At 48.2% G+C, this 143764-nt stretch overlaps 2 protein-coding genes across 2 annotated transcripts; one reads left to right on the forward strand and one right to left on the reverse strand.

Annotated features, from left to right (window-relative positions):
* Positions 1–18792: 18792 nt before the first annotated feature.
* Positions 18793–66196, reverse strand: Blk (BLK proto-oncogene, Src family tyrosine kinase). The gene is made up of 13 exons (XM_041669566.1): positions 65982–66196; positions 36067–36175; positions 34749–34800; positions 33705–33798; positions 32809–32907; positions 31555–31658; positions 28260–28406; positions 27784–27936; positions 26724–26903; positions 25390–25466; positions 22249–22399; positions 20438–20569; positions 18793–19545 (listed from the first exon to the last, which is right to left on the reverse strand). Exons 2-13 carry the CDS (start codon positions 36172–36174, stop codon positions 19340–19342), a joined length of 1503 nt encoding a protein of 500 aa, XP_041525500.1. The 5' UTR covers position 36175; positions 65982–66196; the 3' UTR covers positions 18793–19339.
* Positions 66197–88179: 21983 nt separating this feature from the next.
* On the forward strand, positions 88180–117608 carry Fam167a (family with sequence similarity 167 member A). The gene is made up of 4 exons (XM_041676874.1): positions 88180–88274; positions 93384–93484; positions 103395–104176; positions 117345–117608. The coding sequence occupies exons 3-4, from the start codon at positions 103793–103795 to the stop codon at positions 117606–117608; spliced, it is 648 nt and encodes a 215-aa protein (XP_041532808.1). The 5' UTR covers positions 88180–88274; positions 93384–93484; positions 103395–103792.
* The last annotated feature ends 26156 nt before the right edge of the window (positions 117609–143764 follow it).

Raw genomic sequence — 143764 nt, forward strand, 5'->3', positions numbered from 1 at the left:
TTGATTAATAAATCAATTAATTTGTGAATTTTGTTGTTGTTTTGAGATAGGGTTTCTCTGTGTATCAGCCTTGCTAAGGCTATTTTGTCTGCATGTATGTCTGTGTACCACTTGTGAGCCTGGTGCCCAAGGAGGCCAGAAGAGGGCATCAGATCACTCGAGGCTAGAGTTAGAGACAATTCATGTCTTCTTATTTTCATGGAAAGCAGTGTGTATAAAAACTGCAATCTCCTGGGGTCAGGTGGTAGTGGTGCACACCTTTAATCCCAGTTCTAGGAAGGCATACACAGGTGGATCTCTGTGAGTTTGAGGCCAGCCTGGTCTACAGAGTGAGTTCCAGAACAGCCAGGGCTATTACATAGAGAAACCCTGTCTTGAAAAACAGAAAACAAAACAAAACCAAAACCAAAAATTTCCTACAATGTTCCGAGAAGGCTTCCTACCAAGAGGCTCCACCATGTAGGTGTTTTGGGAACCCGACCCCCCTCCCACACACACACACTGAGAAGAGGAGGGCAGGCATAGAGGAAGATGTCATCCCAAAGGGGCAGAGAAGAGAGAAGGCATGAGAAAAGAAACTTGGTATCTGTGACCTCTTGAAAACTGCCTGACTACAGAGTACACCCCAATCCCCATGTGCCCCAGTTTTTGCTCACAGGTGAAGGTGCACCCTGAAACCTGCTGAGGTGATATTGGTGAGCAAGAGAGAGTATTCCGGCCCCAAGAGGAAGAGGCCATGGCTGTGTCCAAGAAAGGGAACATGAGCAAGAATGCTCCCCTATGGCCTTCTCATAGGACCTGACACAGAATTGCTCCTGCAGGGGCTCCAGTCTCTGTACCTGAGCTCCCATGCTCCTTTGGGACTTCAGACTGACCCACAATAATGCTTCTAGGACCGGATGCTCACCCTGTGAGCCTTATGCCTTCATCACAGGAAGTTGCTGTTTACCATAGGAGTGGTTCAACTTCACACCTCCATCCATCCCAGTCTACCTCTCCACCCACAGCTTAGACTCCACCTACATCCTAGGCTCCACCCACACCTTAGACTCCACCCACAGTCTTAGGAGCAGCATTGTCAGGAACAACAGCATTCTTCCCTGTGAACAGTGTGATACTTCCAGTTCCCCAGACCCATGGTCTCAAGGGTCATGTGTTTACAATGAATGCTATATGTTATTACAAACTCATGAATGAAACAAAACACAATATTTAATAATAATAAAAAAAATCTTCCTTCCCTAATTGCTGCTTCTTGAGGGGGAATAGCTTTAATGAAGAAGAGGTGAAAAGAGTCAGGAAGACCTGCGTTTATGTTAAATGGCCCCTGACACCCACAAAGACTAGCGACATTGACTTTTAAAGGTATACAAGGCTGGACACTATTCACAATAGCCACGCTGTGGTGAGGCTCCCTGCCAGGTGAACGGATAAAGAATAACACTCGAGGCTCACGACTCACACACTGGAAGGCTACGCAGTCGTAAAAAGCACAGAACCCTGACCTTAGCAGCAGCATGGCTGGAAATAGAGGGCTTTCTATTGAGTGCAGTTAGCCAGGCACGGAGAAACAGATACCACAGCCACTCGCTGCCTCTTCTGTGGAATCTAAAAAGGTTAATCTCACAGTCGTCAGAGTAGAGCCGAGGTCGTAGAAGGCTGTGCCCAGCTCGGGTTCTAGACTCACCCAGGCTAGGCAAACCTCTACCCCTGAGCTATATCCCCAGTCCTCTTGTGTTGGGAGCAGTGAGACCCCAGATCCTGAATTTCTTGTAATGCCCTGATCTGAGTGCCTACAGCAGCTCTGAGCACGAGACCTTCAGGAGTTCCCGACGGCAGGAGAGTGGTTTCTGGTGGGTTTGGCTGGGGCGTGGCTATGTCTATATAATCTGCCCCTGAACACAATAAAGGGGGCATTCTTGGGGAATTCAAGAATGACCCGTGTCGCTGTCTCTCTGTTTGTGTGTGTCTGTGTATTTTAACCTCCAGCCCCCTTGTCCGAAGCTCGTGAACTGGGGTCTAGCGCACAGAACGCAGACACCGGGGAGCGGGGCGCGGGGCGCGGGCGCGGGGCGCGGCACTCTTGTTACTTTTTTGGTTTATTTACCAAGTTGCCCAGTTGCCTTTGAACAATCGCTGTAATCCTTTCAATCATTTTTACCTCAGCCCTCTGAGCAGCTAGGACCATAGATTAGCACTAAGCCCTGCTTGCTTGTCTCTGGAAGACAAGAGGTTCTCTCAACTTCTCTGGAGCCCCTGCCTGGCCCACTTGCTGCCTTCCTTTGCCTGGTCACAGCCAATGCAAGGCTCCAACCAACACTCTTTTAGCCAACGTTTCTGACCCCAAGCATGGGCCTTTTTTCCCTGGGACATTCTTCCCTGGCATTGGCTGTTTAGCTTGTCTGTCTAGTGAGGAGTTCAGCCCTGGCCGTAAGGGGTCCCCAGTCACGAGCCCACTCTCACAACCCCAGCCCCCCACCCCCACACCCGTTACCAGCTCTCACCGTATTTATTTTTGATGACCATGGACAGAGCTTACCTCCCCTAGAAGACATACTCAGTCCTAAGAATGGATAGCAACCATCAGTTTCCCCTTGGGGAAACCCAAGGAGTCTGGATGATAGAAATAAGCGGTTTCTTAAATAGAGCCCAGGAACCCCCATCCCATATGATGACAGGTCCTGGATAAAGATTTTTATGGAAAAAAAAATTGAGGGAATTTTGGGTAAGAAGAATTTTTTTTTTAGTTATGATTTTTTTATCTTAACTTTATTTCATGTGCATTGGTATAACGATGTCATAGTCTCTTTTTTGTTTTTTTTTTGTTTTTTTGTTTTGTTTTTTTTTTTTTTTTTTGGTTTTTCGAGACAGGGTTTCTCCGCGGCTTTGGAGCCTGTCCTGGAACTAGCTCTGTAGACCAGGCTGGTCTCGAACTCACAGAGATCCGCCTGCCTCTGCCTCCCGAGTGCTGGGATTAAAGGCGTGCGCCACCACCGCCCGGCTGTCATAGTCTCTTGAACTGGAGTTACAGACAGCTGTGAGCTGTCATGTAGGTGCTGGGAATGGAACCCCGGTCCTCTGGAGGAGCAGTCAGTGCTCTTAACCACTACCCATCTTACCAGCCCCGGTAAGAAGAATTTTTGCATCTAATAATATGCTAACCTGTAGCCCTATCTGAGAGGCAGGTATAATCTGAGGCATTTCCCAGACTTGCCTGGTCATTGTTTCCTTTTCTCAATGAGGTGATCACCCAAGGCGTCCTAGGCCACACAGTTGGGAACTGGTGATTTAACCCCCCCCCCCCCCCCCCGTAAGCCTCCATTCAAGACACCATTGCTGGGAGACACAGAGAATGTTCTTGGGATGATGTCATCAAGACTTTAGTATTCTAGCTTTTATCATTTGCTTAATAACCATGAATTGCTGCATTTATAACCCACCCCCCCTTGAGAAAAGGTTTCCCTACATATCCCTGATTTGCCTCAAACCCTATCCTACTTCTGTCTCCCCAGAACTGCCTAGCTTGATATTGCCATCATGTCCTTGGGGAAGCCGTTATCCATCACCTTGGAGCTGAGGGAAAACTCACTGTACGTTCAGTGGGACTGCAGAATGCTGGGCAATGAGGCCCTCTGCCAAGCCTTCACTTTTAGTGAGGCCGTCCTCTTAATCAGGGGCCTCCTCCCTTCTTGGTTGTGAGCATAACTTGTGAGTTTTGCCACCGTTTTTATCAGTATTTTCCCTCAGTCCTTTTGCGGCCAAACTCCCTGGATTTCAGTGAGATTCAGCCATCTGGAAACGGCTGTATACTTAAAACCACAACCGTAGAGAGTGACTCCAATACGGTGGCTCACACGCATGCCCAGTGGGGCCATGATCACCCCACAGGGCCTCATAGAGACCATGGATTCTAAGATATGGTTGGTTGGAGAAACCTGTTAGGTGACAAAATTACCTCTGGCCTTCAGAAGAGGACACACGAATTCTCAATGCATTCTGTGCAGTTCATTTCTTTCTTTCTTTTTTCTTTTTAACTCTTTATTTTTTTGGCCCTTTATTCTTTTCTTTTTGGGGGGGACCACCATCCAACTCCCAAAAAAATACACATGGAGTCTTATTCTTTCTTATAAATGCCTGGCCTTAGCTTGGCTTATTTCTAGCCGGTTTTCCTTAACTTAAATTGTCACACCTACCTTTTTCCTCTGGGATTTTACCTTTCTCTATTTCTGTATATTTTTTCTTTCCTTCTTATTCCATGTCTGGCTGTGTGACTGGCTGGCTGACCCCTTCTTTTCTCTTTCCTTGATCTCTCTTCCTATTTATTCTTTCTGCCTGGCAGCCCCATCTATTCTTTCTCTTGCCTAGCTATTGACTGCTCAGCTCTTTATGATACCAATCAGTTATTTCAGACAGGCAAAGTAACACCGATTCACAGAGCTAAACAAATGCAACATAAAATAATGCAACACATCTTTGCATCATTAAAACAAATATTCCACAGCATAAACAAATGTAACACTTTTCTAAACAAATATTCCACAACAATTCTGTCTGGACCGATATTAGCTCTGGGGTGACTGAGCCCAGTTTCAGCCCTGACTCTCTTTTGGTACCTTTATTCCTGGCCCCCATCCAGAGCCCTTGGTGTCACCAACTGCCTCCTTCACACACTGCTTAGGGAAGAAAAAAATTCTTCCTTGGACTTTAAGAATGTACACATGGAGGGCCTCCTGAATTTGTTCCTTAAGGAAGGAAGCTGCACAAATCCTTTTTGAGGGGTTCACTTTCCAGGTTAGGCACTTACCTTAATTTTGTTTACATTTTATTTTATGGCGACAAAATACCTCGGTATTAAAGTTACCATCTCAATGGTTTTAAAGCGGGCAGTCCAGCGTCAAGAGCACATCCACTGAGTCCAAGCACCCCCATCATCTACTCCTAGAACTCTTGCACCTTCCAGACTGAAGCGTGGTACCCCAGAGACACCTGCATCTCCCACTCTTCCAGCCCCAGCCCCACCATTGTGTCACTGCCTTTGGAACGGTGGGCCCCAGGACCCTGGGAAGAGGTAGGGTGGCATTCAGGCAGAGACAGGGAAGGTCTGAAAGGTTCTACACACACACACACACACACACACACACACACACATGATGCAGAGGAGGACAACGACAACAAGGTGGAAGAATAGGATTCTGTTTGTCCAGCTCCGAAAAGGCTTTTCAACGTCCATGTTCTCTTCCCCAGCAGATGCCCTATAGGCTGCCTTTCTAGTCCATCCCTTACCACCTTGGAAAAGGGCATCTAGAAAGGCAGAATTCACAGTGTTCTCCATGCTAAGCCCCTATGATGGGCACTGTACTACCCAATGCCCACAACTACTTAAAGCTAGGCAGGAAAGAGGTATGATTCTCTACTGGCAGAATAAGAAAGTAAGGCTCACAGTGGTCCTGTGGAATCCACGGGGAATATGGGAAATGCTGTGATTAAGTAGCAAAACCTATAGGATCAGGATTTGTGGGAGGGCACGATGGACGATGTCTCTTATGCACCACACACAGGTCCCTAGGGGCATGCTCATTTGTTTGTTCATAGGTGAGCTGGTTCCTGGGGCAGCGCCTCCACACTGGGATGCTGCAAACAGGCCTGAGGCTTCCAGCTGAGTGCTTCTGGGTCCAAGCAAATAGCTGGTGATGCTTTTTGTTTACACAGCCTCCTGTGAGATGAGAGACCTGAGCGTACAGCATCACCCCGCCCAGACGCAGGGAGAGTGGATTGCTGCCAGCCCCAGTTGACCTAGGTGACCTAGAGCTATCACAGGGAGACAATCCTGCAGTGGCCTAGGACCACCCATGGTGCAGCCAGCACAGGGTGGCCAGAGAGCAAAGAAGGAAATGGCAAGAATATTCCTCAAGCCCTGGGCCAGTGCTGGCCCCCCAGTAGGTGCAAAACACCTGACGCTCTAATGGACAGGGATTAAAACCCTAACTCACATCTCCTGAACCCTTCCACACACCATTCCAGAAATTCTCCTGGAAGAGGCACTATTAGGATCCACATTGGACAGCTAAGGAAACTGAGGCACAACACAGTCTGGGTGAGTAACCTGCCTGAAGTCACTAACCCTCAGGAAGTGGAAGAAGCAGGATTTCCATGTAGATGTGTCTACCTCTGGAGCCCACACCTCCCTCCACTGGCCCCTGACAAAGCCCATAGGAATTTCTGTTAAGGCTTTCTACTGAGGCCTTTGGCTAAGAACCCTTGGCTAACACAGGAACTTTCAGAGAGAAGTGGAGGGGACTGAGCATCCCTGGGGTTGGTGGACAGAGTGTCATTCTTCAGAGACCCATTCTCTAGACAAGGGAACACAGCTGCCATACGATCACTTATCCAACATCCAGCGGGTGATAGCAGCTATAGATACAATTATTATTTCAGGAAGATTGGTCTCAGCTGCAATGAAACTCCAGAAAGAAAGTCACAGCATTGTTCAGGTGACCAAGGTCATCTCCTGCAGCCCCTGCCGAAGTACATATGTCTGGTCTTTGTGCTGATGGTGTTTCAGACTGTAGACAAGAATCTATCATAGGCTCCTGTGCTGTGGGACAATGGTCTTTTAACCTGTCACTTGTATTATTTCTATTTATAAAATGCTGATTGGCCAGTAGTCAGGCAGGAAGTATAGGTAGGGAGACCAGGCAGGAAGTAGAGGTGGAGCAAAGAGAATTCTGGGAAGAGGGAAGATTCATTCTGTAGTTGTGACCCAGATGTAGAGGAAGCAAGATCCGCCTGCCGCTGCCTCCTTAGTGTTGGGATTAAAGGTGTGTGCCACCACACCTTGAACTCACAGAGATCTGCCTGCCTCTGCCTCCCAAGTGTTGGGATTAAAGGTGTGTGCCACCACACTTTGAATTTATAGAGGTCTGCCTGCCTCCCTGTCTCAAAAAGCCAAAAATTAAAAATAAAAATAAAAGAAATAGAGGTTAAAATATAGCCATGTACAGATGAAAAATTCACAGAAAGTCTGGATTATGTATATTATTGTGTTATCTTTGTTTTTTTTTTTGACTGCAGAGAGACATTTGATCCTGGGGATGCTAAGCTAAACCAATATATGTTTTAAAGGTTTCTTGAATTCAAAATATGGGTCTAAGGATATGTTATTTTGGAAAAGAGATTCTTCTTTTGTTTCTACAGAGGATGAGAACCTATGGATTGCTTCCAGACTAATATGGTTTGATGAATCAAGACCCTCTGAAAGGTTGCCATGAACAACCCCCCCCCCAATTACTTTGCCCAATAAACAGCAGGAAGCAATATGGAGAAAACTACGCCCATATTGTCAAATATTGCTTATAAACATTTGTTTACATTTAAAGGGGGCTATGCTATAGAGATATGCCTTGGTATGGATCTTGGTTTAATGATGTATAATTAAGAAATATAAGTTAATAGATAATCATCTATAATAGTCAAGCTTGTAGTCATGTTAGTTAGGTTTTCTAGATATGCAGAGATATGTTTCAGATAGATATGCATTCTTCAAACCTTTCAAAGACTACAGAATATGGCATTTAAAATGTTTTAAGAAGTTAGGACTTTTCATGACAGAGACACGTTTGCTCCTGGCAGCACCAATTACTTCAAGAGGAAGATGGGCATTGAAGAGGCTCCTTATGGAGTTGGTTAGCCACTTGGGTAAGAAATTGCTCTTGCCTGGACTGCTTGATGAACTGGAACATGCAAGACCAATAAAGAAATGACTGCTGAATTTGCATAAAGGTGAGAAAGGGCCTTCTGGGTTCCTGCTTTATGAAAGAGTCTGCCTGACACATTCAGGACACAGAAGAAAGTGAGTGACATACTGCCATTATAGGCAGAACTGTCTTTGAAATTTCCTGCTTCATGGAAAAGTCTGATGGATATTATGGGCCTGTAAGCTGAAGATAGATGTTCCAATGGTATGGAAGAACTTTGGGTGACTGTCCATGTAGCGAGATATCTTTTTCAATTCTAGAGTTTTGGAAGCTGCTTACAATGCACTTCCTGTTTACTTAGGTAATATTATATCCTTCTGCAGTCTTTGATGGAATTGAAGAATTTATAGTTATAAAGTAGATACAAATATTATAACTGTAATTCTTGCTTGATACTTGTTTTGTTATATGCAATTTTACTATATTAAAGATAAAACCTTCCTTTTTTATTTAAACACAAAAGGGGAGGTGATGTGGAATTTCCCTCTGTATGTTGTGATTACCATTAACAAATAAAGAAACTGCTTTGGGCCTATAGCAGAGCTATAGGGGAACAGAGCAAGGTGGGGAAAACTAAACGGAATGCTGGGAGAACGAAGGGTAGAGTCAGAGAGATGCCATGTAGCCCCACCAGAGACAGATGCCAGAACTTTAGCCTTTAAGCAACAGCCATGTGGCGATACACAGGTTAATAGAAATGTGTTAAATTAATATGTAAAAGTTAGCTGATAAGAAGTTAGAGCTAATAGGTCAAGCAGTGTTTTAATTAATACAGTTTCTGTGTGATTATTTCTGGGCTGAGCAGCCAGGAACCAACAAACAGCCGCCACCTCCTTCTACCAATTGGTGCCCAATATGGGGCTTGAACCCACAACCCTGCTTAAACCACTTGATGCTGGTATATTCAGTTATTAGCACTGCCAAAGCTGGGCATCAAGCTCAGGATCACAAACATGCAAAACTGATACTCTACCACTGAGCTTCACCCCCAAGTCCTTCAGTTCTTTTTACCAAAACGCATGACAGTTTCATGTGGTCTAGCCCAATATTGAAGGGTATCTTATGAACCTAAGAGAATCTGATGGAAAATCCCAATGGAACCCTCATATCACACTGACCTCAGTCCTTCCCCACCCACCTGATTCAGCTCTTGGCAGAATGATCTCCCCAGTAGTGGTATTGGGGGACCAAGGCCCCCAGTCTGTCAGCCTACCTTACCAACTAAAAGGAAAAGATACAAAACCAGAAATTACTCTGGCTTCTAATACACCCACTCCCTGCCTCAGTTTCCTCTTCTGTGCCCTTTCAAGGTAGGTCAGAATGACGTGTGTAAGGTCTCCAGCTTCAAACAGGCCCTCAGCCAATGGCTGCCAGGTAGGTCTGGCTGAGGTAGAAAAGGACTATGTCCATCCTAGACTCAGCTGCTGGGAAGATCCACGGCTAAATCCATGGTTCATTTCAGGCCTTTTCCCCCATCCTAGTGCCAGAGGAGACCCAGTAGGTACCCACAGCCACCGATAACCATAGCTTTGTGGACTGTGGCCTCTCTTCATCCATTTTCTTGGTCTGTTCTATCCTTTCTACCAGTCTGTCTAGAGTTTATGACTATAGGCTTCATAAACATGGTCACATTTGCTGGTGGAGGGTCATGGGTTAGGATATGGTTGCCCTTTGCTCCAGTCCCATCCCTCTAAGATAGATCACCCATACATCCCTCCTAGAGCTGTTCTTCATGCCATGCACACCCTAACCACTCCATGACATACGCTCCTCTGCCATGACATGTCCACCCTTCTACATTCGTGGCCTCCGAATACATCCATCCCTTCATGGCTCCTCACTTGCCGTAAGCCACCCATGTCTATGTCGCCTCCTCGGTAGTATGCCCACCTTATCTTCTGACTCTTCTTGGGCACTGGATGGGGTCCCTGCATGGTCAGCTGCTCTGGGAACTGATCCAGGCAAGATATAGCCAGCATCACTGACATCTGGAAGAAAGAAGATGGTCGTGGGATTTCCCCAAATAAACCTTTCCAGGCCTCCATCATTGTCCCTCACAACTGGGAATGTAGAGTAAGGGCTCTCTTGCTTTCTCTCTCTCTCTCTCTCTCTCTCTCTCTCTCTCTCTCTCTCTCTTTCTCAGACAGGGTTTCTCTGGCTGTGCTGGAGCTCACTCTGTAGACCCATCTGCTCTACCTCCAAAGTACTGGGATTAAAGGCATGCACCACCACTGTCTGACTGAGGAAGGGGTTTCTAAGAGGCAGTTCCTGCCTCAGGAGGTAGAAGGAGTATATAGTCTAAACTAAAAACCAGAGTGCAAAGGTATTTGGATGTCAACTAAAAAGCCCAGAGTTTGAATGTTTACAGAAGTGACCTGAGGACCTTGTAGCCCTCCAGTACTGAGGGCCTAAGGGTCTATGCTGAGGTCTGGGACACCATCTTCCTTTCACTCAGAAATGACAGCAGAACCCAGAGGAAGCTATGGTTTTGAAACTAAATCTCTGAGAGTCAGGTGATATCTACAGACCTCTAGAGAATCATGTTGTTTGGGTTCTTCAGGTTTTCACCCAGGATTTTTTTTCCAAATCCTAGACCACTGCATGCTCCACAGGGTCCTCCTCCTGGAAGCCACACTCACCCTTGGGGCTGGGGGGTGGGTAGAACCTGAACTCACACTCTAGCCTCTGTGCAGTCAAACTGAAGATCTTTAAAGCAGGGCTGTGGTCTTGCTTTCAGGAGATAAGATGCCCAGAGAGGGGCTAGCAGCATCTCCAGGGACTGGCTTTCAAAGAGTGGGCAGCCTCTGGACACCTTTGGTAGGTCTCTGGAAGCTTCTTAACCTTTCAACCCAGAGTGAAAACCTGACTCTTTCACACAGCTTGGCAAATCCTATTTCACCGAGAACAGTAAGCATCCAAGATACCCCACCTTGGGCGGTCAGCATTAGAGGACTGCAGGAGACAAGAGAGATTATGCAGTCCCTTTCATTTTAAAACGAGGAAGCAGAAGTGCAGAGAGTAGCTGATAAGATAATGATGATGATGAAGGTGATGGTGGTGATAATAGTGGTGATGGCGATGAAGATGATAAAGACAGCCATGATGGTGGTGGTGGTGAAGGTTGTGCTGGCAATGGTGAAGGGATAAAGATGTTGAATTCTTGACACTACAAACACAGTTGTAGGTATAAAGATTCCTAGGTCCCTATGAGCTAGCTCGAACACACCTGACACTTGCCTTATTCTCTCGGAGACTTTTACATGGCTTATTTTGTGGTTGGGACTATGAAATAGGTAAGTGGCCTGGCTTGGTTCAGAGAAACCTGGGTACCAGGAGGACCTGCCCGTGCATATAGCTCCTCTCACTGCCTCAGAACCAAGGAGTCTCCCATTTGCAGTTAATTGGCTTGTTAATGACATTTGTGTGAGTTCCACTTCTCCTTGAGACCAATTTCACTTCCATGGAAATGGAGAGAGAGTAAGTCACTGGTGGGGTAAAAGTACACAGTAGCATTGCTGGGGGCCACTGGAACCTTCTGCTTCTTGAACTGACGTCCTGGCCTGCCCATGTGTGCACAGCCACAGTACTCTGGATCCCAACTCTGCGACATGCTTTCTGGTCCATCCATCCCTTGCTATCTATGAGCATTTCTGCGTCTGTGGAAGGGGCACTATGGGGTTTACCTGATAGGACTATATCAAAGTGTTCCTGCCTCACTCAATGGTCGGTGCACCGTAGGGGGCACATTTAATGGCTGGTGCATAGGAAAGGAAGGGACAGAAAGACAACTCTTTGTCTTCGACACACACTAGGTCTGGTGAGTGCCTTCAAACAGGCCTCTGCACACACAAGGACAGCGACCTCAGCCACCACACCCCTTTGCCTGCGGCTGGTGGCGGAGCTTCCTGGGCCTCTGGTCCAATTTCCCCCTTACTAGAATGAAAGAGCCGGCTGCTGATAACATTGAAGGGTGGATGCAGCGGAAATGGGCTGGTGTAGGGTGGAGCTGGGCTGGTGCACAAGGCAAGGTATTGAGCTCCAAGGTGGGACCCAACCCCTGTCGGGGTCACATCATCCATTCTCTGCCACCAGGCTAGATTGCACAGATCCATCCATCACTGCCCTTGGGCCTGGCCTTTCCCTTCTCCAAACCCATTAGTGCATCCACATGGTAAGACTCTGGGAGGCAGGAGGGAGAACTGACAGTATCCTCTCTCCAGGGGTAGCCCACCCACCCCACCCACTCCCTTCCCAGAGGTCAGGAGAGTCTCTTGGGTGAGGATCCTGTGGTCCTTCACTGTCTTGTACGGGAGCCCGAGGCTAACAAAGATATGATTGGTGCATTTAATTGGAGCAGGAAGGATTTCTGCTTCCCATCCTGCCCCTCACGTCTTCCCATCTACACACGTTGAAGAGCCCATCCATGAGAAAGCAGCTTAACATCCCTGTTGCGTTTTTCCCATCTCTGAACGTTAAAGCATTGTAGACAAGTTCTGCTATTCCTCTTTGGGGAAATGCTTTGCTGAAGGTAGCCTTCCAGATGTGCAACAAACCCACAAGTGTGTGTGTGTCTGTGTGTGTGCTCGCGCTAGTGTGCGTGCATGCACACACACAAGCTGCTGAGCCTGGTCACAGAGCACTCCCATCAACCTTAGGACAAGGACGACTTCCTGCTTCCTCTGCCCTGTGCAATGGTGGCACAAACGCCACCCTGCTGTCTCTCCGCAGAATGCGATGCACCTGTGTTGTTTGCTGTATCCCTTGCGCGGGCACACCAAGCCCCTTTTCCGTTTCCAGGCTCTGCGAGGCTCTCCCAGGCACTGCCCCTGTCTTATCGCTTCTTGTCTCCAGGGTGTTTAGGAACAGGAAGCCCCCCCCTCCGCTCCCCCACCTTGGGTTTTCTTTGCAGTAATCCTTTGTTATACAGGCACTGCAAATATTTTCTTCCCCGGTGACACGCACTTTAACTTTGATCAGAGGTCACTCAGAGAGTCTCCAGCAGGGCATCGACTTCAGGCTGTTTAATTCATAGTTTCCCCCAGGAAAACTCAACCCAGAAAATCCTAACAGCCCCCTTCCAGGGCTGCATGCTGTGGTCCCAAGGACCCAGCCCCTGCTTAGAGGATGCAGAGGGAAGCTGCACTTGGGACTGACTGCCTTGTAGAAGGCCACATGGCAAGCAGGCTGGAACCTGCAATTGTCTGGCCCAGATTTGTAAGCTGTGAGATTCTGTTTGGAACTCTGGCCCGGACTGAGCCCTGCTCCGCTGGGTTCTGCAGATTCAACATATCACTATCTATGGGCTGTGGGAAAAGAGTAGCACATTGGCTCCCCCACCATTCGAGCATAAAGCTCAAACACAATGGACCCCTTCCTGTGCCATGGGCTGGGGCATAGTGGGAAACAGACACTGCCTAGCTCACCAGCGGGCAGAGCCTGGGCAGGGATGCCTTCTGATGCCCCAGGCTTATTTATTCAGACACAACCAAGCATTGCACGGTATGTCAGCGTGGGGGTGGGGTGGGGTTATGGTGCTGACGACGTGCTGAGGAACAGCATCAGCTGTCACTTGGAAACCTGGAAGGTGAATGAGAAACAGCATAGAGAGGGAGCGATGCCAAGAAGCTAAGCGGATTTCAGTCGCTCCCGGCCTGGGGTCTCTGGGAAGGCTGGACAGTTGCCTGTGCAGCACGCAGCCTGTGCGCACACCTGTATATGCCTGTGCCTTGCTGTCACCACTTCCGGAACAGTCTTATATGTAGTCTCCTGCTCTCTGAGGAGCAGAGGGCACAGAGCCCAGCTGGATCTTTGAGAGGCCAGGCCCGAGAGGTTCATGGGAAAAGGCCATTCACAGTCCAGGGCAGTGACCAGGAGGCTAATTTTAACCAAGAGAGCAGGCTGACCTTGGTACTGGCAAGGGCTTTGACAGAGATGGCCCTAGATGGTACCCTGGCCCTTCGAGAAGGCAGCCGTCTGAGATAGCATACTCCCCCCTCTCTCCTACCTCCTCCATCCCTGTCAGCTGCTGGGCAGCATTCCCTCCACCTCATCAGTCCTCAGGAATCTTCCTCCATCCCCGAGACTGGCTCCTGTCAGCCTCCGTCAGCCTCTACTATCAGCCCGTGCTGCCCACACAGGTCTGGTGGTCCGGGGGCCAAGGTGCAAGGTGGACGTGAAGGAGAACAGGTTGAGGGGTTGTGGGGGTGTCTAGTTTGGCAGACTGGGCCCCGAGGTGACCCCTCTATAGCCAGACTTTCTACTTTGAAGTGTAGCTAAGGGAAGGGTATGTGTGTGTATTGTTGACTTCCAGCTGCATGCAGAACCCCGGGCCTGAAGCTTTCCAAACATCACACAGACTCCCCACAAGATGGAGAAGAAACTGACCAGGGTCCCCGAGTCCAGTCGAGGAAGAGCCAAGGGGTGACTCCTTCACAGCTGGTTCTTCCGTGGCTTGCCCATACACTGCAAGCAAGAGAGTCACAGTCAGACGAGGGCTGAGTTCAGGCCCCCAGAATTCTGAGGCTCTCACCTGCCCCGGCTCCTGCTTTCTGTACTGTCTGGTTCCATTTCTCCCAGGACACTAGCTGAAGGAGGCTCTGAAGAGTCAGGGACACCTGGCAGGCTCCCAAGCAAGGAAAACTGGCAGGAACCACACCTTCTCGGTTTGTTCATGACAAACCAAGACACACACAGAGTCTTGGTTTGTTCATGATGAAGTGAGAGGGAACCACACTGAGAAGTGACCTGGGAAATACACGTGACACACCGGCAGTAATATCGGCCTGGGGAATGTCTTAACATACTTCTTTGAGAGCACAATACCCTTGCTTCATGAAGGGCTGAAGAGAGAAGCTACCCTAGGGAGGGACCCTGTCCTGTTCCTGGGTGTTCCACTTCAGGGTTAAGCGTGACAGCTAGATATACGCCTTCTGCATCCACAAGTTTAACTCAACAGTGTCCTGGACACTCTCCAGTGATGCCAGGCAGAGTTGTAATTCTATGAATCATGGGATGGTGACCTAATGAAGAAGGACTCTCAGAACAGGGGGTAGCTGGGACACCATTCAGCAGATGAGTCGGCCAGGCTAGAGGCCTCAGCAGCACCTGCCCCTCTCTCCCCTGCTTTCTGTCATTTTCCATGACCCCTCGGTTCCCTTACTGACCTGAAGTTTGCTTAACCTGCATAAAAATGTTTCCTGGGGCCTCATTAGTACTGGGGCATATCCCCCAACTCCTTATTTGTCATGCGAATGTCATCCTTAGGGTCTGTGATTGAGTCCTGCAGCGCTAGGCATTCAGGGGGTGCTGGGAGTCAAGGTCCTGATCCCTCTTCCTAGGGGTACAGTGGTGAACCACAGTCTGGGTGTCTCTTTCTGTATGTTGTCTAGATAAGGGAAGACATTGGAGGCCAGGCAGCACGGGAGGGCCCTACAGACTGTGCAGAGCTGTGCCGGCCCAAATGCAGCTCGTTTGTAGGAGCGATGGCTCTAGAGACACGATCCTGTGCTCCAAAAGAAGTGCTCAGAAAGCCGGGTGGTGGTGGCGCACGCCTTTAATTCTAGCACTCGGGAGGCAGAGGCAAGCAGATCTCTGTGAGTTCGAGGCCAGCCTGGTCTACAAGAAGTGCCCAGTGTCTGGCTAGAGAACAGGACATCTTAGTGAGCAGCCAGCCTGGCTTGGAGATCCTAAGTGTATATTTCACCACCTACTTCTGCTTTCTGAAGAACCCAGGGCTAGTAGCCACTCTCTGTCACCAAGAAGTTGAGGTAACCGGCCACGCAGATCTCACCATGCCACCCCAGATCCTCAGAAAACACCTTGTTTGACCCCCAGTTTTTCATTTGTGAGAGGTTCAAGCTCATTCCGGAGCAGACGCAAAGTTTCCAGAAAGCATTTTTGACTGTGTTCCGTTACCTCTTACAAGGCAACCATGGAAGCCAGACCAGCCAGCGAGGACTGTATAAAACCAGAGGAAGTCACTTCTCCCTTTCTGGATCCAGTTCACCGTGAGCTTCCTAACCCTGACACTATCACACTCCCTCTCCAAAGATGGTTGCCTCTTACCAGCTGCGAGGTGAGTAAACTTAGCCTCTCTGTGCCTCAGTTTCCTCATTTATAGCAAACAAAGTTGCCAAAACTGACACTTCATACTCCATGCTGGCTGCTTATAAAGGTCCCATTTGCAGGGTAGGAAGATTCTAAACTGTGTGGGGTGTCAACCTTTCTTGAGAGGTGCTCCAGACTCGGCAGGGTTGTGGGCTATGCCTATGAGCCTGGGGGAGGTCTGGGTGTCCCTCCGGTTCCCTGCTCTGCCTTCTGCACTGTGTTCTCTGTCTATCACTCCGAGACAAAGGCTCAGAATGAGACACACGTCCTGACTGGTAGTGACACTTCTGAGTAGGGATGTAAGCATGTGTGTGGCGGGTCCGCCTGGGGACATCGGGTGAGGGTCCCTGGAGGTTCACCAATGGACCCCAGGACAGTGGGGGCCCAGGCCATCAAGCAGGCAGGGTCTGAACAGGTCTAGTCAGGACCTGCGCAGTTGGGCCTCCCAGACAGTCCCACAACACTTCTATGCCTGGTGTCAGTGGGACAGCAAAGTGCCGAGACCCCAGGTACCGGGAGACTACCAGGAGCATGTGACACACCTCACCCATCAAAATACGTCTGGACTGAGGGCTTCCGGGGACCAAAAGCAAGACGACTTGGGTTATTACAACGGATGTGGGACAGCCCCCACAGCCCATTAGCACAAGTCCTATGAAAACAGAACAAAGCAAAAGGTCAGAAGTCACAAGGGCCATGAAAATGTGGGGGAACTGGAAGCTGGGACACAGCGGATGACAAAAGCTGTAACAGTATATTGGTCCCTCGGAATCAAGCCTCGGATGGCCATTGACTCCAGCGGTGGGCCCAGAAGACACACAGGCTCATAGCTGAGTTATTATCACAATATGTTTCCCCACAGACAAGGGGACGAAGATAAGTGTAATGTCTACTAGGTGGTCCAGTACTCAGCCCCATGAAGGAGTGGGACTCTGCTACATTCTGACCTTAGATCTCAGGTGACTGGACGGTGAGAAATGAATGCCTGAGCGCAGCCGCTGGGCTACAGGAGCCCTAGAGAGCCCCACTGTATCTCTAGAGTGTTCTCGAGTACTTCAAAGAGCCCTTCAACAGAGGTATGTCCCCACCATCCACACGGAAGGAACTGCAGGCTTGGAGGAAGAAGGAATGGGGTCACTTCCTCAAGTCGCACCCCTGGAAAGTGCCATCCATGTCCCCAGGCCCTGAAGAGATGCGAAAGAAAGAAAGCCAGTGAAGTGCAGGGGCAGAGGGTGGAGCCCAGAAGGAGATACCAGGAAGTGATAGCGTGCAGGCCAGAGCCCCGTGCCTGCTCTGTGACTATAACACTGATAGAGTAGGCGATCCTGCACCTCCCTCTAACACAGGCTCTGAAATTAGTGCTGCCCACAGCTGAACTGTCACCTGGTGCGTGCCCATCTCACAGATGGGAAAACTGAGGCTCAGAGGTGCGCCACGCTGTACCACATATCCCGGGAGAGGAAGTGCTTGGACTTGAACTCAGGGTTCACCTTATCCCAGAGAACTCATTGTCTCTCATTTATAGGTTGGCGTGCCCTGTTTCTGGGGAAACAGATGCCTATCTCAGGTAATAATGGTCCCGGGGTTCCCGCACTCGGCCTGTATCCTTTACCAGAGCTCTGGGCAAAGGGGTTACCGTCATATGACCAGATGTCACAGGTACAGGCCCCTTGCCAGTGTCTTGGCCACCACCACCGTGGGAGAACACAGCACTCTATAGCCACCTCCCCTGCCATTAACAAGATGAGCTCTCCCCCCAGTGATGCTTTTCCCTATTCTTATTTTCTCTGCTTTCCCCCTCCACCCTCCCCTCTGTCACCTCCAGGGATGTGGAAGGCTCTTTTGTCCTGTGTAAATTTGAGAACACACAAGGGAACCGTCTTTCAATTTGCAGGAAAGTGCACCCCCTTGTGGAGAGAACTCTTCCCGGGCTATAATGGGCTCCAGTCTCACCTGACCCAGGGAAGGAGGAAGACTTCTGTTTTGCCTAAGCGAGCCAGCCTTTGAGGTGGCCTCTGCACCAGAGCCGAGGGGCGTTCACCTGGAGCCAGAACTCTTGAGAAGTAATGTGTCCCAACAGCCCACTCGGCCTAGCGGCCCACATCTGGATCCTGGGCGGTCATTAGTGCCAGCTGGAGATATTTAACTATGAAGCCACAGGCCACGGAAGCAGGCTTAATGTGAACGCTGGCTCTGCACACATAAGGACTTGAGTTTGAATCCCCAGTGACCATGTAAAATGCCGAACATCATTGTGGGTGCCTGTAACCTCTCATGCATGGAGGCTTAAGGCAGAGGAGCTACTGGGAGATGCCTAGGTCAGGAAGACTTCTCTTTTTAATGTGGGCTTGATGGATTCATGTCCTTGTGGTTCTGTGGAACACAGAGTGTAGCGTGTGAACCCAGATGTAAAGTGTGTCAGTATCAGGCCCTCAGGAGGAGTAAGTGTGCTCACTATTGCGAGATGTTAATAACTTAAAGGGCTGAGGGTTTATGGTTATGGTTTATGGAGAATGGACTCTTTCTACAGACTTAAATTGCTGCCCTCTCCCCCCTCCCCCGCAAAAAAATCCTATATAACAAAACAAAACAGAATACATGGGAGACAGAAAAACAGTGAGAGAGTCGCCACGCTTAGGGGGACTCCCCACCCCGTCTCGTGGTTTTCTGTCTCTGTTTTGGGGGAACTCAGAGCACAAGGTACTTGGCTTCTATGGAGCCCAGGAATTCCAAACCAAGGGTTTGTGGGGTGAGATCGCCACCTGCTGGCCAGAACAGACATTGTCGGTTGTGTCCAGTTTTTTTTTTTTTTTTTTTTTTTTTGCCGGAAATTGGATGGAAGATGGCGCTTAGGGGGCTCCCCAACTCCTACACAGACTTCGTGTGTCATGTCTGATTGTTTCACCAGTAAAGAACTGGAAAGATGTAAAACTCTCATGAGTTTATTATAGACAAGTCCCAAAGTGCGGGGCACAGCCAGGCCAGGGCTACCTGGAGGACTGGCCCGTGGTTCCCGAGCAGCAGACAGGGAGGCACGTGCTATTGAGGCTCTGAAGCCCAGAGAAGCAGGAACTCTGGTGTCTGCCATCAGCCACCCTCTGGGTTACGACAGCCTTATACATTGTCCATCACTTACAGTTCAGACTGAGCTCTCAGCCCCCTCCCGGGACTGAACACAATTGTAGGGAAGTTCTAATACAATCTTTTCTTGTTTTACATGTAAGGAATAGGAGACACAGAGTGGCTAGGTAACACGTCCAAAGGCACACGGCCAGTGAAGGGTGGACCAGGGATCTGCCTTCAGAGTCCACGCCAGACCATGAAGTCTCCTGGTTCCCTCACTGGAGAAGTAGGTAAGCCATTCCATCCTGACTTTACAGCCTGTCTGGTCTAGCAGAGGAGCCAGGTGTGAACAATTAACCCGAAGTAAGTGTCTAGCAGGAGGCTCAGGCAGGGGGCCCTGCAGAGCCTGTGGGTGCCTAGGGCTGCAGCTCATACTGGCCCTCCGTGGCTGTGTAGAAGTCCTCCAGCACCGACTGCAGAAACTCAAAGGTGGGTCGCTCCTCAGGCCGGCCTCGCCAGCACTCGGTGATGATGTCACGGTACAACTCTGGCGGACACGCCTCTGGGCATGGCATGCGATAGCCTTGCTCCAGGCTGCGGATGACCTCGGGGTTACTCATCCCTGCAGGAGGGTAGACAGGGTGCTTCAGGGCAGATACTCCAGGGGTGCAGTCGCTGGCTCTGGGGGCAGTAGACCAGGACTAGATGGGAGAGAGCGGGCTCTCACATGCTATGGCCACTCTAACCCTGGAAGGTCACATAGGTGTACCACTTTGTTTGTTTTAGTTTTTGTTTTAGTTTTTGTTTTTAAAGACAGGGTTTTCTTGAGTAACCCAGGCTAGCCTTGAACTCAAGAGCTTTGTCTCTGTCTCCCAAGTGATGGCATCACAAGCTTGAGCCATTACATCTGGCTCTGGGGTCATCCTAATCTTTTCCTAATTCTCTCTCTCTCTCCCTCCCTCCCTCCCTCCCTCCCTCCCTCCCTCCCCTCTGTGTGTGTGTGTGTGTGTATGTGTGTGTGTGTGTATGTGTGACACCCCTGAGCCATCTCCTCAGCCCTGGTGACATATTTAAGGATGTCTTTTACTTTCCACTGTTTGGAGAAGAGTTGAGAAGGAACTGTAGGGTTTCCGGTGATCATAGGCAGCTTCTTCTGGATGTGACCTACGTAAGTATTCGCCGAAGATGGACATTGTGGAAAACACCCACCCACAGCTGCTGCCTGGACCCTCATAGGCCCAGTTCCTCATGTCAGGATATGACTCTGGAGATCCCACCCTCAGGGACAAGGTGAAGCTGATAATCTTGTCCTCTACCTACAAGCTGTCCCCTAACACTCACTACGCTTTCTCCTGGAGATCCATGCAACCTCTGTGGGAGGAGAGGATGAAGCCCTGTGGCCCTGTGACAGGACCTGCCCTGACCAGTGTGTGGTACCTATAGGCACTGAGCCTGGGGAGCCACCACCAGGATGCTCCAGGAGGATAGCGAGAAGTTCCAGGGACAAAACCTACCTGGGTAGGGAACACGCCCATATGTGATGATCTCCATCAGCAGGACTCCGAAGGACCATACATCAGCCTTGATGGTGAACACCCCGAAGTGGATGGCCTCTGGGGCAGTCCACTTGATGGGGAACTTGGCCCCTGCCAGGAAAGTGCATTAGCTCCAGGGACTGTCAGCTCTCTACCCTCATCCTAAGGCAACCCATCATTGGGGGATATCTGTACCCGGTGTGAAAATGTATTGTTTGGCATAATAAAGAACTGAACAACCAATGGTTAGGCAGCAGGTGTAGGTGGGACTTCCAGGCAGAAAGAGGAAGTAGGAGGAGATAATTGAGGTCCAGAGGAGATACTAATGAGACATGGAGGAAGTTGAACATACAGTGTGAAAGAAAGGTAAGAAGCCACATGGTAAAGTGTATATTAAAAAAAGCAGGTTAATTTAAGTTATAAGAGCTAACAGGACAAGACGAAGCTAAGGCCGAGCTTTCATAAGTTCATAAGCCTCCGTGTCATTGTTTGTGGGCTGGCGACCCAAAGAAAAATCAATTACATCCAGCCCCTTCCTATCTGTCCCCACTGGGGGTCTTTCAGGGTGTGGACATTGGATACACACGGATATGGGAAGATACAGTTGTTTGCCACAACCTTAGGTGTTCTTAAAACGTGTCAACCCTCAGGGTCACTAACACGTGCTTCTATCTGGTGTCCTGTTTGGTTTGGTTTGGGGTTTTGGAGATAGGGTCTTGTGTATCCCAGGCTGGCCTCAAACTTGAGGTAGCCAAGGATACTCTTAAACTCCTGATCCTCCTGCCACCACCTTCTGCGAGCTGGGATTACAGCTATGCCCCACCATGCTGTTTGTGTTAGATATGGAACCGAAGGCTCTATGCATGCTGGGGAAGCTCTCTGCAAACCAAACTATGTCTCCAGCCCTGTGCATTTCCATCTGGGATGGAAGGATCCTTTCCTATCTCATATGGCCTAGTTTAGTGGCAGGGACCATGGCAAGGGAGAGCCATTTTAACTGCTCTATGTCTCAGCCGGTCCTTTCCTGCAAAAGGAAACCCTGGCACACAGACGCACCTCTGAGGGCCACTGTGTGGGAGGACTGCAAAGCCCACAGCCGGTACCTCAGGCTTAACACTGTTTTCTCAGTTCCAGGAGCCAGCCTGAAGTCCCTGAGGAGAGGAATGGATCCCCAAGCCTTGGCTATCCTCCCAAATCCACTGCTTAGCGCACATTCAGCTGATACTGCTGGTTTGCTCAGCGCACCGGAGTCTCCTGGCAAAGTCAATTTTCCTCATTCATATTAACAGAGCAGAGCGCTCCATAGCGCCCCTTACTCGGGTACCAGAGTTGGATGCTTAGGTTTAGTTTGAGCCCTGTTTTCCAAGTTGTGCTCCATGACATCCTCCTTCCACAGGAGGGTGATAGGAACTGGGTGGGAAAAAAAATATTCTCGCAACTCAGTTGGGGGATCAGGAGGTGAAACACATGGGAATTAAGCGCCATTGCAGGATTCCTCAGACCCTTTGCTAGATCCATGTGCGCTGCAGTCTCCAGGAGATATTCAGCATTCTAAGGCCATTCTGAATGAGGAGTCCCAAGGTGCTCCTACACCTGAGGTGCTTCTCTGCCCCACCCCCTCTTCTATCCAGGGTAAGGAAGTAATGAACGAGCTGGGAAAAGGCCAGCGTCATGGCAAACGCAAGGCCCATGGGTCTCCCGACTCATCTCCCAGACCAAGGAGGCATTTGAGGGGGCCCCAGGGAATTGAGAAGTTTAAAGGTTGAGGGAGAGGGGAGGAGTCTGCTCACCCTCTTGGGCAGTGTATTCACTGTCGATGATCCTAGCCAAGCCGAAGTCAGCGATTTTGCAACACAAGGTCTCAGATACCAGGATGTTGGCTGCCCGCAGGTCACGGTGGATGGAGTTCATGCGTTCTATGTAAGCCATCCCTTCTGCGATCTGAGGGAACGGGTCATATGGTGAAGGGCAGCAAGAACGGAGCCCTCCAGCCTGGATGTGGGGCCAGCCTCACATCCCCTGCCGGGTAATGAGGGGAAACACCCACCTCTCCCCATGAGACCAGCCCAGAGCCCAGGGCAGCAGAGAAGCTCTCATCAAACAGCTGGACTGCCATCCCCACCCCTGTCCTCCCGTCCTAGACAATAGTCTCCAAGGTTCTACAGGCCAGGAATAGCAAAGGAAGTCTGTGGTTATGGAAGATGGAGAAGAAGGAATGAACAGGGTGTACAGGGTTAGCAGGGAAGGGCAGGACTGCTCTCTCAGAGGACATTTCTCTCAGAGGAGCCAACCATGCCTTGGGATCACTAATGTCCAACAGGCTGTGTCACTTCCTTGGTGTGTATGTGGGTCACAGTCTTGATGTGGGAGTCCCCTCTGTGTGCTGTGATTACCATTAATGAATAAAGAATAAAGAAACTGCAAGGCAGAACTTAGGTAGTCAGGGAAAGCTAGGCTGAATGCTGGGAAAAAGAAGGGCGGAATCAAAGAGACGCCATGGAGCCACCCCCAGAGTCAGACATGCCGAAACTTTGCTGGTAAGCCACTGCCACATGGCAATACACAGACTAATAGAAGTGGGTTAAATTAATATAAGAGTTAGCCAATAAGGAGGTAGAGCTAATGGGCCAAGCAGTGATTTAATTAACACAGTTTCTGTGTAATTATTTCGAGTCTGAGATAGCCGGGCAGCAGGGAAGAACAAGCAGCCTCCTCCAACACAGTCTGACCTGCAACATCAGAGATCATCTCAGGACGCAGATTTAGGACCAGTGCCCAGTGAGCTGACTGCAGCTGAGGCCCTGGACCTGTCCCTGCCCCGAGTGAACCCTTGTGGGGGAAGGGTGGAATCCAGGGGAACAGAGGTTCTCATGGAAGAGGAGCCGTGTCTGTTGTCTGCAACAATCACCTGCACCAAGTCATTCAGGCTTTAGCCACTCACTGATGGATGGATGAAGAGACCTCAGCTCTCATCTGTCCCTGCAGGATGTCAGCCTTTGACGGGAACCTACTTGCCCAGGAACTCAGGTACACACACTCGTAGCTTCTCTCCTACCGAGCCACACCCCAGCCCCTGGTTCCACAGCTCCTGTTTCCGCGTGCCCAGCTACATGAGTGAGTCCTCTCCTTTACTCCTTCACTCCCTTGGGAAACCACTCAGTCAGTATGTGTTTGCTAGGGCTAGGCTGTGAGGCGCGGAGAGCCTGAGCCTACACAGTTTCTACCGGGGCAGCTCCGGTGGTGTTCACATTCTTATGTAACACGTGTTGGTCAGTGTTAGAAAAAAGAAACTATGTGAACATAGAAGACAGTGGGCCAGATGGCTCTGTGGAAAAGATGCTACAGAGGCGAGAGCCTGGGCTCTCTAGCAGCTCTCTTCACCGCTGTTTTGTAACCGAGGACACAAAAAGACTTGTTTATCCATTGATGAGCAATGAACGGTCCAAGAGCAGAGCCCATAACATCCCTTGTCCAGGAAAGCCTTGGTAGACATGACCTCTGACGAGGAGAGTGGGTCCTGGGCACTGGCTGGGAATCTGTGGACAGGAAGAGTCCAAGACAATCCGCACAGAATAGACAGGTATGATAGGACACTGGGCAGGCACTGTCCTTGTGACTGCAGAGGCCACACGGAGAGGACCCAGTTTTTCCTTGGGGGGAGGGTCTTTGTGTGGTGGAGTGAAAAGAGAGTGGGCAAGGAAAGATAAGGAAACGGGATGATGGGATCCTGAGAATCAAGCGCCTTCCTCAAAGCCAGCGGCCGGGGTGAACTTTCTGCGCCCACCCTATCAGCTGCCTCGGCAGGTCTCTGCTACCCCAGCGGAAAAAAGACAGTGTGACCTCAGTTCCTGAGTTTGATACCAGCTGCAGATAATATGGGACAGCGGAGGAAGTTAAAGTGGGCAAGCGGGCAAGTGGGTTAACGTGTGGGCAGGAAGGTTCTCCTTCTCAGCTCTGTAAGGTGTTGGCAGTGCGTCTCGCACACTGACCACAGACCACAGCTTTCTTGCTGAGAGTTCCAGTTTTGACAGCTGCACTCAGAGCCACCAGATGTGTCTTCCTGCCAGTTAGACCCCCTCCGCTAGAATCCATCCCTAGGAGAGAAAGATACCGATGCCGCCCCACCTTGATTCTGCTCTTGCCTCACCAAAGTTGGAGACATCTATACATGGACCCAGAGAGAACCAAAGGACAGTCCAGGACAGCTGAGGTCTGGAAGTCTCTGATGGTGATAGACGTGTGTGTGTGTGTGTGTGTGTGTGTGTGTGTGTGTGTGTGCGTGTCTAGAAAATTATATCACTTGTACTCTGAGTGGCTCATGCCTACCCATCAGGCTAGGCCAGTTCTAGGGCTGCACCAAGACTTACCGCCCTGGAACAAGACAGGTATGTTGAAGAACTAAGTCAAAGCAAAGTATACCTGCCTACTACTAAACAGAATTCTTGCCTCTTCCCTCACTTTCCAACACCCATTGCCCTCTCTACCTTCCTAAGAGAACTATCTTATCCCATCATGGCTGCCCAGAATTAGAACTACATTTCCCAGACTCCCTTGCAGCCAAGTGGGTCGTGGAGGCAAGTGGAGAGGGGAGGACATGCAAAAGCAAATGTAATGGGAATGTCCCTAGAGTGAAGAAGATGGGATTTTATCCTCATCCCCTTCTTGCTGGCCAAGAGGCAGGTAGTAAAGCCAGCAACCACTGGGCATAGTAAGATGCCATTCCATGCTAAGATTCTGTGCCCAGCGGAAGACACCAGGGGGCAGAGCCTCTCACCTGTCCACCTCTAGGTACTTATGCATTTAGTACTTCAGGCTTTCTGTCCTTCACAGCCCAGCCCACATCTGACTAACACAGCCTCTCACCAGGGGATTCAAAGCCTGGGGGAGGGGTGTCATTCCTCCAGGCCTCTTTGGCTTCATAGCACACCAACCTGGGCTGACATGTCAATAAGCCTGGGAAGGGACAATCTGCTGCCTTCATCCGTCTTCAGAAAATCCAGCAAGCATCCTAGGAAAAGAGAGACAGTAACTGCATAGTGGTGACAGTAACTGGCTCCACTCTCCTGGTCCGTGGAGGGTCTGCCTATGGCTGAGGAGCCTCATACTTCACAGAAACACTCACCCCTAGACTTCCAAAAGTAAGTTCTCAGTCAAGTTTAGGGACGTGCCTGGGGTCTCTTGAGGCAGCAGAGCTGGGCCTAAGGTTAGTGTTCTTTTCCAGCATGATGTTCCGGGTGTCTTTCTTGGTCCCCTTCCCTCCTTGAGGGAGGTGTCCCCGGAGGGAAGTGTTAACAAGAAGACACCAGAAGGGAGAGCTGGGGCAGGCTTAAAAAATTGCAGGTCTGCCGGGCGGTGGTGGCGCACGCCTTTAATCCCAGCACTCGGGAGGCAGAGGCAGGCGGATCTCTGGGAGTTCGAGACCAGCCTGGTCTACAGAGCTAGTTCCAGGACAGGCTCCAAAGCCACAGAGAAACCCTGTCTCGAAAAACTAAAAAAAAAAAAAAAAAAAAAAAAAAAAAAAAAAAAAAAAATTGCAGGTCCTCCACCAAGTCCACTGCCAGGTAGGTGCTCTTGAAAATTCAGCCAGGAGGCAAGCACCCAGCACTGCCTGTGATGCCGACTCCCTTGGTGGCAATGATTATAGTTAGCATAGTCACATTAAGGACCTTCAGGAAGTAAGGTGATATCAGGGCCACAGGAATGGTGAGATCCCTTAGGTGGAAGGTAGACTCAGGTCTCATCCTGGCCAGCTGTCTCCTGGGGAGACACTGCAGAAGCTGCCAGGCCCCATACAGAGGCTGCCAAGTACCATTTCCCTTGTCACTCATACTGTGAAATGTTCATAGTTTTGCCAGAGTTCCCATAACCAGGAAGTGGAACTGGGTTATTCGATCCACCTTTGGATGCCCAGCCTACGGCTCTTCCTACTGTGCAAAGCTCTGTGCATCATAACAGGGATCAAAGCATGATGTATGTGCCCCAGAAACAAACAAACAAACAAACCGAGGTCTGGAAACAGAGCATGCTCTGGGAGTGGAAAACACACTCCAGAAACAAAACCTGTGCCCTAGAAGGCTGAGCTTCCCCTGAGCTGAGAACATGGCTCTGGGAAAATGATTCTACCGTGTTTCTCAGCCTCCCTTCTCCTAAGATCAAGCTTACAGATCCCCATAGGAACCTGCAGGCCAGACAAACCTGCCACCATGCTCTACTCTTGTTTTTTGCCTTCAAAGACCTGTCCCGTAGAGAGGGGGAGGGGTCCCACCTCTGGCCATGTACTCAGTGACGATGTAAATGGGCTCTCTGGTGACCACGGCGTAGAGACGGACCAGCCTCTCGTGCTGTAGGCTTTTCATCACGTTGGCCTCGCCCAGGAACGCTTCTGGAGACATGGTCCCCTCCTTCAGAGTCTTGACGGCCACCTTCACATTGTTTTTGTAATAACCTGACGGGGCAGGAGAATGAAGGAGCCACTCAGACGTTGAAGAAAACCCTTCACCACAGATTCAAGCCCTAGACTCTTGGTGGGCCCAAGGTCCAAGTGGGAGAAGATAGGAGTGCATGTCTTGTGTAAGATGCCACTTGTTTCTGCAAGCCCAATGATGGAGCGTCAGGCTGTGGTGGGATTCACACAGTCTGAGGGAAAGGGATGACACGCACTAAAGGATGTAAGTTAATAGCCAGGACTTGCGCTTTCCAGGGTAGTGAGCCTTGTGAGGAGCCCACGTCTGCAGCTCCAACCACAGGTGTCTCAGTTCTGGGTGTGAGATTCTGGGAGGCTTTGAACTTGTGCCCCGGAGACATGGACCAGAGCGGAATATGACAAAGGGCCATATGTTCTGTATGTATAGCGCTGTAAGTTAGCAGCAGGCGGCAGCTATGATGGAACAGTGTGAGTGCTGGGGCAAGCATGGCTTCTGTTTATATAGAGCCCCGAGCTCCTGTCTCCTGGCTCTTGGCTCCCAGTGCCTGATGGATGGCTTCTGCCTGGACAGTTGGAGCTAAGAGGACCTGACAGGATGGTTGAATACACGTAAGCCAGCCACAAAGCTAGCAGCCAATTGGGAATGAAAGAGGAACTGGCTTAAATTCGGGAAGTCCTGGATTTGATTCTCTTCTGTTGCAAAGAAGATAGAGCAACAATGTGGATCCCTTGGCATCGGGGCTTTATTAGCTCATCTGTAAAGGTCCACAGCTATGTGTCTGCCTCTCACAGGCACCTCAGGGAAGGGGGTGCACTGCTCATATGGAGCCATCTGTCCCCATGGCCACTTCAGGCTCAGAACACAGAGTGGAGAGAGGGAACCTGGGATGCCACCACTCACCCATCCAGACTTCTCCAAACTGCCCAGACCCAAGTTTCCGGACCAGCTTGAGAGACTGCCTGGGGATTTCCCATTCATCCTGTGCCCAGGGGTTTTTCGGGGCTGGGCTCACACAGGGCAGGGTCAACTTCTGGCACAAACCATCCCCTTTCTCTGTATCAGGGAAGAAAAGAGAAGCTAGAGGCCATCAGAGGAGACTTCCCTTAGGAACCACACTGTCCCCCAGCTCTGTCCTTTGTCTCTTTCCTCCCACGGTGGCAGGCAGGACATGGTGTCTGGAACCTGCCCTCTCTGAGACTGCAGGCCCTTGTTACTTTCCAAGTAGCCCCATGCCGAGCATTAGGTTGCTGACTTTGAATCGTCCTTAAGTCTGGCTCGGTGAACACCTCCGCCCCCGGTTGACTCACACAGTGTGGGATCATACAATAGAGAACCCGAGAGTTCCTCTGGGACCCTCCTGCCCCGACACCTCTTACTGGAATAGTGCTGAACCAGGGCCTGGAGGGTGGGGAAGGTGACCCGAGGAGAGATGTAATAGCCACCGTCGTCCAGGGAGCGGATCTTATAGTGCTTGACCACCTCCCCCTGGGTGGTGACATCCTTCACAGACAGGGAAAAGGCACCTAGAGGGTTAACAGACACGTGAGAAGTGAGGCAGGAATGTAAAACCCAGGACTAGAAGTGGGGCTCCTGTAAGCTGAATAAGGTACCCCCAATTCTGTTCTCAGCCATTTCAGGGCAATCCCCCTTTCCCTTTGGTCTGGCTCCACTCTTCCAGAAACACTTCCTATTTGGTGACTGTCTGACCCAGACTTTCCCTCGAGTCCCCAAACTACCGGGAATCAGGAACTCTGGGGCAGACAGGACCGTTTCTCAGCTATACATGGGTCCTCTATTGGAGTGTCTGAGATACGGAGGGTTGCCAGGAGACTCGGAGCTTTAGTATCTTTGACTTGTGGGCTGATGACTTCCCCAGAGAAAACGGCCAGTCGGGCTCTTTAGTTCCATGCTCTTCCCAGAAACATGATGAGCTATTTCGCAGAGGTTACGGCCACAGATTTTCCCATTTTCAAACTCTTTATTTGTGAGATATAGAGACACTGAAAGGAGGTTACTTTGAAAGTTAACAGCCGGCTTGGGGTTCCGGGTGCCCCCACTTTCCCTGTAGGTGCACCTTTGAGACGCAGTCCCACCCTTCGCCACAAGGGGTCAGGCCAGGACACTTCGCTGCATGAGGCCCTTGATACGGGTCCAGGCTGATAGCGTTGGGTGCTTGCGTGTCTCAAGCCTCTTTCCTGCTTGTGTCTTTTCTTGGCCTATGTGTTCCTCACAACAAACTTGCAAAAGAATGCCAAGAGGCCCCACTCCCTTCCAACACACCTTAAAGCTGCTGCAGCCCTTGCCCCGGACCTTAGCCCTAGATCGGATACTGCAGACTTCCCCACTCCAACCTGCTCTCGCAACCATGCCTCTGTCTCTAAGGGCCCAGAGCAGGCACTATTGAGTTCAGCGATCTCACACCAGCGCAGCGAGGTCAAGCGCTTTTCCCGCTGGGATGCTGCACCTGTATAAATGCCAAAGCATTTCTTTCTTTCCTTCACTAGATGTAGCTCCTGAAACTTGAAGCCATCCAAGGTCCTGCCTACCTTATAGAAACTGGGTAGTTTTAAAAGGCACCCCAATACTGCCAGCTCCATGTCGATGGGACCTCCTGTCTTTGGGGAGTGGCTGGGCTGCCTGGGGCATATGGAGAAGTACCAATTTGCTTTTTGTTTTTTTCCGAAGCAGGGTTTCTCTGTGTTGCCCTTGGCTGTCCTGAAATTCACTCTATAGACCAGGCTGGCCTCGAACTCACAAAGACCCATCTGCCTTTGCTTCCCAAGTGCTGAGTTACAGTCATCCTCACTCTCCATCACCCTCTCTCCTCTCCTGCCCTCCCCACTGAACCCTTTCCTCTCAAATTCCTTACCACTGAAGAGTCTGCCTACCTCTCAGCCAGGACGTCAGTAGCTCCTCACACAGAAACCAATAACCAACTGCTTGAGAAGCCGAGGGGCATCCCAAGGGTTGCACGGGGCTCCTGAGGCAGCTTCTTGCTTAGCTTGAAATAAAGGCTGTGGCTTTGACATGCATTGTGGGATTCTGCTTTGGAATTATGGGGAGCATGTGTGTGTGTGATAATGGAGAGTCCCACAGTAGTTAAGTGAAAAAAACAACCGCAGCAGAACGGCCCTGTGGGAAGCTAACAGGGACCTAAAGCTAACCAAAGAGTTAACCAGCAGAAGAATGGACTCTAGATAAGCCAATCACCTCTCAGGGAAGAGGCCAGTGGAGGAGCGAGGGGCTCTTCTACATCTAGAATGTTCTGCCTTCTGGCTGTGGTTACATGGGGGTTTATTCATTGCTCTGTATAATTTATAATCGCTCACAGTTTTGCATACATTGTACATACTTCCTATTTTATAATAAGAAGGACATTAAGGATCTGGGGCACAGGTCAGTTGATAGAGGGATTGACTAGTGTTTGAGTCCCAGAACCACAAAAACAAGTGAGGCCTTGTCTCCAAAACAAAACAAAAAAGACATTAGAAGGAATGTCAATTGGATGGGTACATGCCTGTAATCCCAGCTCCCAGCAGAAGCAAGAGGAGAAATACAAGGTTAAGGTCAGCCTGTTCTACATAGAAAAACTCTCTAAAAATAATAATAAATAAACAAGGAGAAGAATGTAGGAGAATATTATTTAGAAAATGGCAGACAGGAGGGAGGGAAGCAGAAGCAGTGGCCCGAGGCTGGTGGAAGCATCTGACTCAGCCACACACAGATCTGAATCTCTGAGTCTTGGGTGTTGGCTTCGATTTTTTTAGACCGGGTTTCTCTATGTAACAGTCCTGGCTGTCCTGGAACTCGTTTTGTAGACCAGACTGGCCTCACATTCACAAAGATCTACCAGCCTCTGCTTCCCAAGTGCTGGAATTAAAGGCCTGCACCACCATACCTAACAGCTTCTAATCCACCAGTCACTGCCCCATCTACTCCGAGACACAGGCCACCTACCAACCTCCTAAGACCTGCCAGCCTCTGCCTGAGATGTTTTTTCTTTTTTTTAATTAATTAATTTATTAAAGATTTCTGTCTCCTCCCCGCCACCGCCTCCCATTTCCCTCCCCCTCCCCCAATCAACTCCCCCTCTCTCATCACCCCGAAGAGCAGTCAGGGTTCCCTGCCCTGTGGGGAGTCCAAGGACCACCCACCTCCATCCAGGTCTAGTAAGGTGAGCATCCAAACAGCCTAGGCTCCTACAAAGCCAGTACGTGCAGTAGGATCAAAAACCCATTGCCATTGTTCTTGAGTTCTCAGCAGTCCTCATTGTCCGCTATGTTCAGCGAGTCCCATTTTATCCCATGCTTATTCAGACTCAGGCCTGCTGGCCTTGCCTGAGATGTTTTTTAAAGATCCTCTGAGCTTCTTGAGTCTTTGATTTCAAAGTGTGTCAGGGACTGGGAGCTGCGTGGTACTTCCTCAGCCCCCATCTGCCTCCCTTAGCTATGACCACTGCGGCACAGGGCTTTCCACTGCCCCACCATCCAGATCCTAGGGGTGTCAGTCTCGGGGGCCAGGAAAACAGCAGGTGTGGACAGCCTCAAAGCCAGCCCCCCCAGGCAGGGACACAGGACAGAAGCCTTCGGGGATCCCTCCCACTCCAGACGGAGGCCTCAGTAGGGGCTTCCCAGGATCACACAGAGCAAGATGGTGAGGCCCCAGACTTGCCTTTATTGCTCTCACTCTCTCTGATGAGGAAGGCCCCAGCCTTGTTCATTGGAGCCAGCAGCTGCCTCTCAGCATCCTTCCTGCTGATGGTCCTGAAGAACCATCTGGAAAACAGCGACAGTGGGTGTGCCTCAGAGTTGGGGATACCCCCAAGTCTATCCTGAGATGTTCCTCATATCTCGTTAAGTTAGATGCCCCAAAGTCCCTGCAACCCCGTTCCATCCCATCTCCCAACAACTTCTAAGCTCATGCTTTCCCTGATGAAATGAGAACATGAGTTATGTGACCTCTATTGGTCCAGAAAGCCCCTGGCAAAATCACACCCGATCCACTACCCTCCCCCTGGCACCAGATGTTGTCATGAGGTTGCCATTGTCTTGCCATCCGAGTGAATACAGTACTGCCAGGGGCTTTCTGGGCCTGGACTCTTCCCAAGTCCCCTCTCTTTAGCACGGGGACATTAGCACTTGTGGTCAGATGTAGAATGCTCCTTATATAAATGGTCCCCAGCGAGTGGTTCCATCTGGAAGGTTGTGGAACCTTTGAGATACGAGGTCTAACTGGAGGTCATGGGGGTGTCACTTGAGGCGACAAGTCAGCTCAGCTTTCCTGCCAGAGCTCTGGCTACTTCCTGGCCCACCGAGATGTGAGAGGTCCCCAGTTGTACATTCCTGCCACCATGAATGCTACTTTGTCTTTTCCATCAGGATGGACTGTACTCTCTTAAACAATGAACTAAAATACCCCTCCCCCATATACTGTATTTTTTAAAATAGGGACAAAAGACATAACTAATACAACATGGTTCTGGAGAAAGACCCAGGGCTCACGGTGTGTGGGAAGGGAAGGAGGCAGTGTTGCCACCATGATGTGGTGCGTGCCCATGTCTCTGTGCCATGTGAGGGAGTAGGTTAGTGGCCGAGGGGCACCTTCCCCGTGTACAGAAGCTGGTGAGGAGAACGCTGAAGAAGTCCTCTGGGGATGAGTGGTCACATAGAACCTTGCTGTGGATTCTGGAGGGGACCAGGCACTGGGGATAGTCTCACCCAGAGAAGCCAGGAAGCGAGTGTCCCTTCCTTCAGGTGAGAAGACAGACAGACTCCCTGAGTATCCCTCAGAGTGTTAGACAAGATCCAGAACCTCCAATTCACAACCCCTCATCAACAGCCTCTATCAGCTCTCCCTGGCCCTGCTATATTCAGAACGGCTAGAGCAGCCCTGACACCTCTGACTCTAGGCAATTTATCCACCTACTTTTCTACCTCCAGGGTCTCCACCGGGGCTACAAAGTTGCTGGGCACATAGCCTTCTCTTCCGGTGATGAGCGATCTAGCCAGCCACCAGTCTCCAGTGCTAGTGGGAAGAGGGGAGACAGAAATATGACAGAGGCTCACTGTAGATGTTTTGGGCAGCTCCCGGCACCCCACAACACGTCCTATTCTGATAGAAGACAGGATGGCAGAGGTGGACAGACAGTATGGTGATCAAGAGGTGCTGTATGAGTGGCCCATCCACTGTGCGGAGCATGTGACAGACAGAAGGGGTCACGGTGCAGAGGAAGAAGGGAAGATTTGTCTGGACAGCCTCACTGGCCCAAGGACCCTGTCCTTTTCTAATCGGCCCCTGTCTTAACGGATGGGGCGTGTCCAAAACTTATGGGATGAGTTGGGACTGGTTAAAAAACAAACCCAGGAAGGAGGGCTGTTGGCAAGAGAGGAACTGAAAACCTACGCAGGGTCAAAGGTCAGGGCACTCATGGGTTCAGCTCAAACCTACTGCAGAACTTCAGGAACAAATCAGACCTTGGGGCTCCATGGTGTAGGCTTAAAGGGTGGAGGAAGGGAGAGAAGAAGGGGGAAAACAAACAGACCTTGGAGGGTGTCCTGAGAAAGGGCACAGGAATTAAGCCGACATGGAGTTACTATGTGGGGTCCAGAGAGGTTTCTTGCTAGAGTTTAACAGCAGAACAGAAGGCTGGAAATAGAATCGACCTGGTCAGAAGGATGTGGCGGGAGGACAATGGCTCGAGCTTAAGAAAATGCCAGGAGACAGGAGAGGGGCATGGCGATAGTGAAGACCCTCAAGGGATGCCCCAGGGATGTGGACAGTGGGGGATCCTGTCTGACAGGGGCAGCATTCTAGACGTTTACCTCCTCAAGACCTGGAGCTTCTCTCCCTTCAGCACCTGCAGGTCCCTGTCATTCACGGCCGCATAGTCAAACAGGGCCACCACAAAATGCTCCTCTGAAAACGACAAGGAAAAGATGGCTACTACTGGGTCTACAAGAGAGGCAGAGGTCTGGGGTACTATGTGCTGTGAATCATCTTCCACCTCTGAAGATGATTAGTGACAGGGAACCGAAAACCTACGCAGGGTCAAAGGTCAGGGCACTCCTGGGTTCAGTTCAAACCTACTGCGGAACTTTAGAACTTGCGATGTTAAGACTCAAACTTGTACCAAAGACTGTCAGTATTTCCTTCCCCTGAGTCTCTATTCTAAAGATGGGGTACCTCCTGATAGAAAGTGGAGGATCACTTTTCTGTTGAGAAAGATAGCGTCCTTAGCCAGGTAAGGGACACCAGATGATAACACTGATTAGTTCTAGCGCTTTGTTTATAAAGATAAAAAGTTGATCTCTCCCAGGACAGGAGAGGTGTGTTACCATGGTGACATCTTCCCCTGTCCTGGAATACAGTGGTCTGTGTGCTGCATGCTCCATGTTCTCCATGAGTGAAGAGATGGCTGGTGTGGTGGCTGATGGGGATGCATGGAGGTTAGTTCTGAATGAGGCTTGATGAGACCCAGCCCAAAAGGAGGCTCATTCATTATGTGACCACAATAGTCCAGTTAGAGCAGAGTGGAGTCTGGGATAAAGGAGGAAGTACACATGGCTAGAAGGTTTTCAGGGGAGACAGGACACAGACAGAAAGAGGGAGGCAAGGAGTTGTCCTCCACGTGGACCAGACCTCGTGCCGACAGCGAAGGAGTCTGCGAGGTTGTGTCTGTGAGCCAGGCCTCAACAGTGCCGGATCCGCTCCCGTAACTTTTTCCTTTGGGATCTTTTACAGCTTGCAGAGTGGTTTTTACACTCCCAGCTTTCCCTTCCCCTTTCCAGTCCTATGGGGCCCGCCCCAACTGCTCTGGTTCTAACACATGGTGTGTACTGAGAGATGCACTTGTGCCCCGTTCTTACCTTGATCCGGGTGCTGGTTAGGAGATGGAGGGCTGAGGTGGTTGAAGACAACCTTGGGCAGAAGTACACTGAGTTAGTGGGCAGTCTGCAGCAAAAGCAGACTAAAGGACCAGTTGGCTAGATTACCTGTGGGGACCCGCTCTGAGGAAGGAGAGGTGCCACCATACGGGGATACTTAGATAAATTCTGTATACGCTCCTTGGAGCGCCCCTGTCTTCCCAGGCCATCTGCCATCCTTGCCTTGACCATATATGGAGATGCCACAGCCTCAAAGGGGGAAAAAAAACCCTGTCTCCTCCGTTAAAATTCTGGCTCCACCATTGAAGAAGTTGCAGACAGGTATTTACTGGCTAAGAAAAATATCTTAAAATTGCGTTTCCCTAAAACTCAATCAATGTTCTCTGGTGTCTAACCCAAGGGAAGACTTCCACACATCTGTGCCAGAACACAGCACAAGGGTATGCCTAGTGTAGTATTGGTCTCACATAAAGCATTTTTCATCATGGGCATAGCCCTTATGATCCATGGCAGAACAATGAAATAAGGAGCTATATCTACCATGCCCCAGTGTGGTTAAATCTCACAAACACCATGCTGGATCCACAGACTCTTATCCCCTTGGAACCGAAGCCCAAAGAAGCTCTTCTTTGAGTTACCCCAGTCACGGCCGTTTATTATAGTAACAGAAATGTAGCTAAAGCAGCAACAATGAGACCGGCCTCAGCCTCCTGCTCCTGTGACTTGGCCGGGATGGACTGTATCCTAGAACCATGAACTCGGGGGCAGGAGCTCAGGACAGTCGATTCTAAGTATCTCTGGCAAGTGCAACAGAAAGGAATCATCATCTTTCTCAAATTAGTATGCATTATGCAGATTTAAAAAGTTAGGTTCTAGGCGTCTACTGATTAGTACGTCACTTCAAGGAAATAACTTGACCTAAGTTTGAATTTACCCATATTCTCATCCATCCATCCATCCATCCATCCTTCATCATTCATTCATTCATTCATTCACTCACTCAATAAATGTCTCACTGTGTGCAGAGTCTTGTGTGACACTTGGACCCAGCTAGAAGAGAGGCCAGGGCTCATCTATAAAAGGGAACCAGCAGTCTCTGCTCAGGTCTCTGCTAGAATTTTGGTACTGCCTACAATAACAGTCAGGGAAGGACATGGGTCCAGTCATGATTCCAATTGCCCCCAAACTAATAGGTTTGTGACCAAGCAGAAACTGAAATCAGTCATCTAGACGCCAGAGGGGCTGGTTCAGGGAGTACCTCGTATCGTAGACTCTCTCCTGGAAGGGGCTGATCACTTACCAGAGGTGGCAGGGGTGGGGGAGCCTTGCTCTGGGCATGAACCTTCACGGGGCTCCAGCCCTTGCCCTTCTCACCGCCGACCTGCCTCTTGCTGCTCAGCAGCCCCATCCTGTAGGAGAGTATCGGCAATGAATGAGAACCCAAGCCCCTGGCTCCCTGCATCCAACCTTTCAACCCCTTCTGGTTAGAAATACCTGACTGCGCAGCTCTCCACAGCAGAGCACGGGAGAAGAGGCTGAGAGGGCTAACTGGTACCCATCCTTTTCTCAGTGACCCAGAGAGGGAAAATATCCGTGTTTTGGACACAGATATCATCTGGCATGGGTGCCAGTTTCTCAGGGACAGTAACGTGGGCAGGGGAGTGATCTTGATTTGACAGGAGCCTGACCATGTCTGGTGGCCTGCTTTTAGTCTTATTTTGCCAGAGGGCCTCTACGTCACTGGGGAGTCTCCCCTTCCCTCCCTGGGTGTTTGGGTCTTTCCCACATTCACTAAGATTCTTCGCCAAAGAATAAACTTGACCATGATCGCTCTTCCACACAAAATTTCCAGTGTTACCAGGTACGTATGGCCGGGCCTTCAGTGCCTGCTGTGCTAGCTGTCAGTTTGTCCACTGCATAGGGCATCTCACCCTAAAACTCCAACTGCAGAGCACCCTACTCGACATGCTGAAAATAAAACCTCACCATTGACAGAGGAGCCCGTGTTCACTTAACCAGCAAAATGGACTATTTCAAGATTCTGACAGGAAATCCAGTTCATGACCCACTACTTACATTCCATGAACAACTGACTTTCCAGGGCTTTGGGGAGTGCATAGGTTCTCAGTGAAGACCAGCTACAGACTAGTCACTCAGGAGGCTGTGTGACAACTTTCTCTGTGACTGGGCTTGGGCTAACTCTGCAATTTCAGGGTGGTTAGAGACAGGATGTGCAGAAGTCCACCAGGGCAGGGGGAGCACGTGTAACTCTGGTGTTTCAGGAGGCTTGGAGCTTCATCCAGTAGACAATGGCCTCCCTTCCCAGAAAAGATGGGAGGAGGATGTGGGCCTGTCTGTGTGTGTGTGTGTGTGTGTGTGTGTGTGTGTGTGTGTACTTTGTGGGTTACCAAAAAGAGGGCAGGAGACTTTCGTTGCTTAGAAACATACTTGACCCCCATGCAGACTCTCATAAGGGCCAGGAGGTCCCTGTTTACCCTAGGGAGGTGCTCAAAGTCCGAAACCAAACGGATGTGGTGAAGGCAACAGTTAAAGCCAGAGAGCAGAAACCCTTTAGCCACACCTGCTGTGTGTGTCGTGGTTGAACAGCAATCGACACCTCCAGTTTTGATGTCTGTGATTGCATCAGCAGACTGGCTGCAATAGTTCTTGTGCATGAAACAGGAGAGCCAGGGAGGCTTTGAGGTGGCCTGGAAGGTGGCGGAGCAGCATCTCTGATGCTGTAGCAGTTCACGCAGGAAACAGGTGGACAGGCGACCCTGCCAGGACAGTTCAAGTTCCCATCTCTGTTTTCTCCCCTGCGAGGAATGCCACCTGCTCACAGAGCTTCCAAGGCCACTTCTTTCCCCACATTGTTCCAACAACAGCGGTCAGGGGTTGGGTGACCAGAGCTCAGAACAGCCCACCCACTGGCTTTGTGAACATGGGCAAACCATTTCACTTCTCGGAGTCTGTCTCCCTGTCGATGGGAAGGTTTGAGTCCATTCCTAGTACCACAGACAAAGCCTTCTGAAGAAGGCATCCTCGAAATGCGGCTGAGAAAATTGAATAATTGCCCTGCCATCTAGGATGGGGTCCAAGAGCTCTCTTTCTGCAGAATTAAACCAAAGTACGACATTCTCAATTCCATCTTGTCCGTTTGGCTTGTCTCTGCAATCCCTTTCCAGCTGGTCACGAATGTATTTTAATTACGCTTTCCTGTGACAGTTGGCTATGTCTATTTGTGTAAAATAAGGGGAAAGGGCACCGAAATATTGAAACATTGTGTGAACACTGCTGCCTGGGCAAGAGCAGTTGTCCCAGCACCGCTGGGCTGTTGCTAAGCAGCCGCAGCTCCAGGGCAGCTGCGACTGCTCGGTCTCTCCCTGATGTGCTCCCGTCTAGGTTCAGTGCACAGAAGAGGTTTGGGCAAGTTGATGCACAAAGAACAGATATGTAGGTTTAAAATGAAAGGTCAACAACGTATATGTAATTAATGTGCATTGCCCAGCGTCCTCCACCCCACCCCGCAAGATGAAGACAAGGAAGAAGCAAGGAATAAACAGGACACCAAATAAACATTTTGATATATATATATATATATATATATATATATATATATATATGATTAACACAGATGATAGCCTGTTTTCTGATGCCGATGAGCTAGTGAGTGGCCTGTGGGAGTCACGATTCTTCCTCCCCGCCCCCCCCCACCAGGGCTTTGTAATTTCCAAGGTAAGTCCTGAGATGTATTGGGATTGTCTGTCTTTTCTTTGGAGGCCAAGGCTTGATATAAGAAACCAGAAGGTTTGGGAGTGGGTTGAAAGATGGTGGCCAGTGGAGCCCCCTTGAAGCCAGCAAAGCATTGAGCCTTTTATAGACCTACACTGGCATCACTAATCCAGAAACCCAGGCTCGTTCTTCTAGAAACAGGAGACTCCCGGTTGAAACAGATATCACAAATGAAGTCATTGTTAGGGTATACAGTTTCAGGTCTGTCTGACTCTGATTCATACTTTCGAGTGGCAGGGGCTGTCTGGTATTTGGTGCAGCGATCATAACACTCCACCCACAGGACACTGATTTGGGGGTCAGACAGCGTAGTAAGCCAAAATACATGGTGCAACTGTTTGCCCTTCAGTAAGTGGCTTAGGATCTGAGTGTGTTAGTTGGAGTAGTGACTGTCTCTATCCCAAGGGTTCTGTTATAAGGCCTGAATTAGCATTACTTATTGCTAGTACATCTTAGAACAGTGTCCAGCTCACCTAAATGTCTAATAGGTGCCGCACTGTTATGCCAGATACACGAACAACCAGTGGTTACAGTTCCTTCAATGACCACGAGAGGTGAATGTTCCTAGTTCCTCTCCGCAGATGGCAGTTAGGGACAGCAGCAATCCGTCTGCCATTGTGCAGTCAGGGGATTGCAAGCTTTGCTTTTAACAGTTACAACTCATTATTGTTCCGTGGAGGCTACGCAGCCAACAATCACCTCCTGCTGGCTTCTTCCTTGGTTCGTCCTTGAGAGTCCAACACAGTCCTACACAACTTGAGATGATTACTATTTTCCTGCCCCCACTTTGACTAGTTCCATGTCCTTGATTTTTACAATACAAGCCCTATAGGATGTTCTGTATTTTGGGCTTCGCTTCCTCGTTATGGTTCATAGCAAACCTCTCTCTCCCCTTATACATGGAGCAAAAGCCACAGGCTCCATTTGATTCATATGCATCTTTCCCTGGTAGGAATGCTCCCTATGGGTGATGTATGCTGTAGGAGGGACACAATGTAGCCATGCTAAGATCATCAAAGTTCAGGTGCTCTGTCTCCATCCACTATGTTCTCACCAACATTTCAGCTGACTTTTCGTTAATAGTTACAAAAGCTAATACTCTAATTTCATCATAGGTTTCACATCTGTTAGTTGGGAGTTGAGAGAAGAAATGGCCAGAAAATGGGAACCCCGGAAAGACTGCCAATCACAATCCTACCACAGGCAGGCATTTTCCCTAGGGCATTTGAGGCAGGAAATGTGTTGAGAAAATGAGGATTTTTCCATTAGCTGGATTATAGAGCGTGTATCAGAGTCATTTGAGGGAGTGCAGTTCAAGCCACGTGCAATGGATTTTAACGACTGATAATTTGGGGCTGGAGAGATCACTTAGCAGTTAGGAGCACTGGCTGCACCTTCCAGAAGAGTCCGCTTTGATTCCCTGTACTTAAATGACAGCTCACAACAGCCTGTAACTTTAGTCCCAGGAGACCTGACATCCTCACCTATGGTGTACAGACATACATGCAGGCAGGACATAGACAAACAAACAAATATATTTTTAAGATAGCTGAACACTTCTGATAGTCCCATCAAGGGATTAACCATGTGTACTGGTTAATTTTATGTCAACTTGAGACTAGTCAAAATCATCTAAAAGGAGGGAACCTAAATTGAGAAAATGCCTCCATAAGATCAGGCTGTAGGCAAGCTGTAGGGCATTTTCTTAATTGGGACGGTCCTGGGTTCTATAAGGAAGCAGGCTGAGCAAGCCACGGGGAGCGAACCAGTAAGCAGCACCCCTCCATGGTCTCTGAATCAGGTTCCTGCCATTTGAGTTCCTGTCCTGACCTTCTTGGATGATAAACAATTATGCAGAAGTATAATCGGAATCTGTTCTTTCCTCCCTCACTTTCCTTCGGTCCCGGGGTTCCATCACAGCAATAGGAACCCTAACTAAGACGCCTTGACTGATCCTACTTAGCTCCCAAGTAGTTTACTCTCCCAACGTGAGCAATGGGTTTGATAACAACATGTGGTTTTGTACCATCTGGCTGGGCGAATGAGGACCCCTGGGCATGTGTGATTCGGTGTGAAGGCAGAAGCTGTCAGCGATGACTGAGGCACACTGAGGAGGAGGTTACTCCTGGTGCTGTTTCAATTCTGTAAAAACCCAGATCATTTCTGCTGTGGAAATACTCCCACCCCCACTGCGGTAAATCTGCTAGAGAAGATTTTCTGATGATAAACGGTTTGAGGGTTCCGAGCAGAGAGCTTCAGGAGGGAAGGTGACCGTCTCGTGAGGCTGCTCGAAATACGGCATGCCGATGATGCATTGAAACCTGTGTCTCTCTGAAGCCTTGGAGAAGCCCAACACACATTGCGTGATTATACACACAAATGAAACTCCTTTATGTGGATCAAAATTATTCTCAGAGGGAAATCACATGCAAATTTATATTTTTAAAAATCCCCCACTAGTGATCACGGAAACACGCTAGTGATCTGCTCTTGTGTCAACATAGCTACCCTCATATCTTGCATTGACGGCACAAGGGTCGTAATCTACTCTTTGGTGTTTATTTTTTTGTAACTTTAAACAATTCAATGAAATGTTAAATCTCAAGCTCATTACTTCTTAATGGAACCCATTCTTTGTATGGCAAAGGATTCTGAAACATGGTTTTGTGCAGTGAGCAACTGATTGGAGCCCCATGCCAACATTTCTGCCTCAAAGGTGGGGTTGGGCTCCAGGATCTGCATTTTAAGGTCAGTGACTGACTGATGATACTTCACATAAATGCTGTTAGTTGCCTTTGCTTCCGGAGCATGCGTTGTAATAGGGACCAGTAGTTCCGCAGTCCTTTCTTTGAGTTTACCATAAGCAACACTAATTATCCTCTTGTCTATAAGTGAACTGCCTCTTTTCTGTCCTCCATACAAATATTTCTTATGTGACCCTAGCTGGGCAGTGGTGGCACATGCCTTTAATCCCAGCACTTGGGAGGCAGAGGCAGGCAGATCTTTGTGAGTTCAAGGCCAACCTGGTCTACAAGAGCTAGTTCCAGGACAGGCTCCAAAGCTACAGAGAAACCCTGTCTCGAAAAACCAAAACAAACAAACAAAAACAAACAAGCAAAAATTTCTTATGTGGCCCTGTGTTTCCTGCATAGTTTTTTTTATTTTGGTTTTTTTTGGGGAAGGAAGAGTTTATTTAAGTTTACAGTTCTAAGCGGCAGTCCATTATTGTGGGAAAATCATGACAAAAATAACTTCACAGCTCATCACATCACATTAGGGTCAAGTAGAGGGAAAGCAAAGACAAGCGTGTTTACCTATACTCAGTCCCTTCTCTATCTTACACAATTCTTGATCCCTGACAAGGAATGGTGCTGCCCAGAGTGGACTGGGTCTGTGCATATCAATTGACATCAGTCATCAATCTAATTCCGCTTAGACATGCCCACCGGCTATCCTGATCTAAACAGTCACTCATTGAGGATCTCTTCCCAGACAGCTCAAGACTGTGACAAGTTGAGGATTAAAAGCAGTCATCAAGAATGTATAGACCAAGTCACCCAGCTGTAGAGGAAGCAAGATGTGACTGCCTCACTGAAAAAGGTACCAAGCCACCTAGACACTGAGGAAGCCAGACACAGAGCAAGCAAGATGTGATTACCTCACTGAAAAAGATAAGTGTACATCCTATCTCTCCACAAAGAGACTTCTCTTTGCAACAGAGAACATTATAGAAACTAAAAACATGGAAAACATGATTGTGGTGGTGTCACCACACAGATGTGAAGTCTGGAGATTGAACTGTGTGAGCAAGAGATAAATTCCTGTACATAAAGAGTTCACATTAGTTACTCCGACATACCATCTCATTCTCAGAGGAATTCTAATATTCTTATAATCAGACTGGTTTTCTCTAACACCTACAAGTTGCAGGAACATTCTGATCTTACAGCCAAGGAAGCGGTCTCCCGTGCCAATGCGTTCAAGGCAGAGAAGATTTCAAAACAGTTTTCTAGTGTCTCTGTTGTGTGATTCTTAGAGATCAGTCACTGGTTTGCACATCTGCAATGAGAAAGATCAGGCAGGGCAGAAGGAAATACAAATGTCCAGTTTGAGGGGAGAAAGAGCACAAGAAGTGTAACGTTGGAGACTTGCTTGGTGCTGAAAGAGATAAAGAAGAATGGAGTAAAGAGAGGGGTCCTCTCAGGGCAAGACCCCGGCCAGCCAATCCTGTAATTTGTGAGAAGAAAAGGCCTTAAGGAATGACTTGTCCCTAAAGAGCAACAACAAATCACAGCTTTTGCCAATACAATTCAAGAAGGGTCTAGGTTTCAGGTTTTATCCTAAGCAGGCAGCAGAACTTGGCAACTTTGGTCATGTGATTCTGGTGTTATAGTCATGAAGGAAACATGAGTAAAGACATTGTGGAATCATCCTCTGTGCTTACGGATATCTGTTGAGGACAGGCATATATCTGGGCATATGACAGCATGGAGGCCTAGAGCGAGTATTGCGTGAAGCTGTGGAGGTGAAGCCTGCATTTCATTGGTGGCCCTAAGAGGACGGAGATGCAAGAGCTGTGGAAACCCTGCCAAGGAAAGCTGCTAACAGGGAGTGGAAGCAGCCCAAGAGAAGGAAGTCTGCTGCAGTCAACAAAGCTGAGAGGACTGAGAGAGCTAAGAGCCCTTTGATATCAGACATGGAGATGCAGAGTTTGGAGTTTGCCCTGCTGGGTTTTGGTCTTGCTTTGGTCCAGCATGTCCTCCCAACACCCTCTTTTCTCCCTTTAGAAATAGAAATATGTTTTCTGTAACACTGTATGGTGAAACAGGCAATTTGATGCTTACATTTATATTAGGTTATAGTTAAGAGATTGACTTGAGTCTCAGAAGAGATTTTGGGCTTTGAAGTAGTGTTGAGACTCTGAAAAACTATGGGGACTTTTGAAGTTTGACAAAGTGAATTCTGCTTTATGACATCGCTACAAGCCTATGGAGGGCCAGAGAATGGACTGTGGTGGGTGGAATAAACCCCCCATAGGCTCATGTATTTGAGTGCTTGGTCTCCAGTTGCTAGAACTTTTGGAAGGGATTAGGAGGTGGGGCCTTTCGGAGGATGTATGTCACTGGAGGTGGCTTGGAGGTCTCTAAAGCCCACAGAACATGGACAAACCTCTCTCCGGGGGCAGGAAAGGAAGAAAAAATAGATGAGACTCTTTCTGATGAAGTGTGCAGATGAAATTGGAAATAGACACAAAAGGCTGAGGAGGATGGAGCCCATGTGAAGCCTGGAGGACAGGGAATGACTGGTCAGTTCTTCCTAGTGCTCCTCCCCCACACTCAGGAGCCCTTTGTGACAGGGAGACAGGAGCTCTGTGATGCGGACCCGGGCCCAGTTACCAACTCCCGGAAAGAACTCTCAGCATTCAGTTGCCTGAGAGCAACAGTGCGATTCAGATGGAGACTTTTCTCTCTCTTCTGGAAAGCGTTGATCCTTTATGGCTGACCCCCAGCTCCACCACTTGGGCAACGGACATGATCTTTGCCTTTGCGTGTGGGCTGGGACTCTTCCACCTATTATTACCCCTCCTCCCTTTTGACTCACCCTCACCTCCACCAGCAGAAAGCAGCACCACCACCAAAAAGGTGTTGAAGAGGGAGCCCAGCAAAGTCAGGAAGAGAATCAGGACCGTGAAGGCTTACAGAGGCCGCAGGAAGAAACCCAAGGAGGACAAGGTACTGGTTTTACTTCTGCACAGCAGGCTGGAGAGGCTTGTCAGCACCATCAGCTTTTGCCAGCTCCTAGGACAAGATGTCTCAGGTGAAGCATTCACACCAGATGCTGCCAAAGCCCACCTGCCACCTAGGCAGCCCACAGAGGAGTCTGTGGCCACCACTTCATCCCTAGAGACCTCCTCTGCTCCTCGCAATGGACACCTGTTGATCAAAGATTCTAAACCCTTGTGGCCTGTCCTGCTGAATTCCTCACCGATTGAATCACAGTCGTCTGTGAGTGCCTCTTGGCCACCAGAGAACTTGACACCAGGAAGACGCCATTCACCACCACAACAACAGGCAACTTCCTACCCATCTCATCCTCTGGATCCTGTGGCTTGTCCTCCACCCATGCAAGATCCCAGCATGGCAGCTCCTCAGTTTGCTGGAAAATATTGGCGACCTCATAGAGCACACCTCGACCATGGTTTGCCTTCTCCCCATCCTATGCCTTAACCTGTGATTTCTTTCTTGGCCCATTTATCATCTGTGTAAAGGAGGGCTACAGATTTTTTTTTTAAGTTAATCTTGTATCCTGCTACATTACTGAAAGTGTTTATGAGTTGTAGAAGTTCCTTGGTAAAATTTTTGGGGTTGCTTATATAAACTATTATATCATCAGCAAATAATGATAATTTGACTTCTTTTCCAATTTGTATCCCCTTGATCTCCCTTTGATGTCTTATTGCTCTAGCTAGGACCTCAAGAACTATATTGAATAGATATGGAGAGAGTGGACAACCTTATCTTGTTCCTGATTTCAGTGGGATTGCTGTGAGTTTCCCTCGATTTATTTGATGTTGGCTGTTGGCTTGGTGTATATTGCCTTTATTATGTTTAGTATCCCTTGTATCCCTGCTCTCTCCAAGACCTTTGTCATGAAAGGATGTTGTATTTTGTTGAAAGCTTTTTCAGCATCTAATGAGATGATCATGTGGTTTTATTTTTCAGTTTGTTTATATGATAGATTACATTGACAGATTTCATATGTTGAACCAACCCTGCATCTCTGGGATGAAGCTGACTTGTTCATGGTGGATGATGGTTCTGATGTGTTCTTGGATTCGATTTGCCAGCATTTTATTATTTTTGCATCAATGTTCATGAGTGAGATTGGTCTGTAATTCTCTTTCTTAGTAGTGTCTTTATGTGGTTTGGGTATCAGGGTAATTGTAGCCTCATAAAAAGAGTTTGACAATGTTCTGTCCATTTCTATTGTGTGGAACAAGTTGAAGAGTATTGGTATTAGTTCTTTGAAAATCTTGTAGAATTCTAAGCTGAAACCATCTGGTCCTGGACGTTTTTTGGTTGGGAGACTTTTGATGACTGTTTCTATTTCTTTAGAAGTTATAGGTCTATTTAATTTGCTTATCTTGTCATGATTTAATTTTGGTAAGTGATATTTATCCAGAAAGTTGTCCATTTCCTTTATGTTTTCCAATTTTGTGGAGTACAGGTTTTCAGAATATGACCTGATGATTCTCTGGATTTCCTCTGTGTCTGTTGTTATGTCCCCCTTTTCATTTCTGATTTTGTTAATTTGGATATTCTCTCTATGCATTTTGGTTAGTTTGGATAAAGGTTTGTCTATTTTAGTGATTTTTCTCGAAGAACCAACTCTTTGTCTCATTGATTCTTTGTATTGTTTCCTTTGTTTCTATTTTGTTGATTTCAGCTCTCAATTTGATTACTTCCTGCCGTCTAGTTCTCTTGGGTGAGTTTGCTTCTTTTTGTTCTAAAGTTTTCTAATGTTCTGTTAATTCACTAGTGTGGGATGTTTTTTTCCAGCTTCTTTATGTAGGCATTTAGTGCTATGAACTTTCCTTTTAACACTGCTTTCATTGTGTCCCATAAATTTGGGTATGTTGTATGGTCATTTTCATTGAATTTTAGGAAGTCTTTAATTTCCTCCTTTATCTCCTTCTTGACCCATTGATGATTCAGATGAGCATTGTTTAATTTCCATGTGTTTGTGAGTTTTCTGGAATTAGTGTTGTTATTGAATTCTAGTTTTAAGCCATGGTGATCCAATAAGATATGTGGGATTATTTCATTATTTTTTTGTATCTGTTGAGGTTGGTTTTGTTACAGAGTATGTGGTCAATTTTTGAGGAGGCTCCATGAGGTGCTGAGTATTCTTTTATGTTTGGATGGAATATTCTACAGATGTCTGTTAAGTATATTTGAGCTGTAACATCTGTTAGTTCCTTTATTTCTCTGTTAATTTTCGGTCTGACTGACCTTTCCAGTGGTAAGAGTGGAGTGTTGAATTCTCCCACTATTGGTGTGTAGGATTTATGTATTATTTAAGCTTTAGAAGTGTTTACATATGATTGTGCCCTTATATTCGGGGTACAGATATTTAGTATTGAAATTTCCTATTGATGAACTTTTTCTGTAACTAATATGAAATGTCCATCTTTGTCTCTTTTGATTGATTTTAATTTGAAGTCTATTTTGTTAGATATTAGGATAGCTACACCAGCTTGTTTCTTAGGTCCATTTGATTGGAATTTTTTTCCCCAACCCTTTATTCTGAGCTGATGTCTGTCTTTGAGGTTGAGGTGTGTTTCTTGTATGCAGCAGAAGGATGGATTCTGTTTGTGTATCCAATCTGTTAGTCTGTGTCTTTTTATAGGTGAGTTGAGTCCATTTATGTTAAGAGATATTAATGACCAGTGATTGCTAGCTCCTGTTAATTTAGTTTTCATTGTTCATTTATCAGCATTTAAATGTGCTATTTTAAACCATCAAACCAACCCCTGAGTATAAATGATCAATTATGAAAATGGAGGAACTGGGGAAGGGAGAGCTTGGGTGATTTGAGGCAAGAAAAAAAGGCAGCAGGGCAGAGAGGCCTTTCATGCCTTTCCGAATAGCTACCACTGAGGTGCTGGAATCCACGCCGGTTTGTTTATTCTGTGTGTGTTCATGTGTGAGTACGGAGGCCAGAGGGTTTACCCTACTGCCATTCCTCAGGAGTTACCACTTTGGGTGGCTTGGGGTCCTCCCAATAGGGGAGGCTGACGGGCCAGAGAGCCCCAGGGACCCACCAGTCTGTCTTCCCACAGAAGAGTAAAAGCATCTGTAGCCGCACCCAGCTGATTTACGTGGTTCCAGGAATCAAACTTACGCCCTCACACTTGTACAACACTTTATGGACTAAGTTAAGGTCTCCCCAGCTCCTTGGACTCACTATGGTTCTAATTGTAGCCACAGCAGGTTTAAAAACCTATCTACAGAAAATGATGGATAAAGTCTTACATAGATAGGAGAGGCCCAGTAGAAACATTTTTAGTGTGTTAAATGTGTGCTTGCCATTAGGATTTGTTTTGTTTTGCTGAATTCTTTGTACTTGTTGGTCATTTTCTGCCCTTTAGCTGTAGATACAGTAAAAAAAAAAAACCTATCTATCATGATTTGCTTCTGAGAGGGAGCCCTAAGGGGTGGCTGGGAGCACCTTTTTAGGTTTCCAGCTGACATGTTTGGGCTATCTGAAATTTAAAAAATAAAAAAGAAAGAAAAAGTATCCATGCGTAGTGTATACAACACAACACGCAGCTCAGTAGTGAATGCACGGGGGAAAACTAGCAAGGAAGAGAGACATGGATGAGAAAGGTTAATAATCCAGAATATATTCCTGTTAAGCAGAGGAACTTCCCAGGTGGTGTTTATTACACAGTCGAGGTATGTGAAAGGAACGGAGAGGGCAATCTGTACATACCTGAGGATGTAAAAGAAAATACATAGAAATCCATGGAGTCAAATCAAACTGCCAGCGTTGGAAGGCTTCGGGCCTCTACCAGGGCTGTTAAACGCTGCCTAAACACCTTTCGCAGAGAGAAGCAAAACAAAGCAGAACAGGCAATCACTCAGTTTTAAAAAACAGAGTGCATGTCCTGGACCCCATCTGAGAAAGGCAGAGGGACAGGAGGGAGGTGACACCCTGCCCCTGGTCAGTCCCATCTACTCTTGCGGAATGAGACCTATTACGAATCAAATCAATGTTCCTTCTCTTTTACACAGTGATCTGTTTTTACCACAGGGAATTCAGAAAACAGCATGGAAGATAAAAATTACCCCCAACGCCATCACTCAGAGACAGCCACTGTGAACACTCTGGTATGTAATTTTCCAAGACCATTTTATTTTTAAAAAGCAAAAATGGGATCATTATCTACATCCTGTTTTGCGACCCGCGTTTGAAAGCCCTCAGCACAGTTGTGTGTCCCTGCTGCTATCTGCTTCGTTCCCTTCATTGCTCAACCGTCTGGCAAGCTTCTCAGTAGAGCTTCGGGCTTTCTGTCCCTTCTCTTACACACCAGTTGACCTCCAATGCCTTTTGCACCCCAGACAACGTGAAAACGTCCTGGATCAAGGTCAGACTCTAACTAAACCCTTGCACTTATCTTTCTCAAGGTTAAATTGCCTGGGTGGAATTCCAAAGGCACAGGCATTGAGTGTCCTCCCGCGAGTCGCCAGCTGGCCCCTAACCACAGTGGATGGGCTTGTATCCCCCTGCAGGAACGCTTCTCACCCTGTGTACTCCCCAAGTTTGTTTATTAAAAAGTATTCGTTGCCTTTTAATTTCACTTTTTTGTTAAGCTCACAACGTATGTAGAAAAACCCAAGCGGCAGACTGTGGCTGTGGTTCTGCTGGTAGCTTCTCCAAGTGTGTGTAAATCCCTGAGTCCCATCGCCAGCACTACACAAAGCCAGTGGCTCAGGCTGATGACACTGCCAGTTGGGAGGTGAAGTCAGGACAATCAGAAGTCCAAAGTCATCCTCCTACATTAAGAGTTCAAGGCCAACCAGAGCTACATGAGACCTAGTCTCAAAAGTCAAAACCAAAACCAAAAAAAACCCTAAAACTGAGATCACAGTAAATAAAAATAGCTACAGCAATGGAAAACCATTATAAATAGTTACCATTAACATTACCAGGGCTGTTATATATACACGTATACTTAAAATATCCAGACTGCTTATCCTGTTTAATAAGTTGATTATTTTCATGAGTATTATTCTGTGAATTATATTCATAAGTAAACATAATTTGTATTTATTAAGTGATTAAAAGTTAGGTAATTAAATAAAATATAATTTATAAGTAAGTAAATATAATTTTGACAGAAGATTATTAACTGCCATTCTACGTATTTTCCGTTAATTTATATAACCACTCTTGACCAAATGAGTTCTTTTCAACTTTTACTATTTATAAATAAATCTGTTCAAACAAACTTGTAAAATACGTATTTAGTTGTTTGTGCATTTAGAAGAATTGCAATTACATTGTGTGTGTGTGTGTGTGTGTGTGTGCGCGCGCGCACACACGCGCTCGCTCACATATATGTGTCACACACACTGTGGTCTGTGTGCGGAGGTCAGAGGACAGTTTGTAGGAGTTGATTTTCTCCTTTCACCAGGCGGGTCCCAGGGATCAAACCCAGATGGTCATGCTTAGCGGCAAGCTGCTTTGCCCCTTTGCCCTCTCATCTGCCCCTGGGAATTTTTAAAGCTGTGACACTAAAAGTGGGATTCAGTGTCAAAATCAGGCACATTTTCTTTTTTTAGGCTGCAGATCTGTGATTGTAAGATGGATTTACACTCTCAGCATTGAAGAAAAAGTTATTTTTTACTTCCTTGTCAACAGGGAAAAGGGTGGGGGGAGCCAACCTTGCCTACCTACTAAATGAAAAGTTAGACATAGACAATTTTAACTTACATCTATTAAAATCTATTGTGTTTATTAACCACAGCTTCTAATGCTACTGTTTGGTTTCCTCACAATACGTTAGAGAATTTTATATAAGACATATATGTTTAATACATACATCATTGTGTCGTATGCCGTAGACGTTTTCTTAATTTAGCTTTTGCATTTTTCCTTTGTGGTACACTACACACAGGGGTCATTATTGTATCTGCTCAGTTCATTCATCTGTCTTATGCAGAAATGTGTAACTGTTGAAACTTGCTCACTATTTATAGTAAATATAAAAGATTTACATTTCATTTGTTGTTGTTGTGTGTGCTCAGGCTGTGTGTGTAGAAGCAGGTGTTCGGAGATCTGAGGACAGCTCTGTGGAGCTGGGTCTCTCCCTTTACCATGTGGGTCCTGAACTCAGGCTGCCGGGTGTGCACTGTAAGCCCCTGTACCTGCTGGACCGTCTCACAGGCTGATGACGCTGGTACAGAGGTGAGCCTTCTCCCCACAGCCTCCAAAAGCCAAGTGGGCTTTCTATCACTATTCCAGCAGAAACTTTACAAGATGTTTCTAAAACTCGGTGGGATGAGAAATATGCTCAAGAAGAGAAAAAAATGTCAACAAAGGAAAAGAATAGAAACGGCAAAGAGGCCTCAGTAAAAGCTGCAGTGGCTGTGAGGTGGCAAAAAAGAGTACATACACACACGCACGCACACACGCACGCACGCACACACATGTACGCACACACATGCATGCACGCATACACACACATGTACGCACACACATGCATGCACACATACACACACGCACGCACACAGGCACGCACACACATGCATGCACGCATACACACGCACGCACGCACACGCACGCATGCACACACGCACACACACATATGCACGCACATGCACGCACGCACATGCACGCATGCATACACACGCACGTCACAAACACCACGCACGCACATACGGAAGCACACTAGACACCAGACAGACACCGAGGATGACCAGAAAGAAAGCCACTCCATGGTGCGGTGACGTCTGATTTTTTTTTTTCCAACAAAATGTGAAACTGTCCCCTCCCCTCACAACCGTGCTGCCCTAATATCAGCTCTGCATCGACGAAAGACTGAGCAAAGGAAGACTTTAAAACTGTAAGAGGGGAGGAGAGGAAACTAAATGAAGATGGTTGCTGAATTGGAAAGTCAAGAAACATATAATAAAAGTTTTAAATACCCCATCTTTCTCATGGCCGAAATCCGATCACATATTCTCAAGTCTGTTCCTGGAGGCCTCATGCTCCCTGCACAGAACCACATGGAAACTACCCTGCGCAGGACCCACGTAACTCCTTCTCGCCAGGACTTTATTCCTTTTTACTTATTTTTCAAAAATAATTCAGGTATAATTTTGAGAAGAATTTCCGCAATTATATTAGCATTACATTTATGATCACGCATTACTTTTGAATCAGTGGCAAAGTTTGCACATTAATACAAAGTTTGTACACACGGCATGCACACACATTACAGCATGTGTGGAGATCAAGGACGATCTGTGGGTGTCCACTCTCTCCTCCCACCGAGTGGGGCCCAGGGGTTGAGCTCTGGTGGTCAGGCTTGACCGCAAGCCCCTTTACGCAGTGAGCCGTCTCCCTGGCCCAACCTTTCTCTGGGTCACAAGAACCTTGTGCGGGATGTCTCCAATTCCCGTCTGTGTCTTTCACAGACTCTCAGGACAGTCAGGGCACAAATTAGTGGGTTTCTCTTTTCATTGTGGGGTGGATCCTGGTGTGTGTGTTCAAGTGTGCTCACACACACACATGCATGCACACGCGCACGCTTACATAGACACCAGTAATAAATAAAAAGAAATATTCCCTTCTAAATCATTAGGGTGAGTTTGTATAGAACCTCTCCCCGTCTCTCATGTTGATACAGGCCTTTACTAAGTAGAACACATTGGCTTCAAACTCAAAATCCTGCCTCAACTTTTCAAGTGTTGGAATTACAGACAGGCATGACTCTCATACGCCTAACTTGACAGTTGATTCCTTAGTACGCAACTCAAAATTCCACATGAAACAATATGCACTTATTACAAAGAAGAATGCTAACCCAGGAAATTATTGCAGAAAAGCATCCCCATGGTTTTACTATCCAGAGGCAGCCTCTTGATTATTTGAATTTTACTTACTCTTCTTTGGGGAAATGAGCATGTTTTTAAATGGAGTACAGATTAAATGGAGTCTGTGGAAGGAGAGGTTCTGGCTCACATCCTGACATTATGGTTTACAAGGTTTGTTTGCTAGTGTCCTTATCTCTCCAGTCTCCTTCACCGCCTGGTGAAGTGGAGGCGACAATGATCAGCGGCTCCCAGCGGCTCCCAGCGGCTCCCAGCGGCTCCCAGCGGCTCCCAGCAGCTCCCAGAAGACACCTAGTGGAGCTGAGTCTGCTCAGCCGCAGCTGGAGCACTGACTGACACTTCGCCTGTGAGACTTTGCTTTTTTATCACTCAATATTTTGTCATCCGCTTCTTTCTTATCCTGCAGACTTGAACACACTTTTACAACTCTCCTTACTGCGCATGTGTATGTGTGTCTGAGTGTTTGCATGAGTGAGCTTACCTTCGTCTAACATATGCATGGGATTGGCTATTGCATCTCCCTGCACTTTAGGGTTGCTAGGTTCTCAGAGGAAAACCAGTTTGGACCCATTTCTGGAAACTGGTCCAGGACCAAGTTGCTTGCTAGAAAGGCTATGACGGTACCAGCTTTCTCTTGTGATGGCAGCATGATCTCTACCACCCAGGACAACCCCAGAGATGGTTTGATTTTGCCCCTGGAGGATCCCATCATCTGGCTACAAATGCTTTCCAGAGCCAGAATGCAGACAAGTATGGGAGGCCACAGAAAGTTCATGTTGGGAATGACATGGGAGGAGAGCCAAGAGAAGACAGTGGTAAACAAACAAATCACTGACCAGGAGTTCCCAGCAGAGGCGAGTGTTATGAAGAAAGTCATACCGGAGGGGCTGGACTGTTTAGCTAAAACCTCTTCCAGGGTCGGGCGAAAGTCATCATGCTTGGGTCTGAATGGCAAGAAAGCATTGCTGGGCGGCAGGGGTGTGAGGACAAGAGGCAGAGCCTAAATGTGGGCTCAGCATCATCCAGGAGCAAAAGGTAATGCCCTGGAATGCAATGATGCAGGGGCAGCAGAGGAAACAGGCATAAGCCTAGGAGGAGCTGGGATTTCATTGCTAATACCAGACTGACCCACGGCACGCTTTTAAGAGCCAACATACCTTTTACAAAGATCACGGCAGCTGCTGCGTGGAGAAGAGATTGGGAATGAGAGCTGAAGGCAGGGGTCCTAGGCAGGAGGAGAAGCCAGAGGCTGTGGCTGGGACACGGGTGTTAGCAGGAGCTATGGGGGCACGGATGGAAGCAATGAGATGCCCCTGACATCTACAATGTGTCGGCAGGGCGGGCTATCTGCAGCGGGAAGAGTCACCTCAACCCTTCTGAAGTAGATTAGGATCTGTGTTCAGAATCAGAGTCCCGGCTCTGGCAAGCATCCGAAACCCCAACCGCATTATATAAAGTCATGAAGGCAAATGTCCCTCTAGGCAGCCTGAGCTCATATGCAAGCCATGTCTGAAGGGCAATTGAGCCAACATCTGGTCCCTGCAGGAGCCTGAGCTTAACAATCTGTGCCTGGGGATGGAGAGATGGCTCAGGGGTTAAGAGCACTGGCTGCTCTTCCAGAGGACCTGGGCCTTGTGGATAAAGTGGCTAGTGCCCATATGAGACCGAAGGCTGGGCACTGAGCTCACCTGGGCCCCGGGGGTCCAGTGCTTTGCCTGATTCACGAAGCGATGGTTGGGCCCGAGTACTTCCTTCACCCAGCTTCAGCTTCTGCATCTACTGAAGGAACCCTAGGCTTCATTCCTCCATGTAGTGGCTAGGAGACAGGGCCAGCCTAGCCCAAATTATCCTCTGATGACTTCCGAAGCCCAGACAGACCTGCTTCAGAGAGCAGATGCTCTTGATGTCATGGGAAATGTGTTTCTTGACTTCCCAGGGTCACTCCCTTCTCCTACAGGGGACCCTTGACTCAAGTCCAACTGATTGGGGATTAGGGTAATAGGACTGTCCATATGCAATGGGGTCAAAAGTTTCCATTGCAGGACTGAGGCTGGCAGGGCTCCCCAGACAGCTACTTGGCTATGTCCTGAAGACCCCAATTTATCTAGGAAGGCTGTGTGGGTTTCAGAAGTATGGTCCCTGTTTGCCATGGCCTAGGTGATCATCCCTTACATTCTGTAGGCTTCTGTATATCTGAGAATAGAAAAGCATTCTTGAATGATTTCACGGGGCTGAACAATCAGGGTATGCAAAGAGGCTAGAAGGCCACAACACTCGTGAGGGAGAAAGAACCAGAGAAAGGGCCATAGAACTTAGAGACCGTCAACCAGACTATTGGTTCTGGAACTTCTTGTGTTTGTATTCATGTGTGTGTGGGTGGTGCACATGTGTGCGTGTCTGTGGAAGCCAGAAGTCCATGGAGTGTCGTTCCTCAGGAACTGTCCACTTTGTTTTTTGAGACAGGATTTATCCTGGTCTGAGGCTCATGGATTCAGTCTGGCTGCCTGGCAGGCCATAGCGGTTTGCCTGTCTCTGCCTTCCTGGTGCGGGCATGACAAGAATGTAGCAGAATGCTTGGCTTTTACAACATGGGTCCTGGGGATTAAACTCAGGCCACTGTGCTTGTTCAAGTACACCACTAGCTGAGATATCTCCTCAGCCCACCTCTGAGGCGTCTGGAAGATGACTCAGACTGACAGTGGTGAGAACTAAGCTTTTAACCTATTCACCACCCTGCTAGGCCCAGACCTTTCCCAATGCTATCCCATTTTAGACAGAGAGTCCTTCCTCCTCCTCCTCCTCCTCCTCCTCCTCCTCCTCCTCCTCCTTCTCCTCCTCCTCCTCCCCTCCTCCTCCTCCTCCTCCTCCTCCTCCTCCTCCTCATATCCATGCACAGCTAATTTCTTTTGGTGCCATCATCAACATGGTGGCGTAATTGGACATGTCTTGTGGCCTCCATCCACGATATTTTACTTGATCTGAACTGTCTTCTCCCTCACTGAGATACTGCAGGGTCTCCTCTGGTCTCTCTGCTCCTTCTCATGTCCTGCAATCAGGCCTTTGATCCATAGGTGGATCAAATTATTCACCTATTACCCTGTCTCCACTGTACACAGACTTCACGCTGCCCCCAAGGCAGCCCCTAGCCCCACTGCCCTATTTTATAAGCAAGAAAACAGACCAGACAGATTGGCCAGGTATGCCAGAGGTCCTTTACCCGGATGAGAGGTGGGAGGGGACAAACATAGCCTACTGTCTTTCCCGGGTGACCTTCGGAGCCTCAGACCTCCATATTCTAAGTTTAGTGTTCTTCGGTTATGACTGTATGGTTACAAAGGGACATGAGTGCCTCTTATGAGCAGACACCTGGGCTTCCGGTGTTTCCCTCAAGGACAGACTGTGGCTCTGGTTTGGGTTGTATGTTTCAACGAGTGGGAATGATCACCTCACTCAGGCACAGATGGCACATGGTCAGGGTGATGAGGGACAGAGAGTCCGAGAGCTTGCACAGACCCCATCCCCTCCTAAGCAGAGGTGCCCCTTGAGTTGTTTCCCAAGATGCTGAAATAAAATGGTCCTTGTGGCAGGAAGAGAAAGTGTGGTTCTCAGTAGAGCCTTCCTCTTTATTCAAAACAACACAACGCTAAGCTTGCTGCGATTCAGAGGAGTCCTCAATGTTTATCTCACTAAAGGCAGGGCAGTGATCTGGAGCCTCTCCCAGGCAGACTTCTCCTGTTGCAGTGGGCCCCAAGCCCCGTGGAGGCCAGGCAGCGGGCTGCTTTGCTGGTCATTCTCCTCCACACAGTGCCCACACAGAGTTCAGGATTTGAGGTTTGCTGATAGCCTACATTTAAATGGGATTGATCAATTCTCCCATGTGGCTACCAAAAACACTCTAAATTGCTCGTTCTGACCATTCTGAAGGCTCAGTGGGGGTGGTGAAACCTCTCTGAGTCACCTGATATGAATCACTTCCCCTTGGGGCTTTGTCTCCTCATCAGTGTAAGGAGGGCCTTGACAGGTGATCCCCAAGTAACACCAACCCCACAGTTAGCATTCTCACGAGTCTAAGGCAGGTTTATGGAGGTATAGTAGGGCATAAGGGGGACCCAGACCTATGCCCAGACCTGCTGATATATGGGGTAAAATAACCTTGTACCACCAAAGTTTTGGGGTCCCTTTCAGTGTGATCACCAGCCTCCTCCTGGAACATTGAGGGGCACATGGAAGATGAGCCTGGAACCTGGGCATGCCCTACCAAGACTCAACACCAGAGAGCACACAGGTACCCAGTGTGGAAGAGAAGGATGGGGCATAAGGATAAAATGGCAAGAGAATATATTTTATTAAGCATGTAGAATTCAAGAGACTCTTGGTCTAGCCTTTGCCACTTAAGTGATTTTTCTTAAAGACAACCATATTATGTTGCCCCAAACACCTTAAAGGTAGATTTGGACTCATGTATCCTAAGGCAAGGAACCAGGCTCCCTTGAGCCCAGGAGAAGAGCTAGCTTCTGTTTTCACCTTTGCCTCGCAGATCCCTTGGTGCTGGGAGCACAGCACACACATGACATATTTCTCTTTTTGGAATGGATGAGTGAACCAATCAGTCAGTCAATCCAAGAAAACCCAAGCATCAAAACCGGACACTTCTTCACCTCCCAAACACCCTACTGCCACACAGAATGTGCGCGTTAACTTACAAAGCAACAAAGACGTTCATCTCTAGCCAGTGTCTGTCTGCACACTGACGGGGTCATTAGCTATGACTTGGGACTGACACAGTGACATCACTACATCACAGACCGCCACGATGCCCACACAATCTGCTGGCTTTGACAACAGGACTGCTTGCCGGATTTCAAGAAGTCTTTTCCCTTTAATGAGGACTTCTCGTTTTCAGTAGTAGCAACTAGGGAATTTAGCACCGACTTCTGAAGCGGCAAGAATGGAAGCTGAGTGTGCCTGTGCTTGGTACCCCATTCACACAAACTTTAAGGAGATCCAGGACAAGATTGCTGGGGAAGGAGGTCAGTCACACTTAAGAAATCACTGGGCTTAAGGACTCAATCCCTTTGGTTGAAAAAAAAGTCTCTTGGCCACAAAGTGGGGCAAGAGAGTTTGTTATTAATAAAAACAGCTATTTGAGAAGTCATTTTTTACTGCTGAATAATACTCCTTTGTGCAAATGTATCACATTTTCTTTATCTATTCTTCGGTTGGTGGGCGTCTAGATTGTTTCCAGGTTCTGGCTCTTACAAATAATGCTGCTATGAACATAGTTGAGCAAATGTTCTTGTGGTATGATTTTGCATCCTTTGGGTGTATGCCCAAGAGTGGTATTGCAATAGCTAGAAGCTGGAAACAACCTAGATGCCCATTAATTGAAGAATGGATAAGGAAAATGCAGAACATTTACACAATGGAGTATTACTTAGGGGTAAAAAAAAATGACATTCTGAAATTTGCAGGCAAATGAATAGAACTAGAAAAAAAACCATCTTGAGTGAGGTAACCCAGACCCAGAAAGAGAGATATGGTATGTATTCACTCATAAGTGGATATTAGATCTGAAGCAATAGATAACCAGGCTACAATCCACAACTCCAGAGAAGCTAGGTAAAAGTAAGAACCCTAAGAGGGACACACATGGAGAGCCCCAGAAATGGAAATAGTTAAGATCTCCAAGGTAAAGTGGGAGGGGGGCTTAGAAGGAGGGGATGGGAGATGGGCACATGAGGGATCAGGAAGACCCACTTGGGGGAAGGAAAAATGGGGAAGGCAATGAAAGAGATTTCTTGAAGAGAGCCATTATGGGGTTATAGAGAAACCTGGTGCTAGAGAAATTCTCAGGAATCCACAAGGATGAGCCCAGCTAAAACTCCTAGCAGGTGGGGAGGGTGTCTGAAGGAGCCTTCCCTTTAATCACAATAGTGACTATCCCAATTGTCATCATAGAACCTACATCCAGTAACTGATGGAAAGAGATGCAGTGACCCACAGCCAAGCACTGGACTGAGCTCCTGGAGTTCAGTTGAAGAGAGGGAGGAGGGATCATATGAACAAGGGGGTCAAGAGCATAATGGGAAAAACAGATGCAGCTGACCCAAGTTAGTGAGAGCTCACAGACTATAGGCTGATAGCCAGGGAATGTATATGGGACCGAACTAGACTCTCTGATGTGGGTGACAGTTAATGATTTGATCTTTGGGGGCGGAGGGAGCTGGCAGTGGCACTAGGACCTATCCCAGGTGTATGAACTGACATTTTGGAGCCCATTTCCTTGCTCAACCTTGACGTTGGGGGGAAGGGCTTGGTCCTGCCTCAACTTGGTATACCAGACTTTGCTGACTCCCCAAGGAAGGCCTTACCCCCCCCCACCGCTGAGGAGTGGATGGGGGGCTGGTAAGAAAAGGGAAGAAAGAGGTAAGTGGGGTTGATATGTAAAATGAAAAATAAATTATATATATATATATATATATATATATATATATAAAGCTATTTGAAAAGGAAGGAGCTTACTGTTGCATCAGGAAGCCGACAGACTAGCAGGCTGACATCTCTTGTGTTTCAAAAGGCCCCTTCAGCCTTAGCTAAAAACATTTAAGGTGGATATCTACAGCTCACTCACAGTGGGAAGAACCATCTTCCATGAGTGTTGGCAAGCTGTTCTGACTCTCAGGAGGGAAGTCTGAATGAAACTGGTGAAATCGCATAGTCTAGAAACAACATAATGTTTCCCTTGAGTAAGAACTGCGCGTATGGAGCTGTAGATGTAGTTCTGCTGGTAGAAAGTTTGCATCGCGCACACAAAACTCTGGGTTATGAGACCCTAGCATCTCATATGCTGGGTTTGGCGGCACACACCTGCAGCCCCAGCACTCAGGAGCTGGAGGATCAGGAGTTCAAGGTCATCCTTAGCCTCCTAGAAAGTTTTAGGCCAGCCTGAGCTGCTTGACACTCTTTCTCCAAAAAATATTTCAGAGTTCACAGCCTCCTTAGTGACTATGATGAAATTGAAAATATTGAAAGTGAAAATATGCTTACCATAAACAGGCCAGCTCTAAAGAGTAACTGCTTTTTATTTTTGAAATATAGTAAGAGTTGGAACCCATTCTCTTTGGATGGATACCTAGCTCAGCCTAGATATAGTAGGGAGGGCCTTGGTCCTTTCTCAGAGCAATGTGCCTTAGCTTCTCTGAGGAGTGGATGGGGGAAAGGTGGAGGGAATGGGAGGAGGGAGGGAGTAGGAACTGGGATTGGTATGTAAAATGAAAAAGGATAGTTTGTTTTCTTTTTAAAAAACTAAAAAAGAAATATAGTAAGAGAGATTACTTTTATTACTATTAAAATTAGAGTATCCAAACATTTTTTTTAAAAAAATAGAAATTTAGAGCTGGGTGTAGTGGTGCATGCCTTTAGTCCCAGCACTCAGGAGGCAGAGGCAGGCCAATCTCTAAGTAAGTTTGAGGCCAGCCTGAGCTACAGAGTGAGTTTCAGGACAGCTAGGGGTGCACAGAAACCCTGTCTCAAAAAGCAAAAACAAAACAATAAATTAGAAATTTAGGGACTGGAAAGATGGCTTAGGGGTTAAGAGTACTTGCTGCTCTCGCAGAGAACTAGAGTTTGGATCCCAGCATCTGTATGGCTGCTGACGACTTTCTGTGGTCCAGCTCTGTTCTGATGTCCTCTTCTAGCCTCTGGGGGCACACCCACGGTGTATTCCCCCACTCCCACGCTGAGAGAGAGAGAGAGAGACAGAGACAGAGAGAGACAGAGAAAGGGGGGGAGACAGAGAGAGTTTTTATATGCTAAATTTGGCACCCACTTTCAGGATCCCTTTTTCTGGCAAAGCCTACAGCAGATTCACAGACTTCTGATTAAGAACAAACTAGCCCAAAGCTCTGGGGATTGTTTCCTTATGAGTCACTTCATTTCCCAGGCTGGAAAGTCTGTTCTCTGGCCAAAGACCACATCACAGCACTGGCCAGCAAATACGGTTGTCAGGGAGCCAGCTGACAGAGGATAAAACTCTCAGCCACCATCGTCACCACTTACAATGCGGCTTGGTGCCAACACTATTCTGCCCCCCAAATAAGCATCTTGTGTTCCCAATTAATTGCCATTCCTTGGAGGGATTAGGAAAAGACAGCCTTTGGTTCCACGACGCAGCTCAGGGTAGCTTTGCCTGTGTGCTGTTTCGTCTTTGAATCACATCTTACTGTGTAATCATTAAAAAAAAATCAAAGCAAACTAAAAGTCCAATATTTATGCAATCTTGAGGATGACCATTGTGCCATAGAGTCACGGGAAGATGCTTAGCTTATGATGGAAAGAGGAGAAAAAAGCAGAGCCAAAGTAATATCTCCTACGCATCCGTGATAAACTATGCCCAGGATAAGTGAAAGTGAGCAGCAGGCCTTAGGACCAACGTCAGCAAAGTCAGGCGAATCGCAGTTCCTGTCTGTTTTCAGTATTACCTTTGGGGTTACATAATTTTTACAGATTTGAAGTCAGGAGACAAACGATACATCTGTGTTAAATTAGCTCCCAGTGGCTCTCCCTCCCTGATCCCAGCAGTCCACTCCTCCTGTGGCTTCCCTTGTGACTGGCTTTGGGGGTGTAAGGCCAGGACAGAGCTAACAGAACCCCCAGACTAGGATGACCACAAACCCCAAGCCAGGCATGAGAAAGAGCAGGGAAGACCCCATCAGCTTTTCCAGCATCCATCCTGTTTCCCTTCACACCCCTCCTAGTTTCTGTCCTCAGAAGAGACTGGCTTCTGTGAGCAGGGGTGTGAGAGGGGGCTCCGTGTTTAAATGCATGGGGTTTGTGGAACAGACATGCTTGCTTTCTTCATGTCGTCAGAGACTGATGGTCACGTTCACATCACCCACAGACTAATGTTTGGAGTCAGCTGTAAATGGCTTGTCTGTGGTGACCAATTAGTGGTGAGAAACATTACAGCCCCTCAGCTGCCAAGACCCTGGCCTGGCCCAGCTTCCGCCTGGCATCTGTGGTCCTCATGGGGTCCCCATGAGAGCATGAAGTCAGCTACTCCCACGCAGCTACCGAGAAAACTGTGGATAGGTTCCTACCGCAGAATCTGAGGGAAAGAGACAGCTCTGACACAGAGAGGCTCCAAAGGATAATTAGGGGTCAAAGTCAGATCGGAGTGAACTGCCTCCAGGTCTGCCCTCAGAGCCCTGCTGAACTCCCCAAATGGGGCTCCCAGGAGATTCTCTTTCATGGCCAGTGCTTCTAGGGGAAGTGAGCAAGGGCTTAAGGGGCCCCTCCTGTTCTCTGACCCCAGTGCTCTTTTGAGTCTGGACATGCAAATGACCTGGCTTCCTTTTCTGCTGGATCAAAGCAGTCTGCAGGACCGAGGGGACAGTTCCAGAGTCCCTCCATTTCGACTCCTGTTGGAATGAAAGGCTGACGTGCCAGACTGACTTTCATAACCACTTTCACTTCTGTTCTCCTCAGACTCGACAGTGTCTTGGTCTCTGACTGACTGAGGGGTGACAGAGAGTTGCAAAGCTGAGGACCAAAGAGGCAGAGGAATGTGAGGAGAACTTGACCCCAAAAGTGGCAGGATAGTAGGAGGAGAGATCAATGAGGGAAAGATCTAGCCAGTGGCCTAGAGGAACAAGGGAAGGTTACCAGAGGGCAGAGAAGCAGGCTTAGCAAGGTCGTGCCCCCAGGCAAACAGGCGCCAGAGTCTCCTGGGGGTAGAAACTCTCTCAGCTATGCCTGGACTCTGAAGAGCAAGTGTCTCTGCCCATCTCAGATGTAAACGACACTCTTGTCCCTTTCAACAGAGCCCAGCCATTCCAGAAACCCACTCAGCCTCCTGCCTCCTACTGACACAGCACCTCTGCAGAGGAGGTCTTCCTACAGCAAGACCAGTGCAGGACAGAGCTAGGAAAAGGCTCCCTCTGGCCCAGAAACAAGTGAATTAAACACAGGAATTAAACAGGTCATCCATTCCCCCAGATCACACCAGCAGCCCAAACCTTGCTGCCTAAGGGAAGCTTCTGCAAACCCTAGGGCTTTCTATGTAAGAGTGTGCACACTGTACCATAGATGACACCCAAAAGCCTCTCTCCTCTCTCCTCGTATGCCCTCTTCCATCACCGTTTATCAACAGCCTCTACTCAACAGCTACAGGCTCAGAGCACTCATTAGCTCCAGGAAACACAGCAGGAGCCCTGGTCTTGAAGGTCAGAAGGGATTTAACCCAGGAAGTGAGGACCATCTACAGCCCTTGTGGATAACATAGTGGGTTTGTGGACACAAGCATCCCCTGCATTTGCTGTGCACACCAGATGCATCGTGTTTTTCTCCTCTTGGTCCTGGGGCAGCGTCCCAGCTGTCAGGTGTACAGATGCCAATAAGGTGGAGATGGCAAGGTCTCCCAAGAACTTCCTGCCATTGGCTTGGGGAATTAGCATCCTTCTGGTGAGGGAGGTCTGGGAGCCCCACGGTCACCTTGTGAGAGACTTCGCTCTGAAGGAGAACCTGTATTCCATCTTGTGGTTCTGTTTAGCACCCAGATCTCTGCTCAGAAGGGGCTGTGGCTACTGTTTGACATGGCAAGGGAGCAGAGCACAGAACACTCAGGCCACGGTCTCACTTTCCCTCACCTAGCAGGTTCCACAGCCTCATCCTTGTTCAGACCCCTGTACCACACCACCTTGAGGGAAGTAAAATGTGCCAGGATTCAGGGCTGTCCCTTCTCCTGAATGTGCTGCTTCAGCCCATAGCACAGGCCATGGAGACCACCGTAGAGTCCACCACGATTAATGGTGGCTGTTGGAGCTCGGCCCTTCCTCCTCTGGCTCTCTTCCTCCTAGCCTAATCTTCCCCTGAACTCAGCACTTCACTCTTTAAGTCACTCAAAAATGGTTTGCCAACCTGGTGGTTCAGATCTGAGACCCCAGCCTCTCAGGAGGCCACAGAGCAAGGCAAAGGACAGCCTGGATACCCAGTGAGACTTTGTCTCAGAATAAAAGAACGAAAGGAAAACAAGGGGCTGGGTTAGGTCGGTGGCACACACTTCTCTAGCAAGCTGGAGACCTTAAGTTCAGTCTCAAGTCAGGAAGAGGAAAGAAAAGGGAAAGGGGGAAGAAGGGAAGGGAAGGGAAGGGAAGGGAGGGGAGGGGAGGGGAGGGGAGGGGAGGGGTACTCCACGAGTAGGTAGAAGACTCCAGAACAACATAACACAACACTACACAGCACAACAAAGCATAGCCTAACAGAAGCCATGCTGGCGGGAAACCCCCTGAAGTTAGGTCCTAACCACTGTACTGTTTTGATTCTCATCTCTGCGCTGTGATTCACATCTAGGCATCATCTTCCTGCAACTTTATCAGTCTCTTTCCTTCTTCTTCAGCTTCTAAGGTGTCGCTAATCTGGCAGAGGCATTGCTTTTGAGGAAAGCACAGCTGCTCTGCTGGGCCTGCTGAGGAAGAGCTGAGCTGCCTTGTCCTACAGCTCCTCTCCACACCCCTAAACCTACGCAGCAGGTCCCTGACTGCCAGCCTCAGGCTCTGGTCCCCGAGCTCCATCCCACAGACCAGAGTTCACGCAGAGGGAAGCATTTCAAACACAGACCACAGTTGCTGGGCCAGCCGTGGACGCCTGTGCAGTATCGCCTAAAGGATGACTGTCTCCATTTAGTTGAGAGGCTCTCTGAAGGTCTGGGCACCCCCTTGCCTCCTTGAAGAACAGCTGGGCTTGGCAGGCTGAGTCCACACAAGACAGTGAGCACTGCCCAGCAGGGAAGGCATTGCTCAGCTCCACAGCCCCTGACACGAGGGAGAGCTCGAAAATGTAAACCCAACAAAAAATAAACAGAAGAAAAATACAGTGAGGGGCAGGGAACACAACGTGGCCCTGAAACAGATGGAGGATTGGAACGAGTGGGATCAGAGAGAGTGGCAAAGGCCTCCTGTGTTCCAGAAGGTTCAAAGACAAGTTTCCCTGGGAGTACTCATCATGTGACCACTTCTGCCCTGAGGCGAGATGAGCACATTTTTTTTTTTAACTTTTTATTTTGAAAACAATTCAAAGATTTTGGGGAAAATGGCAGTCACCAGAACTAAGATACTCACACTGGTACAGTGGCACCAGAGGCACTGATCTGGGGCTTTACCACCTATGTTTGTTCTTTTGTGACCCCGTCAGTCTTGAAGATTAGGACATTGGAGAATGGCCTTCCGTTTGGTCCTCTACAGTCGTTTGTTTAATCGGGCTGTGTTGCGGGTTCAGGGGCAAGGAGTGCATGGTGGCAGAAGTTCACAGAAGCCCATGTCCTATCCCTTGTGCGGTTGGTCTTGGTGAGCTGGCTAAGCGGCAGTCTGTAAAGTTATCCTATACTGCTGCTTGGTCTGCCTCTCATACTCTATGCCCAGTCCCCCTCAAGTTCAGGGAGACTAGCTCTCCATCTACAGACAAGTCAAGAGAATTCTCCCACAGTTCCAGCTCAAGGTAACACTGGTTCTTTGTTGGTGTGGGCCAGTGAGGATGGAATCAGTGGCCAAGTACAAAGTAAATGAGAAGCTTTGAAAGTCTTTGAAATTGTGTGTATGGGCTGGGTGGTGGTGGCATAGGCCTTTAATCCCAGCACTCGGGAGGCCGAAACAGGCAGATCTCTGTGAGTTCGAGGCCAACCTGGTCTACAAGAGCTAGTTCCAGGACAGGAACCAAAGCTACAGAGAAACCCTGTCTTTAAAAGCTAATATGTGTGTGTGTGTGTGTGTGTGTGTGTGTGTGTGTTGTTTCTCAGGAGCTGTTTTGTATTTTTTGTTTGTTTTGTTTAGACATGATCTTTCACTGGAGTAAAGACCATGGAGTAGGAGAGACTAGCTGGCCAATGAGCCTCAGGGATCCTTCTTTCTCTACCTTCCCAGGACTGAGATTGTAAGTGTGTGCCACTAGGGCCAGGTTTTTAACATGGGTATGCTACTGGATCAAGCTGTCTTTACACTTCTAAAGCAAGCACTTTACTGATTATCTCCCTAGGCCAGGTCCAAGATACGTTTTTTTTAAAAAATCATTTCAAGAAAGCCTGACGTAGTGGCACGGACCTTTAATCCCAGAACTCTGGAGGTAGAGGTAGGAAGAGCTACACAGAGAAACCCTGCTTGAAAAACCAAAAATCAAACCAAACCAAAACAACAACAACAACAACAACAACAAATCCTTTCAAAATATGTTATCAACCATTTATTCTTTCATCGCGTTGCCTTTCCTAACAAACCATATCTTGGCTAAAAATATCATTCCAGAAATCAGTCCTGTCATATCACCCCCGGGATACTTGAAAAACCAGACAATTTCATTCAAAAACAAAGTAAGAGAAAGCAACGGCCAGACACTGACCTTGAGTCAGACGGAGCACACGTTGCTGCCAACCTCACTGGACTCTGCATGCTGGCTCAAGCTGCCTCTCTTCCTAGGAGCTTGGGGAGCTCACCGCTAGCCCCACAGCCCTTCTGCATGTGCCCATCCGTCTTCTCTCATAGCCCAGGCCCTCTGTGGAACCTTCGCCACCCTTCCCGATCTTAGAGCGTCTGACACAGGATCTCCCCTGGATGGATGCACTTTTATAAATCCAAAGACTTCTCAGGGAACAGACAGCGGGGTACCTTATCCATAGGCACAGAACAGAGTGCATGAATCCCATCTGTAACACCCACAGCAAAGTCCCTGCCCGCTCACCCATCCCAGAAGCCTCAGAGTGCCCTTGGCATCGTGTAGAGAAATGAACTGCCCAAAACCCAGCTGAGAGACCGACCTTGCAGGACTTCAGTAGCTTCTCACCATGGCTCTTCAGATCCCAGGGTACACGTGATTGAGGAAACCTCTAGTGGTAACCAGAAGCGCTGGTCCCGGTTAAGAAAATTCAATCCCATCCCCAGAGGGATTCTTCTCATCTCAGTCAGCCTTGGTTGCTCGTGGCTTCCTGCCAGCAGCACACAGAGGTACCTGTGTGCCCCCTGTTGTGATCAGACTTCCATCAGCTGCCCCAAGGAGCCGCTCAATGTGAGCTCCACCCCCCAGCCAAGTCTTCTGGGGACTGCTGACTCTTCAGCCCCAAGGGTGCTCCTGGAAAGTTCCACGGGCACCTAGCCTTCAGCCATAGTGGTCACGATGTCCCTCTGCCACCCCAAAGTTTTCTCATGGGTTTTGGTTTCACCGCGTGGCTGGTGTTTTCCCTCAGCTGGTTCAGCGGGGCCGACACACCTCCAGCTAACTCTAGGAAGTGTTTTTCAGTGGGCTCTGTCTGGGCCACCTGTGGGAACTAGGGCGGTGTCCTCTCCAGTCCGTTGGTTTGGCTGTGCTTTTAAACGATGCTAATATTAGTGAGGTCACAGGATGCTGTGACCATTCAGTGGCAGAATGGGTGTGACTAGAGTATGAGGTATAGATGCGTGGTAAGTACAAATCCCCCCACGTTGGATAGTGCAGCAGCCTGTGCGTGGTTCTGACCCCAGAGATTCTTCAACTAACCACTCTACTTGGCAATGAAACTCAGAGAAGAGAGAGTGAGGTGACAAGGGGAAGGATTGTAACACCATGATTGGGCATGTCCTTTCCCACATCAGTCAAGGGGCAAATGGGACTAAGAAGGTCACTGAGAGGACCTGCTGGCCCAGCAGACTTCATGGGCCGCTGACGACCTGCTCATCCAAGCATCTAAGGGAACCGGTGGGCAGATCTTCCTTCGCCCTTATGGTCTGGGAGGATGGAGTTTATCATCAGTCCACCAGTTTCTACACCACACCCCGTAATCTGTCTCCAAAGGGAACTTCCTTTCTGGGTTTAGGGCTAAGACAGCATTCACTGCAAGTCCTTGTAGAAAAGAGCTATAAGAAGTTCTTTGCGGCAGGGCTCGGAGCTCTTGGGTTCTAAGTGTTGCTGCTTGTCCCCAAAGGTTTGCATTGGGAATGGGAGCTGGATTCAGGTACAAATGTCCTATCACAGTATTTATGATAGAGTAAACAGCTGGAGTGTTCAGCTGAAACAAACAGGCACATGTGTGTGGAAACCAGAGGAAATCCTAGAAATTGTAATTGTTCCTCAGGTATATATATATTTGGCAAGTTTTCTCATTGGCTTTAAACTTGACAAACAGGATACGGTGGCTGGCCACTGAACTCCAGGAATCCTCCTGTCTCTGTTTCCTCTGGGCTGAGATCATAAGCACACACCAGCTTTTGTCTTGAAGTGGGTTCTGCGGACCGGACTTGGCTTCTTCTGCTTGCATAGAAAGCACTTTACCAACTAAACTATCTCCCTTGAGCAGGGAATGTTTGGATAGTTTTCACACACTTGAACCCGAGGCTAGGAGAATACACAGGGAAGTCAGGACCCACCTTGCTCTGACATTGGTTCATCTACACAGAGATGCAGAGGGAGAGTGGAGAGAGTTGGCTGAGAGAGATTCCAGTTCGCTGGCTGTAGATTATGGCCTTTGCCTTGGTTTAGCCTGAGAAAAACGTATTCTTCTGTTTTCCACAAATAGAGGTTGCACACCACACACACACACACACACACACACACACATCACACACCACACACACACATACCACACACACACACTACACACACACACACCACACCACACACACACCACACACACACACACACCACACACACACACACCACACACACACCACACACACACACACACACCACACACACACATACACACACACACACATACACACACACACATACACACACACATACACACCACACACACACCACACACACACACCACACACACACACCACACACACACACTACACACACACACACATCACACACACACCACACACACACACCACACACACCACACACACACACACACACACACACACACATCACATGGATTCCTGCAACCATTCAGACAAGAACAAGGAAATGTTGCTGCTGGCTTCAGATGTCTGAGCAGAAGTGAAAGCTGACTTCAGCCATTTTTACCCCCCAAAAGTCTCAGGGCCCCTAAGAGGACTGGTGGGGACAGGACCCAGGGGAGAGATGGTAAAGGATGTCAGGTTAGATGGGGCATCCTTTGTCAGACATTGTAGAAAGTCAGGGAGCCTCAGAGAGGTCTTTTCGGGGCATGACTGAGACCAGACCCTAGGTCTGACTCTCCCGGCTCTGCGTTCAGCCTGACTGCCTCCCTCCGTCACTTTCCCCGTTTATTTTTGAGCATTTGAGGTGACTTATGCAAAACTCGGGGCTCTCTTTCCATGACTCTACACCAACCTCCTGGTAGCAGCCCATCTCTAATTAAAAAGTTACGATAATCTAGCCCAAGATTCACCTCAGAGTGGTGGCATGAGACATTAGATAGCTGTTCCCTTTGACTGGCAACAAGTGTACCAGGCAAAACTGTCAACAAGACAAATACAAAGAACAACCATTCAGATAACTGGAAGATGACCAATCATTAAGAACTTCTCTTGTGCCAGGATGGCCTGGTTGTGCAGCCACCCTGCAATGTGCTATCTTGGATGAGGAAAATCATAGATTTGCTCGTGGGGGGCTCGGTCTCAAGGCTAATGGAAACCAGCGGTGTACCAGGTAGAGGGAGCAGGTTTGGTCTGGGAGGAGGAGGAGAGAATCTGCCGTTTACAGGTTAAAGGTTATGTAGTCAGTTGTAGACAAGAGGGAGGAAAAACTACAACTTTCCTGGCTTAAGGTTATAGCTTTGGTTCCAGGAGGCAAAACACTCAGCCAGAATGGGAGAATCCTTCAGGCAAGGTGGCTATAATGAAGTTGAGATAATAAAGTCTCTGCACACACCCAGGGGTTGCTAACACAAGCGTGAGTGAGGTGGGGGGGGGGGGAGACCCGAGGGAGTACAGCCAAAGTGAGATCAAAGAGAGACGGGAGGGCTTGTTGTACAACTGTTTCTCCAGCCACACCCAGCTTGGGCAGCCAAGCGTGGAGAGCTTCTTGTTCAAGATGTCTGAGCGTGCTCTCTGTTCAAACGATTATCCGGTTTTATCCCATGCTTTGTCAGACCCAGGCCGGCTCGGACAATGAGGACTACTGAGAACTCAAGAACAATGGCAATGGGTTTTTGATCCTACAGCACGTACTGGCTTTGTGGGAGCCTAGGCAGTTTGGATGCTCACCTTACTAGACCTGGATGGAGGTGGGCGGTCCTTGGGCTTCCCACAGGTCAGGGAACCCTGATTGCTCTTCGAGCTGATGAGGGAGGGGGACTTGATCGGGGGAGGGGGAGGGAAATGGGAGGCGGTGGCGGGGAGGAGGCAGAAATCCTTAATAAATAAATAAATTTAAAAAATAAAAAAAAACAAAACGATTATCCGGCAACGCGGAAAGAGACCAGACCCTTGGGGGTCCGGACTGAAAAGTAGAGTAAAAGGGCTGAGAGGTGGCCCAGTGGCTGGGTGTCCTTGCTGCTCCTGCAGAGGACCTGAGTCTAGTTCCCAGCACCCATGTCTGCTGGCTCACAACTGCCTGTACCTACAGCTCCAGGGGGATCCAGGACTTCTGGCCTCCACAGGCAGCAGACATATGCACACAGACACACGTACAATTGAAAGTAACGAAACATACATAATTGAAAATAATGAAAATAAATCTTAAAAAATGAAGTAAATGCTGGCTGGCACAGCCCTGTGCAGAGACGACAGTGGCCAAGCACCATGGAGGCAGTTCATTTGGTAAGCCAAGTCCAGATAAGTTCCTAAAACCAAGCACCAAGAACTTTCAGGAAAATCAAGCAAAACCAGAATCACTGAGATGCAACGACCAGTTTGCAACAAAGTGACCAGACATGAGACAAAAAAAATAAATAAAAATAAATAAAAAAAAAACAACCAACCAAAGTGACCAGAAAACAAGGCAAAGCTATCAAAAAAGTCCAAGGAGACTTCAAAGCAGTTAATCTGGACATGTTCAGGAAGTTAAAGGAATCTAGTCTCTAAGGTGTAAACGGTTACATTTCATGTTTAAGAGTCAGGAAATACGTGCTCTCAACAGAGAAATGGAAATTATAATAAATAAACAATAGATAAACAAATAAATAGGCTGGGGTTATAGTGCAGGGGTTAAAGAATTTTCCTAGCATACACAGGCGCTGGGTTTGACCCCCAGTACTATAAAAAATAATAAATAATAAAGAGGAATTCTGGAGCTGTGAATTACCAAAACTAAACAGGCAAGCCATGCGCGAGGCCTGTGCCTACAGCTGAGATTGAGAACTGACATAAAATCACATTGTAGAAATACAGGTCAATCTCAGAGGAGACAGCTCAAAGTGTGGGCCTCAGGGAGCAGGAATGGTAACAGGTAGAAAGTTAAGAAAATTCTTTCCTACAGTGTGCTTTCCAAGAGAAAGAACAGCAGGGCCCCAAAGTGGCAAGGGAACTCCTGATGTCACAGACATGGGGCAAGTCTGGGACATGGCCTGCGGAAATCTCCATGCTACCTGTGAGAAGCAGCTACTGCATGTAACTTCAACAGCCGTCCTTGAGTCTTGTTCCTAGACCTCGGGACCTTCACTAGGAAGTGAACATGTTTTTCAGAACTCACTGAGGACACAGGGGGCTGCCATTTGCCTGTGATGCTAGGCTGGTAACTTTCATGGCACTCTGGTCACAGTGAGGAAAGGCTTGTTTGGGGCTCATGGTTTTCAGAAAGTTGCATCACGGCATGGTGTGGGAGTGGTTTAGTCTCTGGTGATGCCAGCCTGTGGTAGACTTCTTCCACAGGGTACAGACCAAGAAGCTGAGAGAGTTAAGGAAGAAGCAGGGCTGGGAGAGGGATTGCTGAACCAGAAGTTAAAGGGCCAGCAAGAAGGCACTTTTCCCTGAGCAGAGGGTTTGAGTTTGTTCCCTGGGACCCACACGACGACTCCTGCAGGTTGTCTTCTGACCACTACACATCATGCAGCAGGCACTCGCAGCTGCCTAACATGTGTGCACATGCTAAATAAACACATGCATATTAAAAAACCCAAAAGTTAGTCCAAGAAACATTATTTAGTTCCTTGCATTTGTGAAGTTTCTGGTTTTTTTTTTTTTTTTTTTCCGACTTCTGGCTTTAGTCCATTGTGTTCAGAAAAGGTACTGTTCCAGCTTTCTGTGACCTAATAAACACTCCATCCCGAAGCCTTTCTGTGTGTGCCTGGTGAGAATGTGCATGCTTCTGTCGCTGCTCGGTAAACTCTGTATATATGTTGCCAAGGTTCAAAAACACGTTTACAATGTTCCTGTCTGGTGCTCTAGCTGATCTTAGGGTAGGACATCAGAGCTTTCAATGACTACCGTAGAGCTCCCATTTCCTTCTCCAGTTCTACACAGGTGTCCTTTATACATTTAGATGCTCTGATCTTAGACGCAAATATAGTCATAGTGATTACACTTTGCTATCAGCATGGATGACTTTGTTTTATCTACAGCCCATTCCTCTGGGTTACCTCTTGCCTGGAACCATCTCCTCTTTCCAATTTCTATTCCTTCATTCCAGCCTATAAGTAATCCTCAGTTAGAAGTATTTAATGGTCTTGCTTGATCCTTTGACTGTGTGATCTCAGTATCCTAGGCTGCTAAGTTTCTACTAAGAAATGCGCTTATGGAGTCATGGGGGTTCCCTTGTATGTGATTGCTTTCTGCCCAAGAAGGGACAGTGAGAGCTTTGGCTCTAAGGAAGGAAGTGGGGTAGGTTCCGGGCAGCTTTATCAGCTTGGGGTTAGCATTGGCCTTCAGAGGTAAAAGTTGTGAGCAATCATAACAATAGCAAAGACGCTAGGGATCCTCAGTGGATCCCAGGATCTCCTTTTGCAACCATGGAAGAAAGTCATGACCAAGAAGAAACCTCTAGGCACTGAACCGCTATACTGGCCTGGGATTAGGACAATGTACCCAAAATACTTTCTGTGCTCTGCTCACAGCCAGGCTCAAGTCACATGCTCCCCCGAGGGACTGCGGCCTCCTGACTGCACTCCAGAGCTCTCCAGGACCTATTTTCGCCTGTGGTGGTTGTGAAATCATTGTTTCTGTGGATAAACAAAGGCTGGAAACTCTCAGGCTGCCATCTTGCTGCCTTCACCTCACTTCTATTTCATTTCCTAAATGTTAGTTTGATCAACCAAGTTGATTTTCCAAACTTCTCAAGCTTCAGGTCCCATGGAGCAAAAACTCCATGCCTGTGTGAAGTTTCTAGAAAGGAGTTTCTTAAACCTAGGAGGCAGCTGACTCCAACAGGGGAGGCAGTAGGCCTCAGCGCCATGCAGGACAACGCTGAGGTCCCAGTTTATAAATTGCCCAGCTCTGAGAGTCTCACTGTATCTCCCAACTGTCTGAACTTCAATTTCCTCATTGTTTAGAATTAAGAAAATAAAACCCAGGTCTTGGGGTTCTTGTGACAATGGGTCTGTTAAGTAGCTGGTCCTCAAATGTACCCAGAAAATGTATATTACTTCTTTTTGAAATATCACAAGTCCTTACACATGAGACCTTACGGGTTTCTTGGTGGCTAATAGCTTGGCGCTACCTAGCCTGCTTGAAGCACATTTCCTTGCCTTAAAAATGTGGATGATGCTAACGTCTATCTTCTAAGGTTTTCGGGTCTCTAGCATGGTGTCCCCTCAATGTATGTCAGAGGTGACTCTGTCTGTGGCTGCAAGACTCTGGTAAGGCTGCTTTCTTGCAGAGGCCTGCCAGCCCACTTACTTCCAGCTCTTCCTGGCCAGGACAACTGTCTTGCTCACATAGAAAACCAGCTCTGGATAAAGATGAAACTCCAGCTGAGCAGTAAAGGTCCCAGAATCCAGTTTCGGTGCTCTCACCTTGCCTCAAGTCTTCCCAGGGAATTTTCCCTGGGCATAAGCTACTCCAGATGCCAGGTTCCATCACCGACCTCACTGGCGAGGACCAGCCTATATCCCCAAAGACAACCATGACATCTGGACAGTGTGAGTCCTCTCTATTCCTTCCCCCAGGCAGAAGCTCCCATGTGTCCCTCTCCAGCAGGATATGTGTAGACCCTCCTCTGCCCATCTCCATGGCTAGCACCGGGTCAGGGCCCTGGTGGCTAGACAGTAACCTCTGATCAATATCATGCTCTCCTCCTCTCTCATGACTGCTGTTTTGTTTACTTGATTGTACTTTTCAGTCCTGTAAAGAAACTTTGTTCATTGGTTTGTGTGATTGCTGTTGCCTGTATTCACACACTATAATAAAGTAAGACCCACGAGAAGGGACAGTGCTGCCTTTCCGGCCACTGTGCCTATAGTGACCTCTGACAAGTCACACTGTCAAGTGACTGAAGGAGTCGTCATATCTGGGTCTCATTACCCCATTTTACAGGGTTAAAAAAGGGACTGCTTTTGGTTCAAGTTAAAAGCCAGGGAGCAGTTGCTTGAGACCAAATTCCAGGCTCTCCCGTCTGCAGTCTGCTCCTCTTTTCTCTTCAACGTGTGTTTCTTGGAAAAACCCTTCCCAGGCCTCCATTCCAAACTCCCACTAATGACAGGTTCTGGGGCAGTGGTGCTGGGAGCTTCCAATCCTGAAGGCCAAGCAGCCTGCCACAAACCAATCTCTCTTAGTAGCTCAAAGGTCAGAAGTCTTTATAGTTCCACCACCGCAAGCCCCCCTGAGACCTCAGGGGACACCCTAGCTACAGGGCCCACCCTGGCAAGCTGTGGTCACTGCCTGCTTTTACAGGCCTCAGTGCCCAGGCCTTCCCATTTCAGCAGTAGCTGCTGGTAAAGAGTCAGGCTTTCTTCGCAGGACATCACGCACATAAAAGAACAGGTGGGATCTGGGACTGCGCTGGGCAAACATAGTGGCTTCAGGAGTTGGCATTGGTGGATTCTCTCCAGGGAAGAAGAGGCCACTTTTTCATTTAGGGCAGGACTCCAGGATGCCCTGGCAGCACCTGGTACCCACTGACTACCTGCTTGGACTCTGGATTCTCTCATGTACGTCGGGATGCTTCACCTTCACGCCTCATTTATAGATCACGTTGATACTTTGTTCTCTAGCAAACTTCCCTGCACAACGGACCAAAGAACACATTTCTGAAAAAGATGGAGTTGAGGTAGCAAGTCCAAAGGGGAAGTTAGAGGGAAAAGATTAAGAAGTATGGAAGAGAAGGGCACCAGGCAACAGCCTCCTAGAAAACGCCTCTGCTTGCCCAGGGGATACTCCTGACTCTCGATCTTTTAGAACCAGAGTAGAGACCACACGTAGGCTGGGAAATAAGTGTCTGGAAGATAAAAGCACCTTTAGAGACCTAGTTCTTCTGAGGCTGAGACAAGATCATCCACCCAGTGTTCCCGACTGCCTAGTGGGTGTTCCCTGCTGGAGACACTGGAGACATAGCATTTCCAATCCTGGCGACAAGGCTGAGGAACAAGGCTCCTGGCTATTTCCTAGCACACAGTAACTGCATGATGTGGGGTAGCAGGGACTGGGGTGTGGGGTGGGGGTAATAACAGACAAGAAGGTGTGGCCCTGTGTAAAGACCCTTTCTGCTGTGGGAACTTGGCGAGGCAGGCTGTGGGCAAATCATTTTAATCCTGAGATTCAGATTTTCCATCCGTAGAAAGCAAACAAAATTGGCACCATGCTTAGCAAAATGTGTGACTGTTAATCAGTTATGGAGCTATAGTTAAAATAACGTAGCACTGACTAACTTAGAAATAACCAGATCGATAGACTGAGTAGAATGAGCCACACTTATACTAAAATAAGTTAAAATGTTTGGTGTGGGATTTCCCTCTGTATGCTGTGAATATGTTTTATCATCATTGGTTAATAAAGAAACTCCTTTGGCCTATGGCAGTGTAGAATACAGCAAAGTGGGAAATCTGGACAGAGATAGAGTAGGTGGAGCAAAGAAAACGCCATGTAGGAAGAGAAATCTGGGAAGAAGGAATCGAGGAGCAAGAAAAGGAGGATAGGAAGACATCTAGGGCCAGTCACTCAGCTACAGAGTCAGACACAGAGAAAGAAGTACAGAAAGGCATACAGCAATAGAGAAAGAGTTTGACTTTTCTTAACTTAAATTATCCCAGAGGAAAAAAATAGATAGAATAATTTAAGTTAAGAAAAGCTGGCTAAAAACAAGCCAAGCTAAGACCGTGCATTCATAAGTAAGAATAAGACTGTATGTGATTTATTTGGGAGCTGAGTGGTGGGCCCCCCAAAAGCAAAAGAATAAAAAGCCAAAATAGTAAAGAGCCAGAGTTTAAAAAACAACCAACTATATTGAGCTTCAGTGGCAACCAGAGAAATGCAAATAACAATGGGGTTCCATCATCTCTTTCCTAGACAGACAATCAGGAGTCATCTTGAAGGGAGGGAACTTGTGCTGGAGAAGCACAGGGAGGCTGGATAAGATCACAGCGTGGAGGCTGGAACAGCTGGAATGCCCATCACAAAGGGAAGGTTAGATCTGCTCACATCAGCAGCAAATTCCCATGGCAGAGAGAAGAAACACTGGAATAACATATATGCATGGTCAACAGCAGCTGATATTTAGGTACCAAGCGTCACACTGTCATCCATAAACGAGTGGCCTTCTTCTTTTTAGATACCTTGTCTGGGGTCAAGCTGGATCTTTGGCTTTCATGAAGAAAAGAATTTCTGGAAGAGCCAGTGAGAAGCAACTTTGAAATTTATTTTAAAAATAAAAAAAGTGCCTAGGGAAAGAATGATATGGGTTTCTCAAAGAAGAATCTCAGTTGTCTCAGCTTTAGCTGCAATGCACCTTTCCAAGTGGCTCTCAACTCATACCTCAAAGAGTTACCAAGAAAATTCTCTTCTCTCTCTCTCTCTCTCTCTCTCTCTCTCTCTCTCTCTCTCTCTCTCTGTGTGTGTGTGTGTGTGTGTGTGTGTGTGTGTATGCATATACATGGTTCAAATTCCTTGGAGATATAGTTACATATCGGTGGTCTTGAGTCCCACAGAACCAAACTCTGGTCCTCCGGAAAAGAGCAGCAAGCCCTCTTTTCTATTGAGTCATTTCTCCAATCTATATCATGCTTTTAAAGGCTTCATTCTACTTTTTAATTATGTGTGTGTAAGGGGAAGAGGAGGGGTGTGTGTGCACATGACTGCAGGTACCCACAGAGAGGCCAGAGGCATTCAATTCTGAAGTTACAGGCAGTTGTGAGCTGCCTGATGCAGGCGCTAGGACTCAAACTCAGATCCTCCTGGAAGAAACAGTGATCTTGAACATGGAGCCACTTTTCTAGCCTGTAGCCTATATCATGCTTTTACAAACAGTGTTCATTAGGGAAAAACACGAAACAAAAGGGCTGACACACGAATGACCGTTCACCACGGAATGTGAGTGACTGTTCCTTGGGGGCAGGGCACCTGGCTTCATTTTTAAACATTTCCCACACCTAAAAGAGAATACTCAAAGTGAAAGTCAAAAGTTCCAAGTTAAAACCCTAAATGCCATCAGAGCAACACAAACTAAGCTAGGGTTGTTGTGTGTCAATCAGCCATGGTGGTTAGGGGTGGTTGTTTGGGACCGACCTACACCCTGAAGTCCCCCAGTTAGGTCTAGTAAGGTAAAGGATCATTTTCTCTGAAAAAGAAATGTTCTAGAATGGTCTAGGAAACCAGGGGTGAAGGGTTCCAGACATGATGCCAGACAGAGGAATGGCTGAGGATGTCCCCTTCAGAGAGGGACCACAGGGAAGGAGGGAGCCTCATCCCATGTCATTCTTCCTACTGTGCCTAGCTCTTCTGCTCAGCCACGGTCATTCGGCTGCCTGCCCATTCAGTTGAGAGGATAGCCAGCCCAGCCCCTTCAGTTCCCTGAGAGTTACTTTTCATCCCTCGCCTGCCTTGGGAAACCAGCTCAGTGGAGACTCAGGCTGGGCCTAGAGTTTGCACATTGTGAGAGTTTTCTTTATGTCTGAGTTAGACTGTCTGATTTGGGGTCCTTGGTTGTTATAAATTCAGCTTTCTATGGAGCTGGAACCCCCACATTGTCTTCAGAGATCCCTCCTTTCCCACACCCCTATATCTTTTCTGCGAACCCTGGCCTCACCCCACACTTCAGCTCAAAGCAGTTTTCCCACACAGGCTCATGGGGAGAGTGACTCAGACCTAATCAGGGTTTCTGAGCCAGAGAGTACCTCCAGCCTCCTTCCCTCAGGCCAAAGTACTGGCCCATGAGGGATGATGTCAGCTCAGGGACTAAATGCACTGGGCCTGTGTTTCCTTCTCAGCCTGGTTCAGCTCACAGGGTTCCGGAAGCTGGGTGCCAAGAGCTCCTCAGCCTAACCCAGGAGGAACAGAGTGAGCAATGCTTTCCAAGTCAGAACTTCAGAGAAGAATCACTCATTAGCCTCTTGCCTGAGCCTGAACTTAGAGCCAGGGAAGAACACATGAGAGGGACCAGTCAACCTGGGCAGGGACCCAGGCATCTTCCCACTGGAAGCTGCAGGGCACAGGGAGATGCATGGGTAGCTTCCATGCCAACCTGAGGCCAGAAGCCCTGGTGAGGAGGCGATTCTCTAGCCTTAGCCTCTCCTATGGCTGCATCTCAGTTTACCCCATCCTGATCTCCCGAAAATGGAGACAATATACTCCACAGCACTCTTTCAGCCCTTAGAGAAGAGGGGAGCTCATAAAGGTCCTTTAAGGAGAGGGGACACGTCTGTCTCTGGCTTGCTATAGTCAGTTCAGGGGTGGGGCATCCAGCTTCCATTCCACAGCAGAGGTGAAGAAGATAGTCCAGGAAACTTCTCGCTGCTTCCCTGGGTCTCTCTTCTCACCGCATTTCATTCCGAGTATAGAAGACAAGAGGCCCAGTTACCCTCTTCCCACTTCATTAGTAGAGGCTCTTCCAGAACATTCTGGAGTTAAGTAGGTCAGCCCATCTCCCTCTGTGGCTTTTTCAGGGGTGGGGGAATCACTGAACTTTATTGCTGATGTTCAAGAGAGCAGGGCTCCCTAAGCCTCTCCCCTTCTTCTGGGGATCTGTGAGGGGAGATGCTCACTGTTTGGGTACTGTGGTGGGATTCTGTGGGACTCTGTGGTGGTTTGAAAGAAAATGGTCACCAAAATGGTTTTTATTTTTCAGTTTCTTTATATGGTAGATTACGTTGACAGATTTTTTTATGTTGAACCAACCCTGCATCTCTGGGATGGTCACCAAAAGGAGTGGCACTATTAGGAGGTGTGGCCTTGTTGGAGGAAGTGTGTCACTGTAGGGGTGGGCTTTGAGGTCTCTTTTGCTCAAGCTTCCCTCAGTGTGGCAGTCAGTCAACTTCCTGTTGCCTGCAAGATGTCAGACTATCAACTACCAGTACTACATCTACCTGCATGCCGTCATGCTCCTGGTCCTGATGATAATGCACTGAACCTCCTGGACTGTAAGCCAGCAATCCTAATTAAATGTTTTCTTTATAAGAGTTTCCGTGGTCATGGTGTCTCTTCACAGCAATCAAAACCCAAACTAAGACAAACTCCTCAGCAGTTGAGGGCCTCTTTCTTGCTCTCATGTTCTTTGCTGAGGTAGGTGGTCCAAGACTTCGAACTCCGTGGAGGTTCCACCACCCTGTTGCTATAGCCGTATTCATTGTCATACCAGAAAATGAGTTTTTACAAAGTTGTCATTGAGAGCAATGCCAGCTCCAGCATCAAAGGTGGAAGAGTGGGCATCACATTTAAAGTTTCAGGAGACAACCTGGTCCTCAGTGTATCCCAGGGTCCTCCAATGCCTCAATGCCTGCTTCACCACTTTCTTGATGTCATCATTCTTGGCAGCTTTCTCCAGGCAGCATGTCAGATCCACAAAGGACACATTGGGGATAGGAACATGAAAGGCCACATCAGAGCTTCCTGTTCAGTTCTGGGATGACTTTACCCACGGCCTTGACAGTACCAGTGGATGCATAGATGATATTCTGGACAGCCCCGTGGCCATTACATCACAGCTTCTTGGAGGGTCCATCATAGTCTTCTGGGTGGCAATGATGACACTGACTGTGCACATGAGTCCCTCTACAATACTAAAGTTGTTTTGGATGACTTGGCCAGGGATGCTAAGCAGTTGGTGATACAGGGAACATTGGTGACAGTCTTAAGTGAATTCTCATCCTTTTCGTGGTTCACACCCATCACAAACATGGAGCATTAGCAGAAGGAGCAGAGATGCTGATCCTTTTGGCCCTATCCTTCAAATGGGTCCCAGCCTTCTCCATAGTAGTGAAGATACCAGATTCTACAACATACTCGGCACCAGCATCATCCCATTTGATGTTGGCAGGATCTCACTCCTGGAAGATGGGGATGGCCTTCCCATTGATGACAAGTACCAGTGGATGCAGGGATGATGCTCAGCCTTGACTGTGCCGTTGAACTTACCATGGGAAGAGTCACACTGAAACATGTAGACCATGTAGTGGAGGGCAATGAAGGGGTAACGTCCAATGTCCACTTTCCCAGAGTTAAAGGAAGCCCTGGTAACCAGGTATGCAATACAACCAAACCTATTCATTCTGACCTTCACCATCACGTCTCAGGCATGAGGCTGGTACTTCATGCAAAGATGAGGATGCCTCTGGAATAGAGAGAAACAGAAAGCCCACCATGCCTCTTTAATGGAGGAAAATAGACAGAGGTGATAAGGATGCATACCGTTCATGCACTGGTACACACACCACATCTTTCACATTCTAACCCTGTGCTGGGCCCCAGGAACATTCCAGAACACAAATGAATGCCCACCATTCCCAAACTCACAGAACTTGAAATATCCCAGGAAGGCAGATGACAGAGATGACAGAGGAATGACATAGGGATATGTCCACAATATCAGCTTGTCCTGGGTGACAAGGAAAATAGGCCCTCCAGGGGCAGCAATCGTGTGTCTCTGTGTGTGTGCACTCGTGTGTGCGTGCGTGTGTGTTGGAACAGTGAATGCATGCAGGAAAAAAATGGGAACATCTGACCAAATTTGTGAAGTCTAGTCCAGTCAGACAGCTGGCTATGGATACATTCATGTGAGCATGTCTGGTCGTGAGTAGGATGGACAAACGAGGGCAAGAAGCCTTTTGGAGAAAGAGGTTAAAAACAAGAGTTTTAAAATTTTTTATTTTTTAAGGTGTGTGTGTGTGTGTGTATTGGGGGGAGTGTTGTTCATGAGAGTCAGATACCTACAGAGGCCAAAATAGGCCATCAGAGTCTCCAGAGGTTGTAAACTCCCTCCATCAATGGAGGGAACTCAAAACAGGTCCTCTGTAAGAGCCGTACACAATCTCAGTGGCTCAGCCACCTCTCCAGCCTCAGACATGTATTTTAATCTCAGCCTCTGCCTGTTTTTTTTTATTAACATTGTGTTTTCTCTTTTTTTTGTTTTGTTTTTTTTTAATTTATTTATTATATTATGTGTATAGCATTCCTTCCACGTGTGCCTGCAAGCCAGAAGGGGGCACCAGGTCTCATTATAGATGGTTGTAAGCCACCATGTGGTTGCTGGGAATTGAACTCAGGACCTCTGGAAAAGCAGTCAGTGCTCTTAACCTCTGAGCCATCTCTCCAGCCCCCTGGTTTTTGTTTTTATGCTTGTCGTTTGGCCTTGTCTGAATTTTCAGACTCTGGGCTCTCATAGACCTAAGTACTCGCCATGGGAAGGCTGGTTGGGCAGAGTAAGAACCGAGAGGACTGTTTATCAGCACACTGAAGTACCACGGCCAAGTTGCTTTCGTGTTGCTTTTCCGCTCTTTGAAAGCTTCAAAGACAATTCAACCCCTTCCATACTATGACTATAATTTTAAAGGGTGCAGAAATTTTCACAGAAGTGGCTAGGGAAACTGAGGTCAGGATGGGGGAGAATAATAAGATCTTACAGGGCAGACGCTGAAGAAGGGGGTCTTCTTTATCCCTTTCCCCCTTCTTTCCTCCTCTGCCTCACTTTCTCCGACCCCTTCCAGAAGGACCATCTGCAAGGAAGGCTGACTGTGTGCTGAACCGGAACATTAGCTGGGGGTGGCTCTTGATGGTCCAGCTAAAGTGACTCCTGTCTGCGCTTCTCAGTTTCTCTGTAGTCTCCATTGTGATAAGCAAGCCCATCCCTGTGTGTCTGGCTCCTTTGATCTCACGTTTAGGACTTCAGTTCTCTGTGAAGTAGAAACAAAGGCAGGCTCCTTCCTGGGAGACAGGAAAATGGCAGCTGACCCTTGAGAAAGTATGTGCTGCACTCTTAGCCAGGAAGAGGTCCATGCTCTACACCCCAAAACTGTGGCATCTCTATTGGCACCTCATTCTATACTGTTCTGTCTTTCTGCTGTTGGATCCCAACAGGCCAGCCTCAGGCCTGGACAAAGAAGGCGGCTAAGACAGTCTCCACTCTGCCCAGCTAAGGGAGTATTTGCTTGTTAGATATTAACCTAGACTGGAAAAAAAACCACACCCCTTCTCAGGTGGCCTCTATGGCAGACAAGATAAGGAACAATATTAGTGTGTGTCTGTGTCCAGTCAACCAATATGCCAGGCATTTATAACCATTGATTCTAATCCTTACAACCACGATTAACAGAAGACAGGCTACCTTGGTGTTTGGGTGTGGTAATTGAGGTTTAAATCCTGACAGGTTTGTCCAAAGCATCCCATTTGTGAGAGGCAGATACAGAGGCAGAACAGGAACCACCAGGCACCCTCCCCAAAAAACTCAGGGTTAAAGATGAAGATGCACAGAATCCTTCCCCAACTCCCTCCTGCTCTACATGACATGGGAAAACACTCCACATCTCTTACCGTCTGGTCTCCACCCAGCTCTGAATTCCCTGCTGATGTCTAGATTCCCTTGGGGATAGAATGAATTGTTTGATCCATCTTATTAGGCAACAATTTCTCCCCTCACCCACCTCAAATCTGTCATTGGGGTTTGGCTGATGAAATCAACTCTTTGGGCCTGTATCTATCTGCCAGCCCTGATCAGCTTCTGGCTCTGTGTGAGGAAGGCAGAGGAGCTTAGAAATCACCCTGGCCTGGCTTGCATAGAGCCAGTGTTCTGAGCTTAGAAGTCACCCTGGCCTGGCTTGCGCAGAGGCAGTGTTCTGAGCTTAGATGTCACTCCGGCCTGGCTTGCGTAGAGGCAGTGTTCTGCTGTAGGCTCTAGATTCCTTCCTTCCTGTTTGTGTTTGATCGTCTGACCATGAGTTTAAAGCAGGGCACTGAATGAGCCATGTTTGGGTTTGAACATGAATAATTGTCCAGCCTGGGACCATGTGCTTAAACACTTGATCCCCAGCTGGTGGCGCTGTTTGGGGAGGTTGGCTATTTGGATGGCTTTTGAAGCCAGGCCACTATGAACAGGCTTTGAGAATAATAATAACCTATTGCTGCTGTGTGGACCAACCTTCAGTAGCTCAGAGATTGAGGGGGATTCACAGAGTTGGCAAGCTAATCACTCTACTTGACTTTTGTATCTGAGGGAGTAAATCTTAATTCTCTGGGGCCAGTGAGGGGGGCTAAACTTAACTTTCTGCGGCCGGTGAAAAAGAAACACACACACATACACACAAACACACAATCTCCAACATGTCAGACTCTCACCTAGGGTACTGATGAATGGCAAACCTTCAGCAGGTCAGAGAAACTGAAGAGGAGACGCAGCTTAAGTGAACTACTGGACAGACAAACAGACACACAAGGACTTATGTGAGGGCCAAAGCTTAGCTCTTCGTTTTATTAGTCTTCCTGCTGTTTGTTTTACTCTGCCCTTTCTCTGTTTTGTTCTTCTACCCTGACGTTTCCCATCTGTCTCTCTCTTGATGTCTTCCTGCTAACTCTCCTTCTACATCTTTCCCGGTGTTTTTCTTCCCTCATGTCTGCTTTTTCTCCAGCAAAATCTTTCTATAGACCTCAGCAAAATCTTATATAAGCCAGCAAAATCTTTCAAGCAGTATAAAAATTACAATGTGGTTACATTCTATTTTTAAGTGAATGATTAGAATAAATATAAGTAAAAACTGCATGTTTTCCATATTCCTTACACAATTAAACATTTTACATATTACAGATGAAAAACAAGCTGTCCCAAGAACCCACATACATTCACACCCAAGCAACTTGTTATAAATTAACAGAGTGTAAGCAAGCAGGATATTTTTCTCAGCCAGTTCTTTTGCTTGCAGGCTGCATTTTGTGGTTAAAGAAAGGATCGATCACTTTATTATTTATCTCAAAAGGTAATCTTATAAGAAATCTTAAAAGAATCACAAATCTAAACTTTTATATATGAAAACCAGTCAACTCTACTTTAAATCCTCGGGGTGCATAACCACTCATCACCAGTTTTTTATATCAGGAAGCTGAAGGCAGAAATGGGTACAAGGAATTAATTATCACTCTTTTTTTAAGGCTTTATTTATTTATTATGTATACAGTTTTCTGCTTGTATGTGTGCCTAAAGGCCAGAAGAGGACACCAGATCTCATTACAGATGGTTGTGAGCCACCATGTGATTGCTGGGACTTGAACTTAGGTCCTCTGGAAGAACAGCCAGTGCTCTTAACTGCTGAGCCATCTCTCCAGCCCTAATCATCATTCAAGATCACCAACCCCATCCTAGTAAGAAAATACATCGGCCATCAACAACCAAGCTATCATTGTTTTTGTTTCTTGACCTCAACAAGTCCCTCACTAACTATATGTGCCTTTCTTAACTTTAAATTGTTCCCCCAAATTTTCTGCCTCAAAGCCATTACCAAAAACAGCTTAACCTAACTGTACTAACAATTTTGCATGCCTAAATTCTTTCTAAGGATGGGGGTTGAATCATTAATCTGCTCCATCAGCAATGCCTGGAAAAAGTCAATCACTGTTATAAAGTACCAGTAACACCGCCCAGTGAGGGGATGGAAATGCTTGAGAGTTTCCATACAGCCCATAGATTATGAGAGATGTCGTGACCGTGGAGGCACCAATCAGACTATGCTCAATAACAGCAGGAGGTCTTCAGGACACATAGTCCTCATGGCATTGCCTCTCCAAGGCTCACGCAGATGTGACTTTGCCAATCACCCAGCCTTGTTTCATGAGTTCCAATGCTGCCTGTTGGTCCCCTTACATGGCCCCTGACAATAACCCAGCTCCATTTCAGGTCTAAGCTCTTGACTTCCTTGTCCCTACTACTCGAGAAGTTACTGCTGTAAGATCTTGTTATCACAAGCTGACTGGCCAACTCTAGGCACTATGCCTTTCCACCATGGTGGACTGTAATTCTCTGAACCATGAGTCCAGATAAATCCTTCCTCCCTGAACTTCTGTTGGGATTTGGTCACCTAGATGAAGATAGTAACTTCTATACACAGGCTTTCCCACTCCAACCTCTTGCCTTGCTTGGTAGTGTCTCAAATCAGGTGTTCATGTAGGTCTCATCACACTGTTTCTTTTCATAAGACCTCCTTGGTCTCTTGTTGGTCCAGGTTGGCACTGTCCATCAGAAGCATCCTGCTGTGTGGGTTTTCAGCATCACCTCCTGCCCCTGCCAAGGTGATAGAACCTAGGCAGTGGGTGTGGAGTATCACAGAACAGGGGTCAGAGGAGGCCAGGACAGAAATCAATAATTCTAAGATGCAAAAATGGCTAACCTAATTAGTGTCAGTGTTGAGAATGGAATCTGGATCTCTTGGTTCCTTTCCAGGATTCACTATACTATGCTGCATAGCATAATGTCTGGAAGGCTCCCCCCTGTCCACCAAGGCTGAACAACACCACTGGTAGCAGTGACTGCTGATCTCCTTCTAATGCTATATGTGCTGGGGAGACCTCTGTGCAGTTGCGGGTACCAGACCTGGAAACACTGTCTCAATTTCCATTCTTACAAGTGTTCACAGGAGAGAAGAACAAGCTCCAAGAGGCCACTGTGGAGATGGAAGGGCGGATAGTGACAACCCGGGCTTGTGCACAGGGAGCTGTGTCATCTGTTCCTTAAACAAACCAGCAACACAGACTGGAATCACGCCCACCCCTGACATTTGAGAAGCCCAAAGCAAATGCAGTGAAGGAGGCCCACGCGCCATGTGTCTAAATATTTGAACATTATAAATCAAACTAATAAACTTCGGAATAAGGTTTGTTCTTCCCTCCTGCCTTGACAAATATACAGTTATATGAACCACAAAGGCCAGGCTTTGATTTCACATCTTGTGGGGTCCATTCACTTGTGAATATGGAACTCAGAGGGGTAGGAGAAATGAAGCAAACTCCCTCTTTTCTCCTTTCCCACCCTGGGAACTTAAATTGGGCAAAGGAACGCCCCAATTTGGCTGTCTAGCCTCTATCTGAGTCTTTATAGACCAGAGAAGAGGCCACGTAGGGAAATAGCCAAATAAAATTGTGTGTGTGTGTGTGTGTGTGTGTGTGTGTGTGTGTGTGGTGTGCAATCACCAACATGGATTTTTACAGGTTCTGGGGACTGAACTCAGGAGCTCCTTCCTAAAAGGCAAGCACATCACAGACTGAGCCATCTCCCCAGCTATTTCCCCAGGAACTTCCCTGAACCCTGTTACCCAGAGGGTAGAGCAAAAAGGGGGTGGGGACTGTGAGAGACACCTCATGAGCCTGCAGCCACTTGATCTGCAACTGGCCCAGGGCAGAGCCACTGCAGGTATCCTGGAGTCCTGTTACCCACAAATCAACATCAAAGAAATCATTTTCATTTACCCAAAAAGTCACCTCATATCCAAGGACCTCAGGGACTGCCTCCCATATACCAAACACCAGCAGGGCCAAGACTTGGTCCAGGTCCTCCTAACTCCTGAATCCCTGGTGAGTCCCTCCTCTCTGCTATCCCCATTGGCATTCTCTACTGGGGACAAGATGCTGGTGCTCTCTTCACCCTCATCAGAATCTTGTATGCCCTTTGCTTCCTTCCTCCTTTGATCACAGGCTTCCTGGTACACCCCACGACTAACTTTCCTAAAACAAAAGCTGTGACCTTTCTTCTTCATCCCACAGTCCTGGGGACTATGCCACATACCACTGCTCAGCCCCTGACACCTGTACTCTGATCTCAGTCAAATTGGACTTCAGTGTGTAATCAGGTCCTTCTCTTTCTCTCCAGTTCTCCTTCCCACCCCAGCACTCCCTGAAGCCTCCCTAAGCCCATACCCACCCACCTCCTTACCTGGGCTCCTAAGGCATCTGCCCATTTTCTGACCCCCAGCAATAAAGTGAACGTTCAGTCAATTATCTCCCTAGTAACAAGTTGTGCGCACCACGCCTAGGATTGCTGGCCCCTAAGTGGGCCGAATGGGCTCCCTACAGGATGGGAGCCTGCCTTGTTGCTGAGTGGACTTCTCTGAGAGACAAGGAGGAATACACTGATGACAACCACCTTCTGGCCCCTCTTGAAAGTCATTGTATCATTTGGTGGGAAAAGTCTCTTCCAGGAGCAGCTGACTGAAGCTGATAGACTCTGGCCCAAGACTTGGCATCCTAATAGCCCTCTGGAGAGGAGAAGGGTTTCACGACCCACCTCGGTAGCCTGGCAAGGTCAAAGTCTTAAAGAGCCGCAAGCAGGGTCTGGTATTTCCAAGATATTAATATAGCTTTATTGGGTGGGTGGAAAGCCAATCCAGGAAAATGATGGAAAACAAGGTATTTTGTGCTTCAATTGTAAAACCGCAAAAGTAAAGAGTGGACTTTCTCCTGGTTGCATAGATGCAAATGACTAACATAAAAGGGTGACCCTCGAAGGAAGCCTGGAAAGTTAGGGCTCCTATCTCACACTCTTCCAGGCCCTGCTTGTTTGTTGTGGGAGGGACCTGCTACCAACCCAGGGCCATGTACTAGTCACACAGGTTTCTGGCTTCCGACAGGGGAGCAGAGGGGCTCTAGTGACATTCCAGATGGCACAAGTGATGTGTGATGACGAGTGACCTGGTCAATCAAGCCCTTGGCTTCTAGTCCCAGGTGGCTTTTGCCTTCCTTGTCCCTGTGTGCAGCATCCCTTTGTCTTCTGCACACACACACACACACACACACACTGGAATATACTGCAGACCACTGAAGAGCCACTTCTTTCTATGAGGTTCTGAGCTCAAACAAGTCCGCTGAGGCCTCTCTGCCATCCCATTAGCCGACATACAAGGAGCAGTCAGGTGGCAGATGTGGCGCCTAGCTAACCATCTACTTGATAATCTTCATACTGCCGCTGTCCACATTCGTAACACAGTCCACCCGGAGTGCAAACAGGGTTGAGTAGGGAGGGGTATGTCGGGTATTGAAGGTCGCACCTCAAGTACTTCTGTAGCCAGTTGGAAAGAGAAAGCTTCATCCCCTTAAAAACCACATCAACATGACTTAAGAGACAGAATGAGGCACAGGTGGTTAATGGGGCAACAGGCTCAAATCAGACCCACTGGCACTACCCGCAGTTCTTTTCCCTTAACATCCCGGAGTCTCAGTCTCCCCATTTGAGAGCTAAGTCAAAGCTGTCCGCAGATGCCCACCCAGCTAGAGTCCTGTGATGGTGTGGCAGTTGGTCTGACTTGGTGGCTGCTGCTAGGATCAAGAACCCAAGCCTTTGGTGGGTGGAGTGCAGCCGGTTTTCCCTGCCCACTCCAGCAGCGAACTGCTGACAGTGGCAAAGCCACGTTGCCATGCTAGGAGAGGTCTGGGGGATGGGGGGAGTGGAGATGGGACGGGACACAACTCTCTTGGCTTTGGTCTTGATGGAAAGAAAAAAAAATCAATGTTTGGATTTGATTTCGTCTGAGGCTTTCTGAGAGCGCCTGGCTGGGCTCAGCCCTGCACAGGGAGTGAGAATATGGGGTCTTTAGGACCCGGACAGGCTCGGACCAGCGGGGCCTGGAGGCCAACCTGCCGTGGCTTGAATGGGAGGCGGGCGGCGGCGCCGAGAGGCTAGTCGAATAGCTCTGTGGTCGCCAGGCAACCGCCCTGACGCAATGCAAAAGAACGTCCTTTCAAAAAAGAACCGTGAGGAGAATTTGCAGTGTTTCTGAGCTCGGGAGGCGGGAGCCAGAAACCGAGAGCGCCAAGGGCAGGCGCGGGCTGGCTGCGGGGTCCTCGACAGCTCCGGCGACGCGGCTGGGGCGCAAGAGGTGGGTTTGCGGCGGTGCGGGTTGGCCAGGCGCTCGGGCGCCCAGGTCTTCAGGGCGGGCAGTGGGGGGCTCTGGATCCCATAACCCTGTAGTGGAGACACCGCCATCAGACAGCGTGGTCCCTTCCATTTGCTGCTGGGGTCTCAGACCTGTTTGGAAGGCGTGGAGGAGTCAAATGTGGACTCCATGCCTCGGGTCCTAGTTCTCTGTTGACCCTTGTAGGGCTATGATTCCCGGTGGGGATTTGCGAGTCTATAACCTGAGAGGGAGGAACCTCTTGGGACTCAGGTCCAGGTCTACTTAACTGAGCTAGTGACCCCCATACCTACACTTCTAAGGAAGATGAGAGTTCTGGCCTCAAGGGTTCAATCCCCAACTCTGAAGTGACCCAGGCTATTTGGCTCTGTGGTGCCCCAAGAGTGAAGGCAGGGAAACCAGAGGGGACTGCACACCCAAATGCTGCTCAGGGAAGGAGCAGGTCAGCCATAAAGCTGAGCACCTCGATGGCCAGAAAGAACGAGGGGTTATGATGGTAGGCGGGGGGGGGGGGGGGGCAGCTTTCTCTCAGATGGCTTCTGTATGCATCAGTTCTGTTGAGATAAACCCTGGGAACATCTGGAAAATGGATTGTCTCTAGGCTGGTGTCCCCAGCGTCTGTCTTACACTCGCAGCAGGTTCTGTCTACCGCCATCCCTCCCACCATTGGACAATCATTCCTGGAGAATCCTGGGTGAGAACAGGTTCTTGCAGGGAATGCTCAGGAGATGCGGCCCCCACAGTCAGTTTCCTTCCACACCCAAGAGTTCTCTTCTCTCTCCTTCCCTCCTCTCTTCTTGCTCCCCCCCCCCCCCCATCATTCTCTCTCCTTCCTCTTTTCTCTCTCCTCCTCTCTCCTCTCCTACCAGGCTTGGGATTCACTGGTCAAAGTCCTGGCCAAGCCAAGGTAACCAAGGTACCTGTTAGCCTGTCCTCATCCTTGGGATGGGGGATCCTGCCAGAGTGGTTTTCAAGAGCTTGGCAAATCAACATACTCTATCTACTTCCAGCGACAGAGTGACCGTGCTTCTTTCCTACTGACCTCACTGCTGAGATCCCTTTGCATCCTTGGTCACTTGAACCTTACAATTACCCTTTGTGAGTCTCTGTTTGGAGTCTGAGAAGCCAAGGGAACTTGGAGCAGCTTGTGTGGCTTTGGAAGTTGCAGAGACATCCCTGTGCCTAACTCCCTGCGCTCCAGAAATGCTTGCAGGAGAAGGTTGCTTCAGGAGGCCAGGGAATCCACCCTGGCCCAGAGACAGGAAGAAATAATTCACACCCACATGAAATCACAGTCACGGGGTGCTTGTCTCATGGCCTGAGAAAGTCCCCTGCATGTGCATAAAGAAAGACCTGACTTTGTTACCCAGCACTGAATAAACTGGGCTTAGTAGCCCATGCCTGTAATCCCAGCACCTGGGAGTTGGAGGCATGACGATTAAAAGTTTGAGATCATTCTTGGCTACCTAGCAAGTTTGAGCTACATCTCCGAGGAGGAAGGAGAACAAAAAAGCCAGAATCTCATACCCAAATATACGTTGGGTCAGTGAGGAAGACAGATCCCTTATGAAAGAGACCTAGAAGGATGAGACTGGCTGAGCTCCTAGGAAACAAGGACAGTCAGTGGGCCAGAGTTTAGCAGGAAGTGGCAGATGAGCCTTGCCAATTAGTCACCTGTAACCTCTGAGCTCCATAAAAGCTGGGTTGGCAGGATCTGAGGACCTGGGCCAGAATTCCTGCCCCTTAAGGACCAATTCTCTCCCTAGTAACAGCTACCACTTCTCTCTTGAGTAGAGAGCAAAGGAAAGGAGAGGGAGGGGGACACCAGGGGTCAGAGGTTGTATTACTCTATCCCCACCTTTCCTATCCTGTCCCCACCAGTCTTCCCAAGCACTACACTCCTCTCTATCATACCACCATGCCATATCACCTGGGGGCAGCTCTGTGGATAGCAGCCCTGAGTCCCATCGGCATGAGGAAGAGGGCCCTGTTCTCAAAGCTCCCCTGCATCAGGTCCTCATCACACCTCAGCCTCTTGAAGTCGCCCCTGGCATATGGTAACTGCCTTCATGGACACATTTCCAGAGTTACCACCCAATGGGACAGGCTTCTGTTTCTCACCTCAGAGTGGGAGACCGAGCCCTCCTTCCTCACTGGGGCTACGAATTCTTTTCAGGATACCCTAATCAAATGTGGGAGCGGGTTGGTGGTGGATCCCCAGCACCCCCTTACAGGGTATGCTACGTGGGACCTGGAGGGCAAACCTGGGTCAGATCTCATTTTCCAGGTTGAAGGGCAAGACTTGCGTGAGTTCATGCTTCGGTCTATGCAGTGGCCACTGTCCCAATTCTTAAAGGCTGGCCTGTATTTCCTCATTCCAAGAAGTCAGTAGAGCCTCTGAGCAGCGCCTGGGGACAGACCAATGGCAGCTGGAAGGAAGGTGGTCGTAGAAGCCTTGAGGAGGTTTTGATGAGGACCTGTATGTCCAGGAGACCACCTGGGAGCCTGGCTTTCTCTTATCTACCAAGTCAGCAGTGGCATCAAATGCATGTTCCCTTGAGCTTACACAGGTGCTGAACCCTGGGGACACAAGGCAGTCAAGAGCCTGACCAACCAAGTAGCCGGAAAGGCAGATGCTCCGGGCTCAGGCGAGGCTATGCTGTCTCCTCATCTGTTTTCTTGATTGGTTGGTAGCAGCTGCTGGAAACATGGCAGAAGGTGGCTGCAAGCCTGTTTTGTTATCTAGTTTGAGTTAAAGCGAACCTGACAGCAAGTTCTGCCCACATGTAGGCATCTTTGGATGTACATACTTCCAAAGAGCTCCAGCACGTCCATGGAGCCTGTCCTGGAGGTTTCCTGATATCCCAGCCATCTGCCTCTTGGCACCCTGGCCACCCCTACTTGGAGCACTCTCTAGAAGCGTTCACCTTCCAAGTCCATCTGTCCCTCCAATTCATTCATCATCCCACCCCTCTGGGATACCTCAGTCTGCAGAAAAGATCAGAGAAAGAACATGTTTGCTTTGCCGGTTGCTGGGTGCTCCTGCTGCCAGCGAGCACAACAGCACACCTGCACTGCTGCCTCTGGAAGGGGTGGGGATTTCCCTCTCAGTGAGCCCTAGGAGGAGGGAGTCTCCCTTTGAATGCACTCGGGGGCAGCTAGCCTGGCGGAACCACCCAGAATGCCTACCTCTCTTCATCTTCAAAGCCTTTTAGGATCAAGATGAGCATCGTGTGGGGGAGTTCTTATAAAGGAGCAAAGACCCCGGTCTAGGCTGCTGAGGAGTAAATGCCGTTTGCATGGAGAAAAGGGTGGTATCCAGTTGGTGCTCTGCCCATTTTAGAACATGCAGACACTCTCCTGAGTGTTAGTGTTTGGGAAGCTGTGTTCCCAGGGGACAGGCCAAGGCCCAGTCGAGGGCACGGGGTGGCAGTCCAGTTTGAGTTGTCACTAGTATTACACACATGCTTTCTCTCCTTTGATCCCCCTAGACCACAGGTTGATTCTCCTATGATCCGGTTTTATGACCCGAAAGTCTGAGGTGTCGATCATCCGCCATAACAGCGGTAGTTGGCGGCCAGTCTCCACCATCTCTGCCTGCCCCATCCCTCACTGTCTGGGATCCCTCTGAAGCACCAGATTCTCTCCTTTTATGGCCAGCAGGTGCAGCGTCTGATGACATAATAAGGGGCAGGGTCACACAACCAACTTTCTCTTCTGCCTTCAGTCACTTAGAACAGAGATTCTCTCCATACCCCAGTGTGAGCACAGCATGTTCCTGCGGGCAGCTGCAGGCCACCCTGGACATTGCCCAACCTAACTTAGATCAGCTATAACCCCACTGCACCCTCCACTGTGTTCCATCCAAACTCAACCAAACCAGACCAGATCCTGAACAGTCAGCCTACTTTTAGGGTAGGAGGTGTGGTACTCAGGTAGACACAACTGTGCACCAGGAATCCGCCTAAGAAATCCTTGCAAATGGTTGGGCCTTGGGAGCTTGCAGAATGACATAGAAAACAAATAGAACAGATTCCCACTTGAACCAGACCGTTGGTTTTGCTTATTTGAAGTTGGAGCCCGTTATCATGGATTTGAATAGGCCTAACTGCCTTGTCTAGGGTTCTGGGGAAAATGCCACTTAGGACGTTTTCTAGAGGGCCACTATGTCCTTAATTGTGAAATGGTACCTGAGCCTTCTGGGAAGTATATGTTGCTCCTGTAGCTAGGATGCACACCCCCAACTGCCTTCTGCTTTTATACAGATTGCTTCAGAGGCTACTCTGTGTGTTGGATTCCTTGAAGCCACTGTGGTCACGTGAGGCAGATGACTGGGACAGTAAGAGACTGACTTATCAGAGGTCCTCCTTCCAGGGAGGACCCTTTCCCTTCTCTTCATTTCTCAGGGCTCCATCCCACCCTATTACCCTGCCTCTCAGGTATCTTCCTCCATATTTGCCAGAGAAGACCTAGCCCAGGGCTACGGAGGGGACATAATGAGGAGTCTGGGTCTCCTCATAGACCCCCCCCCCTTCTTGCAGCAGCCCCATGCTTTCTGCCCTCCTTTCAGGGATGATGTCAATTAGCTGTCTGGATCCTGGGAGCCATGGCCCCTCCCAGACCCATAGGGAAGCACACATCTTTCTTGGCAGTTTTCTCAGCAACTTTTTTCACTGGGCAAAATGAAAGCAAACTTAGGCGTCTTGCAGGAGGCCTGTGGAGCCAGGCCTATCAATTATTCAGCACTGACCTGGCGCTTTGCATTTGCAAAGATCTTTATAAGTACTTTTATAGATTCTTCCCTCATAGTGTCTCAGTGTGACAAAAAGAAAAAAAAGGCTTCGCATTTCTTAGACAATGGAGGCAGGACTCTGCTTAGAGTCCAAAGGTTCAAGTCCAGGTCTAGTCAGCCCCTCAAATGGAGCCATGTGACCCTAGGCCAGTCTTATGACATCTCCGGTTTGGGGTTCCTATGGGGTCTAACGCTGGAGAAGGTTTCTCTAGCCCAGGCCACCGAAAAACGTTATCAACAGCAGCGTAGTTTGAAAATGTTTATGAACGATTGTATTTCAGGTATGCAGAGAGAAGCATTGGATCCTGAGTGGAGGGGCAACTGTTAGCACTGGACACTGCAAACCAAGCCTTTCTGAGTGGAGGTCCCTGCGAGAACACAGGTAAGTGGGTTCTGTTGCCTGTGGCTCCAAAATGTGGTTGCCAGCCCACTGGCTACTATAACCTGAGGAACTGTCCCAGAAGGAATCAGAGGCCAGTGACACACTGTGCTTACTGAGAGCTCGGTGACAGCTCTTGGGCCATGTCTCTCTAGGCTGTGGGCTTGGGGCTGATGCCTTTCTCCTTATCCCCAGGCTGAACCTGCCTCAACTAGTTCTTATTTCCATCTCCCTCAGGAATGCTGGGGATTCTAAGGCGGGGCGGGATATGCCCACGCTGTCACTGGAGCCTCACCTCCCCCAGGGCTTCTATTGGACCTCCTGCCATCTTCTTGTCCCTGCTCCTCCACACACTGGAGGACTCAGGCCTAGCATCAGGACTGCCTCTTGGTCAGTCCCCTACACATAGGCAGAAGTCGGTCCCCACACCATACAAGTTCCAAGAGCCGTGTGGCTTGTCCAGGGTGGCATGATTGGTGTGGCAGAACCGTGTCCCCACAGCCATGCCTGTTTACAGAGGAAGACCCCAGACCAGAGACAGACTCCAGCCTCTTTGGAAGGAAGGTCTGGGTTAGCATGGTGCTCCGTTGCAGGACGGAACTATCCAGGCAGCACCCAGATGGCTTCGTAGTTGCCCTGGGTAGATAGCTTCCTCACTCACATGGACACACATCCAACAAGACAACCATCAACTGTCGTACTACACACAGAGAGTGTAAGGCAACATGATTCACACACACACACACACACACACACACACACACACACAGAGAGAGAGAGAGAGAGAGAGAGAGAGAGAGAGAGAGAGAAAGAGAACAAGACAACCATCCCACCACACACCAATCAAGATAATTTGCACACACACACAGCATTCCACAGTCAGTAAAACAACCACCTCCTACTCACACACACACATCCCAGCACAATTAACCCCCTCCCTGCCTCTGTGGCCAGGGACACCCCGTTTCAGGTGCTCCCAAACAATACTAACTAGAAGCTGGAATAAAAATGGGCCTGGGAAGGGGAAAGATGACTGGCAGAGGGCCAGATCAGCGGGTGTCCCTCCTGCTTCTGTCACCATGGCAACCCCAAGGAGGAGGAAAAGGGCTCTGGGCAGTCAGTGCCCAGCTGGTGTCGTCAACACCAGAAGCGGGGGTGGGGGGGGGTGGGGGGGTGGGCTGTGTCTCCTCCTTTCATCCCCGGCTCGGCAGGGCTGAGGCACATCTGCCAAGCTTGGGTGGTCATATTTACAGACCACACCTTCCAGGTTGGGTGAGCTGGGTAGGAGCGCCCCACCCCCATGTAAGATTAGCATCAGGTTTATGATTAAACCTGGACAGATAAGCCTGCCTGGGCCAGGAAGCCCTGACCTATGACTCTTCCAACACCTGAGAAAGCGGCAGAGCCCACTGAATACCTTGTCCCTCATCATTTCATGTACCCCGTGACTCTACAACAGCTTCATCTTCAGAGAAGGAGCCCAGACCTGATAAGAGATGAGAAGATGTGTGCAGGCTGTCAACTCAGTTCACTTTGTCCTTCACTCTACGCCGTTGGAGACCCCCTCAGAGCACAGCCTATTGGTAGAAGCGGGGGACAGGGGCTGTGGGGGCTGTCTGCCCTAACGTTGATTAGGAGACCAAAGACAATGTCCCTAATCAGGTCACACACTTTCTGAAGGAGTTTGCCGCTTGGTGACGCGCAGGCACACTCAGCAGAGGAGCACCGACTTCCTTGTACACAGTGTGAGCCTCTGCCCACTGGCCAAGCCTGGCTGGGCTCCAGCAGTAGAGTATTGGGCAGCAAGACAATGTTGGGGTATGAAAGCCACACTCGATGAAGACATTCCCTATACCTGCCTTGCTAAGCAAAGTTAGATTCCAAGGGAGCTTGATCCGTGGGGTAGCCAGTTCTTCATTCCAGAAGCTTCCTTAACATGCCTAAGTAACACCTGCTGATGGAAAGTTTTCTATATGGGTGGGACTCAGAAAGGAAATAGCCAGCCCTGTCCAGATAGTATGTTCTAGAAAACAGCACAGCAGCCCCAAGGAATGTGGAGGAAGGCTGTGGGCTGTCACCAAGGTAGCCTACACCTTAAGCTGGTCACCCAGTCCCCAACTCACTTGGCCAACTGTGTAGTCTAGAAGACCTGACCGACCTTCTTTGTTATATACAGGTGGCCTGTAGTCACAGTCAAGGTGGTCCTCCAGGTGGGGGCAGCATCACTGGATAGCACAGAGCTGGGACAGAACTAGCTATCTCCAGGACAGTCGTTTGACACATGATATGTGAGCCCCGTCTTGTTGAGCTACATAACAAGGGAGAGAGCCTAGCCCTTAGCTCCAAGCTCAGCCTTGCTGCCTTGCTGGCATTGTCCTTGTCACAACTACCCAGTATCAACCTTTTCCCTGCCAATTCTCTCTCATCTCTGGGCCTCAATTTCCCCAAATAACGGAATGGTCACACTATGCAGTCACAGGTCCTCGGGCTCATGAAATGCTCTTTCTTCAGGTGCCTGGTTTGGTAGGTATTAGAAGCTTGGCAATGTTAATAAATAGTACCTAGAAGCATGGTTGCTAGGGCGGGATCCAAGATGTACTGTGCAAGATAAGGGGTCACAACTAATGGGGTCCCAGAGGAACATCTAAGGGCACAAAGGAAGGGGCCACTGAGAAGGAGACAACATTTGTACCTCTGGTCTTAGGCCTAAGCAGAAGGATGTTGGGGTGTGGTAGGTATCAGTGGGTGAGGAGTGTCAGAGTATGGCAGACATCAGTGGATGAGGGGTAGCGGGGGATGGAAGGCATCAGTGGTAGTTGGCAGGAGATAGATAGAGAACTCTCAGCTTTCCCCAGTAGGACCCTATTCCCAAGAAGCAATCTCTTCAGCCTTGGGGGACCTTGTAGAATCAGAACGATTGAGGCTCAAATGTATTAACTCTGAGAACTATTTATTATCTTTGATGTTCTGATTGTTCTGAGCTCTGGGCACCTATCTGGTCCTATGTTCTAAATAATGTGCCTCTTTTTCCTGGGTGGCCATCACAGCCCCTTGCCAGTGTCCTGGGCTGGGGTTTTGTGACACAGGTTTCTTCTTGTTGTTGTCTCCAACCTGTAAAATCAACCCAAAGCGCTAGAGTTATGGTACCTCTTCCAGGTGGCAGGAAACGTCTCCAGGCAAAATCAGGAGTTAATAGAGAGACTAGCCTGCTAGTGTGGGACTGTGGCAGCCAGCTATAGGAAGTAAACTGTAGCAGTAGGGGGTTGTCACCTTGCTGAGGTCGCCTAGGGAGGCACATCGCCAAACAGCTGCAGACGTACAGATGTTTGTCCCCAGTTTGGACATCCTGCTGCTGTCTGTTAGGGAAGGCCCAGAGCAAGTCCTCTTCCTCACAATGACCCCCTGGGTGGCAATTCTGTTAGAAGGAGCAGCGGAAGTGTGAAAAGTCACACATGGCAAACTGTCACCCTGTCCTCACCAAGTGTTGCTTGTGGATGAGTGTAAATTAGAAAACAACTCTGAATGCAGACAGACTTGGTAAACAATTTACTAAGAAGAAGGTGACAGCTCACCCTGTTGGTTCTCAACCGTGTGTCTCTAAGGGACAGAAAATGTGGGTGAAGAGAGTGTTTAAGTGTCATGGCATTTCATGGCACTGCTTGGCTCTCGGTTATATTTGTTGCCCATGCAAATGAGCTGTGTGGCCCGCACTCTAGCCAGGGCTCCTGAGTGTAGGCATACAGAAAGCAGCGTGGTTGTAGGGATATTGGACAGTCGTAGGAAGTGAGAGGAGGTGAAGGCCAAGGAAGAAGCACACAGATACGGGGCAGAAACAGAAGTCAGAACCAGCCCCCTGGTTATTTAGGAGAGATCATTGGCTAGGTGGCCTCTGTAGCTCACAACTGTCTTGGGACTGGCACCTAGGTGGCCACATGGGAATTCTCATTGGCTCTTCTTCTCGTGGGCCTCACACACTTCAAATTCAGAGCCCAGGCCTGAGCCTCTGATTGGTCAAGCTCAAGTCCCATGCTCAAATCTAGTCATCAGGTCCTTAGCAGAAAAAGGGGACTTAGGGCTGGTCCTGTGGTCTCAGAGAATGAACACCAAGGGTGTCTGGCCTGATTCTGGTTCTAAACAACGTGGGAGCTCCCTGCAGACAGCAAAGGAGGGGCTCCATTGTGGCATAGAAACAAGCAAACGCCGAATACCAGTAAGCATTCGCCATATTGTTTTCCTTCCTTCTGTAATACGTGCTTCTGCTAGCCAGTTATAACAGTTGAGAATCTAGCTGGAAGTAGCTTAGGTCTCAGAGGAGACTCTGAAGGGCTGCATCATCAAAGCCTAGGTTGTAGGTCCTGGGTAACTGAACAAATGTCTGTAGGAACATGGGTGTCTTTCGCACCACTGAAGAAAATGTCCGTTTCCCCTTAGCGACTGTTAACCTCGTATATGCCTCAGTAAAGGTGGGGCCTCAAAAGCTCCCTCTTTCCATGATGGAATATGAATGAGCCTGGTCTTGTGTAGGTCTTTAGTGGGTGATATCAGTTGCTGAGAGTTCAAGATGGCAACAGTCTTGTCATACCCCGAGAACAGTGTCCCACAACAGTCGGGCTCCCAACAAGGTCTAATCGGGAGCCTCAAACTGTTGTGTGTGCTTGGGGTTACACCCTAGTAAACGCTTTCCCTGTGACACCAAGAGGCCCCCAGTAACTCCAGACTGCTGGCAGTAAGGCCAGGTTGGAGGAAGGAGTGCTCTGATTAGTTCAGTTAAAGTCATGTGACTGCTGCATCTGAGGTGAGAGGGACTGTCCATGCCCTAGGGGTCGGGCTCCTCAGAACAAAGTAGAATGGTCTTTCTGGAGAGCAGAAGGCAGAAGGTGCCAAGTGGAAATGACCCCACACCATACTGAGCGCCAAGGAAGTCCTAACTGTGTCCGTTCAAAGTCTCAGGACATGGCCCAAGCTGAGTCTGGTCCTGATTTGCCTGGGGAAGGGTGGGGGAGGCTGCACACCTGCGGCTGGGCACACAGGTATATCGACATAGTCTCATTCAGGCAGTCAGGGCAGGGCAGGGGTAGGTGTGGCATCTCCTGAGGACAGATAGATGTCCACAGTAGGCCCAGGAGCCGCACCTCTGCTTCTCTGAGCCCATTCAGCAGGCACGCATGTGAGCAAGCACAGGCCACAGAGACAGGGTTGATTACAGAGGGCAGGCAGCCCTGTGCTAATTAGGTTCTGGATTCAGGACCAAAGTGCCAGTTCACGTTATGAGCATCACAGGGTGGTAGAGGAGAGCATTGTGAGGTCCTGGCAGGAGCTGGAGAGGTGGCTCAGCAGATAAGAACACTGGCTGCTCTTCGAGAGGATCCAGGTTCAACTGCCAGCACCTGTATGGTTGCTAATGGCTGTCTGTAGCTCCACTTCCTGGAGATGCAACAACCTCTTCTGGCCTCCTCACGCACGGCACACTCCTCGATGGTGCCTAGACGTATATGCAGACAAAGCACCCATACACATAAAATACAAATAAGTCTTACAAAAAAAGAAGAGCCTGGTATAAATGTGTTGGTCTAAGAAGGACAAGAAGTCCAGACGTTAAGAGATAGCCTAGATACAGATACGGAAGACTTGAGTCCCAGCTCCACCACTGACTAGCTCTGTGACCTTAGGCAGTGGCCACTCCTATCTGGGCCTTCAGTCTCCCCATCTGTATGATTGGGACAATCCCAGGCTTCTATGATGCTCAAATTATTGTCCTGCATTCCTGTGTCAGGACAGGCCTGTTAGAATACTCCTGCTCTGCTTGCTTCTAGTGTTAGCTAATCTTGTGGTGACATCATTGTTTTCCTGTGTACTGACATCACCAGAACACACCACTCAGCCAGCAAAGATTAAAGCAATCTTCCGGAAGGAGAAAGGCCTCAAATATCCCTGAGAACGGAGGTAGAGAAGAGAGGTAGGAAGAAACAGCTGTACAAAGTCATGAGACTTAAGGGGGCAGGAGAGGTGGGAGGGGGTGTTAGATTCTATCTCCCAGAGAGGATATGGTGTGTTCCAGTGGAAAGAGGGGAGTATTAGTCAACACACCCCTGGCCTTCCTCTGCCCAAGAGCCCACTGGGGAAGTGGGCTTGAAGACTTTCCAGATGAACAAATTAGCTCATAATGAGACAAGGTGTTGGCTGACAGATGGAACTGTACCCACCCACCTCCTCCTCCAACAGCCTAGGAATTAGCTCACAGCTGGCAAAGCATCCTGTGCTATCCTGGAAACCAGGGAGCATGTTTGAACAGCAGTCATGTATGCAGAGTTGGCCCCTTGGCCCACACATCCTTTCTTCAGGAAAGCTGGCAACACCTGCAAGGCTTGTCCTTGCTATTCTTGGGGCATCTGCCATGTGGGGCATCCCTGAGCCTGGTGGGATTCTGGGATTGTCTTCTTTCTCCTGATCCCCTGGTCCCAAGTCTGAGGATGCCCTTTGGCTTTCTGCTTCGCTATGTGCTTATCGCTCTAGGAGAATCTAGGTTAGGTGAGACACCTGATGCCCAGCATATCAGAGGGCTCTTCCTGAGCCCAGGCTCTAGAATACCCCACTATATCAGGAAAGACAGAAGGGCCCTGCTGCCATTCTGCCCACCCAAGAAGCTGCCTCAGGGATGGCACCTGTTGCAAACACCCATTCAACACCTTGCCTCCAGCTCAGAATGAAGTTAGGCCAGCTAAGTGCTCACTAAGTGGGCAGTTGATGGTGGAACTTTCTTCTGGCACCTCCCCAGGCCTGTGTGGGTAACATCCCAGGCCAACTCCTACACCCAGTTCTAGAGGAGGGAAGAAACCCTCTGGGCCTCTTCAGATGCCGGGGTCATTTGGTTTCCAAGGAAAGGTGGGGAGGAGCAGAGATCATTCAGGTCACCCAAAAGGTCCAGGGAGGGCCCACAGATGACAAGCCGGTGTGGGAATGGGGCGATGGGACTGTGAATGTGGATCAGCCATATGTTCCATCCCCTCGGTGGCCTTTCTAGTTTCGTCCAGGCTTCCTGTATTTTAGGTACAGTGCTAACAGCCATTACCTTGCTTGACTTCAGATCCCCTCAGTGACCTGTACATTTAACAGAGACCTTCTCTTCGTTTCTACTCGGCAGCCATCATCCTGAAAGGCTTAGGAACTCTTTTCTTGTTCTTTTTAAAACCAAGAGCCCAGTGTTTGCATTTTGCACTGAGCCCAGCCTGCAGATTATGCAAGTTCTGGCTGTACCAACATCTCAGAAGAGGATGGAGAGGCTTGGGATGGTCTTGAAACCATGGGTCCAGAGCACAGACCTGACAACTGCCTTCCTGCTCTGAACCGGGTAGAAGGAAACTGACCGTGTTCCCAGGTCCCAGCTGGCAGCTGCCTATAACCAGCTCATGAAAGCACCTCGCCTTTCCCATCTCTGGGTTCTCCATGTTGTAGTTCCTGTCCTACTGTTGGCTTCCTGGATGAGACCAAGGCTGGAGGCAGCCAGAGGATAGCCAGCACTTCCCAGACGCCATGAAGGCAGCACCCTGGGGCTGTCGTCTCACTGAGCTCTTGTTCAGGCCTTCTCTGAGTCTATGTAGAAACAGTAATTAAAACAGGACCACACAGTGAGACTCAGGAGGAGACCCTGCAGAGTGCCCCCCACCACTGCAGAGAAGCATGTAGGAGTAGGAAGCCACCCCCCCCCCCAGTATTGTCCCTCTCAGGACTCAGTTCGGAGGGTGCTGCTCACCAGCCTGTCTAAACGGGACTTTCTCCAAAAAGCTCTGCTGGGTGTAACGAGAGCTCCCTTGTCTGGGGAAGGAAGCTTTCTAGGGTTCAGCTGGTCCCAGGTGTACTCAGAATCAAAGTTGGCACCTCGGCACCAAAAGCAGACAGCAGGCGCCTGGGAGGGCCCCAGGAAGCCACTCCCAAGTTTTCCTGTGTGGAGAGATCTGAAGAAGGTGACCGTGAGAATCTGGAGAGGCAGAATATCGAGTTGCTGTCTCCCAGCTAACAGTCAGAGGGCATATGGGAGGAGATGGGTAGTTCCAACTAACCCTTGTTACAGAAAGCCAGACTGAGGCTCAGCTAGCCTGATAGCCTGCAGCTAGGGGCAGCATCTCTAAAGGTTTTCAAGATTCTAAGAAGCTGAGTGGTTGCCAAGGGAGCCCCATGGCCCACAAAATGGGCTTCGAATCCCTAGGAGGGGTCAAGAACCATCACCTGTTCAGAGAAGGCAAGAAATGAGACTGGGTTTCCCTGATATGTGGGGTGGAATGTTCTCATCCCCTAATGATGCCCCAGTGAGGGTCAGAGCCTGAGGAGGGTGGTCCTTGGTGCTCTGGTCAGCTCTTCTGCAGCCTAGGCTTGTACGAGTGGCCTTGAGCAGAAAGCTCTCTTCTCACCTTCCTGAGTATCTCTGTGTCCATCAGAAGGACCATGTCCCCTCAATGGCCCAGCCTACCAGATTGCTCCCACACCTCCCCCATCTTAAATTTTTATCTCTGTCTACCCAGTTCCTATTATTGCAATTAAGGTAGTATCATCCGAATTCCTGGATTAATTTTTCTTTGAGCGGGAATATATATATTCTTATACTGGTTCTATTCATAATCACTAAAGTGCAGAAACAGTTTCATGCATTTCAACAGGTAGAGAGACAAATTGTATTCCATCCATTCACTAAGAAATGGAGCAGAATGAAATACTGATAAACACAGGCACATCTCAAGTGTGCTACACTAACCGCAAGAAGGCCGAGCTTATACGGTGTAATGATGGAGCATGCTCAGGAAGAAAATGTATGGAAATAGAAAGCAGATCATCATCGGGGATTAGGAGGGTGGGGATCCTGCCTATGCAAAGGCCGCATGACTGATTTGTGTCACCATGAAGTCAGGAGTTTCCAAAGACACACAAAGTCAATAAGCATTTCTTTCTCCTCCTCCTTTCCCACACAAGGACAGCATGTGCCCCAAGAGGCAGAGCCTATAGCTATTCCTCTGAACCTTCACTTGGATGCGGTCCCACCTTGATTCATTCGTGTTCAGAGCTCAGCAGAGATATTTCAAACCCAAGTTCAAGTTATGCGCTTTGTCCTCCGATCTGCCCTTGTCCGGATCTCCTTAGACACGAGGCTGGGAGGCTCGGGTCTGTTTCTCGCTCAGCTACTCCTCCTTTGGTGTGATAGGCTAAGAGTCTTGGCTGACAACCTTCACTAGAGGTGGTCAGCTCAGAGCACAATTGGATCCCTTGCAAGGTGGTGCTGCCCTGTGGGCATTCCAGGTAAATGTGAGAAACATCTTTCCAAAAGAGTGAGTCACGAGTCTCCTTCAGATTCACAGCCCAGCTCTGGCCGCCAGCTTCTTTCCTTGCCCAGGTTGCCGGTTTATTCGCTTCCTCTAAAGAGGTGAGGTCAGGTGTTGTTGTTGGAGCCGGAAGCTGTGTGTGGATGGAAGGTGGGGCTGGGTGGGTGGGGGTGGCTCAAGGCCAGTAGACACCTGTCCTGAGTCTGTGCAGAACCCCACTTGGCCCATCAGCTGGCTCTAAGGACCTGCCCAGAGAGACCTGTCCTGAGAGTCGGACCAACTGGCCTTGTCCCCCTATGTCTTGCTGAGGGATCTATCTTGGTGAGTCACTTGGCCTCTTAGAGACTAGGGTTCTTCCCCTGTGTGTTGGGTGTTAAAATCAAGCCTCTAAACTCCCTGCAGGGACGTCCATGGCCTCAGAGAGGTAGAATGGTTTTACAAACAGTAAAGCTCAGCCCGGTTCTATCAATTGCTTTGCATGAAGTCTGTGAAATTGCCTCATTTCTTGCCAAAGAACTGGCAAGTAGAAACCCTGTCCCTGGACCTCAGTTTCCCATCTTGCGGGGGTGAGACCAGGGCTAATATGATTCTTTTCCTTCCTGCAGGCTCATGTCTCCCCTTCCCCCCCCCCCACACCCAAAGCGCATTCCCATCACCTCCGACCTGCACACTTCCGGCAAGCATAGCTAGATCTCGGAGGAGGCCGCCCCAGACATTCCTGCTGATGCCTGTCTGATCCTGCCTTCTGTGAAGCATGGCCCCCACGGGATTACGGGACAAATCATAGACCCTGAGCCACACCTGCTCGGAGAGGCGCACTTCACAGCCTCCCTTGGCTCCAGCTGCTGCCAAGCCTCGGGACTCCCATCCCCGCAATGCCTTCAGGAGCCATGGCCACCACTGTATGAGGTCCTTCCTGAGCAGGACTTGACCTTGCTACCCAGCAAGGCTCTGGAGTGACCTCCACTGCTTCCCATGCCTGGCAACCAGGGCAGACTAGAGAATGTCTGTGCCACGGATCCAGGTGGAAGAAGTGGGTGAGAAAGACAGGCTGGCAGGAGCAGCCGCACCTCCCGATGACCACCTACTCAGCCTGAAGGCCCTCACTGAGAAACTGAGGCTAGAGACCCGAAGACCCTCCTACCTGGAATGGCAGGCCAGGCTAGAGGAGCAGACGTGGCCTTTCCCAAAGTCAGCTGCCCCACAAGAGGCAGGCTTGGAACAGGGAGCCTGTGGAGATGGAGTGCCATCAGTCCCTCTGAGGGAATCCAGAGAGCTGCTCCCACTTCCCAGGAGCGCCAGCAGGGGCGACGGACCTCTGACCACAGGCAAGCTGGAAGGCTTCCGGAGTATCGATGAGGCCATAACCTGGGTCAGAAAGGAACTGGTGAGTGGCTGGCTGCCCCACGAGAGGCCCACACGGAAAGTGGGCCATGCTTGTAACCTCTCTCCATCTTTCTGTCTGACTTTGCCTATGTGATGTTTGTCCTTCCATCTCTGCCTGTTTCCCCTTTGCACATCTGTCTTCCTATTGGACAAAGGGTAAATCCTATTTCTCAGTGGATGCATGTGGCCTGAGTCAGTCGGCCCCTTGTTACCCGCAAGGATCTGAGGCCACAGTAGGGTGTTCCTACCCTTTTCCCACCAGGATCAGACTCTCCTGCTCTTATTCCTGGACAGGCAGGGGATTCTCAGAGTTTGCCTGTACTGACTTCTCTAAGAAACCCTCTCCCTATGCACCACACTTATCTACAGGTTGGGGACCACCACTCACTCAGCAAACAAGCAGCCTCTTTTCCTGGGGTGGGAGTTGACACTAGATGGTAGGTCCCCCAGGTGAGGTGAGCGACTTTGGGAAGGGCTCTCAGTCTGGGGGTCATAGTTGTAAGTACTGGGGCTCAGCATGGGAAGTGCCGTTCGATAATTTGAGGTGTTTAAGAGCTGCCAGAAGGGGACACATGACTGACCACACTTTGAGCGAAGGCTTTGGCAAAGGATGTTAAGAGACTGCCCAGAAGTCAGGGTGGTTAGGCCTTCCAGATGGAACTAGTGAGCAAAGACAGAAGATGCTGAGTGGCACAGCAGCTGGATCCTTTTACTGCCCACAGAGGTCCCCATCAAGAACCATGAAAAACCTGGGAAAGGAAGTGGGACATTTCCCCATGCCGCCCTCGGAAAACCACTATGTTCCTCCATCATAGCAGCTTCTTAGCAGACCCAGATCCGAAACAAAGCCTCCCCTAAGCTTTAGCTGCTTCCCTGAATCACTGGCAGGGCCATCTGACTCCAGGGAGCCCCCAGTCAAGGCCAGCTGCCTTCCAGAGCCAGTGGCATCTCTCCAGCCAACAGGAAAGCAGAAGCTGGCCTGACTTGCTTTGCTGAATCCTGCAAGACATCTCTCCACTGGAGCCTGAAATTTCTCATGGGCTGAAATAAAGCACTAGAGCTCAGGGTGGTAGCAGCTCAGGAGGTTGGGCCTTTGATTAATTGGGAGCCTCTCCAGTTGACATTGAGACGGCTCAGAACACCCTCTTCCATTGGGAATGCTGTTAAGGCCGAGCAGCATATGCTTGCTATTGACTTTTGCAGAAGACGGGGCACCTGTGGATTCTTGCTTCGTGACCACAGGGTGCTCATAGGAGCATGAAAGATGAAGGGGTGGGCATGCAGGGCCAGAGACAGACCCTGGAAGCTGCACCCTGAATTCCTGAGGCCAACCTGCTTTGATCTGTTTTTCACAGAGGAACAAAAAAATATTCCTATTAGCCAAGGATGCAATTTGTTGGTTTTGGGTTCATCTGAGAGTTATTGCTTCTCGGAGCAGTGTTGTTTACTGTCTAAATATGTTCACATTCCTTGTGGGCTTCCCTTTGGAGTGAGGAGTAGAGAAAATATCCCTCTGAGTAAATGGAAAACAGTAGGGGCTTCTTTCAAATTTCCTAGACACCCCCATCATCCTTTAGATGACAAAGTACCATGGGGGGGGGTGCTCAGGAAAGACCCCAAAGCCTCAGCCACACCTCAGACCATTGAAATGAATACCTAGGGTATGATGCCGAACTTCTAAAGACTTTAAAGATTGGTTAAAGCAGCACACAGCCTAGCTGAGAACAGTGTCTGAGATCTATGGGGCATACTTTACACTCATTGCCAGGACACATCCAAAACAAGCATGGCATGGTGCCCCACCCAGAGCGTGCTGGCTAAGTGGAGGACGCCAGCCATGTTTAGGGTAACTCAGCCTGTCGGATCCCAGGGCAGGGCAGTCAGAGTCAGGACTACTTTGGTTGCCGACGGCAGTCCTGATGTGGGCACAAGAAAGAAGTGCATTAGTAACGTGCCTTCTATCTGCATAGCATTTTCTATTCTCCTGGGTGACCGGGGTTGGGTAATGATGGTGATGACGATGACTGACATGCCATTGTGCTCAGAGTGTGTCAGGTACTTCACCTGCGTTACTCACGTCTCGTCGTCATGTGACCTCACCTTCCCAAACTCTTTTCTTCAAGAAGACCAGAAAGACTCGGAGAGGAATGCAAGTGGGAATAGGAAAGTTGTCATTTGAAGCCGGGGCCATCAGGTCACCGTGCCAATGCTAGTCTTAGCTGCTGCCACGGAATACGGCACCCTCCATTGGGCAGTCGGTTTTCCTAAAGCTGAGTTCACAGGGATGTCAGCAGTCAACAGAATGTGTGGGTTGGAGGCAGAGAGAGAAACAAGGATGGATGAGACCCCCTGCCTTCCATTCCACCTTAAGAAGGTCCAGGGCACTTGCTGTCGGGTGAGTTCTCTGAAGCTCCTGGAAGTCAGAGAACATAACTAGGAAGTGACAAAGCCGGGGCTCAAGCTCACTTTTGAGAAATGCAGGAGGGTGTCTGGTGAGCTGGCTTGACTAGGGAAGGCCCAGCTGAACATGGTGGAAAAGCCATTTGGTCTCTGAGCTCCAATGTGCATCCAGAGCCCTCTGAGTCTTTTGTAAGGATGAATATTCTGTTCTGTGGGTCAAAGATGGTCATCTGTGACTTGGGACTTCCAATATGGAACAAGGGACACTAAATGTCATATGCCACACCACACCTAGAGTGCCAAGGAATGAAAAGAGGCCCAAGGGGCTGTGAAAAAACTTCAGAGGGCAGATCCACGAGTCTCCAAGCTTGAGCTTCACTCCCGTCCCCCTGCCTTACTGTCCCACAAAGCCAAGTTCAGACAGCAAAGGGGCCTTAGTGAAGAACTCCTCGCTTAGTGAAGAACATCCTCACCCAGCCCAATGAATGATGCAGAAACCCCACCTGATTAAAGATGGCCCTCCTGGAGGCCAGCAGCAGCTCTGGTGCTGATCTCAGGACCCCCACGCTCAACTCTGTCCTGTGAGAAATCAGATACCAACAGAAGCAGTTCATAAGACACTTAGCTGGAAGTAGCCAGACTAGAGATGCTTTCTTCTCTCTGTCTCAGTTAAAACAAAGCTTCATGCTAGTTTTCTAGTCTATCCTGTGCTCACCATCAAGGTACCTTTAAAATCTCACAGTTTTAAGGCCCCAGTGAGGGTAGCTTGTATTACCTTTATTATTATGCTATATTTATTTCAATGCAGAGTTAAGCTTTCTCTGTACCCAGGCACCCCACCTTCTCCCTGCACATCTGTCAGGCTCCTGTGCAAATTTATCCTTTCTCTCATGTGTCTGAGGAGACAGACTGAGACTCTAATGCCAGTCAGTATTCAGGCTCCCCTCCCCTGCCACACACACACTGCCGAACACCCACAATAGATGTTTGTCTGTAGTCCTGGGGATTGAATTTAAAGCCCTTCCTTCCCATGCTAGCCAAGTGCCCTTCCCTGGAACCATATCCCCAGCCCTCCTTCTAGTATGCTTTTCGTGATAAGGTCTTGCAAAGTTGCATAGGTCGGCCTTAAATTCACTCTATAGCCCAGGCAGGTTTTGATCTTACAATCCTCCTGCCTCAATTTCAGAAGTAGATGCAATTTTGGGTCTCTGCCACCAGGCCCTGGTTTTACTGGAAGTTTTGGTCCTAGCAGAGGGCAACCCAAAATGTGCCTCCTGTTTATCTGGTGATCCTGCCGGGAGCTGTTAAAACAGCCAGGGAGACATTTGCCAATGAGCCTGCATTCAAAGGCAGGCTATACAGGGACAGACAGCATTGCTTACCCTTTCTTGCCTCCTCTAGGACCAGTGGAGAGGGGTTGTACGATCTGGACGATCTGGACAGGTTTCTAAAGCAAAGGAGGGGCTAGAGGCTTCCTCTTGATATTCCTTCCTGGCTTTCACTCCAAGATATGAGGTGTTACTGCCAATATCGCCGTTGACCTAGAGTAGGGTAACTTTTCCTTCAGCTAATGTACCAAGGGCATTGGGACACAAACGCTCAAAGCTCATGAGGTCATCTCTGAAGAAGTGTGATTCCTGGACTACCGGCCTGAGTTCCTTCACTCTGACCCCCACACAGGCTGAGCCTTGGGCCACATGGAGGCAGTGATAGCAGGAACAGGGCCTACAACTTAAGCTTAGGGACCTCCCTGGTCTCCCTTCTGATATTCCTTGCTTCCCCTTGGTCCTATCCTGGGTCTCCATTCATTCAATGATTCTCAAACCGTAAATATCATATGACGTCCAACTAAGGCCTGGCATCTGCTTCAGCTAGATCAAGAGACCATGTCGCCACCCAACTGTGACAGGCAGGGAAGTCTCTACGCTTGGTGATTTGGGGCCACCTAACACCCCCAGGCTGGGATCCGACCTCACTATTCTCAGGGTCCTAGAATATAGCCACCATGTTCCTTTGCTGATTCTAGATTGCTCTGGTTATCAGGAGGTCACAAGCCCCAGCTATGCCCCTACAGTGAAGATAGCCAATGAATGGTCCAGGATGAGGTGGTGGCAGTTCTAGAAGAGTGAAATGGGAAGGTCATGGTCCTGGGAGACAGGAATATGTCAGCTTCTTCCAGCTAAGTGTGGGATTCCATTTGCCCTGGTAGCTCCTTTTGGCCAGGGAACCAGCTTCAGGTTCAGCAATAATCAGTTGCCCATCTTCAGTCTTGTCTCTGTGGTCTTGCTTAGCAGTTGCCGTTGGCAGACACCAAGATAAGAAACAGGCCAGGATACCTTCTGCTCTGTCAGTGGCAGAAGGAAGTAAAAGCCTAACGTCCCAGGTCCCTGGGGCACTCTGTGGTGAGAACCTGAGAATCCGTAGCACCTACACTGTCGTCTGTTAGTTTCCTGCAGGTGTTTGATCCCTGCAGGCAGAAGGTGTTTATAGTTGTTAGGAAACAGAATAAGAAAACCTGGCGGGTACTAATCAGGCAGGGCCGGTGTGTCAGAGCTGGAGACCCAGGTTCAGGTGGCACCTGTGGCCTCAGTTTGATCACCAGCCAGAGTTCTCAGTGGTAAATCTAGGCAAGCACATGGCTCCAGCACGTATGAAGCCAGCTTCCATTATCCTCATCTGCTGGACGCTCAGCCAGATGACAGATCTTGCTCGCTGTTTGGGCAGGAGGTCTGTGACGATGGCGAGAGAGGACTCTAAAGGCCCCAGAGCACTTCTGTGAGGTGCTCCAGGAGGTTTGAGGCTGTTTGCCCTTCCCATTTTACAAAGGAGGAAACAGAGGCTCAGAAAGCCCAGAAGCCTTAGGACAGAAGGGCTAAGTGGCAGCCAAGGATGTGGCTAAGCCTGTTAGGATGGCACCCATCTGACTCAGGGTCCAGGAGTCTTTCTTGATTCAGAGAAACAAGTTCATAATCACATGTTCATATCATGGGCCACAGGCTGTCAAAGGCCCACACTCAAACCATGATGGTTTCAGAAGAGGATGCTTCTAGAAGGTCCTACAGGGTTGCATGCCCCTCAGAACATGTCATTGGGACCATTCTGTCTCAGGGAAGATGAAAAAGTGTTCAGAGGCAGCCAGCAGGAGACTGGCGGAGAGGACCTTGACTCACAAATAGCTCATGTATCTGTCTGCCCAAGGCTTGTTTCTTCTACCCGTGAGCACCCAATTCTATTCCTCTGAGAAGATACTAACTTTGTAGGGGGTTATGAAATTTTTATATTAAATCCAGCTTGAACTACATAGAGTGTACAGGACCCAGCCAAGGTTACATAGCAAGGCTATGTCTCAAAATAAATAAATAAGAGAATTTATAGACAAAGGTACAGGAGACATCAGAGCAGTGGTGATAATCATTTCTTCTTAGTAATATCATTACTTTTACTTTTTTGTAGTTTTCATAAATTTCTAAAAATAGAAACAATATATATAATCAAGAAAAAGGGGTTACGAAAAATAAAAGGTCAAAGAAAGAAAGGTATTGGGTTCTTTTGTCTTGCCACTGTAATTGGAACTCGTGCCTCACCCTGCAGATAGGAGTCTCCTAGAAGGGGAGAACTAAGGTCTCCATCCCTAGACATGCCTCTGGGATCTGAGAGCTACAGGAGCTATAGCCAGTAGACCGAAGCTGACCCCCACCCCAAAACCCTGCCCACAGTCCCCCTTCTTCCCTGCGGTGTTGAGAAGGGAACAAAGGAGCCCATGGACCCCAACTCAGCAGAACAGCAGCTCAGGGTAGCCCAAGAGCCACAGAAGGCAAGAGGGGATTTTTCCCATCGCACCACATCACCTGTAGTAAGATGAGAAGTCCTTGGGTAGCTGGGCTATGGAACTGAGGTGGGTGGGTCTGGTGTTGAGAGTCTCCCTGGAGAGAAGGCAGATACCGCCTAGGGACCTGCAGGTGGAGTCCTTCTTTGGAGAGGGGAGGCCAACCAAAGGTAATTGTTTAGGGCAGATCTCTCCTGGCCTCTGTGGAAGTTCATGCTGTAAATTTGGAGTGGTTTGGGGAGCTATTGGGTACCTACAGATAACTGACTGTAAAGCAGCAGGTCCAGTATCTGGGCATGGGTGGGGTGGGAAAAACACCCAGCTGCAATTAGATTAGTTTTACTATAGCCCACTTGCAGTTTCCCCAATCCTCCCCAATCTTATCACTGTAAAATGGGGGCAACAAATACCTGCCTGTCAGGGTGTTGATAAAGGAAAATAAAGAGGAGGAACCAAAGGCCAAGATAAGTACTGCACGTGCTTACTCCTCTCACAACGCTTGATGCCCACAGCCACCTTCCCAGGTGGGTGCTACTGAGAATATTACCACCCCCTCTTTACAGATGAGAGAACTGATTATCAGCATGGGGGATTTGAACTCAGATCTGCCCCAGCCTCAGAGTCAAACGGCTGCTCTGTCCACCGCTCCTTTAGTCAGTGAGCTTGAAGGTGCCTTCTGCTTCCTCAATACATCCTCTCCACTCTTGGCACTTTGCTGTGTTATTCTCCAAAGTCAATTCCATTTTGGCCTCTTTCCAAGAATTTAATTCTTTCACTCCATATGAGATGATATCTTATGGCTAACACAGAGGCTGGCTATGGTGGTCTCAAGTGTTAAAGTGGTTAGTTCAATCTGAAGCATGCCTGGGGTGCATAATCCCTTTCTGACATAAATGTGTGTGTGTGTGTGTGTGTGTGTGTGTGTGTGTGTGTATGGTTCTATTGTGAAGAGTGGTAGTATAATTAGATGTGGTGTGGGGTGGTCAAATCAAAATTAGCATTTTCATTTTTTCAAGTACTACCCCTTATGTGGTGAGAATACTCAAATTCTTGAGTTATTCTGAAATATATACTAAATTGTTGTATACTGTTTATCTAGGTATGATCAGACTAACAGAACTGGGTTAGGGCTGTAGTGCAGTGGTGGAGTGCTTGCCTCCCATCCATGAGGCCCTAGGTTTAATCCCTAGTACTACCAAAAGAATGTTGGAATGGGTTTCCCCTTTTTTGATACCCATTACCCAGTCTTTCTGTATTTCTCCATCGCCTTCCCAGCCTCCAGGACCTCTAGAGTTCAGCTTTTTCAGCTTTCACAAATGAGTAAGAACATGTGGTATTTGTTTTTCTGTGTGTGGCTTGTTTCACTTAACACAGTGTTTTCTAGTTCATTCTACCCTACTGAAAACATGAAGGTTTCACAGTTTTATAGTTGGATAATAAATTACATTTTAAAAAGCCATTCATCCCTTGGTGGACATCCCAGTCAATTCCATGTCTTGACTGTGGTGGACTGTCCTGCAGTAAACATGGGAGTTCGTTAGCTTCTCAGGTAGTCAAGGTAGGTAGTCTTGTTTACAGTGGTGTACGTGCGTGCGTGCGTGCGTGCGTGTGTGTGTGTGTGTGTGTGTGTTTGTGTGTGTGCGTGCGTATGCGTGTGTGTGCAAGTGTGTAGCTCTGCCTTATTCCTTTACCAGCACTTCTAGGTGAGGTAGTATCTTGCTGTGGGTTTTTGTTTGTTTGTTTTTGTTGTTTGAAACAGGGTCTCACTCTGCATCTCAAGCTAGCTTAGAATTTCCAACATAGCCCAGGCCAGCCTTGAACTCGTGATCTGCCTGTCTGTCTCCCAAGTGCTAGAATCACAGGCGCGCGCCCTCGCACCCAGCTTCATTGTACTTCTGATTGTCATTTTCCCCGTGGTTTGAGATGTTGGACACCTTTTCCTAAATTTGCCTGTTACCATATTGTCTTCTTTAAAAAAAAAAAAAAAAAGTTGTTTTTACTGAGCTGTATATTTTTCTCTGCTCCCCTCCCTGTCTCTCCCCTCCTCTCCAGTCCTCTCCCATGGTCCCCAATGCTCCCAATTTACTCAGGAGATCTTGTCTTTTTCTACTTCCTATGTAGATTAGATTCATGTCTGTCTCTTTTGGGGTCCTCCTCATTGTCCAGGTTCTCTGGGATTGTGACCTGTGTGTATTGTTTTCTTTTGAGATGTGTCAGCTCAAGCCCCCACCGGTCCTCAACTCCTCGCCTCTCCTGTTTCTCTCTGTCATGTGCCTCTTCCTGGAATGTCTCCCTCCTTCCCACCCCTGATGCCGTCTGATGAATCAGGGTGGGGGCAACCATCCTTTTCTCTTTTCTGCTAGGGGTTCACACCTCCCCAGGGATGTTGACCTAGTAGGGGGCTGTTTGGGAACCGGAAGCCAGAGCCCCTGATAACTCTGAAAGTCCAGGCTCTCATAGAGAAGGTAACAGGTTAGGGACTTTCCAAGTATGAAAAATTGAAAACCCTGTCACGTCTTTAAAGCTTCACACTTGGGTAGAGTCAGGAATTCCCCAGGAGGGCTTGAAGGGCCCCAGTTCTGTGCTTAGCCCTGACTCTAGTCTGGCCTTCCTGATCAATACCCGCCCAGCTCACAGGAAGTAGACTAGGCCCAGAGAGAGCAAGCAAATTAAACGGTTCCCTCCTCCCTAACTGAACCAGCCCCCGGGACTGGAGCCAGGCTGCCAGCTCTCCAGTCCCTCAGCCCAGGCCAGGGACTATAGATAATAGGGCCTTCTCACTGTCAAGAGAGGCCGCTCCCACCTCTGTGGCCCAGCCACCTTCTCCCCATGAAACATACTTCCACCTCCGCCCGAGTCCATAACTCCCCCAGAAACCAATTCACAATGTGGAGCTGGCTGCTGGGAACCTTTGAGTTTTTCTTTCTACAGATTCCCAGAAACTCAAGTTTCTATTGAGCAAGACACCTTACCCATACCACCTGCCTCCTTCCACGGTCACCTGTCTGGCAGCCTCGGGGGTCAAACTAAGGTTAATGTGTCCTGCATTGTATTGCTTCTACACGGACTCCAACACAATACCGGCTGTAACAATGGCTGACATTATACCTGCCCGATTATAACAATGGCTGACCTTTGGGTGGATCTAGACAAACACCAGCCGCAGAATACAAAGAGCGTTTACAAACCTCACATTGTCCAACCATGTGGAAATTGAACACATTCTGCTCCTTCACACGTGCTGAGATAGTGCTTGGCCCTCTAACATCCATCACAGACAAATGGAGGCTCTGAGGCCGAGAGAGCACCCACAGGAGCCCCAGAATTAGGGACTAGATGCATGATCTTCCCCATATTGTATTCTCTTTCTATCAGTGCTGGCCGTTAAACACTGATTCCCAACCCCCACGCCCTGGCAAACCCCTTTCTGCTGTCTGTTTCACATACATGGGTCACATATTTATCCCTTTGTCGCTGGCTAGTATCACTTGGCATAATGCCCCCAAATCCACTTGTGACATGTGTCTGAGTCTCCTGGTTGCTACAACTAGATACCATCCAAAGGGTGGATTGACCGCATTCATCTGTTTTACAGTTGGGGTGTGCCGCTATGTATGTGGGGGCAGAGGTCTCTGTTGGAGTGCCTGCCTCCAGTTTTGGGCGAAACCCCTGGTCATATATATGGTAACTACTGAACTTATTTAGGGCATCCAGGGGATGTCTACAGCATCATTTTTATTGGCCCCAGCCCAGAGCAGGACTGAGCTTCTCTTTTCTTCTCAGGAAAACCCTTGGTGCAGTTGGTGTGCCCTTCCCAGTAAGCAGGGTTCTGTTCTGGATTCTCTCAATGGACTCTCTCCCCAGGCTTTCTTCCCTCAGCATCTCCGTCACCTCTCCCCACCCACAGTGCGCTGGGAAGTCAGGAAATGTCTTCTCTTACAGAGCCCTGTAATTGCTGTTTAGTGAGCTAATCCTACCCTTAGGGGTTCGCCTTCTACCTGAAGAAACAAGCCGATTCTCCTAAGAGGTTTCTCATTTGCCTCCAAACCACCAGCGTCCCAGGAGTCCGAGGGACAGCACTGGCTCTCAGAAAGGCTGCCTCCACTACCTCAAGTCTCTGAAGACCCTACAATCCCCCTAAGCCCCTGACCGGTGGCGTCTCTACCCACTTCATCGGGTGCTATGCCCTGATTGTGGGATTACTGGAACAGCAAACCACAGCTCGGAATCCAGCCTGTGCCTGCCTCCTCAGAGGGAGGGCAGGCCACCCTGGGGTTGGGGTGGAAAATAAGTATATTCTACACTGAGCTCCAGAGGAGAGTATTTGACCTAGGCCCAGTTGAGTTCTCTAGGCTGGAGTCTTAGGACCAGTGAGCCAGCCTAGACGCTCCGTGGGTTCCCTTCCTGACTGGAAGGGAGGAGCTTGACCACAGGCAGCTGCTGCCCTAGGGTTGCTATGCACAGCTTCTTGATGCTATGATGATCTGGAGACCTCATCAGTCCTTTCTTGGAGAAGTAGGGGTGGAAGTTCAGGAAACTTTAGTGACTGTTTCAGCTAGCAGGTGGGAGGGGCACCCTTGCAACAGGGTCTGCCCCAGAAGTCCACTGCCTCCAGGCCCTGGGAAAGCCACTGCTTTGACCCAGAGGGATCTGAGTGCCACCATTCCCAGGAGGACTGGGCTTGAGTTAGTTTCCTCTTCTATAAGACAGATAAATTTGATGCCCAGGGCCGGGGAAGAGACAGGCAGCCAGCGAAGTGCAGGGAGCCAGGGGTCGGGGCACAGATCTTGGCATTCATGTTATCCACAGTGACCTGTGTCCTTTAGACATGGCTAAAGACATTTAATTTTAAAAGCCTCTCCGCCATGTGAACCTGGAGAGCATGATGAGAAGCGAAATAAGCCAGTCACAGAAGAGCAAACACTGTAGGGTCCTGCTCATGGGGGCAAGGGGCAGGGCCCTCTAGAGCCGTCTAGGTCATAGAGATAGGCAGTGGAATGGGGTTGCCAGGGTTGGAAGAAGGGGTTGGGATTTTTTTTTTTTTTTTAACGAGCACATCTTTTAGTTGACAAATACGGAACAGTTCTGGCATTGAGTGGTGGCAATGATTTCACAGCAATGCATGTCTTTGACACTACTGGACTGTGTGCTTCAAAATGACCAAGATGATACATTTTATGTTATATAGATTTTACATTTTTGTAACGTGTAAAGGCTTTATATGAAGTCTTAGCCCTTCACATTTAAGAAAAAAAAGATTTATTTATTTATGTATTGTGTGTGTGTGTGTGTGTGAGAGAGAGAGAGAGAGAGAGAGAGAGAGAGAGAGAGAGAGAGAAAGGAAGGGGGAAGAAAGAGAACACTGAATGCTCACTAGTGGGGTCACTAATTTTCTTCATGGAAATGGGCTGTATTTCCAAACCGAGTGGAGAAAGTGAGAACATTTGCATTCATTTGCATAACCGCAGGGGCAGGGTCCTCCTGAATCTCAGGCCTCTTTTGGCTCCTAGCACCTGGACAGCTGAATCTGAGGACAGAAAAAGCATTGAAACAATAACCACTTGCAGGCGTCGGCAGCGTCAATGGCGGGATGGAACTGGGTCTCGGGTCCAGTAGAAACAGCTGGTGGCCTGTCTGAGTGAGCAAGCTTTGTTAATAGGGCAGGGCTGCCCATGAAGCCTGGTGAGATCACAGCTGCATTCCTTCCCTGCCAAGTCACAGCTGTGAAGCCCAGGGACACCTTGAAGCCCTGGGAGTTCCTGTATCCTCACTTGCAAAATACAGACCTTCACGGCAGCTGCCTGCGGTACCACAGGGTCTGGTGTGGAGATGGATTTTGCCAAGTGCTGCTAAGATGAGTTCTGAGTACATCCCTTTCCTAATAGAAAACAGAGATGCTGAAAAACCATCAGAAACCCGCTACAGGGTCCCCGAGCTTTGATCAGCCCCGCATAGGCTCCACTCTACCTAAGAGGCGAACGGAGTTGTCAGTCTCGTGGGTACCCACAGTCTGTGCCCCTACCCCAGCTTCTGGGCCTTTTGACAGTTGACTTTAACTTCCCCATCTGTGACCTGTAGCATAGTAAGAACTTTACTCCTCAGGCTATGATGGCGATTTAGTGTGTTAGCTGTGCCTGGTTCATAGTAAATATCAGCTTTTTTTTTTTTGATTGGCTCTTAGGAACCTTTATTAAGATGTATATCAACAAGTCGTTGTAAGATGTCTGATGAAAGAAAAATAGCAGGTTGCAGAGTGAGGGAGAGTCACATGACCACTGGTAGGGCGCTACATCCCAGTATATATATGGTCCACACCCCTGAGCATATGAACAGAACTAACTAGATTCAGAGATACTAATTACACTTTTTTTTTTTAAATAAAAGGAGGAAATGAATTTGAAAGTTAGGGTTGGGAAGGCACTCAGGAAAATTGGAAGACGGTAGTAGTAATAGGTGGATAAGATGAAAATACATTGTAAAGTGTCTGAATTTCACGTTGTGCCAGACCACACTCGGGACCTAATGGGGGCTGTCCCAGCAAAAAGCCCTCATTGTCCTGCCCACCTCATCCCTTCTTCCCATGTGGAAGCTATGCTGCCGAATTTGGTGTCTGTACTCTTTGCAGTCTCGTTTCACCTGAGCATCCTTTTGAACACCGAAGGATGGGAATGAGCTACAGGTGACTGTAAGCTAGGACCGGCCTGTAGGAGGACATAGACGTAATTGCTAGCCTGGCACAAAGCTTCACTGGGCCGTGACACCTTCCCGTACCACTGCAATGTCCTTTCACCTCGCTGACCTAGGGACTGTGCTTGTTGGCAGACAGACCTGTCAGTGATCCAGGGCATCAGTTGGGATTCCTATTAACGAGTGTCCTCAGCAGAGCTCACAGAGCTGCAGGCACCATGCCCCTGCTGACCCATGTCTGGCCTTGCCCCTCCAGGCAGAGATGCGGCTCCAGGACCAGCAGCTGGCCAGGCAGCTCATGCGCCTCCGTGGAGACATCAACAAGCTGAAGATTGAGCAGACCTGCCGCCTGCACAGGAGAATGCTCAACGATGCTGCCTACGAGCTGGAGGAGCGTGATGAGCTGTCCGACCTCTTCTGTGACTCCCCCCTGGCATCCTCCTTCAGCCTTTCCACACCGCTCAAGCTCATTGGTGTCACCAAAATGAACATCAACTCCAGAAGGTTCTCTCTCTGCTGAGAAGCCTTAGGATGGAAGGGAGGCGGGGGGGGACCAGAGCTAAGGGCTTGGGGCAGGGGCTCAGACCAAGTTACTTAAAGTGGGTCTTCCTGCGGCCATGCTGGGGAACAGAAGGCCCCCAGAGCTTCAGCCTTGCATACCTAGGTCTTCACGTTCAATCATCGAAAGTCTACAGACACTATGTAAGACAGGGGTCTCAGAGAGATCCCTGTGGCCTGCTCCCCTCTGTGGCCTAAAATCATCGGTGCTATGATGTTGGATCCCAAAGGGGTCACCCCCCCCACACACACACACAAAACTTGTTCTTACAGAAAGCTCTCCTCTGAGGAAGTGGGGAAGATTAAATGTATAAGGCACTCTCATCTCTCATGTACTGTTACCACCCTCTCAGTTCTAGCTCTAATTGCTCCTAAGTAGGTGACTCAGCAACCTGGACAGGGGTGTGCTAGGACAAGAAAACCTAGAGGAATAACGAGGCAGCACGTGGGAATGCAGGCTTCTCTTTGATGGCCGCCAGCATCCCTGGGAGGGAGCTCCGCCCTGTGACTTTGAACTATAGCCTTAATGCTACAAGGCCATGCTGTTTCCAGCTTGCTCCGTGACACATGGCACATGTACCTTGGATAGCTTTGGTAGGGGGACCCAGACACCCTGCTCTCCATGCTAACTCCAGTTACAACCACTTCAGTTATTTCTCTGCCACTCACAACCCCAGGGGAGCACCTAGCAGTCCGCTGGTGACTAAACCAGGCAGATAGGAAACAGATTTCCCCCAAGTAAATTCTACCGTAGGGGGCATGACAGAGGCCTTCCTGGTGGGACCTGATGGTGTCATCCACAATACCTTATCCTCAGCACCAAAGACCCCAGGGAGTCCAGAAGCCCGCCCCTAGCCTCTCTTCAAGACTGTGCCTGACCTAAACAATGAATTTTAATTGACCATGACTGTTAACTAATGTGTTGCTAACTCGTTAATACCCGTTTGATTCTTGTCCAAATTGTGAGCCAGTTGAGTAAGCCAAGCAGAGTTTGGGGGTTAGTTTTGAGAGTTTTTTCCCCCTCAGAGAAACCTGGAGATCAGCAAAATGTTAAGTTGATGGGTTCAGGGAAGACCTGATACAGCACATCTGGCCACATGTAATCCTGTTGACACAAGTTTCTCAGACATTGGGTGTGTCTAGTGAGGCCGGCTCATTAGCAGAGGGGCCAAAGGGAAGCCAGGAATGAGAACAGCTTCCCTCAAGTCACTTGGCTGCTTAGTGGCTGTAGAATACTAAAGTGTGAAATTACTGTGAGTCAGGCCTAAACGGATCTCCTGTCAATGAACTTAAACTTCCAAGAGATGGTCCTGCTGCTCTGCCAAACCCATAAGTTGCCAGCTTCTCTCTCCCTCCCTTTCAGGCCCTACCCATTCTCCCCACTTTGCAATCCGAAGTCTTGCGGGGAGGGGGAGAAGCATGATGCCAGGATGGTGGACCTTCGACACTTCCCATCAGTCATAGTCCTGTAGTCTACACTGACTGCTCTCTGTATAGAATGTTTGTTCTCCCTGGAATCCCAATTGGCTGTGTCCACACACACCACAACACACCCAGGGAGAGGCTGAAATGGGAAGTTATAACTGAATGGTCACGGATGACTGAATGGCCTCTTCCTTGTGATTTCAGAGCCAGGCAGTTTGTGTTTCTTTTTTTAAAAGGTAGAATAAGATAGCCAAGATTTTTTTTTAAAAGCCCTGAAGTCCATAGGCCTTGACCCCAATCCCTTCCTTAGAGCCCACATAAAACACTGCCAAGTCCCAAGAGGCCTTAGCACCTCTCATGACCTCCTGACTCCAGTCTCCTGCTGGCTGTCCCTCACACACCACGTCACAGAGAACACGTGAAAGAAGGCTCATCTCATATTCTAGAAACAAGGTTAACCTGGTAAGAAATTAATCACTAGTCAAGCTACCACATCTCTAATCCCAGCATTCAGGAGGTGGAGGGGGGAGGAAAAGGAGTTCAAGGCTAACCTATGATACATAGTCAATTCTCCAGGCCAGCCTGGGCTACGTGAGACCACATCTCAAAAACATTTTATCAGTCATTACAGAAACTGACACCCTCAGCTTAACGCAATCGAATTGGATGTGGTCAGCAGCTAAATACATGATTGAGCAGCTTGTGCTCAGCTAACCCACCATCTTCCTCCCCCTTTTGTTCTCTGAGGAAACTTTGTCCCAGGCATGGATTTGAATAGGTTAGATGTCTCAGCTTAAGTTGTTCATCTCAAGTTCATCCCAAGAGAATCTCATCCTGGGATGAAGACAGAAAGTGGGCGGGGGGGGGGGGGGGGGGGTCACAAAAGTGGAGGGGAAAGTCATTCTATTTTTTTATGTGCAGTTAGTATCTGTTAGTTCCCTGCCTTTCATGGTGAGCACAAGCCATTAACTGTTCATTCTACTTGTAGAATTCACGCAACATTAACAGCCTTCCACAGCCAGTTTCCTGGCTTACTGTATGTACACAGTCCAGTTTGCTGTTTCATCATTAACCATCTCCACGCCCCCCAAGTCTCTCCACCCCCCGTGAGACACGAAATATCCACTGTGCTGCCACAGGTCATGCCCATTGCCTCCAAGGACTCAGTAGCAATCACAGAGCCCTAAGGGGCCTGGGTAGGCCTGGCTGTAACCTGGCCTCATCCAAGATCTACCCCTGTAGCAATACCAAGTGCTATTACATAGTCAATGGACAATTTACAATTTTATTTTTATGATTATTTGTTTCTATATTACTGTTAGAAAAGAGTGAAATAAAAATATTTCAAAAGAAGATATCCAGATAGAGACATTTATTTCCTTTTTCTTGTCATGATTACAGCATACGTAAGACCAGGACCATATTTGGGTGAAGGATGGATGGATGGATGGATGGATGATTTGAACAATTAGTTGAAGATGTAGGAGGGAGAAAAAGATTCTCCAGGACCTTCCTCCAAGAAGGGCCACTTGGAGGTGGTTACCATGGAGTTCCATCCTGTAGGCTGTGTGAGCACACCTCATGTAGCCATCCTGCCTGCATTTGACCAAAGCCAAAAGAGAAGCAATCTTTTCCCTCCTATTGTGGTCTTTCCGAGCTGATTCTACTAGGTGATATTATCACTGTGTTCTGGGGGAGGCTGGAACTTCAGACTGCTTCATCCCCTCACCCTTAACCCTGCAATCGGTGTACAAGAGCACTGTGGAGATGCCCCTGAAAACACACTCAGGAGACACAGATTCTGGCTACGCAGTTCCAGAGCTGAGAATCTGCTCTTCCTCATGCCCCAGAAGACCAAGGGCGCCAGGGTCTTGAAACAGTCCCGTCTTCATAACCTCAGAAAGGCCATATCAGAGGCCAAGGTGGGTTAAGAATTCTTTCCTGTAGAACACCTCTCAACCGCTCCAAAAGACTGAGCAGCTGTGGCTAGACTCTCTCAGGAAGCACACAGGGTGAAGCCCAGCAGTTCTCAGCCTTCCTAATGCTGCAAAACCTTTAATACAGTTCCTCATGTTGTGGTGAACCCCAACCATAAAATTATTATCGTTGCTGCTTCGTAACTGTAACTTTGCTACTGTTATGAATCGTCAAGTTAATATCTTGTTTTCTGGTAGTCTTAGGTAATCCTTGTGGAAGGATCATTTGCCCCGCCCCCAGGGGTCAGGACGCACAGGTTGAGAACGGATAAGATAACTTGTGGCTATGAGGAAGTACAGGGCACTCAGACATCCACCACCGAAGTTGAGCGTGTTGGTGCATGCATTTAATCCCAGAGTCCGAGAGGCAGAGTCAGGTGTATCTCAGTGAGCTGGAGGCCAATGGGGTGAATTTAATTTATTTAGTGAATTCAAGATCAGTCAGTGCTATACCGTGAGACCCTGCCAAAAAACAAACAAAAAACAAAACAAAACAATCAAAAAATATACCACCACAATGATCATGCGACTCAACGGACGCATAGAAGCTACACACTCTTTCACCCCAATGCCCAGGATGCATGGCCACTTCAACACAAAGCTAATATGTGCTTTAAGTAAAACAGTAAATTAAATGTAAGGGCAGAAGGCGACAGGAAGGGAGCGGTCCAACAATCACCTTCATGTGGAACCTGGTCGCTACTCAATTCCCATAGCTGGATGCCTCTGCTCTACCCATCAGACTCAGAAAGCCTGGAAGCTTGGATATCTGCTGGCATTGAGTCCCCAGTCCCAAAAGAGGCTGATGTGGGTGGCAGTTGGCAACAGCTTCACAGCCTGGGTGTGAGGGCCACAGAGGAGACACAAGGTGGGAGCAGGGAGATTGCTTAGTTGGTAAGGTGCTGGTTGTGTAAGCTTGAGGACCTGAGTTTATAGCCCAGAACCCACCTAAGACGCAGGGCTAGGTCGAGACATAAGGATCTCTGGGCTTTGCTGGCTAGTCTACTGAATTGATAAAGTTCAGTGAGGGACCCTGCCTCAATAAATAAGGAGGAAAGAGACTGAGGAAGACAGCAATGGGTGACCTTCACATGTTCACATATGTGCAACACACATACATACATACACACACACACACACACACACAATGAGCCAGTGTGTACTGTATGGAGAGACAGCTCTAACTAGTAAAATCTCCACTTGTACAATTCTCAGAGAAGTTGGTGTTACAGCTGAGTCATGGCCATGAACAGACCAGGGCAAAAGGTTAGAGACAGAGAGGCAAGGACACAGATGGAAGGAAAGATGTGTTCTCTGAGAGGGATGGGGAAGTGAGGCCAGAATGCCTACTGGCTGCAGGAGTGAGGGGCAGCTCTCACCAGCCTCTGGGACCTCAGGAGTTCAGGCTTTCTTTGGGTAGTACAGGAAGTATCTTGAGGTTTTTGAGTGGTAGACGATCCGAGGTTAAACCTTATCAGAATCTAAGAAGAAGGCACTTAACTGGTGGTATGCAGAAAGCAGAGCTGAGGGGATGGGAAACGACTTAGTCAGCAAAGTGCCTGCTTTGCAAGCATGAGGGCCTGAGTCTGACTCCCCAGAACCCGGCTAAAACAGGCAGACATGGTAGTCTGTGCCTCTAACTCCAGCCCTGGGGAAGCAGAGACAGGCAGACCCCCGGGGCTCACGGGCTATCCAGCCCAGCTAATTGGCACGGTCTAGGTCCCAGGGAGAGATCCTGTCTCAAAAAACAAGGTGGGTGGCACCTGAGTAACAACATCTCAGGGGACTATGCATAGCCCCCCAACATGCCTACACGCATGCACACCTGCACACATGTGCATGCACACATGTGCATGCACACACAAGAACGTAGAAGCGGGGTGGCACAGAAGAGAACTAGGAGGTGGTGATCCAGTTAGGGCAGTAGCTGTGGAAGGTTGGGCATAATCTCTGATGTGTATTTTGAGGAGCAAGCCCACTGAACTCCACAGGGCGGTGGTGGAACAGAGGTGTTCACGGGTGCTAGCCAGACTCCAGAACATTAACGTGAGCACTCAGAAGTGTTGCGGCCAATTGTTCAACAGAAGCCCAGGTGCCGCTTCACCAGGCTGGGCCGACCGCCTAAGTGTGCTCTGGGAGCAGTTGTCGCCAGCCCAACCTGCAGCCTCCACATTCCAAACCCAGAGCCTCCCTGGCTGTCTGGATTCCGGGGAATGTGGATCTACTCCACACCTTTCCTCCTCCTACGTGAATACAGAGGATTCCCCTCCTGTTCATTCTCCGTATCAGAACCCAGTTGTCTGTGGTTGTGCAGGCTTGGGGGAAAGACCGAGCTGCGCTACCCTGAGGAAAATGGCCATGCTGACAGGCCTGGTCCCCAGGCCCTATCTGATGGGTGCTGCTCTAATAGATAAGACGACAGATGTGGCTATTATTTAAATGCTCTGTTCCAAGGCAAATGGCCACAGAGCCTCGCCTACAGGAAGATACAGAGGAAGGGAAGCCTCAGGGGGGTATAAAGGCACTGGAAGTGGTTGCCCCACTTGTCTCAAGGAAGTGTGCCCCATACATGTGATTTCTATCAGTTAGGATGGTAGCAAGACTCCAGGGGCTCTGCCTCTCAAGAGATGTGCCTAAGCCCTGTTAGACAGAAGGTCCCACACTGCCTGCTTCATTCCTGCTTCTTACAGGGATGAAGAGGTACTTGGGAAGGGACACTCGCCAAGGAGGTGATGAATATCCAGAGAAAATGAGCAGGAATGTGAGGCCAGGCCCCTGCTCTCTCCAGCTGGACCCCGGCTAGGCCTGAGAGTGTCTCACAAAGTCACCCCCTCGCCAAGCCTACACCCCCAAGCCTTGCTGGGAAGGGTCACTAGGGGCTAGTGGTGGGATACATACCTCTCTACCTGCCCACCTGGATGGATCAAGCCCTTGGTTGGGAAAATGGGAGCTACTCTGAGACTTCCAGGAAAGGAAAAAGGGAGGGGGTTGGGGGGAACTGATGGCTTCTGGAACCATAAGAAGAGCTGGGCAGGGGAGTCAGCGAAGGCTGCCAGAGGAAGTGATCCCCTGAGCTCTCCTCACTGAGGTGTGGCCTCGCAGGGACAGCAGGTGATAGTAGGCTTTTCTGGTGGGTGGGGACCATTAGCTTGGGGATCCCCTACTGGGTAGTGGGGTTCCCTGAGTTCCCTGGGAGTTATTGCTAGACTCCACCTTGTATCTGTCCTGGGCCTGGTGTGGCCACTGGGAAACAGCCGCTTATACCTGGTGTCACAAACTGGACTTCAGTGTCCCAAGTTCAGATGCTGAAGCACTGAGAGGACCTCAGAATAGATGTATCTGGAAAGGAGGCCTTCATGGGGATAATAGATTAGAATAAAGTCAGAGTGTGGGTGTCTTTATTTCTAAAAAGGTGATTTGGACACAGACACACAGAGGGAGGTCAGGTGAGGACACAGGGATAAGATGGCCTTGGCAAGCCCCAGAGGGAGGCCCCGGGAGGGCCAGCCTTGCTCACTCTTGGACTTCCGGCTTTCAGAGTCTTGACAACAGCAGTTACCATGGGAGCCGCCCGCTCTGGGGTATTTGCGCTAACAGCTGTGGTGGATAACTGTGACTCTCACTCTGACACAACCTGGACTCACCTGAGAGCCTCAGCTGAGGAACTGTTTTTATTCGGTTGGTCCATGGCCATGTCTGTAGGAGTGTCTTCATTGTTAATTGATGTCACCCGGCTCACTGTGAGAGTTACTATTTCAGCTCTAGGCATGCGGGCAGTGGAAAGTTAACAGGGTAAGCAAACAGCAAGGACTCAATCTCCTCTCTCTGCTCTTGACCGTGATATGAGGTGGTCAGTTGCTTGAGCTCCTCCCTTGACGTCCACGAGATAATAGACTGTGACCCGGAATCATATGAACCCTTCCTCCTCTGAGTTGCTTGCATCCAGGGTGTTTCATCAGAGCAACAGAAAGAACCCAGAACAGCAGACCACCCAAAGCAGGACATCTGCTTCTCCTGCCTGGCCTCGCCCCCTCCCTCCCACCCCTGACTGTCTGTGGGGAGGTGAGCTGTGCCACTTCTCGGGCCAAACATGACCTCAGAGGGGGCGAAGTACATAGGTAACCAAGCCACAGTCGTGAACATCCAAGTGGTTACAGATGGGCCCTCAGTCAGGCAGCAGACCAGAATCTTCCATCAGCTGTGGCCACAAAGGCTCTTCAGTGAGAGGACTTGACATGTGCTGTGTCATCCCTGGCAGGCGGCGGGGCAATGTGGCTGAATGTGGGAAGAAAAGATTGCAACTCCAGCTAGTGTTGTTAACTTCTTCTGCGAGATTTCAATGTGGATGACATCGGTATGACAGCTCATTAAATGATACATGAATCAGGAGGACACACCAACCTTTTGGTTGAAAGACCAAAATCAAACAAGTATGTAGCCGGCCTTCGTCTGCAGTCATGGCTCTGGGTTGTGCCTGCGGTTGTCCTGGGCTGTGCTTGATGCCACAGGAGCCAAGACTGTTCTTCTGGGAGATGGCTCAGGCACATTCTCTTTGGCCACAACAGGAGGCTCCTGCATGCCTGTCAGTCACCCAGGAAAAGGCAGAGTCTCTGCCCTTCTACTCAGAGCTAAGTTCCACAGGGCAGCCCTCTGCAGAAGCCCCAGAAAACACAAGCTAGGGGAAAAGGTGGGCAGGGACACAATGTGGGGGAGGGGAAGCCAAAGAACAGGAGTCAGAAAAGGTAAAAGGCAGGAAGGAGGGACCCTTCTGATGATGCAAATTGGTCCTGAATCTCAGACCACGAACTAGGCTTTCCTGCCTCCTCTGCCACCTCCCTTCCCTCCTGTAAACAATGGTCCGGTCAATTCTAAGAACAGGGCCCAGAAACCATAGCTTCCGAGTTTCAGGCTCGATGTAGCAGACCCTGATGCCTAGCAGGAGACCCCCAGGCCTATGGGCTCCACCAGTCAGAGAGGCTTCTCCATCACCTGTTGTCCCTGTGAGGCCACAGCCCAGCTTCAGCCAGAGATGTCCTCAGCCCCTACCCATCCCTTTAACCCAGCCCTCAGCAAGTCATTTCCTACTCTGCTCTTCAGGCCCAATGCAACTCCCAGTAGCATCTTCCATACTGCGGTCTCCCTGATCACAGCTACCCTGATCTCCCCCCACACAAACACACACCAGATGGCCTCAGGTGGACGAAGCTGAAGCCACCACCATAAAAATGTGCCAGGCGTCCAGGAGACACATCAATTTCTTTTAAGCAAATCAAGTTTCTTATTTAAAAGATGACTGATACTTTTATTTTTAGAAGACAGTGGATTTCTTTGGGGCTTGGAGTCACAGCATGTAAAACCACGGCCCTAAACTGATTCCACTGGTTTTCTGGGACATAGCAGTTATACCGATGTACGCTGTGAGCACCGGTGGGTTATAAAGTGGTGGTTGGGGTGTAATTCATAATCATTACCAGACTGAGAACCAATACTCTTGGCCTGTTAACCATCAACCAGTGTGGAGCCAGTAATGAGCCAGAGTCCCCTGGCTTCTTCCCTGAGCTCTTCCCTCTGGCTTCCCATGGCCACATGTTTCTTGCTCAAACAACAGAGAAGGTCTGAGGAAACAAATCTGCCCACAAATGGCTTTCAGACTGCTGGCCTGAAACCCATCGCAATTAAGAAAGCCTACAGTGCCCTCTGCGGGAGAAACGAGAAATGTAGTTGTATGTTCATTTTGTCAATTTGGCAAAAGTTTCCTGGCCATCTTCGATTGTCAGAATTTATTGTTTGTTGGAATAACCTACATTTTTTTTTGATTTCTCAAGACAGGGTTTCTCTGTAGCTTTTGGTTCCTGTCCTGGAACTAGCTCTTGTAGACCAGGCTGGCCTCGAACTCACAGAACCGCCTGCATCTGCCTCCTGAGTGCTGGGATTAAAGGCGTGCGCCACCACCGCCTGGTTGAATAACCTGCATTTTGATGCTGTTCTCCATGGACCAAGCATGAAACCTCCAACTGAAGTAATCTGTTAAGATTAAAAATCTGGGGGGGGGGGAGATTAAAAATCTATAAATTCTCTCTCTCTCTCTCTCTCTCTCTCTCCTCCCCCCCCCCTGTCTCTCTCTGTGTGTATGTAGAGATGGCGTCCACTCTAAAAGGATGAACCTTTTGATTTGCTGTCCACCTGCTTGCCTTTCTCCAGCAACCCAGAACTCTGTTGGAAGTTTCTTATGCCACAAGTTCCTCTGAGGTCCTGAGCTCAAATACCCACCCAGACACACATATGTCCTAAAGGACTCTAAGATACGCAATCACACAAAATAAATAATTAAACAGAAAAACTCCATGTAAGTCCCCTGAGTGAGGGGTTCAGACAACTCCTTGATACCTGCCTTAAACTGTTAAGTAGGAAGATTGTCTCTGGTACCGAAATCCCAAGTTCCTAGGCAACCCCGAGATGAGTCAGACAGATGGACAAGGCTGGAGAAAGTGATGTTAATCGTTTTCTCAGCTCACAGTTGAGATATGTGGTTACCTGGAGTGTGCATCGATGCTCTTCAGATGTTCAACTCTGCCCATGGTGGCAGTGGGACAGTAGTGCCTGGCGTGCTGATCCAAGCCAACCTGGACTGCAGTCACTTACTTCTGTGTATTTGCTCTTTACGCTCCCCGCCTGTCCCCCAGATGACACTATTCAGGGTCACTGGCACCGCTTTCATGGAACAGTTCCCAAACCTGAATTCGGTCTCTCTGTGCTCCAGTGTTCTGCTGTGCTTCCTGAACTCATTCCTATGCCAGCTGCCAGCACTTACCCAAGTCCACCTCTGTCGGAACACATCCTGGTGGGCGTCTTGTCTCTGGACAGACCGACAGACAGACAGACTTGGAGAAGGATGAACTACCTCGAGGACATGGAACCGCTAACAGATTTGTTTGTAGCAAGTTTGGCGACATCTTTGCCGGCTCATTTAGCCGCGGCTCCTTCAGTTTCAACAGTCAAATCAGTGCAAATGAGGAAGAATGCGCCCCAGCTGGATTGAAGCATGGTACAGAAACGAAATGGACCCGTGATCCGCCTCGAAACAAATACACAAGAGCAATTAATTCTCTTTTTGGTTTGGGCTTTTAAAAAATATCATTTTATGAGGAAAGGGGCTGGGAGGAGAGGAGAGAGGGAGGGGAAAGTGTGATCAGGCTAGCAAAAAATTAACTAATTAATTAAAAACTTAAAAAGCAATATATAAAATCTTAAGTCTTATTTAAGCAATTGATTAATTTTATGTGTATGAGGGGTTTGTCTACCCATGTATGTCTCTGTGCACCTGGTGCCCACGAAAACCAGAAGAGGGTATCTAATCCCGTAGGATCGGAATTACAAATGGTTGTGAGTCACTAAGTCATTTCTCCAGCCCCTAATTGTATTTGCTTTTATGTATATAAGTGTTTTTCCTGCATGTATGCATGTGCACCATGTGCATATCTGGTGGTCTTGGAGGTCAGAAAGGGATGTCAGATTACCTGGAATGGGCTCTATGATGGTTGAGCGTCCATGTGGATGCTGCAAAAGCAGCAAGTGCAGAAGGCTCAGTGTGTTAAGCTGCCTGACATCATAAACTATAACCCGAGTTTGACCCCTGGAAGGACGGAGAGAACCAGTTCCTGTTCTGGTGGAGACTTCACCCCAGGCCCTGCCGTCCATGTACCCAAAGAATCTCAAATATTCTAGTGGAAGCTCCACCCCAAACCCCATTCCCCATCCCTCTCCAAACCCTGACATATCTCAGAAAGCCCACCAAATGACGACCTCTCCCCAAGAGATGCTCAAGACCACTCCCACAGGGTATTTAAACTGCCCCCTCAGAAAACAAACGTGTGGCTTTCCTGTCTCTCTTTCCTGCCTTCCCTCTGGGGGTAGGGGGACCACTAGAAAATCATTCAGGAGCGTTTCATCCATTAAACCTGTGCTTTTTCTAATTCGGTTTGATTTGGCCTGATTTGGATTGCGGCATCGGCGGAGAGGCTTATCAGGGTGCAGAAACTCTTCAGTTCCTCTAAGTTGTCTCTGATGCCCCCATGTGCTCCTTTGCGTGTGGACACACAGAGACACACAGACACTGTCTCCCCCAAAGAAAGGATGTTGTGAAGATAAGGAAACATGACCCAGCAATGTACCTAGCCGCCTTCCCTCCGTACTGAGCCAAGGAAAGTTTGCGGTGTGACTTCCGTGGTGTGAGATGACACGAAATGCACAGACCCACAGAGACAGGAGAGATAGGAATCGAAGGCTTGACTTGCTGGGATATGCATTTTGGTTTCATGTTTAAAATGTTTTATTTCTTACTGGGGGTCATATCGTGGCACCTGTGTGGAGGTTAGAGGACAATTTATGGCATTCTCTCCTCCCAGCATGTGTGTCCTGGGGATTGAACTCTGGTCATCTGGCTCTGCAGGAGGTGCATTTACCCTCTAAGCCATCTCTCCAGCCCAGATACGTATTCTTAAAATTCTGGAAAGGTGTGTAAAAGACTAAGACTACAGTTTACCTAGGGAGGTGTGGGAACTCAGCAGATGCATGTATGATAATATTCCCAGCACTTTCTCTTATCTCTTTCCCTCTCCTACCAGCACCCCCTCCGTCCCTATCAGTCCATTTCCCAGATTCATGACTTTTGGGTTACCGACTCTTTTAGCTTAAACAGGGTCATTTAGTACATACTGGATTAGAACTGTCTATTGGGCCTGATGAAATCACCAATATTTACACAGCCAAAAGCATTTCTGAATCCATTGGTACAGTGGCATTTTTGCTCAACTGCATTATGAATTCCAACCATCCTCACTTCCCATTTCTCCCTCCTGCTCTCCCACCCTGCCTCCTACTCCCTTCCCTTCCTCTTCTCAAATAATCTTCCTTCTCTTTTCATGTCATTCTGTGGGCAAATGTGTGTGGATAGATGATATATGGATAAATAGGTAGGTAGGTGGATAGATGATACATAGATATAGTTGGATTATAAATAGATAATAATTGGATATATTGATAGATTGTGTTAGATAAATGACAGAAAGGTAGGCACACTGGCTTTGAGGCCTTTCTCTGTGCTTACTAGCTTTAAGTTCCACGGGAACTAGTTAATCCACCTCCTTCTTAACGTGCTCATATATAAGAACATCCTGCTCACAGAATGAGTTGAGATTAAATCAGATAATGCATGTGTGCTGACTTCTGCAAGGGTGCTGGCCTGAACAGGAAGCAGATGCAGTTCCCTTCCCTGGACTACTCAGCACTTAAGACTTCCAGATCAAGCACAGCTGCCCCTTCCATCTGCAGTGTGTGTGTGTGTGTGTGTGTGTGTGTGTGTATAATCTGTGCATCATTTAAATCTTATCTAGATGAATTCAAATACATAACTCAGTTGTCATAGGGAATGGCAAAGAGAAATGTCTAAATGTTCAATTCAGACACAGAAGATATTTCCAACAACATGGCTGCCTGAAGAAGAAATACATAACCAATGTACACGATAACATGAAAGGAAAAAAAATCTCATGAGGTCTCACCCTGGACCAAGAATTTAGAAAATTAAGGAATACTAAGAGCCACAGAAATAATCTTCTGCAGGCATGGTCCCCCAATTAATTATCCAATACCAAGTGGTCATCCCTGAATTCATATGTATCATGTGTATACAAGTAACGTTAATAGATGTAAGCAGGTTTTATTTATATATTTAGGCTTGCCACATATACACTGTGTGAATATGTGTGTATTTAAATTCTTAAACATTTTAAATGCCATTTCTGTAGTCTTTGAAAGGTTTGAAGAATACCTATCAATCTGAAATACATCTCTGTACATCTAGAAAACCTAACTAACATGACTAATAGCTTGACTACTATAGATGATTATCTATTAACCTGTATTTCTTAATTATACATTACATTTTAAATAATCTGCACAAACATAATACCTTAATCAAGAACAGAAATACATATATAACAAAATTGATCTTAAATTTATGTCAATAAACCAAGATCCATATCAATGGAAAGTATTCATCTCTATAGCATATCTCCCTATAAATGTAAACAAACATGTATAAACAATATTTGGGAATTTGGGTGTAGTTCTTTCCAAACTGCTTCCTGCTGTTTATTGTAATTTTTGAGGGGTGTTGAATATTTCCTAACTGCATTTGGCAGAAGCCAAGGATACAGACACACAAACACAGGTTCCGCCTTCATTGAGCTACACACTTGTGTGTCTTTTCAGTTTGTTTTTAGAAATTAGGCGCTCCTGCAGCCTACCTTCAACAACTCAGCACCAGCCAGCTACATCATCACCAATAGGCAAAAGTCCTTTAAAAGGTCCCCTCCATCACACACTACTCTCTCGCTGTTTCTCTGTCAAATTCCTACAAGGATACAATCCTCAGTGCTAGCAGGAAACAGGCCACCATTCTTACTTGCACCAGAAAATGTTGGGATCACAAACATCCTTGCATTCACAGATAAGCACTAGGGAAACCAGGAATGCTAGACATGCAGGGTTGTCTCTTCAGTGCAAGAGATGTATAACCTATTTTCTGGCCAGAAGGTTGGGAATGAAGGTGGCTAATAGCGTAGGTGATCTCTGTGTTATCTGTAGGACCAGACCACACCTGGCTTCCCTGCCAAGCTCCCATAAATAGGACTTGAGATAGTTAATAATAGTCTAGGTGAGCTCTATGCTATATGACCTGCATGTACGACCAAGACCACACCAGATCCTCCTGTAGGCCCTTAAGATGACACATGTAGTCATTCTGCAGAACCCATCTTTACGGAAGAAGTACTTTGAGAAGAGTTTCAATGTAATCACGCCTTAAGCTTTATTGTGCTCACGGGATTGTGCTACACAAGGAAACGTTTCCCCAAACAGTACTACACTTAAATATGCCTAAGATCAACTGCCAGGGTCAGACTCTAGAAGTTTGAACCAACAGCAAGGTATTGAGTCCCCTTGAACCAGATTTCCTTCTTTCTTCATGTAAATTGTCACTCTGCTGGCCGTGGCATTTGCAGAGAGCCTCCACAAGCAAAGTGATCCAAAGAGTGGACATGTTGGTGTGGCGGCACACACTTTTAATCCCAGCACTTGGGAGGCAGAGAAAGGTGGAGCTCTGTGAATCAGAGTCCAGCGTAGTCTACAGAGTATGGTTCAGGCCAGGCAGAGCTATTCTGTCTCAAAAAAAAAAAGTGGCGGTATTGTGGGCTATTTATGCACATTGTGAAGGTGTATTGCTGAACGGTCAATAGCCAGGCAGGATGTACAGACAGGATTTCTAGGGAGAAAAAGGAAGAGGAAGAGGGATCTAAGCATGAAAGAAAAACCAGGAGACATGGAGAGAAAACAGGAGGTGCAGATGAAAGAAAGGCAATGCCACATGATAGAACATAATTAATTTGAATGGGTCAATTTAAGTTACAAGAACTAGTTAAGAACAAGCCCAAGCTATAGGTCCAGTTTTCATAGTTAATAAGAAGTCTCTGTGTTTTTTATTTGTGAGCTAGCGGCCCAAAGAAAAGTCTGACTATATATGGCATCCAATGTGGGGCACATATTTCCACATAAGGCCTGAGAAAGTGGTCTCTTGGGTAGGCTCAAGCTCTTTTAAGAGGTCCTGCTACCAAGCACTTAGATGGGGTTTATGAATGGTGGGCAATGTGGTACTCAGTCGTGGGAGACTAGGTAGTAGTACCTATCAGAGCTGGGGTGGGTAGACTGGCCCCAGGCCAGGCCACAGCTATGAGGCTCACATCTCATCCATTCAAAGGGGGTGTAACCAGCCCCCAGGCCATATTCTAGTGGCAGAGGGCTCAGATGCCACTTGGCAGTTTAAGGTTTGGCTCACATGTCAATGCTGTAAGTAGACAGCTTCTGTGTGACAATGATCTGTACCCTATCACTTATATTTTAAATAAATGCTGATTGGCCAGTAGCCAAGCAGGAAGTATAGGCAGGGTGACCAGACAGGAAGTAGAGGCAGGGCAACAAGAATTCTTGGAAGAGGAAAGTGCAGTCCACATTTGTGACCCAGCCTCAGAAGAAGCAACATGTGACTGCCTCGCCAGAAAAGGTACCGAGCCATGTGGCTAACATAGACAAGAATAACGGGCTAATGTAAGTTATAAGAGTTAATAAGAAGCCTGAGCTAATGGGTCAATCAGTTAATAACTAATGTAGACCTCTGTGTGATTTGTTTGGGACTTAATGATTGAGGGAACTGAGCAGGGCAGAAACCTCAGCCAACAAACAGCTGCAGGCACTTAGTAAAGCAGTCTAGACCAAAAAAACCTTTAAACAGATACAGTAAAAAATGGATATAGATAGTCAGAAAAATAGTCTAAAAGAAAGCTTTAAAAAGAAAGCAATATAAAAAAATGAACTGTGTAAACATGAAAAATACACAGGGTATCTGGAGCCTATATAGTACTTTGTTGACTTTGAATTTTTAAATGTTATTATAAAAACAATAGCTGCTGAGATACATTGGATTATAAAAACTGCTAAATTAAACTAACCCCTATATTTTAAAAATGTCTTTACCTTAAAATAGAAGTCAAAAAATATGTTGCATTGGGGGAGAGGTTATGCCTCTATTTCCACAGGAAACAAAAAGTTATGGTTCTCTTCAAAGTTAATGAAGATCAGATTATATTGGTGGAGACCTAAAAATCTTGACTACAGACATAAAAAAAACAAAAAAGACTACAGGACAGTTGGTGTATTGCTGATCCCTCTACATGGAAACAGTTCTGAGATTGGATGAGACATGATACATCTTGTTGGCTACAGAGTCCTCATGACTTATTATTACATGCCATACTTTCATATGACATGGATAAAAGTTTTGTTTTATAGACCAAATGGACTTATAAAGTTGTCAGATGCCTTTTACCTGCTCAAACATAAAACAAAATATCATCTTTATCTGACTTGTACACACCACACATCCCATACTTGTGTTAATGTAGATATATATGTTTTAAAAGTTTATGTGTTTTCAGAAGAAAAAAACAGACACCAATAAAGACATGTAGCCCAGGTGATCCAGGCTCTCAGAATTCCTCAGTTACAGTTTCCTCAAAATTCTGCATTCAGAACAACTTCAAGCTGCTAGCTGAGCTGGCCCAGCCTCACAGACTATTTCAGCTAGATTTCAGATAATCAGATAATCTCTACAGTTTCCCTCAAACAGAGACTAAACAAACAAACAAACAAAAATAATACAGCTAGTTCTCCCAGGACTTGACCATTATCCCAATTTTCTCAGGTTCCTTGAAAGATACCCTTGCACCCAGACAACAGAAAGTAGTCTAGAAAACATCATTTGGTGGGTGATGAATGTTTGTCATTTAGGGAGGTTGGTTACAGGCTGTTACTGGTCATGGTAAGGGAGAAAACTAAGCAATGGAGGTTGGATTCAAGGATCTTTTTCTGAAAATAAAAAGGGGGCTATAGGAATGAAAGGATAAAAGGGTAGATTATTTAATCTACTTTTAACTAAAAAGCAACTATTAATTTTAAATATTTTATATTGGTATGGATTTTTGTATATTGACACAATTTAAGGTTATTTTTGTTAGAACATACTCTAAATATGTTTCTCCTCTTGTTTAGGATATTTCTGTACATTGATACAAATTTAAGGTTATTTTTGTTATAATGTACGTATATTTCTATTCTTGTTTAAGGTATTGTACCTATGTAGCCCATTTAAAAGTATAATGTAAATTTCTAGTCCTTAGATATTATTATTTATTAATAATAATATTATTATAAACTATTTCAGATAATTAAGAAGCACAGGTTAGTAGTCATTTATAACAAACTTGTAGTCAAGTTAGGTATGTTTTCAAGGTCATACTGAGATATATGTTAGATAGATAGGTTGTCTTCCAATACTTCAGAGACCTACAGAATATGACATTTAAGATGTTTTAATAACAGAAGACTTTTCATGACAGTGAGACATGTCTGTTCCTGGCAGCACCAATCAAATCAAATTTGGAGTTTGCTTTGGTTGTGGCAAACTTAAACACTGGGAAAGAAACAGCCCTTGCCTGGTGCCTGGCAGGTGTGATAGATGGGAACTCTTCTTCCTTGACCACTTTTCTAGCAGATTGTCTGGGGGCGGGGCTGAAGGTAGGTATTTTTAGAAGCCTCCAGGTAACTCTTATGCAGGGCCAGGTGACCCTGCTTCCTATCACTCAGGGTACCTGATATCTGGGACTGTACCCAAAGTGCCCTTGTTCACTGGGAGGGGTTGACTAGGGTTGTCAGGTATGACTCCACAGTGAAAGGGAGGCACTCTACTGATGGCTGGAAGGAGCTGGGGTCCAAGCCTTAGGAACTGATGGGAGACAGAATCCCATGCTAGAAGCCAACTGTGCCTTCTCCACTGAAGCTTGGCTATTGGCTCTTAGGAAGGGAATCCTCTGAAGGCAGAGTCAGTTTCAGATCAGCAGTTTGAGGAGCTCGCCTGGGAAAGTAAATACTGGAGATAGCGGGGAGTGAAGGCAATTTTAAGAAAGGATATTGTGAGCCAGTACTCCGGGATAAGTAGTGTTTAATTCAGCACCAGACATTTCTAAGGGTTGAATTTTTGTTTGGGGGGTACTTTTGTTTGTTTACTTGTTTGTTTTAGTTGTTTTTTTGATAATGCATAGAAACATGCAACATATAGAAAGTGCAAAAACTAAACATGTATGACTAACCAAATACAAAATGTGCCGCTTCCTCAGTTCAGCCAGCACCAAAGACTCAGCTGCCCTGCCCCTTGAGCTTCCTCACTTCCAGAGGCTCTGACCTCCTCCCTTGCTGTCTGCAGGCAGCATGCCATTTCTACTAGGAAGAGAAGTGCAATCGTGAGTCCATTGTCCAGAACTTCCATGGAGCTGGACTTTTGCTGGGTCACCAGCGACTTCTTATTAATTATGAAAGCTCAGCCCATAGCTTAGGTTTGTTCCTAACTAGCTCTTATAACTTAAATTAACCTATTTACATTGAGTTATGTTCCATCATGTGGTGTTACCTCTCTTTCATCTTGCACCTCCTGTTTTCTCTCTGTGTTCCTGGCATTTCCTGAGTGCCTACATTCTTCCATCCCCCTTCTGGTGTCCCTAAGATTTGGTGGGACTTTTAGGAGCTGAGGCTTATGGGAGAAAGTCAGGTCCCTAGGGGTATGTCTTTGAAGGGGATGTGAGGACTCCGGAGGTTGCTTCCCAGACACTGTGATGTGAGCATCCTTTCTCGACCACTTATCTCCTGCGCCTCAGAGGAGTCCTCAGTCCTCAGAGCAATGGAGCCAAGCAACTGTGGACCAAAGCCTCTGAAACCATAAGACAAGTGGTCCCCGTCCCTTTCAGTTTGGTTATCTCTAGTGTTTTGTCACAGTAGTGGAAAACTGACTGACGTCATCACCACATAAAATCAGCCTGCAAAGGCGCTGTTCACCCTGTCTTTTGTTCACCTCGGCAGAGGAGCCCATCACAGCCTGGGATAGTCATCCAAGGCTCCCGCCCACCCAGGAGCCGACTCTGCATTCTTGCACAGTGGTTTCCAGAAGCACAGGGTCTCTGTTGATCAAAGACAGTTTTCAAGGGACTAAAACTGAAGACATCTATGTCAGAGACTCTGAGGCAGAGGAAAGAGACCTTAACCTACTGAGAGTCCCTTAAGGGCAAAAAGATGGTTGGGAGCCAACTGGACCTGTCAAGACTTGAACACACCTGTTCACCAGGTGCCAACATCACGCTCTACTCCCCTCCCTTTCAGGGAAGGCTGCCAGCTTCACAGGCACATAGCCCTGTTGACTCTGGCAGGAGGGGAGGATGCTATCAGCTTCCAAGGCCTGGGCTCACAAGATCAAGGCTTGAGCAGAGCAGCTGATAAGTTAGTAGGGTGGAAATTCTGGAAGTACATGAGTGGCCTTGGAGTCCTCTGGCACAGCCCTGCTGGGCTCTGGAGGGTTTCCCAGCCATACCTGCTGCCTGGGCAGAGGAAGAACCAAGGCAGCAAGCTTATGCCTCTATACTAGAATTGGATATGCTGGATCCCACTCATGCCATGGCTCATGCTGTGAGCTGAAGGGGACTCTTTGATAACCTGATGAAAAGCTACCTTGTGGTGTGGGGGTCATTGTGTGGTCAGACTTTGGGTCCCTCGGAGACAGAGACCTCTCTTCTCTGTGAGCATACCACTGTCCCCAAATCTCAGCAGCCACCCTAGTGGCTGCTGCCTGAAGCCCTCCCCTTCCTAACTGTTCTTTGAGGGTTGTTTCCCAGGATTCTGAGGGCGGGGCTAGAGGACTGACTTCATCTGAGCACCCTCTCCTCTTCCTCTACGTTCTCTTCCCTTTCCGGCGCTCTCTCTGTCAACTGCTCCCATCCCCAAGTCACCCTGAGAGATGGATGAATCTTCAACCTGTCTTTCCCTGCATATCTGATCTTTGTGAGTATCTGCAAGCCAGGCTTCCAAGCCCTGTCTGGCTGACTAGCAAAAGAGGTGGGCACAGTTTCTCCTGTCTCAGTGGAGCCTAGAAGCTTGACTCCTACAGAGTGAAGCCATATCAGCTGCTCCCAAAAGGTGGAGGTCAATACTTCTGAAAAAGCCTAAGGAAAACCCAAAGCTTCCACTTCGTGGTGGAAGACTCTTCCAAAAAGTTTAAGAATCAGTGTGTTTGGGGATGGGAAGGATGCTCTTTTGCAGAAAACCCAAACCACAAGCACAATTTCACTGGTGCCACTATTGACCCATGTAGAGGTTCAACCACTCTGTTAACTTTTAGAACTCTTCTGAGACATGAAGGGGAGGGCTATAGTGTGAGCCATAGTGCAGCATCATTTTAGCAGAGGAGCAAAGCTCATGCCCACACGCGACTCTGCATCCTACGTCACCATTCAGTGCCTTCTAAAATAGTCATACAGCCACAGGATTCGGTCCTTCTGTAGCACATAAGTCAGGTGCAAAATTATGTTTAGAAATCAATTCCATGTAAACGTGTGTGTGTGCATACCACGCACACACACACACACACACACACACACACACACACACAATGTCAAGATGTCTCTATTAAGAAGCCAAACTAGATTGGTAAAGGGACCAATTTTGTCTCCATCAAACCAAATTCATTCATACTTCTAGAGAGGAGAGTCCTTTATATTGCTCTCAGTCAACTCAGAGCTGTGAAATGGCCCATGATTCTTTAATATTTTAAGTGGGCAGCGCAGACAATCCAAATGAGTGTCTGGTAATCTTTGTTCCCATTTTAAATTCTTTCGCACGCTTTCTGTTCCCAAGAGATCTGCATTAGACAAGTCAAACTTGAGGTGCAGAAACAGTCTCGCATGTAGAAGGGTTTCTTCCTTTTATTTAGAACTTTCCATGGTGTATCTTTGTTTTTGTTTTCTGTTTCTCCTTGACAGAGTCTTAGACACTGAGAAGAACTATTTATTTTGTAGTCAAAGTTCCCCAGCACCCAGAAGAGACACGTGCAAGTTTCCACTCATAAATATTTGCTCATTTAAACTGTAGAGCTAGATGATGACCCATCGAGGCAGATTCAGTGGTAACAAAGGTTTCTCTCCTATGTGCAGTGATGGAACTGCGTGAGGCTGAGCATATGTAACAGGAGAGATGCCTTGAACCAAAACTTGCTTTTAAAAAATAGTCTGCTTAGTGAGTTCCCAATAGAACATCCCCATTGTCTCAAGGCCAGCTGGCCTAGATCTGAAAAAGCATGGGATAAATCTGGACTAGCTGAACATAGCGGACAATGAGGACTACTGAGAACTCAAGAACAATCGCAGTGGGTTTTTGATCCTACTGCACGTACTGGCTTTGGGGGAGCCTAGGCAGTTTGGATGCTCACCTTAAGAGACCTGGATAGAGGTGGGCAGTCCTTGGGCTTCCCACAGGTCAGGGAACCCTGATTGCTCTTCGAGCAGATGAGGGAGGGGGACTTGATCGGGGGAGGGGGAGGGAAATGGGAAGCGGTTGCGGGGAGGAGGCAGAAATCCTTAATAAATAAATAAATTAAAAAAAATAGTCTGCTTAGAGCTGGAGCACTAGCTCAGCAATCAAGGGCCCTGGCTACTCTTCTAGAGGATCTGGGGTTCGATTCCCAATACCCATGTGGTGGCTCACAACCATCTGTAATTCTGGTTCCAGAGGATCAGATAGGCTTTGCTAGCTTCTTTGGGAACCATATGTGCATGATGCATAGACATACATGCAGGTAAAATACCTCCAAACATAAAAACTAATTAATTAGCAGAGTGGTGGTGGCGCACGCCTTTAATCTCAGCACTCGGGAGGCAGAGGCAGGCGAATCTCTGTGAGTTCGAGGCCAGCCTGGTCTATAACAGCTAGTTCCAGGACAGGTTCCAAAGCTACATAGAAACTCTGTCTCAAAAAAAAAGGAAGAAAGAAAGAAAAAAATCAAAATTTAATTAATTAAATTAAAATAGTCCACTTAGGCTAAAGCGATGCAGCAGTAGGTAAAGGTGACTACTTCAAAGGCTAGCAGTCTGGGTCTGGTACGAGAGCCTACAGTGAAGAGAGCCAGTTCTAGCCTCCATGTGCAAGCTGGTGTGCATTTACTTGCAGGCATACACACACACATGTATGCACGCACATACACAAGCACATAATGAACAATGTCACTTAATGCAAACACACTCTCACACACATGCACATCTATAAACACTTACACATACAAGTAGACAGTAAATGAATTTTAATATTTTAAGAAACTGCCTATTTAGGGGCTAGAGAGATGGCTCAGTCGGTTAAGAGCACTGACAGTTCCTCTGAAGGACCTGGGTTCAATCCCCAGCACTGACATAACAACTCACAACTTCCTGTAGCTCCAAAACCTGACATCCTCACACAGACATACATGCTGGCAAAACACTAATGCATATTTAAAAATAAATAATAAAAATGGCCTATTTAGGTAATAAAAAATTATCAAGTGCCCCTCAAATTTTTTAAAAGCCAGCTCTTAAAATTTGTACTTTTTGTGCAGTGTACATAGAAATCAGGGGCTGAGTGTAGCTCAACATGTACAAAGCACTGAGCTCGGTCTCTGGCACAAGAGGAACTCAACCACCAAAAAAAAAAAAAAAAAAAAAAAAGACACAGCACACTGAAATCCTATATAACCCGCTCACCAGGAGGCTCAAACTAAAACTCCAACAAAATGAAATGTTGGCAGGGACATGGAGCAGGTGAGCACAGCTTGTGAGGAACAGGCAACAGGTGTGGAGCTAAACCCAGTCTGCTACACCAGATCAACAAACCTAGGAGATGCCAAAGAGAAACCAAACTCACTCACCACAGACCCAAGAAAGAAGGCACGCAGCATTCCTATGCCTACCACTCCCAAGCAGTAACGATCTAAATGGCCATCGGGCTGAAAAGGAGACTTGAAGGAGGCTGCTTCATCACGTGCACACCGGGATGCACTACAGCATTGAAAATGGGCAGGCCATGGCTCTGCAGCTGTGCAGCTGGATCTTGCAAACACGACGGAGCGAAAGGAAGCCGGCTGCAGCAACACAAGTGCGGTTGATCTTGTGTGATCTTTATTCCAGAGCAATAAAGAAAACCCACTTCACGGTGACAGGCCTGGGGATAAGAGTGACTTTGGCACAAGATGAATGAGGTCGTTCTAGATTCCTTCTTGCTTTTCTGGGAAAAATGACAGCAAAAACAGAACCAGTTTATTTCTGAATGCTTTAACATACAAACAAAAGTACAATGTTTCTGCTGTTAAGGATGCTCCCCAGGGAGGTGAGAATTGTCCTTACTGAACAGACACGTTTGAAACATTTTCTCCACAACTATGGGTACTGTCACATGACCACAATTCAGAATTAAAGGGGCAGCTTCTGAGAGATTCAGCTTCTTAGAAAGGATTCGTTTCTTCCTAGCCGCCTCTGCCCATCTGTTTCAAGACTGAATAAATACTCCAGCATGTGGTTCATTTCTGGAAGTTTGTAAACATGGAGAAGTCAGTTTCAAAGCGTATGGCCAATATTTAGTAAATGTTTGAGCTTTTTTTTTTCCCTCCCCAAAAAACTAGGTACCAGGTGTGATGGTTCACATCTTTTAATTTTAGCACATGGGAAGCTGATTCAGGAGGACAACTTTAACTAGTGCAAGGTCAGCTTGAGCTACAGAATAAGACACTGTTACACACACACACACACACACACACACACACGCGCACATGTGTGCGTGTGCTCTTGGAATAAAGCCAGATGTTTTTAAATTGTTCCAACACAACATTTTACCTAGTTAACAGAATGAACATCCATACTGTAGATTCTATTTCTTGACAAGACTGAAAAGTTTCTGCAACTCCATGAGCCTCTCCACTGACACAGCAATCCAAATCAAGACCAAATTAAATCAAATTAGAAAAAGCCCAGGTTTAATGAACAAAATGCTCCTGGGTGATTTTCCAACACCCCAGAGAGATGGAAAAGAGAGAACCAAAAAAGCATGTGTCTGTTTTCTGGGGGACAGTTTATAAATACCTTGTGGGAGTGGCCTTGAGCATGCCTGGGGAGGGGGTCATCATTTGGCCGGCTTTCTAATGTGTCAGGGTTTGGAGAGGGATGGGGGAGGGGGCTTGGGATGGAGCTTCCACCAGAACATCTCAGACTCTTTGGGTATATGGATGCTGGCTCACATCTGGCTGCTTCCTGCGGGGATTGGACGATAGGGCGGGGAAGGGATTCAGGAGTTGGTGGGCTCACACTTAGCAAGAGGTGTGGCTGGAGAAACATCCAATTAACCGCCATCCTGGAGACTTCAGGTATTTGTTTCTTGAGAAAGCAGAAAAGGCAACCAAGTAATTTTTGCTTAACGTAAATATAATGAATAATTCTAAAAAAATATTTTTAAGGTAAGTTATTTTGAAAATAAAGGGCAAAAGAAAACGGAAGTGAGGATGGCAGCAAACCTCACTTTACCATACAAACTCCAAAACAAAAAAGTGGCCGAGGAGAAGGCCGTGGTATGCAAACAAGCAATTCCTAAGTACAGGTGGAAGTTTTGGGCCATTTCATTTGTTTTTATGTTTCATAACTTGCACACTTTACAGATTTTTTTAAATGTATCCAGCTTTCCACTTTGGGACTGGGAAAATGAAGTGTGGGTGTATTCTGAACTCCAGGATTGAATGGCAGCTTCAGGGGCCGGGGAAGAGGTTCACCCTGCAGAGTCAAACTCAAAGCATTGCCAGCAGCTGGGAATCAGGACAGAAAGGGACTTGATTAAGATTGGTCAATGGAGAGCTGGCTACTCTTGCAGAGGACCTGGGTTCCATTCATAGCATGGAACAAACATGCTGGCACACAGCCGTCTAACTAACTCCAGAGAATACAACACTCAGAGGGCACCGCGTTCATGAACACATACACAGAGATGCATACACAAAATAAATAATAATTTAAAAGTTATCTTTTCTTAAAAAAATTATATAACTCAAGGCAACCTAGTAAGTAGCATTGTTTTCTTCCCGTATGCACAAATCCAACTTCTATAACCAGACTTCCACAGTTTGGAGACAATGTAGGTTTCTAGTGAGCCCAGTAGGCATGTTCAAGTGGGAAGCAAAGAAAGAACAGGGCGTTAGATCATGCAGCACTTACAAAGCCACCAACCTACTGTGGGTTCCTTACACCGTGATATGCCAAAGACCCGACATGGACCCCAGCCCCCAGCTTCTTACCCTGTGGGCCAAAACCTGAATGGGGAAGTTTCGAAAATTTTCTTACTGGCAAAACGTTTCCATATAGGATAAAAACCAAAAATTAATTCAAAATCAGACCCAGAGTGAACCTATGGTGTTCCTGGCAGAGTTCACCACATTGTGTCACAGAGCCTCGCCACGGCTGTGGTTCTGATGGGCACGTGCACTTTGCATTCTGTGACTATCGCTCCATGCAGGGTCTTGCAGGAAACACGGCTCAGACTGAAGCCGCCCAACCTCAGGTGTTGCGGTACCTTTCAGCCCACACAATGGTTTTCTGCTGCTTCAGAAACAAAATGGCTTAATTACAGGAAAAAGAAATCTCTTGGTGTCCTCCTTTTATCAGGCCTAGGCACGTTTAGTATCAGAGTAGAGTATCTTTGAATTGGATTGCGTTAGGACGTTTTCTTTTTAAAATTGCTGTTTGAATTTCGTTTTTTTTTTTTTTTAAATATGGTTTGCTAAATTGTGGCTTGGGATTAAGATAGAATTTCCAACAACTTCTGAAGTGGCCCTGTATTAGTTGGTTTTCTATTACTATGATAAACAACCATGACCAAAGCAACTTAGGAGAGAGGTTTGTTTTGGGCTTACAGTTTCAGAGGCACCATGGTGGAGTGGTGTAGCAGCAAGCAGCAAACAGGTTGGCTGGAGCAGAGCTTAAGAGTTAGCTGGATGCAAAAGCTGTGTACTTCAATGTAGATTTTGGCTCCTTTAAGACAATGAAAGTGGGATGTATTTGCAACAATCTTTCTTACAGCACCATTTATGACGGTTAAGGTCTGTTAAGTCCACATGTCCTTAATAATGCAGCCTGCTCACGTCTGTTTAAGCAGCCAATGAAGAGCTATATAGCCGCTAAACAAGCAGATGGGGCTGGAGATACGGCTTAGTGGGAGAACACTT

Source organism: Microtus oregoni, unplaced genomic scaffold (assembly GCF_018167655.1).
Source record: "Microtus oregoni isolate MIOR12 unplaced genomic scaffold, Mior012 000001F_ref0000356, whole genome shotgun sequence".
Taxonomy (NCBI): Eukaryota; Metazoa; Chordata; class Mammalia; order Rodentia; family Cricetidae; genus Microtus; species Microtus oregoni.

Coding starts and splice junctions, on each gene's coding strand:
- Fam167a (XM_041676874.1), top strand. CDS start 103,793: ATGTCTGTGCCACGGATCCAGGTGGAAGAAGTGGGTGAGAAAGACAGG. Junction 104,177..117,344: donor CCTGGGTCAGAAAGGAACTG/GTGAGTGGCTGG, acceptor TTGCCCCTCCAG/GCAGAGATGCGGCTCCAGGA.
- Blk (XM_041669566.1), bottom strand. CDS start 36,174: ATGGGGCTGCTGAGCAGCAAGAGGCAGGTCGGCGGTGAGAAGGGCAAG. Junction 28,407..31,554: donor AGAGAGTGAGAGCAATAAAG/GCAAGTCTGGGG, acceptor TTAACCCTCTAG/GTGCCTTTTCCCTGTCTGTG. Junction 26,904..27,783: donor GTTTGGAGAAGTCTGGATGG/GTGAGTGGTGGC, acceptor CTGCCCCGTCAG/GTTATTACAAAAACAATGTG.